General features: G+C 54.6%; 2 protein-coding genes across 4 annotated transcripts in view; both read right to left on the reverse strand.

The window, feature by feature from the left end:
• KCNE1 (potassium voltage-gated channel subfamily E regulatory subunit 1) overlaps nt 1-904 on the reverse strand; it is a 10,948-nt gene extending 10,044 nt beyond the window's left edge. Inside the window, exon 1 of the mRNA XM_045194763.3 lies at nt 816-904. The gene's annotated coding sequence lies outside the window, so the exon portion shown is untranslated. The remainder of the gene's footprint in view (nt 1-815) is intronic.
• A 12,474-nt stretch (nt 905-13,378) lies between these two features.
• On the reverse strand, nt 13,379-89,629 carry RCAN1 (regulator of calcineurin 1). 3 transcript variants are annotated; one of them, XM_045195527.3, is made up of 4 exons: nt 89,350-89,629; nt 18,510-18,683; nt 16,908-17,067; nt 13,379-15,093 (listed from the first exon to the last, which is right to left on the reverse strand). In XM_045195527.3, exons 2-4 carry the CDS (start codon nt 18,528-18,530, stop codon nt 14,921-14,923), a joined length of 354 nt encoding a protein of 117 aa, XP_045051462.1. In that variant the 5' UTR covers nt 18,531-18,683; nt 89,350-89,629; the 3' UTR covers nt 13,379-14,920. The 3 variants fall into 3 exon arrangements, with proteins under 3 accessions (XP_045051462.1, XP_024417208.1, XP_024417209.1); XM_024561440.4 differs by lacking the exon at nt 89,350-89,629 and adding an exon at nt 81,372-81,780; XM_024561441.4 differs by lacking the exon at nt 89,350-89,629 and adding an exon at nt 21,187-21,805.
• Between the last annotated feature and the right edge of the window lie 13,033 nt (nt 89,630-102,662).

The following is a 102,662-nucleotide window of genomic DNA, read 5'->3' on the forward strand; positions in this document are numbered from 1 at the left end:
ATGCAGGGACCAGAGCTGTCACACGGAGTCAGGGCAGCGGTGTAGCCACACAGAGCTCCACCACCGTGCCCTGGGTGACAGCATGGTGACCGGCAAGGCCCTCCATGGATGGAGCTGGGAGGTCCCTCCTAACCTAAATTCGGGCTCCAGGAAGCGCACGGAAGCAGCCGGGAACCCGGGTGGGGGCAGGGTGGAGGTGGTGCCGAGGGGCCAACTCGCACCTGCACCAGCCCTTGCTCAGCCAGCTTTCTTCTGGGGGTTCCACGGTTTCCCTGATTACTGTAATCAAGACTGGATACCCACAGCCCTCTCCACCTCCCATGCCTTTTCCCCGGGGGCATGCCAAGGCCCCAGAACCCTCCTGGTCAAACATAAATAAATAAATGAATAGACAGACAGATAGACAGGCAGACAGATAAATGTTCCCTTTGAGGCCAGTGTGTATTGCCTGAGCTCGAAGCCGCTGAAACCAGGTGGGGCCTGGAATTGTGGGCCTTTTTAGTTTTCTCTGGATGCTGGTAGGTATTTTCCAGGTATTCTACAAGAATGCCTGTGATTTAACAACGATGGGAAAACGCTGTCCTCACTGGGCGGTGAGCTGCGTTTCCGTGCTGACGTTCTCTAAGTGGAGAGGACAGAGCAAAGAAGTCCTAAGGCTGCACTCTCCTGCGACAGGGTCCCCGCGCCCGCCTCCTGCCTTGGGGGCGCCCGGTGCGCGCCCGGGGCTCAGACCAGGTCCCTGAAGTGCCCTAGAGGCGCCGACTGGGGCACCCGCACTTGGCCGAGGAGCCTGGAGGCAGGAACCCCCGACTTACCGGGTCTGGGGCGCCGAGAGAGCCGGGTGCACAGCGGCGTCCGTGCGGGCGGAGCGCAAGGCACCGACAGACGCGCCCCAGGCTGCGCCCTCCGCGGCCAAGTGTGCACCGCGAGGTGGGCGGGGCCTTCCAAGCCAACGGAGGCCCCGCCCCGTCCCTCGCGGGTCCCGGGCGACCCCGGGCAGGCCACGCGCCCCTGTCCCCCGCATCCTGCGTCCCTGCCAAGTGCTTTGGATCAGGGCGGGTGGGCAAGTGCTTTGGATCAAGGCGGGTGGGCTAAGAGCCGGCAGAAAGTCCGTATTACAACTGCCACACAGACCCACCCTCTTACAGGTGTTTGGGGTTAGGAGGCAAGAAGCTGCTGTTGCTAATGGAAAGGCCGACCGGGAGCCCCTGCCCCCGGCCAAGCGCCTGACTAAAACCCCCGGGAACTGCCCCACACCGTCGCCGCATGTCCGCTCCAAGCCCCAGCGGACTTGTCCTCGCTACACCCACACCGCGGTTGTGGCCCTGGGCATTAACTGAGCGCCTTCTGAGAGGGTGTGCGCCCGCAGCTGTAGACCAGACTGGCGGTCCCCGCGTGCAGGGGTCCGTCGCTGGAGCCGCCCCGGCCTGGGCACTTGAACTCCAAAGTGCTTGGGGCGGCGGGAACTGCGACGAGGTGCAAACTGCCCAGATGTCCTAGGTGGCCTAGGGCAGATATCACAGCAGGTGCCCCCCAGCCTAGGAAGCAAGAGCGAGATGGGGCAATTCCCGAATGACAGTCCCGTGAAAGCACAGGGAATAAGGTCCGGGCTCACCGTCCGCAGGCAGGTGGCAGAGGCGGGTCTGGACCAGGTCAAGGAGACGCTTTCTGGGGCCCCATGGTCTTCCCTGGCCAGTCACTTCTCTGGGGGCCTGGGCCCGGAGGGGTCCGTCTGGCGGGCTTTCCCGCTCGCTCTCTCAGCCTGGTTGGCTCTGCCCTGCGTCCTGGGTGCTGCGAGTGCCCCCCCCCACAGCCACCCGAGAAGTGTGGAAATGTCCCCAGCCTGGCGGAGGAACCGTCCCGTGTGAGATGCACTCTGTGCAGACGACCCGAACTGCGGGAGGTTCTTCAGAGCTTTGCTCACATAAGTAGAACCTCAAGTCTCAGAACAGAAAAACGGTTAAACGATGGTCTCCCGCCAGGACGCTGTTCTGCATGGTGGAGCGTCGCACGCAGCCGCTGAGATGACGTGTGCTCAGCCACCTGCAACGACACGGGGTCCGTGCATTGTAATGTCAGTGGGAGTGCAAGGCGTCGTCCACACGGGATGCTACACGTCGGCTCACACGCAGGGAACACACTGCAATGCTGGCACCGTCTGTCAGCGACGGGCTTCCGAAAGACGTGTGTCCTTACTCACGCTCCTCTGCTTTCCCTGTTTTTTCAGTGACACCACATGCTTTAACGTTTGGGAAAAGGTACGTCAAGGTCATCTGAAAACTCCCTGGACTGTGACTTCTCCAGGCCATGCTCGTGCATGTGGTGCCTGTTGCCCATCTTTCCAAAGGACTCTGCCAGGAGGGGGAAGGAATTCAAGCAGCAAAGTGTTCAAAGGTTTGTCTTGTCAAAATATGCACAGCCCTTCCGGTAGCTCCCAGGCTGGGCGAACGGGCCTGAGGCCCCGGACCAGCTGCGGAGATGCCCGTCCATCGGGCGGGATGGCACCTGCCCACCTGTCACCTGGGCATTGTGAGTGGACATGTGATCTCCTCTTCCTGGCTCTCTCCAGCCCACACATGACGAATTGTTTTATGATGATCATGCTGCTGTGCCCGCTTCCTATTTGTAACAATGAGACATGCGTGCAGCTGAGAGTGTGCTTTGTAGCCCTCGGGGAACTGGGAACACTTTCTTCTTCCTCTTGCTTCTGCATCCCCGCTCTCATTCTCCCCTCTTCCCCTTCTGCAAGAGTGATCCATCTTAAAAAGGTATAACACCAACGAGCCATGGCACTCAGCCTGGGGCTCATCTCTCTGACTCCGCTACCTGCACACTAGCGGGGTCCTCCCCAAGGGATGCTGACACTCCCCTAACTGCGTGCACCCCCCAGGAGTGCTCCTGTTCCCCAAGGACCCCCTGCAGCCTGCTTGGGGCTCTGCAGGACATTTGAGCTCCAGACTCCTCAGTCTTGGACTCCCAGGCAGCAGATGGGGTTCTCCGTTTTCTGTGCTCCGCTCACCTCCCACCTCCAGAACCTTCTCCAAGGGGTCTGCCCTCTGGTCCCAGTTTTACAAACCACAGGTGGACGATCATCTTCGGACTTGGACCCAGGACTCTTCCAAAGCCTACAGCAGACGCCCGGGGGCGGGGCCCGGGCTGGCTCCGAGCCCCCACACTCCCTGTCTGCCTGTTTGCCTTAACTTTGAATTGGATGTTAAGATGAGAAAGCCAAGTGCTCTCACACTGAACATCTAGCTTCCTGGCTTCCTTCACAGAACTCAAGGTTGGGGCAATTGGATTCACCTTTGGCACAGCAACGAATGGCAGGACCCGGGGGCGTTGGCGTCTTTCCACAAAAACGCAGCCTACTGCACTCTCCCCGCGGGGCCATGAGCTGCCCGCTCCCTGAATGTCCAGCCTCAGTCTGTTCCAGAGGGATGAAGCCAGTCACTTCTGCTCTGGGCCCTTCCAGGCCCCACTTTCCGCAGAGCCCTCACCTGCCGGTTCCTCCCGTCTGCCCACCCGGTTATTTGTCACGTGGCACATGCTGCTTGGTTGTGTCGAATGTGTCTGTTCTGTTTACCCTTGTAGACAGATGGCTCTTAGTTTCTCAGGGTTCTCCTTTGGAACCCGAGCTGCAGGGCTCCCCTCTTCCAGCCCCCAGTGCACACATTCCATCCGCAACTCAGGACACTCGTGGACACCTGACGTGCTGGGCGACTTGTGGCTGCCGTGTCACAAACGGTTGACTCGAGGCAAGGACTCTCTTCCATGAAACACAGTCAGCCGCAGAGGGCTAGCGCTGCCTGACCGGTGGGCAGCGAGGCTGCCCACGAAAACAGCCATTTCAGCTGCCTTTGCCCGAGTCTCGGGGATGTCTGCACCCATTCTTGGCACCCTCGAGTCACCCAAGGACCTCAAGGCAGCCGGCTAGCGACCTTCCTATGCGGGCATCATAGCTGCCCTTGGACTTGACAAATAACCACAGCCTTCACCTTGTTCTGAAATGAGCACAAATCCAATTAAGAAAGCTTCCCCAAAGGCAATAACAGCATTGATTCCCCCACCCCCTGCCTCTCTCCACCCCTTTTTGTTCTGACTAGGGCTGTGCTGATGGGAACAAGGATAAATTAATCACGGCCTGGAATGTTGTTCATGGCCAGGAAGCAGCACTAAATCTGCAGGTACGATGTTGGACATCTGAATACAGACATGGTCTTTCTGGGTTTTTAAAAAACCCACCCGGACCAGTTCACCCAGACCTGTGTATAATCCTTTCAAATGCTGTGGATTTCAAATCACAAAGGTAACAACAGTCTGCCGGGAGTTTCGCTGGCCACAGCGCAGGGAGGGGCCGGAGGGAGATTAGCATCTCCTCAAGGTCTCGCAGGCACCAGGGATGTGATTTTGGTGGACCTCCAAGTCCTGATAACACGGGAGCGCTGCTGCTGTGGCCAGAGGCCCGGGGTGGAAGGACGTTGGCAAGCCTGCCTTCAAAACCAGCGCAGGCGGCCTTTCTGGGAGTGTGTGTGCACGAAGGTCACTTTGTAGATTCACGGCGGTTCGTAGCCGTGTCCCGGCTCCTGGAGCTCAGGCGGGACCCTCGGCCAGGGTGACTGGGGGTCTTCCCGGAGGCGTGAAGCAGTGAGTGAAGAGATCGGAGGTGGTTCTGGCGTAGCTGGAAGGAGGGCGACAGGAAACATAGTCAAAGGAAAGTTTTCGAAAAGCAGATTCCAAAATACTGTCAAGTGTAAAATTTGTGAACAGCGAAAAAATCTTGATGACAGCCTTGACTCTCAGACTGAATCTTTATTCTACTTGCTGTCCTACACCGAACTTAGAACTCTGTCCTTAAAATTTCTCTCAATACCTGAATTTCCTCTCCAATGACTAGTCGGTCCTATTCAATATTTACTGTGTTCCTGGGGCGCAGGGTGAAGAGCACCCCCTCAAGTGTCTGTCCAGACTGGCTCACCTCACAGAGTGGAGCTAAGCTGCCCACCCCTTCTGTCTCCAACAGGCCCCCTCCCCCCATCCCCCCCCCCCCCCCCCCCCCCCCCCCCCCCCGCTGCCAACAACACACAGCTGAGACTTCCTGGGAGAAGTGATCTTGTCTCCCTGGTGGGGCAGCTGTGCAGGTTCCGACAGCACCAGGGTGTCACCTTTGGCCACACCCCCTGCCCCCAGTGTACCCAGGACCACTCTCCTCTGTTCATTTCAGGAGTCCCCACCAAAGGCCAGCACACGCCAGCGTTTTCCAGGGAGTGAACGAGAGTTTCCGGGCTGATCTCCTGGGCTACTCTAGTCCCTTCGTCTGTCCTGGAGTGGTCTCCTTCGCCCTGCCTCACCTTCTGTCTCACGCGTTGGTGATCGATGACCACGTTGGCTCTGCTCACGGACCGGACTGGCTCTACATGCTGATTCATCTCCTTGGTCTCCGTGGTGACCAGCAAGGAGCCCTGTAGTAGAAAGGGACTCAGAGATTCTTTCTTGGTTGCAGAGCTGGTCACTCATCTGTCGTGATTTGGGGGTCACCCCTTTCTGGACCAGTTGTAGGCCAGAGCTGGTGGCACCTGACATGACAGATCCTCAGGGAACATTTGCTGAGTCGAGTGGAATTCAACGGGATGTTGGAGCATGGGCATCGGACTAGAAAGGTAAGGAGAGGCGTGAGTGTGAATGGCAGTGTGCAAATGGAAGCCCACTGTTGTGAGCGCAGATCTGACCTTGGCCCCTCTGACTGCTCTGTTGGGAATTACAAACGCCCACGGCACCACAGACGCTGAACGTCTGGGCCACGGGGCTGTCTGAGGAACACCGTGACTGTTCGGTGCTCTGCTTCTCTTGTCTGCAGAAGTGGCCGAAAAACTGAAACAGGGTGGACCCAGGAGTGCTGTGCGGGGCCGGCTCTGCAGGTGGCCAGCGCTCGCTGAACCTCAGCGGGGCACTCGGACTCTTTGTCCTCGGAGTGGGAAGGACGTCTGCTCCGTGCAGCCCACTGTGTCAGTATAAGGCAGTAAAATCGCTTCTTTAGTGCCCTTGCAAAAAGGCAGCGAATTGAATGTGTAAATTTTCAGTTGAAAAGAGCGCTCTGGACAAGACAGCTCGGCGAGTTCACGCTCTGATCCAGCCTCCAGCTCCGAATGTGAAGCCGCGACAGGTCAGTGTGACAACAGAGAGGTGTCTCAACGGACACTGAACGAATCCTGGCAGAGGCTGGCCCACTGGGCTCTCTGTCCACAGTCAGCAGTAGTGTGGCTGCCGCGGGACAAACTCGAGATGCAAGCGCCCAAGGCGGCAGACAGGAACCAAGCACTTTGCTTGAAGTCAGGGACCTGGGGATGTGAGCCCCCCCCCCAAAATATCGTGGCATTTCATTGCCCGAGACCAAGATCTTAGAAGAACGAGGGTCTAGGAATGTGGAGCCAGAGGCCCAATTGCTAGTCAGAAACAGCCTCGTTGCGTACCCGCCTAGATGGCCTGCATATCCCCAGGTTCGCTATGGGACAGAAACCCCAACACCACTGTAACGTCTGGTCCAGGACAGAACCCAAGGCCAGGTGGAAGCTACCACAAAATGCTGGTCAGGGAGGGGCTGGCTGCGTGGGCTGGAGGTAGGTGGGCAGAAGAGTGACAAGGGAAAACAAAAACCCACTCAAAATGAGCCTCACATTAAAAATTCTAAAACATGTGTAGGAAAAAATCTAACACCGAGGGTGGTCAAAACCCCTCGACTCATTTCATGGAGCTGGAACACTCTAATACCAACCACGCGAGGCTAGGAGAAACAAGGAGAACCGCGAGTCACACGAATTCGGAAAAGATGCAAAGATGCCAGGTAAAAGAGCCGCAAATCGGATTCGGCAATTTTAAAATAAACTCTGTGTGGTAGCAAAGGTAGGTGTGCTCCAAAAATGCCGGGTCGGTCCCCTGTGGTGTCATCCCAAAAAGTCGGTGGATACACTGAACACGTCAGTGGTATTGATGTTAACATTATGATGTTACGGGTAGTTTTATGTGTTGACTGGGCCACACAGTGCCCAGATATTTGTTCCAGCGTTATTCTGGGTGTTTCTGTGAGGCTTTTTGGGGCAAGATTAGCATTTTGGTCTATAGACTGAGTAAAGCAGATTGTCCTACCCAGTGGGGGTGGGTCTGGCACCCTCAGTTGAAAACCTGAACAGAATCAAGGCTGACTTTCCCGAGTGAGAGGTTTCTCCTGCCTGTCCGTCTTTGAATGGGGACGCAGGCTCTTCCCGGGTCCACAGCAGCTGGTCGTCAGACTCCAGATGGGGCACGGACTCTGGGGAGTTCGAACTCGCCGGCCTCCCTCAGCATGGGATCCAACTCCTGGACGTGACAGCTGAGTGTAAGGAGGGACGCTGGAGCAGAAAAGCAGGGCATTAAATAAAGCCTAAGAAAATCAAAACAAAGGATGGACTTTGTTACTAAGGTATCAAGGTTACCTAAGGTTACTAAGGTATCAGTGTTGGCTCATGAGTGGTAACAATGTGCCTCGTTGACAGCAGGGAAAGCCGGCCGGGAGGTCGGTGGTTTGACTGCGGGTGGTGTGTGCACCGCACAGCACACAATCTAGTATCACAGAAATGTACCCTTGAACCCATGTGACCCTGTTAACCAATGTCACCCCAATACATTTAATTTAAAAATTTTTTTAGAAAGAAACCAGATGTGAGGTATATGGGGACTCTCTGTACTATCATCTCATTTTTTTCTGAAAATCCAAGACTTTTCTAAAAAATAAAGTCGATTAAAAGAAGAGTTTAGGGAGAAAAGGCATACAACTGTAATTGAATAACAATAAAAATTTTAAAAAGAAGAGTTTAAAATGCACACACTACTGCTACACAACAACACAGCTAGATCTCTCCAGTGTGAAGCTGAACAAAATGAACCAGACACGAGTCCACAACTCTGTGATTCCTTCCCCTTTAAACTGGCAGCTACGGCGAGAGGTTAGCAACATGTTTCCTTCGGGGAAGCAGAGCGGGAGGTTCTGGGATGATGTTACAGGCGGGGCTTCGGGGGGCAAGTGCCTCTTGACTTCCTGATGCAGGCGGTGGCGACGTGGATCCTTCACTTTCTCTAGTTAAATGAACTGACACCATTTATGTTCCTTTCTGTGCAATTCAATGAACCTCAGTGCTGGGGCGAAAAAAAACAGGAATGCACAAAGAATGTATCAGAATATGTATCCACAAGGATAAATATAAAAATAACATTGCATTTAATAAGGTCATTTGCCAAATAATACCCCAAATATACTAATTCTTAAAACTTCCCATTGGTGAAACAAACCATATCTCACACATAGACTTATACAATGTAGCCTAAATATACAGGCACACGTGAGATTACAAATAATGATTTCAGGCAACAGTTCCCTCTGTGGAGAGAGGAAGGGAAAGAGAATCAAGGGGGGCGGATCGAGGGCCTCCCTTTCTACCTATAATGTTTACGTGGATATAAAATATCCATATTGCAAAATGCAAAGCTGTGATAGAGTTGGGTTCCTGATATTATTCTGTTTTTTTCTAGCTTTGAAAAGTAGGTGTGTACTTGTGTGTACACACACACATGCCTGTAGGAACATGGACCATCCCAGGAGAATTACCGAGTATCTCGAGATCAGTACTCGGCCCCGTGTACGGGAGGATGGGCGGACCCGCAGATCCTGTGCCGTACAGGAGCCGTTGGTTTCTCTTTTGCCAGGAGGAGCTCCAAGACCAGTGACCTCTGTTTCACCAGCCGCCTGTCAACATCAGATCTTTCATGACATGTAATCACCAGGGCTCCGGGAAGGTAAATTGCACCTGCTGACAAGACTCTTCAGACCCCTGGGGACGGTCAGGCGGTGGAGGTCAAGGAGAAACCAGCCCGGCTGCACATCCGTTTGCGCCGCAGAGTGAGCCGAGCTCTCATGTGGCCCACACGAGGTGAGGTGGGGCTGGAACAGGGCTGGGTGCCCAGGAGGGAGAGCAACAAACAGATCAGAAGTTGCCGGATGGCTGTGGGCAATGTGGCAGAGCCCCGGGGGTGAAGCGAGAAGTCCCGGTCAGCCCGGGTTGCCCTGAGCGAATGTGGGGAGTATGTCCCATGAGCCCAGATGAGGAGGCTGGAGGGTGTTGGGCGGGGCGGGGATCTGATCTAGAACTGTGTCTTTTGATCAAGGGATGTTTGGGGTGCCTTCGAAGTCCACATCCAGAAGCCGGCAGTTGTGGGTGGAATCTGGATGTTCCTGCCCCTTCATGAGGGTGTCGGCCTCACTTCCGGTGTGAACACTAACACCTGCTCTTCTGGAAACCAACCTACAGACGACAGAGACCTAACAGCAGGGAGAAGTGAAAAGGGACGACCTTGAGCGACGGTGACAAGGTCGAACCCCTCTCTAATCCTTCTCAGACTCTTTCCCTTCCTCCAGGGCCTGTGGCCCCCACCCTTGCTCGCCTGGATGGCCTCACAACCTCTTACCTGTTCTCCCGGCCATGCTCCTCTCCCGCCTGCCCTCTGCATGGCTGCCAGAGGGTCTTCCAACATCCCAAGTCTCACTGTTCCCCTGCAAAGTTTCAAAGGTCTCCCTCTGCTCAAAGGCTCCGGTCTGGACTTCCTAGGAATTCACCAAAGACCACCCCCCTTAACCCCACCACTTTCTGCCTTCTGCCGACAGTTTTCAGTGGGGCCACATCCTGGGGGAGATGTAACAATGCCCAGTGGCTCTGGCTGAACCAGTGTGGGGAGCGTCCCAGGTATGGGATGTTTAGTTCAGTTTCCCAAGGCTTGGGGACACCTTCCTGAACTATTTGCAGGTCTCAGAAGAGGGAGGTGTCCCTTTGGGGGACTTTGCTCCAGAGTGGGCCACCCTTGGCCCAAAGCTACAGGACTGGTTCTGGCTGCCACTGCGGTCTCCCTCTTCAGCAAGGGCGGGCCTGAGCATGCGTGAGTGCCCGCAGCTGCCCGGCTGTGGGAGCTGGACCTGCCGTACACACCAAAGAGCTAACGGTGGGAGGGCCGTCCCAGGTCCTGTGGAAGGGGGGTCACCACCGAGAGTAGGACCCTCTAGTCAAGGTTATTCACACTAATTAGCTACTGCTCGGAGCAAACAGATAGAAAAAGACACCCCCCCACCCCACCCCCGCCAGCAGCCTGCTGCAGGCAGGAGATGAGAGGGACTCCGTGTTGCTCTCAGGGCCTGTACTGGTTTTCCATTTCTGTACAACCAATTGTCACCAACGCGGAAGTTTAAAGCAGCATGTGCCTCCCTCACGGTTTTCGTGGGGCGGAAGGCCAGGTGTGGGCCGGTGGGTCCTCCCCTCAGCATCTCTCACGGGGGGAGGCCACCCGGCATCACGGTGTCAGCCGGAGCTGCGGGCTCACAGGGGCCTGTCAGGGTCCTCATCCCAGCTCCTGAGGCTGACAGTGGCATGGATGTCCTCGGGACTTAAGTCCCCTTCTCCTAGCAGGCTGTTGGCTGGGGACTTCCCCCTTGCTCCCAGAAGCTGCCCACAGGTCCCTCCTCTCCCAGCCTGGCAGCTCACCTCTTCCCGGCCCACTAGGGAGCCCTGCTGCGGCCCCTGGTCTCCATTGGGAGCTCACCTGATGAGGTCAGGCCCAGCCGGGACAGGCCTCTTGGTGAACTCAAAGTCAGCTGGGTTCTATTTGCAAAATCGCTTTTCCAGAGCAACACAGGCATGGGAGTGAGGTCCCATGGAAGTCACAGGTCCCACACTCAAGGGCGGGTGCATGTGGCCCCCTGGAGCTAGTGTGGGGATCTCGGGGCCCCCCCACCCAGACTCACAGTCCCGTCCTCACCCTCTAACCCCGCAGGACTGCCGCAAGCCCAGGGGACTCGCCAGCGACAAAGGAACCATCTCTCGAGACTGGAAATGCCCACCTGCTGAGCTCCCTTACCTACTCCCACATGGCTCTTCGTGACCTGCCTGGATCCCCTCCCTGCCTTCCCTGCCTCCCCTTCCAACACCTCCAGCCCTGTCCTTCTGTCTTTGCTGTCCTCTTGGGTGGGTAAAGAGCAATACAGGCAGCAGGGGGCGCTGCTGGCCTTGGCTGGGGGCAGCCACACCTGGGCCCTGCTCACCTTCCTAAGATTCCTAACTGTCTCCAGGGGTCAGGACCCTGCTCTAGGAGGAGGTGGGCTGAGCTGGAGCCTGCGGTCCCTTGGGTCCCAGTCCGCGTTGTTGCAGGTGGGTGGCAGAGTGCAGGGGCAGGGGCTCCCAGGGCCAGGGCCCTGGAGCAGATCAGATGTTCATGCCCCCCCCCCCGCCCCCCCGTGAGGAGTCAGTCAGAGGCGGAGCGGTGCCTCGCCAGGGGCCTGGGCCGCCCCTTCTCTGAAGGCCCCTCAAGCTGCAGCGTTCACATCCTCCCTGCTTCTTCCCTCAGGGGGTCTCAGGAATGTGACAGGGCCTTCCTCCTGTCCTCTTTCTGAGTGCAGTCCCCCTGGGGGGGCTCCAGGCCCTCCCACGCTGCATCCCCAGCGACAGGCGGGGGCTCGTCTGTCCAGTGGCCGACCAGGGGCCTCTGACCGGGCTGTCAGCTCACCTGGCCCGAAGGTGTGGCCTGGACATCCTGCGGGGCAGCTGTGGGCACTTTCCCCCATCACAGAGATCACCACGGCGGCACTGCCCGTGGCTACGGTGACGGCTGTGGGGCATGCCTACACCGTGTGCGGTTCATCTGCGTGATGCCCCCCCGCCCCACTCCTGATTCTTCCACATGAAGAGATTTTCAGGAAGTTCCTGCACACCTGCGTACTAGTACCTCTGCAAAGCAAATTCTTCGCAATTTCACAAACCACCGGCCAGAGAGACCCCCCACTGGAACTGCCGCTGTTTCTGCCTTATGAAAATCACAAATTCCAATGAACTCAAGGAAAAGCAGTCACTTGGCAGTTGAGGCAATAATAAAACCGCGTGAAGAATGTTAGACTTTGGAAGCATCACCGTGCCTGTGTTGCTTTGAGAGGCACGGTGATGCTTCCAGTGCCATTGTAAGCCACTACTTACAATGGTTGTCGGTGGTCCTAGAGAGCTTTAAAATGTATTTCTATAAGAAAAAGAATGGTGTGGTGTTTTTTGTGTGGGAATTTGCAGGAAACATGTTTTAGAAGCTTCAGAGATGAAGTTGACCTTGTGGAAAGTGGGGGTTTTTCTCGTTTCTTTCCCCACTAGTTCACTCATTTGAAATGCCTCGCTGCACATGTTTCTCTGGCCCGAAACGCCACTCTTGTGCGAGGTCACGTGGCAGCGTGGGCCGACACTCGCGTCATGAGGCTGAAATCAGTTTCACTCACCACCGACTGACCATGTGGGCTCTGAACATGTAAAAATTAGTCACACGTTAAACTTTAAAGAAATGTGAGCCGAGTCGATTTTTAGTATCGCCACACTGTCAGGGACACACCCAGGTTCTTGCAGAAGAGCACCATCAGAATGCTGCTCACGGCCACTCGGGCTGCCGCTGGCCCGACTGGGCAGCGACACGGTTTTGTGGACACCGTTCAGGCGTCAGACACTTGAAAAGTTGTTTTCACTAGGGCGTGATCCTGACTTTGTCCATTTTCTGAGATCTGAAGATTGTATCGAGTTTGAAACACGGAGTCAGCTTTACGAAGGCACACTCTCCGTGGGACGGCGTGCGGCTCGGTGGGCTGGGGGCGACCAAGCCTGTTGCTTGCTGCTGGTACCACGCTGCCCAACCCAGATGCGGATCTGCGCCCTCGCCCTCCCCGCCGCTCCGTGACTCCGTCCCGGGGGTCTCACCCATGCCCTACCCCAGCTCCCTCGCTCTTCCCTCTCACTGCTCTGGCTGCCGGGCAATGTGTTGGGTTAAAACACTGAGGTGCCTACGGCCCTCCTCACTAGAGAGGGGCATATGCCTCACGGGTTGTTCCTTCTCAGTGACCTCTCACCGCAGCAAGGAAGTCCGGGTGAGGCAGGCCTTGGCGACACAGAAAGCTCCCCTCCCATTTGTCGGGAGAGTCTCTTGGCAAAAGGCTGCCTGAAATTCCGACGGAGACTTCCAGGCAGACTTTTGCAATGTAACTGGCCTTTGCCGCTTAGTGTCTTCCACGGGCACCTTCTAGCAGACAAGAGGACTTTTCCAGCGGGCAATCCCAGGGCTGTCCTCTCATGTCACCTGCCCAGACAAAAGAAACCCTTCGGTTTGTTCCATCCTTTGTGCCCTTTACTACGTGACGTGCTGTCGGCGAGGCCGACCCTCCGTGAGCCCGAGCAAAGACGTGGAGCTTCTACGCTCAAAGGGATGGAGGGACGTGTCCTGAGACTGCGGAATTCAAAAAGGGTTCACGGACTGACCAGTAGAAATAAAGGGACAACCAGGCAACTTTTCCATAAAGAACATATTGTGTGGATTTATTATAGAATGCAGTTAAAAAAAATATTCTGAGGTCAGCCTCTCCAGTTTGAAAGCACTTACCTAGGAACACACCTACGGCTACGCAGCGGTCACCCCGCCCCGCCCCCGCCCCACCCCCACCAAGTACTGTAAACAGGGTTTTCAGAACCTTCAGTCAATTTCTTGATGTGAACAATTGAATTTACTCATTTCTTAAAGAGAACCGTCTTCCCATTTCCCAAAGCATGCACTGTTAACTTGGCATTAGGTATTTCAAAACAACAAACTTTGTTATGGTATTTTTTTAAGGCCAAAATATAATACCTATTTACCAGACATACACATTACAACTAGAAAAAAGTCACAGACACTAACGAGGGTGACAACTCCATCAGGAATGAATGGGGAAGGCACTGCGTCCCTCTCATGTCACCGTGCGCCCACTGCCCACGCCACATGCTTGGAATTCAAGTCCCACCCAGTGTTTTACGGTGTTTTCTACCACGCACGACCACGGGCCGGTTACCACCTTGCATGCTATTCTTCCACTGCCGTATCTGTGCACCCGAGTGCACCACAGGTTGGGGTCTACGCTATCAGCTTTATTTACAAGTTCATCTTGATGGTTTGGTGGGTTAAAAAAAAATCAACTATTTTAACCAACCATCCCCAGGAAAGGTTTTTGGCTAGTCCTCATCTGTCGTGAACCCCCGTGTGTGAGGAACAGATGAGGTCGACTCCACCCCAGGACCCCGAAGCTGAGTCTCTCCCCCACTAAAAGCCGGCAGTGAAACTCTGAACTGTGTGAGTGGAACCCAGCCTGGGAGTTTGAGAAGGACCCCCTCAGGGAGAGCATGGGTGACAGGAAGCTAGGTGACATATTCCGGGCAGAATTCCACATGTGCTGTCATCAGGGGTCGTGAGTCTGGAAAGGGGCTCGCTTCCAAACGCCTTCCTATTTTCCCAAAACATGCCACAGAACGAGGGCGTAACTCTACGCAGGGACGAGGGTTAGTTTTGCAAATCAGTAACGCACATGCACGAACATCGGGACGCAAGGGAGAAAAACCAAACACCACGGCGTCCACGCTGCCTGTGGCTCTCCCAGCCTTCCTGCCTCAGATGCCGCAGGGTCACGGGCGCCTCTCGCAGCAGGGGAGGGGCTACCTGGAGGGCTGCGTGGGAACACACCCCGGGCCCACCGACCAGCCTGCCCTCGGCAAAAGCAGAACCCAGCAGGAAAGAACGAGTACAGAACACTATGGTTATCGGGTTTTCTGGAGACGTTCCCTAACGCCCTCGGGCGGTCACCCCGCACGAGGTGATCGGCCCAGGACACCCCCGGGCCGTGGACGTCGATGGGCAGTACCAGAACCAGGAGACAAAGCCTTGATCCTCTTCTGGGCAACGAGAACTGGAATTCCCGCCACTGCGATCGTGGCTGCCACCTCCAAAGTGGTGCCCGGCCACTGCCACAGCCAAAGATTCCTCCCCGAGAGTATGACTTGGGACTCTTCCTCCAGGAGCCCGTTCAGCTCAAGTGCAGGGGCGTGTACTCCGGCCGCCGGGTCTGGATAATTTTGGGTTTGGGTCTCTTCGTCCTTTCCACCTCGTCGTCCTCCTCGTCCTCCTGGTCGCTCTCGCACACGTGGACCACCACGCTCGGCGTGGTGTCGGTCGCGGCGTGCAGCTCATACTTTTCCCCTAGGGAAAGAAATGCACTGCTCGGTGACTTGGGCGGGAGCAGAGAGCCACCCGGCGGGGGTGCGCGGGGAAGGCCGGGGTCTGCTGGCCTTGCTGCTGCGTGGACCGTGGGGACGGAGGGACACGGCCGGACACGCTCTGGGTTTCTGTGTCTTTGGTGGAAGGAGCAGGAAGCAGGGTCTCCTCCTGCCCCTGCCCTGGGTGCCCTCTCCACAGGGAAGGCACTTTTATCATAAAAAGGGGGATGCTTTTCTGAAAGGCACTGGTGAGACGGGGTGTCATTGTAACTGTGTTTGAAAAGGGCCCCAGCTCTCTCGGGAGAGAACGGAGGTGGGTGGCTGGCTGGACCATGGGGAACCTTGGCCGGGAAGCTCTTTACAAACCCTACCAGCCTCCCATCAGTCACAATCCAGGAAGCGTGGGCGCAGAACCCCGCCTGCAAGATCCCTGCCATCTTGGAGACTGCAAAGCGTGGCTGAAATAGGAACTATATTATTCGTGCTCGCTGTTAGGTAAGCTAAGGGCAGACTGATTTTATGATATCTTTGTTCTAAAAAAGCTTCTCAAATGAGCCTTGTGCAAGCAGCGGCAGATCCCAGGGCGTGCGGGGATCTTCTCTGGCAGCGCTCCCTGCCTCTGGAGCGGCCCGCCCTGTCTCCCCACTCGGAGCCCTGGACGCCCATCCTCGGCTCTGCTGCTGCTCACCTTGGCCGGGGCGGCCAGGAGGAGCACGTGCTTCCTTAGACTGGCCGTGTCCACCTTGACCTTCACGCCACCCGCGATCGGCAGGAGGAACGTGAGCCTTGCTTTCTGCCACAGAGGAAGTTCCCATCCGGGCAGTGTTTTCAGAAATGTGATCTTTTCAGTAGGAAACTGCTGACGGCCCGAGAAACTAACACCCTCCACCCAGAGGAACATCAGGTGGCTGGTCAAGCGGAAACAGGGAGCAGCTGTCTCAGCTTCGAGCCGGTCTGCTGCATGGATCGGGCGAGACGAGGGCTCACACCTTTTCACCCCGAGACCACCCCACACCTGCTTCCTCACCCAAGCCCTGTATCACACAGGACAGGAGCCACGGCCAGTTCAGTTTCTCACAGGCAGAGATGGAGCGCGGCCTGCAGGCCAGGCCCTGCTGGGCTGCTTTGTGGGACGGGCTCAGGGTTGCTCACTCACACTGCGCCCGGGGAATAAGGCCTGTTTCATGGGGGAGGACCCTGTGGCCAGAGTGCCTGGAACCTCTCCTTTCTCTGGTTCGCTCAGCAGGGGAGCAGCCCAGGGGACCCCGAGGGGGCAGGGCTGGGTTCCTTCCGCACTCTGACCCATGGTTTTGCCCTCCTCCAACCGGAGGCGGGCAGGTGAAAAATCACATCTAGGACAGAACAACCCTCACCAAAAATTCCTGAAGGTGGGGTTCTGTTTTCCTTTCCCACAGTCCAGCTGCTCATCCCCACTTGGGGCTCATCCCCACTCAGGGAGACAGGACCTGGGGCCTCAGGCCACCCACACAGGCTGTGCCCAGCGGGTGAGGGGGTGGAGTCTCGTGGTGCCTGGTCCCCACAAACCAACCACAGTCCCTGCTGCACACCTCCCTTAGGACTGAGGCCAGAGGCTGGCGCTCACGCCCCGGCACGAGTTACACAGAACAGAAGATGCAGACAGAGAACATCCACACTTGCAGCAATCACACGGGGCTGAAGGGACCATGGGGGCACCATGGGGCCCCAGTGCAGGCGAGCATCTGCATCTGGGGTCTTCAGGAACCATCTCTCCCCGTCTGCCTGCCCCCGCTCCCCGCACCTGGGAGCCCCGCTTACCTGGCCCTAGCTTGGAGATAGCATATAAGAGGTCATAATTTATGACAGGGGTGGCGTCTTCCACTTGTTTCCAACCAACGGGCGGCGAGGCGGGCGGAGAGATCAGAAACTGCTTGTCGGGGTTCGGGGGGGCCAGGTGGGAGCTCCCAATGTGCAGAGTCTGGGGAGAGAGAGGAAGAGGGGCGATGCAGACACAGTGTGACAACACGGCCCAGGCAGGGCAGCAGGCCGGGGGCATGGTGAAATGGCCTAGAGGGCGTCCAGTGCAGGCTGGTGCAGCCGTGACGGGAGCCCCTCCCAGGGTTGGGACTCACAGGCGACCCTGCTGGGCCCAGATGGTGGAAAATGGTCAGATGTGGCTTTTGCATAAATGGGAAAACAAAGCCACCGGGTCCAGGTTGGAACGAATCTAGAAATCCCTTCCTTCCAGCCCTCACATCAGAGGCCCAATGGAAGCTTTAGCAGCCAGGTGACAGGGGACAAAGCAGGGATGGGGGCCTATGACAGCCTCAAAATTCCTTTTCTCCAGGGCTCTGAATCATATGCCCGAAGAGAAAGAAAAAGCACCCCTCTTCCATGAGACAGAAAAATAACAAGGAAAAAAAATTTAGGATCCCAGTTTGAGCTTAAAAGCTCTACCAGTGATTAGAAGGCTGTCCAGAAAGATCTTACATCAAAATCTCACCGGGGGGGGGGGGTGAGGGATGGGGAGAAAGGAAACAGGACTCGCATGGACAACGGTGAGGTACTTGTGGGGGGCGGGGCACAAGGGGGATAAATGGTGATGGAAAAAATAAAATAAAAAATATCTTCCCTGTTTGGGTACACCCCCCCCAATTTCTACAGTGCATTTACTTAAATAATCAGAAACACTCGTGGAGGGATTAAACAGTTACTTACAGAAACCACCAAATGTGGAAAGGAGCATATTCAGAGCTAAGCATCCTGAGTCAAAGCCGGTGCCCAGCACACACCACTAGGGGGCGGGGCAGGGCATCCCAGCTCTGAAGTCCTGCAAATTGGCCTTTTCTGCAGTCCCGAAGCTTCCCTAGAGGGGCTGCTCCTGTAGGTGCCTGGGGAACACCAGGGCCCCAAGGGGCTCACTGTAACCAGGGAACAGCCCCCAGAAGCTCCTTCCCCTCCCCCTTCAGCCTGTCTGACCAGCACTGTTACACCATCACGTGGGGCTCTGTGGGGGAGAGCCGTGCAGGGGTGGCAAGCAGGGGGGAAAAAGCCAATCCAACTCGCAGCGTCGGGGGCTGGGCTGAGATGCATGCCCACTGCAGACCAGTCGTTCCCCACAGGAGGGGCGCAACATCTGCGCCCTCGGGCAAATTCACGGAACCAACTGCCCCGATCTTGGGGACCGATTGCCCCCTCCTTCCCTGCATGCTACACCTTCCCCATTAATAGCAATACTCCACCCAAGAAGGCCAAGAAGTTACTTTCATACACACTCTGCTGTTTCCTGAAAATGAGCGAGTCAGAAAAATCTGGAGCATGAATTTTGCCTTTCTCGGGATGAATTCTCATAGTGCGAAATCAACGCAGCTACCGATTTTCAAAGAGGGAGAAGCGTGCGTAGCAATAGACTCAACTCACCTGAGCAAAATATAATTTCATCTCCTTCCCGAGAAATTCAGTCTTATGCAGCTGCAGCCTGGCATCTGCTGCGGATAAGGGGTTGCTGAAGTTTATTCGGACACGTTTGAAGCTCTTAAAATACTGAAAGGTGATGTCCTTGTCGTATGTCCTGAAGAGGGATTCAAATTTGGCCTGGAAAACAAAGATAAAAGGCCTTAGAATGTACCTTCCTACACCTGACTAGACCCCTTCGGGACGTTTCTGATGAGGCAGCGGGCCACGGGTCCTTTCCGGAACTCCCGACTCCTGGGAGCAGACGGAGCGAGCACCTCCCCGCTCACAGATGCTGCGTCCCGCCCCTTTAACACCATCACAGAGGACTTTTATAAGAAAGGAAGAATGTAGGACCGACTAAACTCACTCAGCAGAGCCACTCCCAACACTCAAACGCTCCCCATGGTCACAGACACGTTCTTCCTAAAGGACAATGAGCTTCTGCAAGGGGCCCTCTGGCCACCTGTCACCCCTCTGGCCTGATGGAAGGGAGCTCGGTTCCCACCACTGCACCTCCGGACCGAGTTCCGTGTCCAGCAGGTGTGTCTCTGGGGATTAAAATCAGTGGAGCTGACTTGAGAACACCATGGTTACTGACTTGGAAAACAACACGGTTATGAATAAGGAGCCTTGCACTTTCTAATGTGAAGGACAGAGATTTAAAAAAAAATCCCACTATTGTTTTCTCACTTAACCTGTTATTTTTTAACTCTCTAATACAACACTGGTCTCAAAACCACTGCATGCTGGCTTCGAGACACGAGCACATCGGCAGTGTGACCGGCCTGGTGGCGATCACAAGCTCAGCACAAGCTCTCAGCACGGGGTGCCGAGTTCAACGTTCCACGTTTAGATTCAGGAGCGAGCTCATCGGCCTCCTGGGCAGGCTCCGAGGAGAGCTCCCCGGGCTGGAGGTGTCTGTGGGGGGTTGTTTAAGGGGCTCTGGATACCCACCGCAGTCCCTCCAGGTTCTAGCCGGAGAGGGTGTTTAAGGACAGACAGTCGGAACTTGGAGGACAACACATAGACTTTTGGGGGCCATATTTTCTGGCTGAAGAGGGTGGTGGGGCAGCGTGCCTTGCACACAGGTGAGTGATGGATGCAGAAAGGAGCTGGGCCCACAAAAGGCCCTGGAGACCTATGGGAAGCTGTGTTCCTGCAGAGGGGAGGGAGGCTTCCAAACAAGAGAGGAGAGCATCTTCTGGAATATTGGGAGCTGGGAAGCAGGGAGGGAACGGGCCTCCGGGGATGTGTCCACTCCCCCTGGCAGGGCTGTGAGCAGGTCCCGAGTGCCAGCCACTAGGCAGGTTGCGAAGGGGCAGGGGGACCACACAAACTTTCACTGTTCGAATTCCCTGGCTTTCCTCTAGTTCATGGCCATGTCTACAACTTTCCCACGAAGCCTTGGCAGAGGCAAAGACCGAGAAAGACGGCAGAGCAGATGCTAAGGCTGGACTGCACCGGGCAGTCTGCGGCTCTTTCCCCACCTCTCCTGAGCTTGGGCAAGGTCCTGGCATAGGTGGCCGCATAAATCTGGCATCTCGCATGACCTCATCGGTAGGCACTGTGACCAACTGTGTAGTTTTGAAGTTATGATTCATAATTTAGGAGGGATGACTTTGACAAATATTTTTAGACTTGAGGTCAGGGCTCGGACCAGAACACAAGTGAATGCACGTGAGCTTTTAAATCCGTGTTACTGCTGTGCAATTCTCTTCAGAAATGCTCTTACTTGTTCTGACAACTGGTATCTCACTATCGTAGGGCTCAGTGGCATCTCTACTTTGCTAAATTGGCAATTTTACTCACATCAGGCTAATATTAAATACGTGTTGCACTTTTAAACATAGAATGTTCTCTAATATCTAGTTCAAACCCTACAGCCTGGGCTGGCAAGCTTAGTATTTATAATTATGGGGTTAAATTTGATTAAAGAAAAAAAAAAGAAACCTTCACACGTCCAATATGGCTTTGAGTAGATAGCACGTTACACGAACGCCACCCCCCAGACGGGACACACAGAATTCACTCACATCCAGTATTGGTAAAGATCATGGAGCTGGCTGGGGCGGTGCTGATGAAAATCTTACACCCTCATCAAACGAAGAAGAAAATTATAGTAATGGAAGTGACTAATTGTATTAATTGCCAACATTGAGAGCTGCTTCCCAGGAGGTACACTTACCCCACACTTATTTATTCAGTTTTATTATTTGCTATGGCTGCATTTTCTCAAGCTAGAGAAATCTGTAATTACTGCAAACACACAAATACCTTTACAGTATTCATTTCCAAAGATAAAATCAATTTATTCTGAACTCTAGAGGCCACAGCGAAACGTCCTATTCACTAAGAACTTCTGAAACGTTCACCCAGAATGAACAAGACCCAGTGCCCCACGTCTGCCTCTCCGTCAGGGGACCTGGTTGTTCTCAAATCCTGAGAACTTCAAACATCCCTCACAGTTAACTCCTTAGGAGACAGCTGTTGATTTTTAAGGCTCCAAGTATTTTGGATTACTTCAGAAACCCCAAACCCACAAGAGATCCACATACCTCCCCCCTAAATATTTCAGTTAATAGTCCCAGTTAACGTAATGCTTTGAAAACTCTCAAAAATCACATCATATAAAAAGCCTTACCCTTGTTTCACTTTCGCTGAAGACATCGTTGTTTGCCACACAGGCAATCAGGGAGCTAAAACTGTAGTTAAAATTTCTAAAATGCATCTTCCTTCCTTACAGGCAGCGCGCTAGAGACGCACGCGGGCCAAGCGCGAGAGCGAGGCTGCTTCACCAGCCAGCGAGAGAACGAGCGGCTGGGGGTTCTCCGCGGAGCCGCTGTTTATAAAGCGCTGCGGCGGCCCAGCCCCCTCGGGGAAAAGCGCCCAAGCGCATCCTGTTTGGACAGCGAATTCCTGAGTCAAGTCTTGGAAGCTCCAGCAGACAGGGACAGAGTGTGAGTTTCTGCTGGAAAGAGGTGACGTCAACACCTTAGTCATTTTCCCTATGCTAATTAACGCTGCCCGGGCAGGATGGAAAAATCTGCGAGGTTCTCTGCAGCTGCCTCGCCGGCTCCTGCAACATAGTTTCCACTGGTAGTAATTCCACTCGAAGCTCAGACCCTGTGCTCCAGCGCACTCAGGGGGACGACCCTCCCTAAGACGGAAAATGTTACAACAGAAAAGGAGGAAGGTCCGTGGTAAACAGTAATTAGCCTCCAGGGGGTTTTCAAGGCTTTGAGAAACCTGGACACCAGCCCTGGCCAGCTGTTTGATCCCTGTTATTTCCTGAAGAACAATAAAAGTTTCATACTGGGGCAGTGGAGAAAACATCTGAAATATCTTTGTCAATGACCTACGTTTTCAAAGAAAACAGTGGAACTCATTGTGAAATATGGCCTTTCCCCCAGCTGAACTTTATTGGGCAAATGCCTTAGTGCCCACTTGTCCTGCGCAGTGGCACTGCCGCGGGGAAACTTGTGCAATCACAGAATTTTCACTGGAAAGCTGTTTCGTTGTGATTTGAGAGCTAGGAATATGCAACACTTTGATCGTTTTGTAGCAGCTACTGAATTCAGAGAAAGCTACAAAAACACTTCAAAGAATCTAGTGTATGAAGTTGAGAATAACATTCCCAGGTCCGGAGCTGAGAGACTCATAGTAAAAAAAGGTTTTTTTTTTTTACTAGGAAAGGAAGGCAAAGTGGAAGGAATGCGCGGTGCCACTGAAAAGTTAGACCAGCTGGCCTTTTCCAGGTTTGTTTCTGGGAAGTGTGTGCTGTGGCTGGACCTTCCAGGCACTTGACTAGTTTAGATCCCCTGGTTAGTCTGGGTCCCGGGTCCCTCCCACTCTCCCAGGTTCATTACCACCTAGAAGCATCCTCCAGTCTAGAGACACAGGGGCACCTTTTGGGCTTCTGAAAGTTCAGTGGAGCCCTACCATTCACTGGTAAAGAGTCAGCCCAAAGTACAAAGAATATATGTAACGGGAAAAAAACAAACCAGAACATTAATTCTTCCAAAAAAAGGAAAAGCGAAGTCTTGGATGAATGAGTGTTACTTAGTTTCTGTGCATGGGTCTTACTGCCTACTGGAGAGTTAGTTACGTAAGAAACTGGGTATGGTGTTTGCTTTGCCAAATTACCTGTAACTCCCAACCTGCACATATTCTAGAAAACGTTGGAACACCGCGAACAGAATGGTGTGCATCAGGCGCTCAGGGGGAATGGCCACAGTGGGTGGTGCTTGGGAGGGGAGTGGGTACTGGGACTGAGGTGCCCAGTGCTGGACACAGCGTGTCCTGGGGGCATGGAGAGACTTTGGTGGTGCTGCTGGTGGTGTGGGTCCGGGGGTGTTGGGGCGGCTAAGGGGAGGGGCAGGGAGGGTGGCCACACGGGGCTGCACTGCCCCCTCCAGAGGGGCTGGGCCTCCCCTGGCTGTCCCCCCCTCCCACTCCGACCCTGTCCCCTCCTCCACTGTGTCCACTGTGGCAGACAGCTTGAAAGGCGATAGGCGGAGGGGGAGGAGGCAAAGTTCGCTGTCTTCTCTTGTAAAACACACTGACATGGAGCTCCAGTTCAGGCGTGGGGCGAATGTGGAATATTTCTGTTCACCTGAGACAATAGTGCTGAGCTCCCCAAAATTTGCAACCATTATAAGGATGAAAAGAAAAAACAAAGAGTCAGATATTTGAAGACTGACCAACTGTCCTCGCGCATAGAAATGAATGATGAACGGCTGATTTTTCACTGGGCTGCCCAGCGAAAAGTTTCACAGAACGTGTAATCCTGTACCTGCCTTTGAACTGATTTTAAGTGCCACCTGAATCAAAATCGGTGAACCCAAGTGCTTCCATTTTTATATCAGGGGAGGGGCTCAGAACAGTGGTCAACTGCAGGGAGGGTGACAGGGTGCTGCGTGGCAAAAATCATCAGCCCCAAATGGTACCAGGGCCCCACGTGGGGAGAGAGGGCCCCCAGGCCCACCAGCACAGGCTCCTCTGCCTTGGAGGGGCAGGTGCGGAGTGGACTTGGGTTTTCGGCGTGCCAGGCTGAGCGGCGTGGCTCCTTCATGGTGCTCCAAAGCCCTGGCTGGCTACGGGCACAGACACCACACCGGTCCCCATACCCAGAGGCAGCACTGCTTTCCCTCTCCTCGATGCCCTTCTACCTACTGCTGACCTGACGGTGTATGCAGGACTGCCCGCCCCGGACTGCATGTCTATCACACGTGAACTTGGACCTCATGGAGCTCTAAACCTCCTACGCAAAATGATTTACTTTGTAAATAGTGATTTTCCCCACCAAGAATGAAAATTGATCCAAAAGCAAATATTTAAAGAAACTGATTTTCAAAATAAACAAATGGGACTACTTCAAACTAAAAAGCTTCCATGCAGCAAAGGAAATCGCCATCAGAATGAAAAGGCAACCGACTGGATGGGAGATGATATTTGCAAACGGCCCGTGGGATTAGGCGTTGAGTCCAAAACATATAAAGAATTTGTCCAACTCGACAACAGAAAAACAAACCACCTGATTAAAAAACGAGCAGAGGATCTGAGCATTTTTCCAAAGACATACAGATGGCCAGCAGGTACACGAACAGATGCTCAACATTAACTACTACGGAGATGCAAATCAAAGCCACAGGGAGGTGTCACCTCACACCTGTTCGAATGACTACTATCAAACAGACAAGAAATAACAGGTGTTGGAACCCTTTTTGGTGGGAATGTAAATTGGCTCAGTCACCATGAAAAAACCCGTATGCCGTTTCCTTAAAAAATCAACAGAACTGCCTTGTGCTCCAGCAACTCCACGGCTTGTGGGCATTCGCCTGAAGAAAACGCAAACGCGAACTTGAAATGCTGTAAGCGCTCCTGTGTCCGTGGCAGCGCTGCTTGCAACAGCCCAGATATGCATGCACCCGAAGTGTCCGCTGGTGGCTGAATGGAGAAAGACACGGCACATACATGCAGTGCAACACCACTCGATCATAGAATAGAACGAGATCTTGCCGTTTGTGAAAATACGGATGGACCTTGCGCGTATAGTGCTCAGTGAGGCAAAACAGAGGGGAAGGCGAGTGCGCACGAGTGCACGCATGTGCGGAATCTGAAGCAAAGGGAAGCAAACCAAATTCACAGGCAGTGAGAACCGACTGGCGGTTACCAGAGGGGAAGGGGGTTGGGGGAGGGGGAGCAGGGGTGAAGGGGTCACCTGTATGGTGGTGGGTGGTAATTGGACCTGTGGGGGTGACAACTTGGTAGTGAATACAGTTGTTGAATTACAATGTTGTGCACCCACAACTTATATAATAATAATAATAATAATAATAATAATAATAATAATAATAATAAACAGGAAAGTCCAAACTAACCTGTAGCGACAGAAACCAAATAAGTAGCTGCCGGGAGCTGAGGGGGCGGGGGGGGGGGGGGCGGGGGGGGATGGGCTGTGGACCGACAGGAAGCCTCTCCTGGGTGTGGAGACCCTCACCTGCATTACAGTGGATGTCACAGAGTGTTCACCTGTCAAAACTGACTGGTATGCTTTACGCTTGTGAAATTTATGTCACGTAGGTCACGCCCCACTGAAGTTGCCGAGAAGAAATTAAAACAAAACACTGCCTTTCTACTTGTGCACCCCTCGTGGTTGGGGGCGCAGGGGCATTCTCGCCGCTCTGCTACAGGGACGTGAGTGAAGGGAAGAGCAGTGCTGATGGCAATGTCCCTTTAGAACTCTCGAGAAGCAGACTGAAAACGGCACTCGAAAAGGTAAAACTGAAGCTAAAGGAGAAATGAAATGCTTCAGCCAACTGAAAGCTGTAGATGCCGTGCGTTTCTCCCGTTCTCACCATTAACAGTCCCAAATGCATCTCTTGAACCTGTGCTTGCTTTCCCAGACTCCAGGCAGTTACAGCCTCTTTCCATCACGCTGCTCTGAGGGAGACTCGAGGCTGACCTTGAATTCTCCCCTGGCCATCCCAGCATTCCTGGGGCACAGTGAGGATGACCCCGGCATGCCCAGGGACCCCAAGGCGGGGACGCCTTTGCCCAGTGACACTATGCCTGATGACCACAGAAGACAAGAGAGTTTGACTTTGTTGTGCGAGCCAAAGCACAGGGGATGAGGAAGTTTGCAGGGGGTCCTGGGGCAGGAAAAGGGGCCCCGGTGGAGGTAAGAGGGGCCGGGCATTCACCTAGGATGCCGGATGGACCTGCGTTTCGGCGAAGGGCTTTCCTGTCCTGCAGTATTTGCAGCTGTTCCCTCTGTCACGGTGCTCCCTCATCTCCAGCGGTCACAGGGCTCTTTCCCTTACTCCGCATGGCCAGTTCCCCGTCCAAGAGGTCTTGTTCACTGAGGAGAGTGTCCCTGTCCTCACCTTGGAAACTGGGTTAACATCAAGTTCAGGGTTGGGGGAGAAGGACACAATCGGACACAGGCAACGTGCCTAGTGAGTGGTGCCTGAAACACAATCCGTGGTTGATGCGCGTTAGCTGCATCTTATTTCCGCTTCACTGGTACAGACACTGAGGTCCCAAGGGGCATGCCGTGCTCGGCAAAGTGAAGAATCCATCCCTGGGCTTGCGATGGCAAATCCCACGCTTGTACCATAAACCATGCTCACCTGGCATCAGTGCCCTTTGCTACTGGAGCTCATTTCCCCACCTCCACTCTCTCGGGCCCTCTGGCTGGACTATCCAGGGCACCTTAGACGTTCTGTGCCCCGCAGGTCAGTGGAGAGAGGTGTAGGTGGTCCGTGCCACCTCCACTCTGCTCACCTTCTGCAACCACGCCACCTGACTCGCTGTGGCCCAGCTCGGGCTGCTCCAGTAGAGAGTGTGAGTCCCACAGCATTGCACGTCCTGAAGCTGAGCTTCATCACAGTCCTTTTGTACTATTAACAACGCTTCAGTGACTCCCACTGCTCTTCAAGTTGAAGATGACTTTCACCTATTCATCTGCTCATTTATCCATGTATCTGTCTATTCATGCATCCATCATGCATCCACCCACCCATCCATCCATCCATCATCCACCCACCCATCCATCATCCATCCATCTACTCATCCATTCATCCACTCACCCACCATCCATCCATCACCCACCATCCACCCATCCATCACCCACCCATCATCCATCCATCCATCCATCCATCCATCCATCATCCATCATCCATCCATCCATCCACCCATCCACCCATCCTCCATCCATCCATCCACCCATCATCCCCTCATCCATCTATCCATACACCCATCCATACACCCATCCATCCATCCATCCATCCATCCATCCATCCACTCACAGTTCCTGGTGTTGGGGGTTCAAAATGAATAAAACAGACAAAACTCCTGCCCTTGTGGAGCTTACATTCTCAATGGGGAGAAAAGAGAAAGGAAACAAGACAAGTGAGTGAAATAGGGAGCATGTTTAGAGAATCAGTACTGGGAAGGAGGTGGAGAGGAGGGATGGGAAATGCTGGGAAAAGGAGATGAGGAAGGGCCAGTCAGGTGAGGCATCCCTGAGAAGACGACATGGGGATGCATCAGCCCTGAAGGGAGGGGTTGGACCAGGGGTGCTGGGGAACCGAGGGCACAAAGGTCCCCAGCCAGGAGAACGCTGGCACACTAACAGTCCAGCAGGAGGCTCAGGGGGCCCGCAGAGGAGGGACATGGCTGTGGGAGACCTGCAGCCCGTGGAGGGACTCTGGCTCCTGCACTGGGAGAGGGGGGCCAGCAGAGGCGGAAGGCTTCGAGCGGAGGCAGAGCACGGCCGACTTTCCTGAGACAGAACCGCTCCCATGTCTGGGCCCAGAGCTGAGCGGGGGGGCAGAGTGAACGCAGGAGTCCAGTGGGGCAGGAGCCCTCTCCAGCCAGGGGTCCCGGGGCTCCCAGGCAGCCCCTCAGTGGGCCCCTGTCTGGTCCCTTCTCTGCCTATCAAACTCCTACTCATCCTCGAAAGCCCATCCACAGTTGCCGCTTCTGCAGCAGCCCTCCTGAATCAGGGTCCTCTCCCTCCTTTAACCCCGGGACCCTGGGCTCTCACCACAGTCACCTGGCCCCCTCCTTACCTGGCGACCTCCCCACGACAGTGACAGCATGTGGGGAGTGCACAGACTGCACCAGGGAGGGCGCACCTGAGGCAGGTGAGCGGCCAGCATTCGCCAGCACGAGGGGCCGTGGCCATTTGTGTTCCTGACCAGAGGGCGTCTGCGTCTGTGGCTTTTGTCACACGCCCGGCTGTGCTTTCTCCGTCCTTGCTGTAGGGTTCACACCCCACCCCACAGGGCACGACGTGGACCCGCAGTTTTTCTCGTGGGTCTACGGCAGCGGGCCCACAGTCCTGGGGTATGTGGGCGGAACACAGCCAACTTCATAAGTGCCCCCGTGTCCTTCAAACGCCTAGTGTTAGAGTGCATCCTCTAAGGGGCCTGGTGTCAAGTAGCAATTGTCTAGAATTTACCAATAAACTGCTTTAACTTGTACTCGAAACTCTTCTACGAGTGAAGTTTGCAATCAAAAATGTTTGGAGACCTGTCGGCTAATCAGCAGTGTGTTTAAATGCGCAGCCGTCTCTGGCTTCCTCAGAAGGATGGCATGTGAAAAAGAGGACAGGAACACGATTCTTTCTGATCTGTGACGGAATTTCCACTTCTGTTCACGTCTAGGGGCCCCTGGGGAACAGGCTCAGGAGGCCACATCTGAGCTCGGGCGCTCACTTCGCCCTGAGCAGCGCTGCGTTACTGGTGGAATCTGAGGGGCCGCAGGGAGGGCCCCCTTCAGGGAAGATGCAGAACAAAGCACAGTCTTCCCTTCTGAGGAGCCCGGAAGGGTGCTGAGCGGAGGCCCCTGGAGAGACGGGCAAGCGGGGGCTCTCCCACGCAGAGGGTGATGTCCAAGAACTCTCAGTCCGAAACGGAAAGAGCAGCCTGCAGGAGACGGGCGTCCATCTTCAGAACTCGTAGGGTAACACGGAAGGAATGCTACTCATCAGCCTGGCTCAGTTCTCACACTTCGGAAAAAGGAAAGATGCCCGAAATATCATTTGAGAGTTGGCACGGATCCGCAAAAGCCAGGCTGCAGATGCGCCGCCTGTCAGGGATGACGCAGAACTTCCGATGACTTACATAAAAAGATATGGATGCGTTATTGATGCCGGTGCTGAAAGGAATGGACGGAATGGTGGGAATGCTAAACACCCTTTCAGGCAGAATGGCAACTGTGTCGTGTTAAAGCTGACAGTGGACATAAAGGAAAACTGCAATCATTAAAGAGATGAAGGGAAGGAAGGAAGAAGACATGAAATAAAATAACACAAAGTAACCAAAGGGTTGGGGGAAATTAGGGAAGAAGAGTGGGTTCCGATTTACACCCAGAGAGGGCAGAGTTCGTACAAGATTTCCTCTTGTTTGCTGAGTTCCGGGTGCGCTCGGAATCCCAGTAACTCCTCCTTCTGGTGACTTTGGTCTTTCCGCAGTCCCTAAGATTAACCGCCCTCCGGAACTTCTTGGAAACTACAGCTTGTGTCTATTAAAGTGGAGAAGCTGCCATAAGCAAACCAAGCTGCCCTTGGGGACGAGACCCGCAGCTGCTGCAGACCCAGGGTGGCGACGTCAGCCTAGAGGAGCCTGGGGCCTGGGCACCCGCACGCACCCCTCCTTGCTGGCTCTCTTCCATCTGCCCCTCCCTGGACCACCTGGCTTTAGTGTGTGACTTTAACTGTGCCACCTTCGGGCAGGGCGCAGTCCCGCAGGTACAGAAACCTGGGCAGGCACAGTCCTGCAGGGGCGGGCGGGGGGCGGCCCGCTGCATGGCCCTCACCCACCAGCTTACCTGTCACTTTCGCACCAGGCAGCCGGCCCCGCCCTGGACTGACTCAATCCCACCAAGTACAACCCTCTGCGGTCCACATGTGAGTTCTGCTGGCCAGCGTTCACACTGATGGAAAAGCCTGGTCCTTCGCCCTGGCCAGGGTGACGGCTGCTGCAAGGCAGGGGCTGTGTCATCCTGGCAGCTTCTGCCAGGGAACTGGGACGACACAGGGGCCTTATGGAGACCAGTGAGTGACTGGCTGAACCACTGGCACATGATTAAAAGGTGAGAAGGTCACAGAGGAAGGAGAAAGAAAGGGCCAAGGGCAACCTGTAAATCCTTCGTCCCAGGGAGGAACGCCTCACTCAGTAGCCACAGTGTGCAGTCTGATACCCCCTCGGTTTAACAGATCAGAGTCAGCCCTGGGCCAGGCCCCCAGTTGGGGGTGTGTGAGAAGCAAGTGATAGATGTATCTCTCACACACTGATGTTTCTCTCCCTGTCTTTATCCCTCCCTTCCCCTCTCCCTAAAAATAAATAAGTAAAATCTTAAAAAATAAAGTAAAACAAAAGCTCAGAGTTGGTTTGGCCAGGGGCAGGGCAGGGCAGAACAGGGAGCTTCGCCCTCTCGCCCCCGCCGTGTCCCGGTCTGTGGTGAGACGTCACCAACGGGCCCCGCCACGCTGTTCCCATACTCCTGCTACCGTCTTCACTGGTGACTAAAAAGTCTCGTGAGGGCGTCACACTAACTCAAAGTGAACCTCAGAAAACTGCGGACTGCAACCACGGGCCAGACAGGACCCCGCCACCCCGAGGACAGGGACATCTGCCACCGGAACAGAAAGCACTGGGGCCGACTGCTCCTTAGGGAGCTGTGGGCATTCGTGTCACCTGACTGACCTTTGGGGACACATCCTTCTGAGCCAGAGAGTCTGAGGTGCGAGAGCTGCCCTCCCCCCAGTGGGTCCAGAACCCCAGGTGAGCTTACGGTTGCAAGCTGGCAGCCCCCAACATTTAAAGGACTCAGTGGTCAGTGTTGAAACACTGGGAGGTTTCACCCCGAAACAGGATTTCTGGCTTCTTTGGGGAAAAGAAAGGAGGCTGGCTCTGGAGGCCCACGTGGCCGTGGCTGGACCGGTGGCTAAACCCATGCCATCGGGACCCTGGTGGCCCCGTGGCTCCGGACCCCACAGGCGTCTGAGGTTTGGGCCCTGATCGAGCAAGTCCTCGAAAACAGAGGTGTCCCCAACCGAGAGTCAGGCTCCGTGAGAGCCGCTCACCCACCCCCACCCCCCAGCGGGGCCCCAAATGATCTTACATCAAGTGACCTGCTGCGGGCGACATACTCCGAGAGCATGCGTCTCCCTCCCCACACAGAGTTCCTCCCTTTTGCCGGCCCCTTCACTGGCCCCCGTTTCCCCGGGGGGTTTCCTGCGCACTTGCAAGGTGCTGTCCCCGCACTGAAATCAAACTGCCACGCGAGGGGACCGCGGACACGTGACTCCGGGACAACCTGGGTTCTGCTCTGACGTCTGCAGGCTGCAGCCCCCTCCTCAGCACCACTCAGTGAGACGTGAGTGGGCTGCACCAGGCGGGCGGGCGGTGTGGCTGAGAACCCCAGCCCCGACGCATTCAGAGGTTTCACCAGAACCGGCGTGGCGGGAAAGGTGGCCGGAAGGTAGGCTGAGATCCAGGTATTGTTAGGGTGAGGTTTTCACAGTGGTTTTTAAAAAGACCACTCTGAGAACGTAGTGGCTTCGACTGCTCTTGTAGAAACCTAGGCCACGGTCTGACCCATGCCCTCACGGCGACGACGTCACTGTTGGAAGGTTGTGCCTCACTCCTTCTCGGAAACGCTCCTCGTGAGTCTGAGCTGCCCGGGCCCTTCCCTCCCGAGGCAGCTCACAGCGGCGCCATTGCCTTCTGTACAGGGACCACCTGCGGGGGCTGCTGAGCCCACCCCTGACCCTGCCAACCCCTCCAACCAACAAACCCAACAGGCACGGGCTGCTTCCAGACTCTGGGTCAGAGGTCCTCGTGCACGGGGCTTATTAGGGGTCAGACCCCGGGAAGGAGGGGCAGAAGAGAGGAGGGGAGGGGGTATAAAGTGGGACCGAGCAGAGGGAGCGTGTGGAAGGACAGTGTGGCCCCACTGGAAGCCTCCCTGACCCTGTGGGGGGTCCTCGAGAGGGGACTGCCCTAGTCGGAGCACATCATTGGGCCTGGATACACCCACACTGGTCCGCTGGGGGACCAGGGCCACCTTGAGAAGGGGAGGTCTTGGGAAGGTGGCTCTCCTGAGCAGAAGTCATCCCCGAAGGGGGTGACGGCCAGGGGCTGCTGGGAGACAAATCTTTTATTCCTGAAGGGGCCTGGGGTGTGTCACAGTATCCACCAACCAAGCAACCAATCAGCCAACTAACCAACCAACCAATCAGACCCAAGTTCAAAGTTTTATGCCCTAAGTTAATCATTTAAAATTTCTCACAAATATGACAGACTTCAAAGTGGGCACCACAAAGCTGCTGCTAATTCTACTCCAAATCATTAGCTCACCTATCCGTGCAAGGAATTCAGAGGAATATGGCAAAATAAGTAGTAAACTCAACAGCTGGTACTTTAGCACAGACCAGGCCAACTCTGAATACTGGCCCACGAGTTTCATTCCCAGGAGTTTATTCTAAGGAAATCCTCCCGGCTGCCGGCAAAGATTTAAATGCAGACACATTCTCTGCAGTGCTGTTTATGCAAATAACACACTAGAAACAACCTACACATCCAATGGAAGAGCCACTCACAGAAACAGGCGAAGACTATTTAATGACATGGAAAGATGTTCACGAAATGCTGCTAAGAGATAAAAGCAGGTTACAAAGTAATCTTTATTGTCTTGACTCCATTTGGGTGAAAAGAAAAAATACACATGGTAGCAATAAAGAGCGCAGTATCTTCCTTTCTGTTTCTTTGGACTTGCTGGGATGTCCACGACGCACGTTTTTCCCTCTGTGCCGACAGTCGGGAAGCCAGGGTCACCAGCCACACCGTGTAAGATGAAATGCTGGTCGGAGGACATCTGGCCTTGTCACTTCTTTGCCCTGTATTTCTCCTTCACACCTCCCAAACCTGGTGTTTTTAACCCATTCATATTTCGGAATGCCGACTGCTGAAAGCATTCCATTTCTTGCCTTTAAAAATGGGGATTTCACTGGAAAACACGTGTTTTGCTTTTCTGTGACGATCTCTACTGCCAACGGTCTTTATCTGGTGAAACTCCTGGCGACCGGTCTTGCGGACTGAGCCACTGGGTGCAGCCGGGCTGCCCCTGCCAGGCGTCCCACTCCGGGACAGGTAGCTGGCCAAGCCCTGTCTGTGTGGGCGCCCATCTCCCACAGCACCTCCCGAGGGCTCCGGGGCGGGCCCTGAAGAGGACTCTGATGACCTTTGGAAAACCTCCCATCCAGGCCTTGCAAACGACCCCAGTGCGAGGCCATCTCTGAGCAACACTGCCTCCTTCGTTCATCGTTGCCACTCCGCGCCCCGACTCTGCTCCTCCCTCACCTGCCTGCTTTCCCCATCCTTCTTGCCGACCCAGAATGACAGCCAATCTGATCTGTCCCTTTCTCACTGGGGCAGTCCTGCCCTCTGCTTCTCCCTTCTAACAAGACTGAGTGTTACCTAAGGAACTTCCTCCACTGCACCACTAATGCTGACATGCTAATGTGTAAGGCCTCCTAGCGAGTTTGTCTTTAATCAGCAGGTTCTGGAGATCAAATCTCAGCCCCAGTGGCTTGTATCACTCAGGGGAAAATTCCAGGCAGCTGTCAGTCACAGGGGACATGCCCTGGATAGATGGGCTCCTCTGGAGCTGGGGGCTGCCTACCTGGAGGTGAGATGCACGATTTCTGAGTTCCTGTGTGGAGCACATTCTGGTGCGGCCATTTGGGGCCAAGAACAGAGTCCCAAGGAAAAGCACTCATTTGTTCATTCACCTGCCATCTATGAAGGGTCTGCATGACGAGCCGACTGATAACTACTCCACATTGTCATCACACGGGGAGCCTCTCGTTCTGGGCATGTATCAGTCTGGTTCCCCACTGAACTATGGGCAGGCCAGGCCAGCCACGGACCCCGGAACACGCAAGGCCTTCCATAAACACGTCTGTTGGACAGATATGTGCAGCCGAGGACCCGCCTCCTCCCAGGAGATACAGAAACTGAGGCGTGGCGTTCCTTCCAAAAGCGTGTTGTCAAATAGGGAAACACTAAGCCATTGGCAGGTGCTCAGTAAGAAAAGCTGCAGTGCCTGAGACACAGTGAGCTTACTCTTGAAGCTTGGGGGGCGAGACCCGCCACGGCCCCTCCAGTGACAAGAAGGCACAGACACTGTCCACCGTGTGCTGGGGTGGGGGGATCAGAGAAGGCTAATCCCGGGTGCAACAACCCCATCTCGACATCCAATTAGTCCAGCTAAAGAAGGTCCCGTGATTCAGGGCCGGCTACGACTGCTTTATACCTGGGCCTCTACGAGCGGCACCCGCAGAGCAGGAAAAGGCCTGGGTTTGAACCCCGGTGCAGCCACTCTTAGCGGCGGGCCCGTGGGGAAGGTCTTAGCTCCCGAGTGCTCCAGCTTCTTCACCTGAGAAACAAGGATGAATAGAACACACCGCATGGTGGCCGAGGCACACGCTGACCTCAAGTCTAGAAAGGACGTGAGCACCAGAAAGTTCTGGGAAGGTGTCTGCTGTTCGTCCCCGTAAATGTGGGGCTTAGGTGGTGAGGCTGAAGAACGACCCCTCGAAGATGCCCACATCCTCAACCCTGTACCCTGTGGATATGTCACCTGTCGTGGCAGAGGGACACTGTAGCTGTGATTGAGTTGAAGGCCTCGTGCTGAGAGATGGCCTGGGACTGGCGCGGGCGGGGGCTCGGGTGGCTGTGAGAGGGGCGGGAAGGCAGAGGGGGAGTGGGAATGAGGCGGCAGCAGGGACTGGAGGGGCGGGGGCTGCAGCCTCCAGAACCTGGGAGGAGGTTTCAGGTGGTTTCAGCCCACTGAGTCGGACAGAGGACTTCTGGCCTCCAGGACTGTATGTGAAGAAGCCTGTGCCGTTTCCAGCCACTGAATTTGTGGTTGCCTGGTACAGTTGCAATAGGAAGCAGACCTGGGATGTCACCCCGAGGGAGGTGGTTCTGTAGAACCATGCCAACTAGACTTTGCCTCCTGTTCTTGTGGGAGGGCACGGCATTGCACAACGGGCAGTTTGGGCTGGTCAGCATGTGGGGCCCGCACTTCCGGCACTGGCCGGGGCTTTGGAAATGACCTGCACCCGGCTGGACGTCTTCAAACCGAAGACTGTGTGGCTGCAGCCCACAGCCCCGGCCCCCACGGAAAACTGACCTGAGCCGTGACTCAGAAAGTCCCCACAGAAATGAGGAAGCAGATGTGGGCTCCTCGTGGTTTCGGACGAAAAGGGCTGCAGCGTGGGGCCAGGGCGGATGGAAAACCCAGCAACCACCCGTGTGGACCCCCAGCCCACGCTTCTGCAAGAGGAGCTGGCTGGGCCAAGTGGACAGACCCTCTATGGTCCTGGCACCCGGGGAGCCTGGGGCTCCCTCCGTGTTTCTCAGCTGTAACACTCATCACATTTCAGATGAAACTGGTTTTCCCTGGTGCAGCCCCGTCCTCGGTGTTCTAGACTGTTCAGCAGCCTGCAGTCTAGAGAAACAACACCAAAGGCAAAAGCAAAGAAACCACTTCCCTCCCCAAATGCCTTCAGGCCCCCCACCCCCCACCTGTCCTGCTCAACCCCAGTGACTCCCACAGCTTTTCTGTAATAGTTTCAGTGTCATCGAGGAGGGTGGCGACTCTGGGGTCTGAAATTAAGCAGGTTTGTTCTGACACCCCAAGAACAGCCTCAGCACGCCAGACACACTCACTCAATTTCTCATTCATCAGGAATGAGTGGCCTTTCCCGGCGGGTCTGAGGGGACACTGTGCAGACCTCAACTGCTCCGCTAAAACACGCGGAGACACGCAGAGGAACACGGAGAGACGTCGGTCGGCCTTGGACAAAATGCAATCCCTCACAGGTACCACACGCTCTCTGATCAGCCAGCGGGGGGCAAGAGAAGGTGGTTTACAGACAGAAATGGGTGGCATAAACATTTCGGTGACTGAGAACACGGCCAGGGGTCGCATCGGGCAAATATTCAGCCCTTTCCATTAAAAAGCCAACCTGCCTACTAACAGCTACCCCAAACACCTGCCAGCACTCGGAGGACTTGCTAAATTTTGGCTCTAAGAAGAAACGACATAAAAATATTGACTCTGTACTTCTTCACTATTTCTTCCTAATCATTAGGTTTCACATATTTTTTTTAAAAAAGGTAGGTGCCATTTTCTCGGTTTCAAAATAAACAGGCTTTTACTTAAGATCATGTACTGGTAAAACTGAGCATTAAATGATTTGAAAAATCCCAACAATGCTGCTAATATATTGTCAGCAGGCGTGTAACTGTTTATTTTGAAGCGATGTGGAGAAGTCACCACCAGCGGGAGCGTGAGAGAGCAGTCCTCGGAGCCGAAGAGCCCGCTGCCTTTGCGGGCTGGAGAGGGACACAGCGCTCTCAAACACGGACACACAGGGAAGCCGGCCTGGCTCTCCAGTTCAGAGGCAGCAGTGAGGGCACAGAGACCCCCACGGCACAGGGAACCGAAGTAGGTCCAGAATAGCGCTGGGTTTTTCCCTGAGATGCAGGCTTTACAAGAAATGTTCGATCCCATTTTAGATGTGGAAAGATAGTGTGTTTTTCCCATGAAAAGGGAAACAGGAAAGGTGTAAGTGGCTTGCTTCATTCCTATCTGGAAAATCAAGAAGGTGGAAAAATGGGTGAGTCACACGCGCGTGACTTCTTAAAAACGACTTTCTGGACAGACAGAGGCCTCCCGGCCGAGTGAACACTCCCCCAGACCTGTGTCTGCAGCCTGTGCTGTTGGAAGGTCTATGCTGCGGGCAAGACAGTGGACTTGGGGGTGGGCTTGGGTCATGGGGGGGCTCATGCCCGGCTGCAGCCACGCCCCTGCCCCCAGCACCTGGTATCAGCGGCCTGAGCCCTGGCCTGGGGACTGCCCTAGCATCTCCAGCGAGAGGGGCACGCTCAGTGGAGCCGAGAGAAGGCCTGGGTGTGGGCAGCCAAGTGGTCACTTGGCCCAGGGCTCTGTGTGTGACCTGCATCGTCTCCTCCCTGCCTGCCACACAGAAATACCCTCAGGAGACAGAGAATTTGGTAAAACATAGTCTCAGCATAAAGAGGGAAAACCTGCCGGAAGAGGCCAGGCAAGGGAGCTAAGCTGTGGAGGACCTTGCCTGCTGCTACGGATTGAATCCTGTCTCCCCCAGACGCAGGTGCTGAAGCCCCAACTCACCCTGTGGTGGTGTCAGAAAGCAGGGACTTGGGATGTGATCAGGTTTGGAGGAGGCCCTGAGGGTGGGGCCCTCGGGACTGGAGCAGGGTCTTCACAAGAAGGGGAGACCCCAGAGCTCGCACGCACCCCGGCCACGTGAGGGCACTGTGTGGTGTGCCCCGCCGGCCCCTGGAACTCGGGCAGCCAGCCTCGGTCTGAGGAAGACACGTCTGTGCCCAGACGACGGGACTTTGTCAGAGTGGCCGGCACTGTCACCCGGCTCAGGGGCCAAGCCCGCGCACGTGCTGAGCTCTGCGCAGTGCAGACGGGGAGGCAGCCACTGCGCGTCCTCTCCGGTGCGCTTCCAGCTCTCAGGGCGGCACGCGGGATTTGTTCTGCACAGTCAGACCCGGGCTGCTCGGAACTGTGCAGCCTACACGCCGGGAGTGAAATCAGCTCTCACCCCAGTGACATTTCTCTGACTTCGTAAAAGCTCTTGAACAACCCCTTGCACAGGCGCGCGGTGATCTCAGAGGTAAACTGGGAAAGCGCGGTTTGTTAAAGGGGAAAAATCCTCAGAAAGGCTGAGTCAGTACATGCTCAGGACTTAAATCCTCTTCCATATTGAAAGTTTTGAAATATGAACATGGTACTTTTTAAACAGCTTCACAGAGATATGATTTAAATATCATCATGGTACTTTACAAATCTTTGTCTTTAACTATATTGCAATAAAAACAGAAATTTTTGCTTAAATCATGAGAAATATTGTTTTAACTGGAAAACATTATTCATGAGAATTTAAAAAGCTGCTAAGAAATTCTACATCTCTCAGAAAACTTACTTCTGCTTAGTGCAAACTGGGCTGGCAAAAGAACATTAAATTCTGTCTTAGCGCCTCCTAAAACTTCCTTTTGCCAAAGTTCATGCTGTAAACTCAAGCACAGGCCTGTGACAGAATGGAAAGCAGTCGCAAAGACAGGCGTGCCTCCTCTCTGTGCTTATTCTGTGAGCTCGCTTCTGACTCTGTAGATCCAGCGATTTTGCTAAATCTTGCCACTAACAAACGGGCTCCTGGCCAAACACCCAGGAGAGAGGCGCCGAGACTCCATTGGCCGGACCCCAGGATGTGACCCCCAGGATGTGTCGGGTCACGTCTGAAGTCTCTCACTGCACATGGGCTCATTACCATCCACGCCCTGTTTGAAGAAAGAAAGCCATGTGTCGTGGCGGTGGCCCCATGGCCGCGCCCACGTGTGGTCTGTGTGTGTGCTGGGGTGCCCCGCCTCGCCCTGCCTCTGGCCACGCAGGTGCTGGGCAGCCGCGGTCACAAAGGTGACACCCACCATGAAGCCACTTTCTCAGGCAGCCTGTGACTTTCCAGAGGTGTTATTTTTATTCCCCCCAGCAATGCTCACTTTCTGACCTGGCGGTGGTTCGCGCGATGTTCTAATCTGCCTCTGAGTTCAAGCCGCGCATCTACCAGAAGGCTCGCTGTGGCTGCTCAAAATCAGGGTTATTGCCCCAGACCACACAAGGACATAGGATGGAGGGAAACTTGGAAAAGTAATCCTCTCCCACAGCCAGGGTGGTGCTGGTGCCCCGCCCCGCCCCGGGCCGGGTAAAACAGACGGCACAACCTTGCCTTACTCCCCACACATGTAAAGCAGAGTGAGATCTGACCCCACTGCTGGTTTCTACAGCAGCGGTCCCTGAAGGGCCACACAGCGGGGAGGAAAATGACCAAGGCTCGGAGGGGGTCGTAGCCACAATGGCTGACATTCTTCTGAAATACTTCTGAGTGGAGGTGGGTGTGAATGGTTTGACATTTTTATCAATTCAACCATCCATCATCCATCCATCCACTATCTATCCATCCATCATCCATCCTTCCACTATCCATCCGTCCATCATCCATCCTTCCACTATCCATCCATCCATCATCCATCCTTCCACTATCCGTCCATCCATCATCCATCCATCCACTATCCATCTATCCATTCATCCATCCAACATCCATCATCCATCCAACCATCTATCTATCTGTCATCCATCATCCATCCATCCACTATCCATCCATCCATCATCCATCATCCACCCATCCACTATCCATCCATCCATCATCTATCCATTGAGTATCTACCAGGGGCCAGGCACTGACTGTGCCAGGTGCTGAGCCCAGAAACAAATCCATCAAGGTTCCTCGAGGAGCCGAGAGTCCCCTGGGTGTGACACGTGGCCACTCTGGTGGTGGCACCTGCAGGCAGCACACGCAGGCATGGTGAGGAGGAGCAAGTGGGAATGGGGGATGCACAGCCAGGGCTCTTACATGGCAAAGGTCCACTCTGTTCTCTGCAGAACATCCCAGATACATCTCTAAAGATGTCTTCTCACAGTGTAAAAACCCACCAGTGGCACAGAATATCATTGAGAGAATTAGGTTACGTTGTGACAATTTCTCTACAATAAAGTGCCAGGCATGCCATCTGCCACTAAGAGGAAAACAGAACTATTCTTGAAAAGAAATAACTTTGCTTCATAACCTGAGCCTAAGAAATAGTGTTGCAGCTTCAGAGTCATGACCTTTGTCATGGGTTACATTGAGTCTCCCCCCCCCAGCCCCTGAATTCATACGCTGAAGTCCTAAGCCCTAGAACCCAAGCATGAGACTGTCCTTGGGGACAGGGCCTTTGAAAAGTCATTAAGGGCAGACGGCTCTGTCAGGGTGGCTGCAAGCCTGCAGGTCCATGTCCTGGTGAGAGGGGGCGCCACCGGCACACAAAGGGACACCAGGGACGTGCGCAGAGGGAGACTGTGTAGACACAGTGAGAAAGCCGGCGTCTGCAAGCCCGGGAGAGAGGCTTTAGAGAGAGGCTGGCACCTCGGTCTTGGACCCCTGCCTTGTGAGCTGGGGGAGCGAATTCTACCCCCCGGGCTGTGGCGCCCTGTCACGGCAGCCCTGGGGCGCTATAACACGGCCTCCCACTGAAGCCCACGGGACATGCCCGCCTCGAGCTACTGCTCTTACCGAACACCCTCACGTGGGGTCTCCACAGAAGCCCCGGTTCCCGCCTGCACTTGCCTTCACGTTTGCGAAGAAAAGCCTCTGGAGGGAGAGGTTAGACAGGAATGGAGGGGCAGACAGGCCCAGCCCCCACGCTAAACACGGCCGGTGTTGCCTTCAGCACGTCCCCTGCATGGTGCACACCGCACTTTCCCAAGTGTCGGGGATTCACGCCCTGCCTTCATCCAACGCCACACCGGGAGTCAGTCATTCGTTTGTGCAAAAGCACACGACCCCCGGCAGTTGACAAAGTAAGACAAGTGACTCTATGACAGTAATTACACTGGCTTTTTCAAATGCCACATTCTTGGTGATCATTTGGATGGGGTACTTTTTTCCTAAACAAAGACCCAAGGAAAACAGAGCCCTCTCGAAGGCGCCCATTCCGAGGAGGGAAAGCACGGAGGGCGCGTACGTGCTGGCGGTCACTACTGTCACACCCACGTTCCGAATGCTGCGTGGAGGGTCGGCTGGCTGGCTGCTCGCTGGAAAAGTCACAGACGTTCACCCTTGCAGAAAATATCTGTAACAGTTTCTTCCTTGGAAAGTATAATGACAAGCCCTGAATCATATTTCCTAGGATCTTAAAATAATGATGTTGATTTGCTGCTTTATTTGAAAATTCCATGGTGATAAAATATCCACCAAAGGAGCTAACTAACCTATCTCCACTGGGACAATCAAAGGAGGAAGAGGCTGTCCCTCGGCTGGACAGCCCCCGGCTAGTTCGGGAGCCGCGCTCTGGCACTCGGCGGGTCTGAAACACAGCAATTCTGAAGCTTCCAGGCTGGGACGGCCTCCTGGTGGACTCTCCTTCTCGATTCTTTCTTTACATCAGCCTGAAGGAACTCACAAACCTCTCAGGCCTTCCCTCACAGCTCCCTCGGTCCCTGAAGCCGAAATCCCCTCTTGCCCTTTTGTACTTCCTGAGTCCTTTCCCCGTTCGGCGGAGGGTGAGGTCACAGGTAAAGAACCAGTGAAGACCTAAGAGCCCACTGGCTTGGGGGTCCCACAAGAAGACTTAGGTGACCAGGAGTTCGAGACTGACCTCATACCAAGAGCGAGCCCAGCTAACGGAGGAAGGGAAGGAACTGCTAGCCCTTTGTGGGGCTTTGGCAGAGCGTGGGCACACAGCCACATGCTCAGAGGGGGCAGTGTGGCTCCAGAAGCAAGGTGGGAGGCTTCCCGCACCCTGGGCGGTTCCCTAGCCCCCCCCAGGTGGTGTTATCAGATGTCAAGAGCCTTGGGGTTGTGGACACAGAAGGGCTTTAAGTGTTAGTGTCAGGCAGCGGCCTGCTTTAGGGTTTGGCTCCTTGCTAGCTCTGCCCACACAGTTCATTCTGTGGTTCCGGCCTTGGTACACACGGGTGGCCTTGAGCCTGCAGGCCGGGAGGGATGCAGACCCCCCTCCGTGGAGTGCGTTTTAACCAGGTCCCCAGGTGACTCCCATCACACTGTCTTAATGTGCTCGGGCTCCTGCAACAGGGACAGGGGACTGGCGGCACTTAACAACAGTTCTGGAGGCTGGAAGCCCAAGGTCAAGGCCCTGGCAGATTCAGAGCCTGGTGAGAACCTGTTTTCCGGCTCACAGGCAGCTGTCTCCTCACCGTGCCCTCACAGGGCGGACAGACAGGACCAGAGGGCGCTCTGGGGTCTCCCTGACAACACAGGGATCCCATTCACGAGGCTCCCCGCTCATGACCGAATCCCCCCCAAGGCCCCACCTCCTGACACCCTCACACTGGGGTTAGGTTTCAGCACAGGAGTGGGGGAGTCACAAGCACTCGGTCTAGGCACGCTGCAGATTGAGAAGCCTGGGCTAGGGCAGGGGAGGAGGAGGCATGTGCGAAGAGGGGGTGTCAAACTGCCCTGGGGTAACTGGCACCCCAGTCATTCTCTGCAGCTGTGCCCTGGTTGTCAGAAACGGCAAACCAGGAGAACCTGCTTTACAGGATTCTTCCCAAGAAAACGTTTCTCCAGGTTGCAGGGGCACCAGAGTGCGGGGATTTGATGTCTGTTCAATGGGAGTGTGAGCACATGAATGATTCCCTCAGACATGCGATGAAAATGTGTACTCACACACACACTAGCACACGGACATGTGTGTTCCAGGCGGTAACTACTGAGCACCGGCTGTGCCCGTCAGGCCTACCAGACCGGGCGGAGGTAACTTACCGCTTGATTACTCTAACCGCTTGCACGGACAACGAAACCACACACTGACTCCCCTCCCTCTGCAGGGCTGGTGGTGGCCTGTGTGCTTCCAGCCTTTCCCCCAGGCGCAGTGCTGTGGATGTGGCAGGATGCTGGGAGACTGGCGCGCCCCCTCACAGTCCCTCCGAGTCTCAGGGACCCTTCCCGGAGCCCGGCCAATGCAGGGAGCAGCGGCTCCGACCCATAGACCCATGGGCCTCTGGGCTGGAGCACTCCCCCTCCCGGGTGCGGTGGTGGTGGGCGCAGATCCCCTCCAGCTGAGGACCGGGGAGTGCCGACAACGTAAAGGCTGAGGTGCTTTTGCTTTGCGGTGCTTCTCAATTCCATCTCAGACTTCTGGGTGGAAAAGAGAGAGAGAGGCTCCAGGAGCCCAGAGCCCTGTGCCCCCTCTGACACCCCCTCCTGAGGGCCGGTGGCCCCTGTTGGCCTTGGAACCTCCTTCTGACTACCTCCCACCATGTCCCCCTGTCCCAGGGCTGGCTCACCACCGCTCCCGCTGTTCTCATTTCCTGAAACAATTCAGAGGCAGGCTGGCCCACGGAAGAGGGGGAAGGGCAAACGCCAGACACCTGGGCAGGAGTTTCAGGCCTTCACTCCAGGCTCCAAACAATCTTCTGTCCTTGTGTTCCCCAGACGGGCCACGAGTCCTGGGTTCTCCAGGACCTGAGCCGGGAGCATGGTGCTGGGCGTAAGTCCAGAGTCAGAGCTCCTCGTGACGGAACGGATGTGCTGTAAAGCACAATCTTTTCAGACCGAAGGGCTCTGGACTCAGGGAGAAGCATGGTTGGAATGCAAAGGGGTGCACGGCAGCGGCAGGGCACCCTGGCTGCTTTAGTGAAAGGGGCTTTGCAATCTTCAGCCAGTGGGGGGTTTTTTACGTTATTAGCAAAAGGAGCATGGAGTGCTTGAAAATGCTTCACTGTGCTCCTGCTTGAAGGAAGATAAATGCTTTAAAACGATCGTGTTCTCTTGGAAACAACACCCATTTCAGCTCTGCAGCTGGAGCTATGGAAAGACAGTAAACACGCCAGTCCCTCACGAGTTGTTTTTCATATTCCCATCTTTTCTTTGAGACTTAGGGTTATTTTACTTTCTCAGCCAGCCTCCCGCAAAGCACGCTTCTATTTTAAAACGTGAAACCATTTTGAATCACACAGGCACTTTCACCTAAAAATCATTCTTTTATTAGACTCACGCAGTTTCTAGTGCCCACTAAGAAATAGTTTTGGGAAATCTTTTGATCTGAGTTATGAGTTGGGTGCTGAAAGTGAGGCTTCAGGTGCTGAAACCCCAGGGAGACGGTGACCCGAGAGGCCGGGTCAGCCACAGCTGCTGAAACCTCGAGGTTTTAGAAAGCTGGTGGGGGATCGTGTAAGCTGAGCCAGACTGGCCACGCCGGCACCCAGGACCGAGCCCATCCGACACGCAGAAGGAGACACCGCCACTGGTACACAGCTGCCGAGGTTCCACAGCGGTCAGCAGAGGACCGACCCCTCAGGCACCGGAAAGCAGGACAAGACACTCTGATTCCGACCCGCCTCCCAGACCCGGAAAGTCACCATGCGCAGAGGGAGGGACGGGTGCAGTCATGGGCACTGGTGGTCATGGGCTCCTGCTTCCAGACTGGGCGACAGTCTACCAGACCAACAGCCCCACGTCTTCAGACCCAGACGACCATGCTGGGGAACCCAGATGGGGACAGATAGAAGAGTCCTGTCAACCGGTGCCATGGGCGTGTCTCATCCGGTTCCTATTCAAACGCACGAGTCACAGAAACAGACTCACGGAGCAACTGGGGAAATATGAGCACAGGATGCTTGTTTGACACCCAGAAAGTACTTGTATATATCTACTTTTTAGAAAGGAGTCTTTATCTCTTAGAGAGGCACACGATTGGAATGATACGATACCTGGGGGCACGTTCAAAATCCCCTGCCCCGCCCGTAGGGTGGGGTGGGAGCTGGCACCTGGAGGCTGGGTGGGGACGGGAGGGTGCGGGGTTCAGCGGACTCTCCTCTCTGCTCTGCACCGTGTATGAAAACCTCCACAGTAAAAAGTTGTAAGAAAAAAACGCAGTGAAAAATCGATAGAGTATTTCAAATAAGGTCAGCACTACCTGTACTAAGTCTAAAGAGATGTGGTACAAAAGGGTTTTTAAAATAAAGACTGTAGCTCACACTAGTTGAAAATCCATAATCTGATTTTTAGCCATCTTTCAGGACAGCGAGGTCTGATGAAACCTTCACGCTCCACCTGACAAGCAAACCACGGGCTCTCTGGGACGTGGGCTGGTTTTGTAGTCGCTGCAATGCAGTCCGACGGGAACACATTTGGAACAGTTCGCACAAGGCTGGAGAACAGGAGCAGAGAGAGGTGCCCCCGCCGCCCTCCGGGTGGAATGGGCATCCCCAGAGCTTTTCCTTCCCACTGGGTGACAGCCTGTGTCAGGTGGGTCACGTGGCCTTCCTGCACCGCTGCTGAATGTGGGGATACTTCCTGTATTTCCCGGCTGTGAGGACCACACTGGAGCCATCGGTAAAGGTGACGTCCATCCTTTCGGCCAGATATGCCCCTCAGCCCCCTCCTCTCAGCCCCCAGCTTCAGAAGCACGACCTCTCACTCCACAGCAGCCGCAGGGGTGCGGAGGGCGGGGAGGTGGCGATCTGTATGTTTTCAGTTCATCTGTGAAAAGACTGGCACAGATCACGTGACTGCTCCAGTCAGTGGTGACTCAGGGGGATGGCCAGAAATGAACCCAGCCTGGCACCTCGAAACCCTGGCCTGCATCTAATAACTGGCCGGCACCACGCACTTTTCTCCAAGCCTGGGCACAAAGGCGCACTGAAATGACACAATGGGGTGCGTGTGAGCAAGGGTCACACAGTGGGGTCACTTTTAAAGATAATGAACACTAACACCGCTTCCACGTTTAGTGCACGTGGAAGAGGAGAAGAGGTGGAATCCACTTTTCAGAGACTTAGCAGCGAACAGTGACGATGATGAAGATGGGGAAGAACAGGTGGCGTTACCTGAAGGCTTGCTTTCTCCCAGGTACCAAGGCAGGTCCCCGCACACCCCTCTCGGCCCCTCGACCTGCTCCGAGATGGGCACGGGTCCTGCTCTATGGACAACGGACTAAGGATCCCCCCCCCGCCCCCCCCACCTATGCCTGACTCCCCTGGACGTCTGACTCACAATCAGAACCTGGAGCAAAGTGCCGGTGAAATTGTTCCTGGTCTAACACAAATTCTTAAATCAGTGAAGAATGATCCCTCTTAGCCGGTGACAAACTGTGCTGACAAGTTCAGGCTGCCAAGGAGGTGCCCGTGGGCCCTGCGCTACTGGTGGAAAGCTTGCCGCTCTTCAAGTGCGGCAGACACTCAGCCAGACCCCGGCCACTCTTTGGAAGCCGTCACCCGCGCAGGAGCCCTGCTCGGACACCCGGGCAAAGTGAGTTCTGGTGAAAGGCAACGGTCAAAGGCTTTGCGAAGACAGCAGGCCTCGGGCTCGGCCCTGCCGTAACCTTGTACTCCACACGGCCTCCACCGCAGGCAGCGCATGGCGGCCGAGGCTCAGGGCGACTGTCAGACTGATCGCAGCTGTGAGCTGCAGTCAAGCTCCCCCCACGGTGCGTTCACGAGGTCCCCTCACAGGTGGGGGCTCCTGCGCACACCCTGATGCCGTCTGAGGGGGTGCAGGACGGCTCTCGAGTCCCTCCCTCCCTTTGCGGAAACGGTGAGCTCAGATCACTTGCCCAAGGTCATGCCCCCCTAAGTGGCAAGTCAGCGCACACATGCACGCCCTCTGAGTGCTCCCCAGGGTGGCCGCACCCAAACACGCCTCGCTGTGAACCCTCAGGATGGGGAGAAAAGGCTCGGCCTGGCAGGTGCCCGGGCACGCCCCGCCAGGTTTCTGCAATGAGTCAGCAAACGTGATACTGGGGAGCCATCTGGGTCTCGGGCTCCGAGCCGAGAAAGGGTTGAGGTCATTAAACAACTGTCCCCCCAATTCATCCTGTACTCCAAGAAGTCGGGTCCAAGGCATTTTCAAGCACCCTCATGCAAACCCCAAGTCTGCCTAAATGCGTCACAGAGATTGCTCAGTTTGTAACTCCGAGGGGACCATCTGGTCTGGAGGTGCAGCTGATGAAGGGCCCAGGTGGCAGGTGGAGAGGCGAGGTGGCCCTGGACAGTGTGGTGAGGGTGCACACCTCCCCCCACCCCCCGCCCCCTGCCGGCCCCCAGACGGGCTGGAAGATTCTTGAGGAGGCCAGTTCTGAACCTCTGGTGAGACCAAGAATAAACAGGTGGGAGTGAGTAAGAATAAAAATTGAGGGGAAAGAACAGAAGCAAATCCACATCGATACTCACCTCAAGGTCGTTGACTTTTGTGGGACCTCCGCTTACTGGAAAGCTTCCCTGTAAAAGGAGAACTGTGGCACAGTTTTGAGAACAGGGTTTTACGATGGAAACTATTTTGCAAGTGTCTACCAGTTCCAGTAGTTCATGGAACAACTAGAAATGTGCCGGAAGACGGCAGACGAACAAGCTGTGTTTGGGAAGCACAGTGAGCGCCGGCAGGAAGCCAAACTCTCTCCCAAGGGATTTAAGAAATGAAGAAACAGAAAAGGGTGCGTCCAGCCCGGCTGCTGGGATCGCAGGGGGAAGCCAATGCCGCGCTGAAATCACGATCGGTGCAGACACAGGAAGGAAGCTCCCAATCTACGCCCGGAAACTGTTTTTGACAACAGGTTACTTTAAAACTTTTATTTTTGGTACAAAGAAGAATGATTCCCCAGGTCCAGTCCTAAGCCACGGCTGGACAGCTCTGATGCAGAAACGGTGGCCGCCTGCCCCACCGCCCGCTTACAGGAAACGCGGTTCTGTGCGCTGCATGCACACTGGTGCATTTGGAGAGTCCTCCTTCTTCACCAGTTAAAAATACCGCTGCTGGTTTTACTTGGCTGGTTTGAGTACTTGAAAGCAGAATGGCAAGAACTTTCCAGAAAATACTAGCTTCTTTCTAGTTGACTTCACAAAAAGGTTAGTTACCTGAGATATCTGTGGATGAAAGGGAAAGAAGCCGCACGGTGCCAATGCGTTAGCCGAGGCTGTTAACTCAGAAGTATTCTGTCACCACTGGCCGTGGCAGGGGTCACACCGTCCCCCTGCCCCCGCCCGCTCGGAGGAGCCCCGCCCCATGGCCAGCTCTGTGGACCCAGGATCCCCTCAAGTCCCAGCTTTTCCATCTCTGGGCTCGATGCAGGAAGTCCCAGGTCGCTGCTTGCACTCCAGGGCCCCGGGGCCCACTCAAGCCCACGTTCTCCCCTACAGCTGCCAGAATGGATGTGCAACCCTCATGTGCTCAGTGAGTATAGGCAGGGCGGGCAGGCTCGTCCAAAGAAGCTACCCGCCTCCGTGCGCCCGTCATGGAGACTGAAGCTATCAACTTGCTCCAGGTACTCTGCCTCCCGGCCCCTCCTGCAAAGGACGCCGCTGGGAGAAAGGGGGACTGGGCACGGAACCTCGGGACCCCGGGGCCGTGCAGTGTTGGGCTGGCACCCCGATCCCAGCGGGGTCACTGTGGCCCCGCATGGCATCCTGGTTTTAAGAAGCCAGTCTGCTGCATTTGGGGTGAGGCGGTGCCAGGTGGGCAACCACCTTCACACGGCTCAGGAGGAGGAACAGCTGGTGCTTGTACCGAATCTGCAGCTTTTCCAGATCAATGACGACTTCCCCCCCAATTCCACATCATCAGGCAAATGCAGAGTGAAAGGTGGTGTTGTTGGAGGCGGTGGGGGGCGCTCTGGGCCCCCCAGATTGAGTCACAGCTTCCCTCTGTGTTCTATGCACTCAAGCAGTTGCAAACTTTACAAAAAACCTACAAAAAAGTAATCTTGGCCGTGAAGAGTTCCCAGAGGGAAGCTGCTGTACGAATGAATGGAACACGTTTAAATATGGCAGGACACGGTTGGTATTCTGATAAAATTATGCTGACATAAAAAAATAAGTCACCACTTAAAACTGATTAAATGTAGTCTATGAAAATTAAACTTACATCTACCTCTTTAAAATAAGTATCATGTCAAAACATGAACGTACTTTCAATTAAAAAAATCAAATCCCCCTAATAATGCCAATCGATTCACTTTAAATTAAAACTATGCAGAGAATACAGATAAAAACGTTAAATGACTTCACAAGGAATCATTATGGTGATGTATTTAACTTGGTAAATGACAGCAAGCTGCTTTTACTTGCCTGTCTGTCAAAGACCTAATGTAGTTATCAATAACACACTCAGTGACGGGGACCAGGCAGAGGACCGTCATCCTCATCCTGCCCAGGAAGAGCCCTCTTTATCACCAGGGAGACGCATGCTCAGCGGATCCTGGGGCGGGAGGCTGGACGGCCAGTGAGCTCCCCGGTGAATGTGATCCCTAAGAGCCAAAGGTAGGAAAGCCTGGGGTTGAACTCGCTGGAGGCGGCACTGCCTCCTCCCCTGTCCCCCCCCCCAGTGGCTGGAATGTCAAAGGTTGAATGCACACATGTGACTTTCCGTGGGGGACCTGCTGCTTCCCAGTGGGCGGCCTGGGGCAGAGTGAACAGACGCAGTGGGATGGGGTGCAGTTCCGACCCTGCCGGCCCCCCCTTGGCTGGGTTTCATCGATCATACACAAGAAAAACCCTCGGCACTGGAGGCGGTGGTTCAGGGGTGAAGAAGGTGAGCTCAGGGCCGGCTGCAGGGCCGGCCCTTCCGCGCAGCGAGCTGCACCACTTTGTTCTGTCCGCGTGTCGGGTTCGGTGGAGAAGTTCGTTTAAAAATACTTCATTAAAAACAACAAAAGCAAAAAAAAAAAAAAAAAATTAGACCATTTCAAATCCACTGAGCTTGATGGCTAAGGTTTCTTCCAGCTTCATCATTCTAAGTTCCACGCAGGTGGGGGAGGCTGGCTCCTCGATCCCAGCCCACGTCAGCCGGAAATTCTGCATGCGAGACGCAATTCCTCTTGTGGGGTTTCAGCAGAGACCCTCCAATTTGGGGGTCAAACCTTTCCAACCTCTTTTTTGTCTCAGTTCTTCCTGGGACTCGCTCTGGCACGGGGTGGTGACTAAGGGAGGGAGGTGGGACACGCAGAGAACACGGAGTCACGCACTTGGATTAGTTAGCTAATCTCTGGGTATCGCCCATCTCGATGAAAGGACTTAGCTTCGGTTGGCTGGCTCCCTCGTGCACAGCCTGTTACCAAGCTTATTTTGCCAAATTTCCACCCCACGACTGCTCACGGGCTCCAATTATTGGGTGTTACAACGCCGGGCCTGCCGGTCCCACCACAGACCCACCCTACGTGCTCTCGGACCGCTTCCATTCCCGCTTGTTGCTTCAGCAGATGTTTCACCTTTTCAACCCCAGGAGTCTTCGGTGAAGTCACGGGCCTCAACTTCTACGCTATAAGACCATCAGGGTGCAGGAACTTGGATGAACCTCTCCCCTCGGTACCACCTGGACTCCTCGGCTCCTTCCCCACCAGGCCAGTAGGAAGCATCCTTCCTCCCCCCGAAGACAAGGCCTTCGTTCACTCCCTCAGTCCGTCCCCTCCCGCCTCCTCCACGTCCCTCTTCATTTCCCAATTCCTCCTCCTTGTAATTCCTGTTACTGTTGTCCCTGTGTACATTGCTTCTCTGGTTAGTAGAAAGTTGCCAAAGGTATCTATCCATGTCGAGAACACTTAACGATAGAAAATGTAAGAGATGTAGAATACCGATTAGAAATCCCAACCCACATTCGCTCACTAGGGTCCCAGAAAGAAGAGAAACGAATGAAGGAAGGCTCAGGTTGGAAGGCGCCGTGCCTTCAGGTGGACAGAGCTCACCACGGGCAGAGGACTGTGCGTAAAGACCCGGCCGGTGTTTCAGAGAATCGAGCAGGAAGAAACCAAACGCTGGGCCGCCGACAAAGGTTGTGAGGCTGACAGACAACCTTCCCGCCGGCCCAGCGGGACCCGGAGACAAGGAGCTACCCCGAGGCTCTGAGAGGGAGCAGAGTTCGCTGCCGAGGCCGCACTCAGAGGAGCCAGTCACCGAGTGTGAAGGTGAGATGCGTATGCTTTAGGCTATTTTCCGGAAGACAGTTGACTTTTCATCGTCTCCTTGGGGAGGGGAGAAGTTCCTGTGGCTGCCGTCTAGTAAAATGAAATCCTAAGCCACAAAGGAGCCAGATGCAGGCTCCTGGACACCCTGGGTGCCCCCGCCCCTCCCCCTCCCCACTGGGGGCTTGAGGGGAAGCCCCCAGGGCAAGTGAACGTCAGCCTTGGAAAAGTCCCTGCCCCACGGGGAACGCAAAGGACAGAAGGTTTGCCATCAGTGGGAAGATGCGAGGACTCAGGTCCGTGACAAAGCATGAACACGGGCACAGTAAGAACTCTAAGAAACTTCAGATAAGCAAGGTCCAGATACAAAGGAAGGCCGCACACGCCATGATTTAAGCTGAGCGTTTTCTGAGTGGATAGAGAGGGTCCATTTGACTTCCAGGCCTAACACACTCCCTCCGCGTGCCTCCTGGGATGAGGAGCAGGACCTACTCAGGAGGGAACGCAACGCTGACGGGCCTGGCTCAGCACCGCCAGGATGTCGCTGGCCACCCGCCGCACCACAAGTGTCGGGACCCGCTGGGGAGCAGTGGCCGTGGACAGCGGTTCTAGCACAGGAAGTGCGCGGTGACAGCCAGAGGAAGCGCGAGGCTGCAAGCAGGTGGAGCGGGACAGGCAGAGCTGGGCGAGAGGAAATGAGGGGACAGGGAAGGTGGAATCGCTGACTTCGGGATTTGGGGGACCTGCTGAAGCTGGTCCATTTACAGCAAATGAGTTTTCAACCAGTGTCACGGTCACTCTTTCCCAAAACTGGTCCTGGGGCTTCTCGGAGACAGGTGGGAGTGAGCCTCTGTGCACAGCGCTGCCTGGCTACCCCTGCCACCCACGCCCATGTGCCCCGAGTGGCTGGGCCCGCCCTCCGCAGGGATGGCAGCACTGCACAGGGAAACCCCCAGTTCATTCTTCACCTTGTCCCCACCTGCCACCACCATGCTCAACTTGCAATGACATCATTTCCTCTCTCTCCCCTCCCTCCCCTCAGAACAACCAAGCACCAGGCTGAGCCAGCCCCACTCTCACGGGGAGCCCACCCTGAACACGTGCTCACCTGGGGCCCGGGAGGCTGTGCCTGGAGGTGGCAGCACAGACAGGTGGGCGGGAGTGTTTGTGGGAAAGCACTCAGCTCAGAAAGAGCAGAGGTCAGGGCTCCTGAGCACCGGCCCAGCACCGGGAAAGACACGCACACAGTCCCCGACTGAAACACGGAAGGGCCAGTGAGACAGCAGTTGGCTGAGGGACCCCTCGGTGACATCCCTGCACTTGCCGCTCAAGGACACTCTCTGGGGGAGGTGTCGTTTTGCCGACGAGGAAACAGACTCAGAAGAGCCGGAACAGGCCCCACCAGGCCTGAGGAGCCCAGAGTCAGGGTCCTTCCTTCCGTCCCTGTGGGGACCCTAAACCCTCAGTCCCTCTGAATGAGTGAGCCATGAGCCAGGCTGCTACAGAAGTGCTGTGCCCCAGATGGGGTGGCTGGACGGAGGAGACAGTCAACCTGCAGAGAGGCAGCTCAGGAAGGTGCTGGTTCGAGTTCCAGAGCTCCACAAGGCAGCTCGCTGCAGACAGTCCCAGGCCCCAGGGATGAAGCTCCCTGATTCTGGAGCTGGCCCTCGTTCTCCCTTCTAATATCCGCACACGGGTGCCATCACCAAGTCTGGGGACTCTGTGGGCTCATACCCGCTCCACCCCAACCTGGAGGTCATGCCCGTTGCCTGGCCTGCTCTTTCCAGCTGTAAGCCGGGGCCTCTCTGCAGGCAGGTGTTGACCCGCTCCCAAAGGAGCCTGGGACAAGGAGCAAAGTGCCCTGGGACACCGTCCAACGAGGACACGGGCCCACTGTGGGCAGGCGGCACTAGGAGTTCTGGGCTCTGGGGTTCCTTTTGCCTTTGGCAGGCCTGTACCTGTCCTGTGTGCTTCTCAACTCGGCCTCTCTTTTTTAGGGAGGAACGATGAATTTTGTGAAAGACACAACTGAAACCTGAAGAGATCACAGCGGGCTGGGAATAGGGCTCCAGCACTGGGGAAGTCTGCACATTTTGTAAACAGATGCCAACATTTTCAAGTCTAAACTGGGCAGGTCTCCAGGGGGTCTGGTTGCTGCTCAGCAGGAAATCTGCAGGCAAACGATTTCAAGATGCAAATGAGCAGGTGGGAGAGACTTAACCAATGAGGCTTCCTCCTTTGGTTCAGCGACAGACGTGACGTGGTTTTCACATGACTTGCCAACTTACTCGTTCATCACACACTTAGTACTAACAGGTAACATGGCCGGTGACCCGGCCTGGAGCTGGCAACCAACCCTAAGGCCGTCTCTTCCTTCGAGAAGGTCAGAGTTCAGACCCGAGCGACGGTGGCCTGGGATGAGCGGGACCGGAGGGTTTCAGGGCAGTGAAAGCACTCCGCGCCGCACTGCAGTGGCCGATACACGCCCTTACACGTGTGTGCAGGCCCACAGAATGCAGAGCCCCGAGAGGACCCCCTGGGAACTGCGGAAGGCGCGATGATGTAGGGCTCCTCAGTTGTAACAAACGCTCCACGCAGGTGGGCGGGGTTGGTAACACGGAAGGCGGGTCGGGGGGCGGGGCGCAGCGTCTGTGGCAGGTCTCTGGGCTGCGCTGCCCGCGCGACTTTGCTGCCAACACAGAACAGCTCTCAGACACAGTGTATTTGAGAAACTGTGAGCACCAGGGCTCAGCTCAACGTGGAAGCGGGGGAGGCACCATGGGGGGAGCCAGCAGCGACTGCCACCTCATATGCCACATTCTGGGGACCCCAGGTGGTTCTGCACCCACACATTCATGAGCTGTGTCGGGGGGGGGGGGGGAGAGCGGCGAGACAGAGACGGACGCAGGAGCCAAGGGGAAGGCCTTAGTTGCAACGTAAGGATCTTGACCTTCATCTTAGAGACACGGATGACCGTGGGGGAGCTGTCAAAAGCAGGGGGCGAGGTGACTAAACAGGACTTCAGAAAGGTCTCTCAGGCGTGGCTGGAGCGGGGGTGCAGAGCAGGAAGCCAGGCAGGAGGCGTGCGGTCAGTGGGCAAGGGGGCATTCTGAGGGACTGAACAGGCAGTTCCGGGGGGACAGGAGAGAGGAGACAGATGGGAGGCTCCCTCTGATGTGACCCCTATGAACCTTTTGGCTGAATGAATGAAGACGAGACAACAACCTCTCCCCCGTTTCTGGCACAGACAGACTGAGTGGATGGGAGAGGACCACAGAGGGACAGCCAGCCCAGGTGTGGAGGCAATGGCGGGGTTGGGACGCAGAGAGCTTGGTGTGCCTGCGGACAGCCCGCGGCCTGCAGAGGGGTCTGGGTGTGTCAGTTAGCACACAGATGGAAGGGGTCGGACAGGACCAGTGGGCTGAGCCAGCCAAGGCCAGAGCCCAGGGGACAACCAACGTGGAGGTGATAATTCGGACGTGGGAAAGGGGAAGATGTTTGCTACAGAAATAGACTCTATATTGTCCCGGACCCTTACGCTAGCTTTGCTTTACAGGAAACAGAATGAAATGAATTAGTCAGGAGTCCTAAAATAGACCTGCCTCTCATTTCCCTGGAACACATTTTCTGAAACGGCAACAATGCCGGGAGGTCCCCCAGCTTCGAGGGGCCAGGTCAGGTAGTGAGCTGGCAGGTCCAGGCCATGAGCTCGCATTGCATCGGGGCTGCTGATTCCCAGTGTTTGACCCTGAGCAGAAGAATTTCTGTTGCTTCCTTTTAAAATGCCTTCTCCTCTCTAAAGCAAAACTCACAGCTCCCATCTGCCTCCCACCGCTGGCAGGAGAACTTGGGTGGAATCTGCTCTCAGTCTGTCTTTGCGGCTGATGCCAGGTACGAGGAGCGAGGGAGGAACGGCACAGTGGGCGTCATGCGCTGACCCCAGGCGTCTGCATGGCGACTGCCTCCCTGCTCGCCTCTGGAGTGCCTGGACGAGGGTTCTGGGGAGAAGAGAGAGGCCCTGTTCATTCGCTGTCCCAGGTGAGGCCAGGCCAGCGTTAGCACATCAAGAGCCATCTTATCTGTCCCCTGGAGTGCTGGGACCAGGGGCCCGTCTGCACAGCCTGGCCAGTACGTGCAGCTTCCTTCGGCTGACTGTGCTGCCACCCGGGCCTGACAGGGAGCAGGGTCGGCCCGGATGGAAAGAATGACAGTGTGTCCTTCCCTCTTCCCGGGGCTCCGGCTGACATGGAAACTGGCCGGTCTGGGCGGCCGTGGAAAGTATGAATCCACGGCTGCCCGGGGCCAAATGACTGCGGAATAATCGGAACAGGCGCATGTTCAGACATCACTGCAGCTCGCTCGGCAAGGCCGTCACCCAGTCCTGTCCTGTGCGAGGGCTGCAGCAATCCTCTGGGGAGTCACCCAATGTGGCCGAAGACAGAGCCTGCAAAGGCAGGCTCCCTCTAGGCTTTGAGAATGGGAGGTGGCATGGGTGTGGGGCTGGCCTGTGCTCATCACCTATCCAGCGCCTGACAGGGCCGCCCACCTGGGTGAGACCCCCTCGTGACTCTGAGGAGTGTGGAGACTGTGAGGAGACTCTGAGGAGTCTCCCTCTGTGGACGCGGGTCTCTGAGACCCTGAGGGGGCCCAGAACAGGGATGCAAACCCCGGTCCCCATGCGTCTAAAACCTGAGCCCTGCCTGCATCCCTGTCACATATGAGGAAAAGCAGGTCAAGTCAGGGAAAGGCACAGGAAGACAAGAGGCTGGGGGGGGGGGAGGGTTTGTGAACAGGACAGCGAGGAGGCGGGAGAGGACAGTTTTAAGCTAAAACTGCGAACGTGTCATTTGGAAAAGCAGTAGGTGAAGATCCCGAGAAACTAAGGCGCTGAGCAGTGAGTCCAGGGTTCCAGGCCCTTCTAGAGAGGGGCCTGGCCACCCCAGAGATGTCTCAGTCTCCGTGGGAAAGGCCTGCAAGCTGGAAAGTTGAAATAGCTTCCTCAGATTGTTTTCCAAGTGACTTAGAAGCAAAAGCTACCTGCCCCAGCCCCTCCGCTTGCTTGAGGTGCTGCGTTTCAGCCGGTCCTGGGTGCCCAGCTCAGGCAGAGCCAGACGGGGCAGAGGCAGGAGGGCAAGGAGGAAGGGCGCAGTCAAAAACAGCAAGACTAAATGAGTGTCGCTGAGTCAAATAGCGAACGACTTGCTCCTTGGAGACCTTTCACTCTGAACAAGTGTCATTCGTACCCCCTTTCTTGCCTGAGAAGTTTCCCGAAGCGGAAGGAGAGGAATCAGAGAGGGGGGCAGGAGGAAGACACTTCCAGCCCTCCGGCCCCGGGGCTCCCTCTCCCTTCACTGGACCCAGACCGTGGACAGCAAGACGCCCAAAAGAAAAGGGTCACTTCCAGGCGTCAGCACCACTCCAAACATATGGGTCACACGAACAAAAAGCCTCTGTTGCTTCCAGGCCTAAAATGTATCACACATGAGCAGGAGGCTTTGCGTGACAGTTTCCATAGTGTATCAAAGAAAAAACTCTTTAAAAAAGTTAGGAGATCAGGAAGGTGCCTATGTGTCCCCATGGAGAGGGGTGGCAAGGAAGGCGTCCCCCACAGGCTCTGCCACCCAGTGGCCTCCAGCTCAGAAGGTGCTGTTAGAAGGCCAGCCAGTGGGGCAGCTCCCTTTCATTCACTCACCACCTGGGCTGGACGCGGGGCGGAGAAGGGGCCCAGGGGCTGCCAGACGGGGGTGGGCGCCATTTAAAGAGTGTAATGTTGTGACTCACAATAAGAAATGCACATTCCGTCTTCGCCCTGTGGTTGGCACAGAGCTCCAAAACCCCTTGGAACTTCCTAAGTGATGAGTGCATAAAGGTGTCTCTGGTCATGTTAATGCGGTGACTTCTGGACACCAGGGGACTTCTGGTCCCACCCCTTGGATCCCTAGGGAAAGGGGGGGCAGGGCAGAGGTTGGGTCAATAGCCAATGGCCAACGACTTAATCAGCCGTGCCTTCCCATCCATTACACATGAAGCCTCCACAACACCCCAACAGGACAGGGCTCGGGGGCTTCTGGGGCAGTGAGCACGTAGGGATTTGGGGACAGGGGTGCATTCGGAGTGTGGAGCACCTCGTCTTCCCCCACACTGGGCCCCATGCGTCTCTTCCATCGGGCTGTTCCTGAGTTGCGTCCTTTATGAAGACTTGCAGACTCGGCAAGCAGAATGTCACTCTGAGCTCTGTGAGCTGCTCCAGCAAACTCATCAAACCCAAGGAGGGGTCACTGGACCTGCCAGATTGTCAGATGCCCAGATGCCTACCCGGACTTGCACCTGGCATGGGGAGGGTGTGGGAGGCAGTCCTGTGGGTCTGAGCCCTTCACCCGTGGGATCTGATGCTGCCTACCTCCAGGCAGGCAGAGTCAGAATGCGCTGAATTGGAGGACAGCCACTGGTGCCCGAGAATTGATGGTGTGGGGAACACCCGCCCCCCCACACTCACGCTGGGATTGGGTCCAGAGTCATCGATTAGTATCCAGGCGGGGACAACCTGAGGCTGGTGTTAGGGACAGCCGTGCTAACAAATTCCTGCACACACTCTCCCCCCAGTTTTGTTGAGGTGTGATCGACAAATAGAAAACTCATATATTTAAGGCGTACAGCGTGACGAATTACACGCACATGCACTGTGAGCTGATTACTGCGACCAGTTAACGGACCCGTCACCCCACACAGCCCGTCGTGTGTGTGCCAGCACACTTGGGTCTAGTCTCTCGGTGAACTCCAAGTACAACGCACGGTGTTATCAACCACGGCAGCGAGCTGTGCGCTGTATCGGCCCCCAGAGCTGACTCACCTCCTAACCAGAAGTCCACGCCCTCTGGCCAGCATTTCCCCATTTTGCTGCCCACCCCCCCAGCCCCAGGTGACCACCATTCCGCTCTGTTTCCGCCACAGCTAAAATGGCCCCGACAGTGTTATGGGCTGAACTGGGCCCCTTAATATGCATGCTGGTGTCCTAACCCCAGAACCTCAGAGTGCGACCACATTTGGAGTGGGGGTCTTTGAAGAGGTCACTACCTAGAAAGAGGCCCTTAAGGTGGGCCTCCTCCAATCTGACTGGTGTTGTCCTAAGAAAACATGAGGGCACAGAACCGGACCTCAGACTCGTTCACAAAGGACCGTTGCGTGAGGATGCAGCATGGAGGTGGCCGTCTGCAAGCCAAGGACAGAGGCTGCAGGAGAAACCAAACCTACTGGCACCTTGACCTTGGGCGGCAGCCTTCAGAGCGGTGAGAAAACAGATGTGTGCTGTTTAAGCCGGCCCGTCGGAGGTGCTCAGATAGCACCGCCCCAGCGGGCTCACACGCCGAGCCTCCACTGTGCTTTGATCTCTATTGGCTGATCACCTTCACCCGAATTTACAGAGGCTCCAGGCCCAGAGCAGCCACGGCAGAGGTCTGAAATAAACTACAGCCCCCACCCTCAGCAAAGCACATTCGGGCGGCGAAATCTGACCGAGAGCACCCTCTCCACCCCAGTGGCCCCAGGACGACTTTGCTCCAAAGCTGCAGCTGACCAGCGTGGCTGTTCTTGTTCAAGGCCGAGGGCAGGGGCAGCCAGAGACAGCTGGCGAGAGCCACCTGGGTGTCGCAGCTGCTGACAGTCATCACACGACAGGCTGTTGACTTTATTTACCCTTTTGCCCATATTCTATAGGCAGAAAAATCTCCAACCTTACTTCAAGTAATCTCTATTAATATCCCTCAGGAGACAGTCAGAATCCAAACTGAAATCAGAAGCTCGGTTAGCTAGAGATAGCCAAAATGTCTCATTCAGAATGAATTTATCAGAGCAAAATTACAAGGGCAAAATAGGCCTTCCAACACCAGAGCATTTCTCTTTCTGAATGTTTCTACCAAATCTAAGAAAGCAGACACCACCATGGTTAAAAAAAGTTGTACTCTGCGAAAATAAATCTTCATAGTTACAGTTGGTTCTGTGAGTCAGTCCTCCTCTTACTGAGAGCAGTGGAGAAATCACATCCCCTACGAAATGAAATGTAATCCTGTTAATAGTAACACCTATTAAGGTTTTCATCAAATTGCAAGGTGAGATGCTGTCACTAGGGACGGGAGGCGAATTTACAAAGGATGCGCGGACATCAGTCCATGGGAGGTTGAAGCTGAGGAGCGAACCCGAGTCCCAGCGGCCTCACGCAATGTGTGCGGCACCAGGAATGAAAGCACCGATTATCCGGTACCTCGGGGTAGGCTCCGCGTACACGGCATCAACACCATTTCTGTCTGCGGGAAGGACCGGCTGTTAAGTTTTTATATGAACTGCGGACTTGGATTCTGACGAAAACAATTTATAAGTTATTCTTGTTTAAAATGAATTTTTTCCTTTTTCTACGAAAATTAGTAACAGAATTTCTAAAAAAGTTGAAGAATTTCTAAAGATTATATACGATTTGAACTTCACCCTTTTCACTCATTTTGGGGATTCTCACATTAACAGCCCTAGGTCTTTAGGGATAGCTAGCTAGCTAGACAGATAGAAAGAAACTTACAGGCACTTCCAGAATAACGCATGAACCATGGAGGCAGCTTGTGTTAAGACATTACTTCTCCTTTACAGTTTCTATTGCCACTTAGTACGTCCAGGACACACGGCGCAATCTCCAGAATAACCACTCACGGAACAGTAAAGGAACATAGAGCAAACAAGTTAGTACAGTGAACCAGTGAGATAATAAAAAGATAATAACTGCTTCAAAAGAAGTCAAGAAAGAAACCTATAAAATAAGTGGAACAAACAGGAAACAAATAGTAAGGTGACAGAAAGCAGAAGAATGGAAAATTTATACCATGTAAATACTAATCAGAAGAAAGCTGCTGTTGGGAACTGCCCTGCCTGGTTTCAGAAGCTGTAAACCCCCATGGCTAAGGCTGAGTAAAAAGACCTTGGGACTCTAAGCCATTAAGGAGACAAAGGTTATCTTCCTTGTAGGGGCACCGCCTCTGCCCCCTTTTACTTCACCCTGCTTGGTGCTGAGTGGATGACTGGTTAGCCAATGACGGGTAAGATTCCTCAAGGGAGGAACGACCTAAGACAGGCACGGTCACGAAGGTGCCCCTCAGGGAAGGACTTGAGATGCTATAGAAAAAGGGGGTGATGGACCCTCATATCTCGGCTTTGACATAGCCTGAATCCTCATTCTGTCTACAAGAAGTCTCCTAATGTCTTGGCTGCCTTACTTCCCCTGCCTGACTTAAGCCTGAAACAATGCTGGAGGTGGGTGCCGCCCTGTGCTGGAAAGGGCGGGTTCCCCAGGGCAATCAGGCCTGAGAAAGAATGCATAAAATCCTGTGAAACCTGCTTTGCTAATACCCTCAATTTAAATGATAAGGGTCCAAGCATGAAATGAGTTTGTTCCCCAAAGTTTTATGGCCCTTTAGCTAAGTGACCCTGACTCAGAATAAACCCTCAGAGTTCTTTGAATGCTATCTATTGTTCGATCCTTACTGCCTGACAACGACTATGAGCTTTATGAATATGCCCTGTATTCCTATGCAAATAACCCTCCGTTTAACCATCACCACCTCAGGGAGACCTTCTGGGCCCCTTTAGGGGCCCCCTGCTCTTGTTTGTCACAGACCCCATTTGCTTTACTCATGACACTTATCATAACCTGTCACCAATAAACATAAGAATTGTTGCCTGTCTCTGCCACGAGAACGTCCGCTCCACGAGGGAAAGACGCGGCCTCGTCTCCCCCGGTCACGGCACGCTGCCAGAGCCCTCGGTGAGCACGGGTTGGACGAACGGCCGAATGAACAAATGAATGTCTAATGACCGTGCCTCCTGGGATAATAACTTCGGCAGGCTGACCTAAAAGGGAGTAAGAGCCAGAACCTACGGGAAAGCTCACTCTGGATTCCCTTCCTAGAATCACATTTCTCGGCTGAGCATTGTCTCCTTGTTATTCTGACACATGCTTTTCCACGTTCCGACCCCCTCCTGTCCCAGCACCAGCGCAGCACCTGGCACCCTGCGGGGCTCCAACACTTCAGGGCGCGTGGTCTCAGCCGAGGTTCCTTCCTGCGGTGGAGCCAGGGCCAAGGGCTGGCCAGCCACGCCCGTGACCATCCCGGCCATCAAGGCTGCAGGAGGAAGGTTGTGAAAGGACTCGAAGCCACATTTCCTACACGTGAGAAGCCAAGGACGTCACCGATAAGCGGAGCCACGTCCTTGTTGAAGCACCGTCTGTCACAGCTGTGCCATGAAGTGACCAGAATGACTGGATGGGCTAGAAGTTTCTGGGCACAGTGACACTCCACCTCGATCTGGGGCAGATGATGAGGGTTTGCTCAGCTAGTAAAAGCCCGCCAAGCGGCTCCCTTATTACAGCCTGCGTTCAGGTTCGGAAGCAGAACCTTCCGTGACACGCAGAGGCCTGGGGGGCGCGGGGGCAGGAGGGGACCCGGGCCCGGCCCTCAGCTCAGGGTGCTGGCACGCCGGCCGCGCACGCCGGGGGACCCTGGTCTGGAGAATGGGCTTCTCATCTGATATGTATTTATTTAGGCGCCTGTTGTGCACCAGGCACAGCTGTGGCCGCTGGGGACACAGAGGTGAGCAAAGTGAACAACCCCGGTCGCATGCAGTTCATTCTCTGGAAGGAGGAGATGGATGTATTTAGCGAGTAGCACACACGGTGGACCGTGTGGTAAGACGCGGCACCGAGGAAAACAAAGAAGGGAGGGACAGAAAGTGCAGGGCACGGGGGTGCGAATGACCCAGGATGGCTAGGGACACTCTCCCCAAGACAGGTGACATTTGAGCTGAGACTCAAAGGCGGCGAGGGAGCTGGCCACAGCTTTCTGGGTGACACCATTCCAGGAGGGGTCAGAGGGGGCACAGAGGCCAGGGGCGGGGACTGGCACCCCCAGGCAGCAGAGGGGCGGCCAGCCACCGCAGGGATGCCCCGAGCTCCGGAGACAGGGAAACCCTGGGCATAAATGACGTGGAATGAAAGCTGAGCTTCAAACAAGGCTACTTTAAGACCAAACAGAACTGAAGTTACTAAATTTCTGCTACCGAATTCCGAGTCGGTTAAGGATCCATCTAAAGGGTTCGAGACCCTCACGAGTTGAACCTTAAAGACCGTTGGGCCGATGCCAAAACTACCATTAACTGACGAGAGTCCGAAGGACAAACCATCACCTAACTGGATGTGTCCCCATCCCCCATACACATGCGGGGTGGGGGGACTCGAGCTGTAAAAGTGCCATCACAGGTGACAAGCTCGCAGCCCTCACGCTGCCAGAACCTCAGACCCCACCGTCTTTACCAAAGTTCCTGATTTGGGTTAGGGATATGGGAAAAAAACGTCGGGGATCCAGAAAACCTGAGAAAAGTATCCAAATTCACTCAAGCTTCCCTTCTGCCAGGAAGTTCTGCTGGGGGGATGGGGTGCATCAGGAGACCTGCGGGCCACCGTATACCAGGAGGGTCCCTGTGCATGAGGCCCCCCAGCTGTGCCCACCAGCAGCACCAGCACTGGCCGAAGCATTTCGGGAAGACAGTGCCCAAGGTCACGCCCACACCCTGTCGGCATGCCCTCTGACTGACAAAACCCGGGGGTCAGGACACGGGCTGCCGTTCTCGGGGACAGGACCCTGGTCGGGACTTGACTCAAGTGCGGGGCGGTGCTGTTTTCCCAGCATGCGGACTAGACAGCAAGTCAACACAGGAGAAGTCTGCCCCTCACACCCCACCAGCCCTGGGCCTTCCCCACCCGAGCCAGCCACCTTTCCGAGGCCACCGGAGTGCCTGTCGCCCTCCCCACCAGGACTCCAAGTCGTTCAGAGCAGAACGAGTGACCAGCACCCACGATGATTTCTTAGAGTTGAAACGAGAATAGAACCCAATCACCCGTTCCTCGCGTTTCTAGTTCCAAGAAGAAACATTTCTTGGCTGAGGCTCTCACCCCTGCCCAGATATTCCTAGTACTGGGCTGGCCAAAAAGTCGGTTTAGTTTTTTTTTCCGTAAAATAAGACACATTTTTTCATTTCACCAATAGCTTTATTGATTTGGATATTTTGTGTACATTGCCTGTCTCCCGCCACCGGCTCCCAGTGGGGAGAGCCCAGGGCGCTGCTACACATCTCCCAATGCATGAGACAGCCCCGCAGCAAAGAATTATTTGGCCAAAAAGTCAGTAGTACCAAGAAACATCGCAAACCAGCTTTGACACATTCGATCAGTCACAGCACCTTCTCCATACACTGCACACACCTTTTTCTGCCTTTCACGTGGGTTTTCACCTTTCTTGAAATAATGAAGCACAATATACTGAAAATGTCGTGTATCTTCTTCCATCTTCAACATTAAACTAGCTGCACACAAATTCAATAATTTTGATAAGTTCTTCTTTAAAGGTATGCTGATATGACAGCTGTCACAATACAATCTAACAAAATTATTTCAAACGAAGTTTAGGACAGCTAAGTGCTACTAGAATCATCGTACGGAGAAAACCCAACACACTGGTTGGCCATCCCGAACCTCCGTGCGGCCTCGGGCCGAACACAGAGCTGTCGGTCTGCAACAGCAGGAAAACCTCTGCGGCCCCACTTCACCAGAGCGCCAGGCGTGTGTGGGAGCACTGTGCGGTGCCACGGGGGCCTGAGGAAGGAGGGCCTCGGGCTGAGCATCCCTGAGGGCTCCAGGTCCCCGGCAGCAGTGATGGCGGCGCAGGTGGACGCTGGGAGGCCCCCACTCTGGGATGAGCTCATCTCCCCTCCCAGAGTCACAGCATGGCCAGACCCTCGTTTACATGGACCAGCACTTCACAGAACAGTCTCGATCTTGCTGTAGTTATGGAGACGCTCGTTCTGAGCTGGTCTCCTAGGAAAAACCTCATCACGGACGGGGACATAATGATGAGAGCCAGCATTTTCAGGGCAGAAACACTCGGGTATTGGCAAGCTAACGTGTTTGGACACAGTACTAACCAGCCCTCACCCAACGGTCACGTGCCAAAGGGATGCCCAGGACGGCAGACAGGGCCCGAGCCATTCTGCCCACAGGCAAAGCTCGGTGGCATCAACTCCCCGAGGGCTGTGACCTGGCTGGGTGGCTACGTGTGAGGCTGGGCTTCAGACCCCTTTCCAGGGGGTCACGCAGGGGTGGGAACAGAGGGGCACGTCTGGTCTTCTCACCTGCACAGAAAGTGACGAGCCCTGTCCTGTGTGAGCCCTGAGCCCGGCCTGTTCCTCAGGCAGGGAGAGGACGGGGGCAGCCTGGGCTGGAATGACCACGCCTGCCCCACAGGTGGTGATGAGGGCCCCAATAGAGGGAGGCCCCGGGCCTCAGTGAGTTACACGGGGCATGGGGGGGCAGGGGGGTGCTGAGGAGGCCCTTGGCGGCTCAGCCAGCTCACACATGGAGAACGGATGTGACAGGTTTCAGGACAGGAAACAGATCTAGTGAACAGGCAAATGAGAAAAGTCTGGGAAAATGAGGAAAACTGCCCAGGATTCTCTCCTTGGCGGTTCTGGGACAGTTTCTGGCTTCTTGGCCCTTCACACCAAATACACGTGAGTGGCCCACTGCCCCCTGTCCTTCCCTCGACAGACACTCCCGGGGGGTCCGTGCACCGGGCACCGGAGGCCGGGGGACAGGGTGTGCAGACCAGAGGCACGGCATCTGAGCCCTGTGAGCCTGGAGGGAAAGGCTGCTGGCCTGCGCTCGCGTCTGCGCTGCGGCTGCCGGGCTGTGGGAAGGACAGACCCGCACCCTTACCCTCTCCTTCAGCGCCGGGGCAAGCTGTCTTCTCAGAGATGTTGCAAAACGGAAAAGGGACAAAATGTCCCGTACCTGTTGACACTAGAGGAATTTCTGGCCTGACCTTTCAATCGGAAGGTGGACCTGCCGAAAATGAATGGAACGGGCAAAGGTGTGAACGCAGGTGTGAGGACAGGCAGCTGGCGAGCCCGTGGGGAGACGGAGATGGAATGACTGCAGTTAGAGAGGCAGCGGAGAAAACCGAGCGTCCCCAAAGGGGAGCAGAGAGGCGCCCAGCACAGGTCTGTTAGGTGTGTGTGGCAGCACAGGCGTGACGCAAGGGGCATGGGCTGCATGCGGCAGAGTCCAGGGCTGGGACAGCGACGCTGGCAGGCAGCCCAGCGCATCAGAGCAGTGTTTGGAGTCAGCCTGGGGTGTAGTGTCCGAGTTCCAGGCAGGCCGGTGGCGGCACAGGAAGACCCCGGGCTGCAGTGCCCTCCTAAACTGTGAGTATGCCCCTCCAGGGACGCTGGCATCAAACTGAATGGGGGGCCAGCAGGGCGGTGGTGGGGAGGTGGCTGGAGAACAGGGATTCGGGGACCAGAAAGCTGGGTTCAAACCCTGCTCCCCCCTGAACCCGGCCACACCACACCAAATGCCTCAGTGACTGCACCCACAACACGGGGCGGCGAGAGCATCTTCCCACAGGGTTTGCGTGAGGGTCAAATTTGACCACACTTGTGAGTGTGCACAGCGGTGCCTGGCACAGAACAAACACCGTGGAAGCCTTTCCTCCCACAGACACGGACACGTGAGCCACTGGTGGGACCAGTACATGGTAGGGCAGGTCCCTGGAGCCACCTTGCTCCTCTGGGCTTGCTGGGGGCAGGGAAAGAGCAGACGGGGAGGAAAACTTCCGAGTTTCTGAGCTCTAGGAAAGTACTCCTAGGCTCTCCCCTGGCCAACACCTGCAGAAGCGGCCCTGCAGGGGGCGCCCTCACACCCCTGCACAGCCTGGGCTGGAGAAAGGGCTCTGGGATGCAGGCCCACGCCCCAGGTGAGGAGTTGACCTCTTACCTGGCCGATAGGCTCGGACGTGCGACAGCCTTTATGGGCCTTTATGGGTGCCTCCCAGCACCAACATGCTGCCCGGATGGCCTGTGGACTGGTGTTCCGACAGCTCCGATAGAGCCCTAGGGCTGGACGAGCTGCCCCCGGGGCCTGCGACCCTGCTGCCACATAGGCCAGCCACCCTCTGTCAAGCTGGGATGGACATGTGATCATCCAGCAAGGGGAATCTCGGGGCCGCTGGTGCCCACCGGCACACGCCCAGGCCTCTCGCTGCGGGGTGGGGGCAGGCCGGCCTGGAGGGGGCCACCCCTCAGTTTGGAGGGCTGTTAGCACTTGCCATCTACGGCCTCATCCTCCCTGGAGCCCGATGGGGGCCGTCAGCAGGAGCCCAGCTCCCAGGTGAGCCCGCTGAGGCACAGGGAGGGCAAGCGGAGATGGGTGACCCCTGGGTGGCCTGGCACCCTGAACCACTGAGCTCTGACCAGCGACTGAGTGTCGGGCTTCCTCTCCCACAAAAAGCGAGAAGTTCTTTAGAGGCAGATCACTCCTGCTTCCTTGGAATGACCGGCTGGAAGGGAGAGCAAAGGAGACCCCGCGGGGCCCTGAAGGATGGGCCCAGGACCCCAGAGGAGGGCTGGCTGAGGCAGGAGGAATTCAGAGACCTGTGAGTAGCACCATGCTCTCCTCACATGATGGAACCCCGTGTCTTGCTGGAGCCCCCGGCCCAGGCCTTCTGCCTCCTGTCTTCATCCCCTGTGTGCCTCCCCGCTCACCAGCCTGAGTTCTCCTGAGGCTCCGGTGAGGCACAGGGCGTGGGAGCAGCACCCCAGTGTTCGCAACCTCAGGAAAGGGACGAGCGAATAGCTTGGCCCAGAAGGGCCCAGGTTTCCTACAACCAACGTGTCCTGAGGACGCTAGGGCGTGAGCCCAGGGCCCGGCGGAGGCCAGAGCAGACCCTGGGCAGGCAGCCTGGGCGCCAGGCCTCCCAGGCCACGCACTGCCCGTTGCCAGCCAGCCCTGCACCACAGAGGGGATGTCACAGCCGGGGACAGGGCGAAGGCACAGCCCTGGGGCCACCCCCCGCAGTGGGGAGGTCTGTGCGGAGAGACTGGCTGTCACTCAGAGAGGGAAAGCAGGGAGTGAGGGGTGAAGTGGGGACAGGCATTGAGGGGAAAGCTCCGGAAGAGGAGGACAGGGGCCGGGCTCCTCTGCTCACCTTCCTCATGGCCTCCTATGAGATCGCTGCCGGTCTCAGCTGTGCAGGGCACGCTGAGCGGCCACGAGGGCCTCCCGAGCGCACGCACCCCCAGCCCCCTGCTTCACGGTGTGAAGACGGGGCCTGTGCTACGGGCCACGCGTGCCTGTTTCAGTGAAAACAAACTCAAAACTAAAACTTCGGTTCCTCAGTAACACGAGGAACCTTTATGTGCCCGATAGCTGGTGACGATCTAAACAGATGAAAATGAAATAGAATTGAGGATTCGGTTCCTCCATCACTTCAACCACATTTCACATGCTCAGTGGACCCCAGCACTGGGCAGGGCAAACACGGGTCCCTGCCACCAACACAGGAAGTGCCACTGGGGGGCGCCGAGACCACACCTGTGGAGACGTGTGGTTCAGGAACACGCGTGAAGCCGCTTTTTTAAAAGGAGGCTTGAATACGAGGTCAGCGACCACACAAAAGCCACATGGAGAGCTGGGCGCGTTTGCAGTGTGTGACCGGGTGTGGAGCAGGAAAGGATCCGTCAGAGAAGCCCGAGGGTGAGTCGCACTTCCACACAGTGCACCACAGCTGCGGTCAGCGGGGAGGCACCACCGCACTTCCCTTACAGGTGCCGCACGAGACCAGGAGGCCGTCTGTGGCCGCTGTCCTGGGGCGTGGAAGTGCCATGTGGGTGGGAGGATGACACAGTGTTGTGTGTAACTACAAACTAAAGACACCGTCCGCATTTACACGGAGCGAGTGCCAAACCTGTACCGAGGGCGTCAAGGATGGCCTAACCCAGCGACACGGCACAGGAGCACGGTGTTGGAAGACGGCAGTTCTCCCTCAACCTCGCCCCAAATTCTAACAGGTTTGCTTGTGGCAGGTTTGTTTTCCTCCTTTTAGGGGGCGGAAGATAGTTTGCACGGGACAGAATGCGTTTAAAGTTCACACATAAGAAAACGCAAATGAAACTGCCCATGAAAACAAACTCTGAAAGAGGCAAAGAAAGGGAGAGGGTCAGTCCTACTAATTGTTAAGCAGGCTACACTGTATGGCACGGTCATTAAAATAGTAGGGACCGGTGTGGAAAGGGACAAAAGACCATCGGAAGAGCCCGGAATCAGCTTGTTCGATGGTGCAGGGGGCGTTTCCCACCTGCAGGGGAAGGAATGCGCCTCGGTGGTCCCGAAGCCCACGCGTAACATGCAAAGGCAGAAAACCAGAAACGAAACATATCCCTTACACCAAAATCTCCAAAGAATAAAGGCAAACATCAGAGATAAACAAGGACAAGCACTAGAAGAAAACACACTTCTTTACATCTTGGGCCAGAAAGGGTTCTCTAGGGGTGAGACAAGCCCGAGAGACAGGCAGGCAAAATTCCTCCTTCTGAGCTACAAATAGAACAAAAAATTTCCAGGGTAAAAAAAAAAACACACCATAAAATCAAATGGCAAACTGGAGGACTTATCTGCAATATATGTGATAAAGTTTCGATCTCCTTAGTATATAAAACACTCTTACAAGTTCATATAAGTACAGAGCAAAACCATACCAGAAAAGTAGCAAAAAGATATAAACGATTTACAGGAAAAAAAAAATGACCAATAAGCATAACCTTGTTCTTAATTAAGGAAAGGCCAGTGAAAGCGAAGGGATACTATGCTTCACCTATCAGAGATCTTGGCAACAATCCCAAACAATCCCCTGTACTAGCAACAAGGTGGGGAAGTGGAACTCTCAGGCGATGCAGGTAACACAAATTAGAATAAACATTTTAGAGAGCAGACTGGCAGTATCTGTCAAAGTGTAAAATTAACCATACCTTCTGACTCAGGAATTTCACTCCCAGAAATGTGTCTCATAAACATTTACACAAATACCGCAGACAGGACGCTGCTTGCAACACTGTTTACATAGGGAATCACACACACATGTGATTATATACGATGTGATTTACACATAACCACATACATGTACTACCTCACACAGTGCATGCGGTACCCATGTCACACACATGAGAGCGCGTGTAAAATGTAACGGAGGCTTTCTCTACGAAACAGCTTGAGAGCAGGGGACGGGGACATTTTAGTGAACACGCGTCTTTATTTTTGCCACCAAGCATCACTGTCACAGAGGGTCACTCTTCAATCACGCAGCAGCCCAGGTGAAGGCAGTAACTCCCAGTGGGCGCTCAGCGAATGGTGCCCAGCGCCAGCCGTGCCCCACAGGAAGCCCCCTAGGCCACTGCCCACCTCAGTCCCAGCCCAGTGTGGGCCTCCCACAGCCGCGGGGGAGCTTTTTGCTGGTCATCCTGTAACGCGGATGTGCCCCAGGGCCAGAAGGCCCGACGAGGGGTTATCCTGGACCGAGAGCGCGGGGAGCTGGTCCCCCGAACCAGGAGCCCGGATGACACAATGCTAAAGCCCTCACTCCAATCCGCATCCCCCACGGGGCAGCCCTGTGCCGTGAGCACCTCGGACTGCAGTCGCTGGGGCCAGGCTGCTGCGTGATGCTGCTGCATGCACGGGGTCGAGTTTGTAAAGACCGGGCATGTCATCGGAGGCTCAGCTGGCTGTGGGGTGTTAGGCAGAGCACGCGTCCCACGGAGGAAGATGGTCCGCCATCCTGGCACAGTCGCTGGAAACCAGCTGGCAGGCAGAGGTAAGATCACAGCAGACCGAGCCCCTCAGGATGAGCTTTGGCCAGGTGACCAGCCACCTTCGACCAAGGTGCTAGAGGCTGGTCGCCAGTGCAGCAGGGGGAGATTTAGCTGACGACAGGGACTTCTGAAAAGAGCCGTGTGGGCCCCAAAAGGCACCCTAAGAACAATGAGAGAGAGGAGCGGGGAAGAGAGAGAGGAAAGAGGGAAAGAGGGAGGGAGGGCAGAAGGGAAAAGCTCGCCGGCAAACCTGGCATTTATTTTTCAATTCCAACGTACTTGGATTGTGCTGGGTAGCGGAGGACTTCTCATGCGCAAAAGAGATTTTATGGGGTTCTTACATTATCTTATTTGAGATTTATTTTTTAAAAACTGTTTTATTTCTTAAGTTGTTTTCAACTTTGTAGCAATGCTTACTTCACGCTAAAACATCCTTTTAAGTCCCAGCCTACTGTGTGGGAATGACAGCTTGCTCCAAGTGTTTATAAGTGGTAACAAGCCACACTAGTGTACGCCGTCTGGGATGACACATCTCACCCCACAACTGTGAGTGTCAGGAAGAGCCGAGCCGGCTAACTTCACGTCTGCACCTGTATACACACCACACACTCGTCACTGCAGGAGTTTTAAAGCCAAAGACTCTACTGGCCTAAAACAATTTATGTAACTTCTAGAAGGGCCTCGATTACTTCTGGGAAAGTAAGGCTTAACATTTAAGGGACAGAAGAGAGCAATGCTGCCACTTTTACGCTGGCGCTATGCTCCCGTTGCTGCACAGATATTCCTTAAGCACCTACTATGTGCAGCAGGCAGCAGGCGCTGCCCCAGGTGCAGGAAGAATGACAGTGAGCAATGTGGACACTCTGTCACCTTACTTTAATAAACTTGCTAATACACTTGATTCTGACTGTGAGCCTGGTGCTATTCTTAGCCATTTATTTATACAGTATTCTTTCATCCTCACCAGCCCGTTCACAAGTGAAGGCACCAAAGCACAGAGCGGTTAAGTTACTTGCCCATGGTCACACAGCCCAGCTGCTGGCAGAGTTGGGATTTGAATCGGGCCGGCGTGGCTCTGGGGCCCACCCTCCTAACCCCTGCCTGTATCCTACCACCTTTTAGGGTGCAGAATTCCAAACCACGGTGGGCATCTGTCCATCAAGGGCGGGCGTTCGTGGGTAATATATGTGCACCCCCTCAAATGTCTCCACCCGGACTGAGCCATCCAAATAAGATGGACAAGCGGCAGGCGATCTTGCCACTGAGGTCCCTGTGCCGTCTGTACAGAAACCAAAGAAGGAAAAGGAAACGAAACAAAAATTACACGACAACCCTACATGAAACCTCACCGACATTGGAACGGAGCCCTTGGTAAAGACTAAACGAATGTTTCTGAAGTGTCGCTGGCCTCAGCCGTGGGCACAACCCGTGGTACTGGCCGCTGTTCTGTCACAGACCGAAGAGGCTCAGCCACCACCCTCGGGGTGGTCAGCTGGCACTGGTGCATTCCACGCCACCCACCTGCACATAACGCTCCATCCATGTCCCCTCGCTCAGGCCTCTGCGGGATTCCTCTATTTCATCAAACGCTGGAGGTCACCCCCGCAACACACAACCTCTCTACCTGTGTCCACCCAGCTCACCTTATGCCACACTCTGGGGCCAGCTCACCATGCTGAGGACGGGTGGGTATCCCAAGCTTGCTCTAAGTGACTAAAACCTCTAAATTTAGAGGTTACATAGTATCTTATGGTCCATTAACAGTATTTCCCAATACACATCAAGGACTAAATGAGTACTCCACTAAGCAGAGCACGCTGCGGTTCAGCTGTTAGCCCCTTGACATTTATGAATCTCCTCAAAGAAACACACAGACTCAGAACTGGTTTCAAAAACGAAATCCACCCTGCAAACGCTGCATCGGGTGAAGCCGCTGGTGGAGTTAGAGAGAGAGCTCTTGGACTCGGCTCCTCTGGAAAGAGGGATACGGGGACGACCGACCCTGGATCTCTTCCCAAACGTCTGCCGGAGTCGCCAGGCCAGTTCCTGGGCTGTAACCCAGCACACACTTCTGACGGGTGGTCTGCTTTTAGGGGACTCAGGGGAGTTGTACAGACTGCAGGCCCAGGCGGACGGGGGGCGGGGCAGGGGATCTCCACCACCGCCTGAGAGCTGCCGCTGGGGTGGGTTGTGGGAAAGGAGTGGAGATCCATGGGAATTTGCTGGAACCCCGGCTCCAGCCCACAATACTGTCGCTGCATGGCCCCGAGCAGCAGGTAATTCTGGAATCACCCGAGAACTGGGGGTCCCCGCAGAGCACACTGCCCACCGCACAGGGGCTGCGCCCTCCCCAGCCGCCCACAAAACGAGTCGCCCGCGTGGTGAACCCAGTATCTGAGGCCAGCTCAGGAAAAGCCCCTTACCTCTGAAATGAAGTGTCTGCTTCATGTGAGTTCTCTTCGCGCTTCTTTGTGCCGATAATCTGAACCCCAGTCCACGTAAACTGCGACAAATCCAGCAGCCTCGGCGGGAACGGCGCGCACGGGCACCGGGCCCAGCAGAGTGGAAGGGTCCTTCCTGAGGCCCACGCGGCGCCCCGAGTTTCCAGCTTAACCAAAGGGGCCTCATGGCCCGGGGGCAGGGACGGGTCCATTCAGGGAGGTGGCCTGTGTGTGGGGTGGGGTGGGGGGGTCTCTCTGCTTTAACGTTTCTACCACAAACTCATCTTTCTAACAGCTCCCTGCGGCACTCGGTGTGACTCTCGCTTCTGAAAAGGCACTTTCTGCCTTTGATACCTGAAATCCACAACCACCGGGCTCCCCTGTAGAACAGACGTGACGCCACCGCCCCCTGGTGGCGGGCAAGCACCGGTGCTCAGAACAGCGTCAGACCTGCTGGCCAGGACAGAGGGCAGGAAAGTCCCCGCAGTCCAGGAGCCAGTGGGCAGCGGCCCCGAACAGCGCGGCGCCGGGGACAGTTTAGTCTGATCTCGCTGGCCTGACTCTGGATGTCCTCGCTATCTGCAGGCCCTGGCTCATCTGGACGGCGGGGCCGCAGGGAGGACACCATTGCACAGAGAGGTAAACAAGCGGCATCGACAGGGGTGGGCAGGGAGGGACTGCGAGCCAGGCGCAGGTCTGGAGTCCCTGGTGAGCCCCCGGGCCCCTCTGGCTTGAGGCCGCCTTGGACACGAGCGAGGCTCCGGGCAGAGCACTGCCTGTGAGGTCCAGGGAGAGCCTGGTATGAGATGCCCTGTTGCCGGGATTCCACGTGCTGACTAGTCTTGTGAACGGAGAAAAGCAAATATAGTCAAAAGGTCGTAAGAAGGATCAAATAAAACGATGCACGTGGCATATTAGGCACAAATGGTAAGTGCCCCCGAGACAGGGTGCTGATAACTAATTGCACAATAATTCCTCGTACAGCTTATCGGCCACCCCGGGAAGGACACACCGCCACCCTGCCAGTGGGGAACAGCCACGAGGAGAGCTGGGCTCTACCCCCGGCCGGCAGACCGCGCGGTCACTGCGCAGACTTGCCGAGGGGGCAGGAGGGCCTCTGCCGCACCAGCTACACACCCTCCCACGGCCGATCTCGGAACCAGCGTCAGAGCCAGGTTCGCCTCCTCTGCAGCTGTCACCTGCACGCAGGCCGCCCGCCCTCCCACCGACCAACGCAGGGCAAGGCAGGAGTGGGGCGCGAAGGACACCCGAGGGTGTCACTCCAGAATGCCCCTCGGACGTGGGGGTCATTCTGAGCTGAGGGCGGTGAAGCAGCGACTCAGGCAGGGAGGTTCTCTGTCCTGCCACCCCCCTGCCCCTCTGCCCCTGTCCAGCCCATCAGCCCCCCTCCGGCTGGGGCGACTCTGGACTCTCTGCCCAGGACCCTGCAGACAGCTGGACTGCGCTTGTCCATCCATGGGGAGGCCTGCTGTCCCCATCCTGCCCTGCCCTTCCTCCACACGTTTTCTCTCCTTTGGCTTTTCATTTTTCAGTTACATAAGAAAGATCAAGTGTATAAACAATAAAATGGCGATAAATATGTACCAATGATTGAATCTGGAAAATGAAAGAAATGAACCAGCAGAGCAGAAACAGACTCACGGACACGGGGACCAGACTGGAGGCTGCTGGAGGGGAGGGGAGGGGGCTGGTGAAAGAGGCGGGGGACTGAGGAGCACAGACTGGCAGCTACAGGACAGCCACGGGGCCTCTAGCACAGCCAGGGAAGGGAGTCAGTGACGCTGCGATGCCCGAGCGAGGGGCTGGGGTCCTGCTCCTCACTGGGCTCGTTTCGCTGAGGTTTCTCCTGGGTGGTGCGTGTGCCCTCGTAACGGTTTCTCTCTCGTGTATCGTCTTTCTGTTAAAGAGCCGCAGCTGCACACCAAGGAGGGTCTGGTCCGGCCCCCCCTCCCCTGCAGGGGGAAGGAGGGGAAGGCCACAGGGAGGAGGGCTGAGGTCGTCCCAGGAAATCCTCCCCTGGAGCAAATTCCTACTCTGCGGAAAGTCTGATTCACGGTGTCACTGGTGGGGTTGTGGGGCAATGGGGCGGGCCCCACGGGTACTGACCAGCACACAGCCGCAAGGATCGCGCAGAGCCTACCTAGTCCCGCGCTCATTTACAGAGGAAGCACTTGGGGTCAGGGAAGGTTCCCGACTTGCCCGAGGACACGTGGTTATTGTGTCTCTATGAAGCTCTGCGTTTATATTCACATAACACAGTGAAAGAAATTAACTCTGTCTGTCATCCCCGGGTCTACCGGGGCTGCCCCTTCACCCCGACCTTGCCACGGCCGTGGGGTAGGAGTGACTGCCCTTCCTCCGAGACGAGGCCAGGCTTCAGGGTGGTGACCCACTTGCCCGGGGTCCCCACTGGTCTGGCCACCAGCCCCAGTAAACAGTGTTGAATGAACTAACGGATGAGGTGAACAGATGAGGAAGGTGGCAAAGCCGGGGCTCACGCCGGGTCTGTCCGGCCCGGTGCCCAGGCATGGCCTTCGTGCGGACACAGGACCGTCACTGGGGCTGCCACTGCGCCTTGAGCCCCGTGAGCACTCCAACATGTCCTCGCGCTAGCAGTAAACGGCTGGCAGACGATGGGGGTGTGAAGCTCTCGCGGGGCTGTGCTGGGGTGTACGGAAGATGTGAGCGATGGGACGCTCCACGTGCATCCCTGCAGAGGACAGGCTCTTCCCGGCTCTGTGACAGGGACGGGTCGCTTGGCCTCAGTTTCCACACCTGTAGACCGGGGGTGATAACGGCGCCTTTTTCACAGAGTTCTTGTAAAAAGATGAAATGATATATGTTACACATCAAGCACAAAAATAAACAGGAACTGCTTTATTATTTTTAAAATAAAGCATAAAGTTGGACAGAAAACCTAAAGATGATAAAGTAAAACAAGGAATTATGTTGAGCAAAAAAATAATAATAAATCCATAATTAGCTACCTGAATTAGGTAACACTTTTGTCTTCTAATTTGGAAATCAGGCCGACCTCAAATACCTTTCTATGGTGTTAAGATTACGCATGGGAAATTCGGGCGGCGCCTGCCGAAGTCAGTAGCAGAAGGAAAAGAACTGGCCCTCCCCGCAGTGAAAACGGTTTAGTTCCACCCCCACCCCGCCCGCTCTTCTTCAAAACGGAGCAGCTAACACCTTTTGATACGCTGAAAATTTAATAGCCTCCCTATAATCTTATCGATGAAGTATTTTCTGTTTGGAGGCCCACACTGTATTCTTTTACAGAGTCAGAGCCAGAAAAAAATCAGAGTACAAAATGCCTTAATAAATATTCTGAACGTTAACTGCTCCACGGAAGTCAAAAAAGTTTGCGAGGACGCAAAGGTGCTACGAGGCAGCCTCTGTGGCTGGCGGTCCGGTCCCCAGGGGTCTGCAGCTCTAGGCACTCCCCCACCACCCTTCAAGCCCCGCTCCCCCAGAATGAGCCGACTCACTGCCTCGCTGCTAGAGGCCAGAACACAGCGGGGTGGCGGCCACTCTCGCTCCGAGACTAGGTCACACGATAGGGGACCCCATTCTGCCCGGCTTGCCTTCTCTCACCTGCTCTGACGGCAGCTAGCTGCCAGGCCATGAGCTGCCGTAGGGAGAGGCCCACGAGGCGGGGAACTGAGGGGGGCCTCTGCCACCAGTCCCCAGAGAATGGGGGTCCCAGTCCAACACTCCTGCGGAAACGAAGTCCTGCCCAAACGAAGCCCTGCCCGCCACCGTGCAGTGGGCCGGGACGAGATACTCCTGTGGCCCAGCCTTCGGGTGAGACCACGGCCGATGCTCGCTTGCTTGCAGACTCGGGGGCAGGGGCGCCGACTCAGCCATCCCTGGGTCCCTGGCCCACAGAGACTGAACTGGCAAAGGCTTCGGCCTTGGCCCTCCAGGTTCTCAGTGAGTCTGTTACACAGCAGAGGAGCACGAATACACGGAGGGATGTCAGGTGCTCACTCCTTCCTAGCCACTGCGACGGGCACGCTACTCACACCCTCAGATGTAAGTCCTCCTGGCACCCCACTTCACAGGTGGGGAGACCGAGGCACGGGTAGGGCAGCAGATCCACGCCCTTGGCTGTTTCGCTGCACTGCCTCCGCGTGCACACTTCAGGGGGAGCGTGAGCACGCCGCGCCCCATACGCCTTTCCAGGCTACAACACCCCTGCACACCCACTGGATGGAGCGCAGTGACAGGTCCCCGCAGTGACGGAACTCTCCACAACAGGAAGGCAACCCTTCCCCGCCACCCCGCTCGGAGTTGAGCGAACCAACGTTTTCTGATGCCGTGCTGGGGGAACGTGTCTGCTGTGCCCACACCCCGCTGCCGGTCAGGGCGGGCTCGGAGACCGAGGGCCAGCGCGCCAGCAGGACACTCTCTCCCACGGCTGAACTGCGCTCCAAGGCCCGGCACTCCCAGCCCGGGCAGTGAGGCCTCCCAACGAGAGTGTGCCCTGAGCAGTGTGACCCCGCCCCCGGTCCCCTCGGCACAGGCACTGATGGGCGCACCTGCTGTGAGTGCGACCGGGTGACGCAGCCCCAGAACAGGGCAACGGCCCCTCAGGGACACGCACAGCAAAGAGCGGACGGCGCCGTCAGAGCCACGTTTGGGAGACACCAGCACAAACGCTCACACGGCCCGCTCGTCGCCCCCTGGTGGGGCAAGCTGGCATTGTGGGTGACTGCGGTCACAGGTCCGGCTGCTGGAGGACAGGCGCTGGGAGCAGCGAAGGGGACAGCAGGTGGGGCTGGAGAGGGGACCAAACCTTGCCCAGGAGTGAGGGGGAGGAGGACCAGAAGGGCCTCGAGGATGAAAAAACAGCAAAACCACCCACAAAACTAAAAAACCCCAAACTTGATTTATTTAAGGATCGGAAATTCTAAAATTAGGGAAACAGCGGATCACTTACTTCTAAAGTGAACTTCGCAGTATATGCCACTGCGGTTTTTAAGACATATGACCTCCTGAGTGTCCCAAACAAGTTCAACATACCGTGCTGGCCCCAGACCTTCCCGCTGGAGGAGGTTTAGGGGGATTTCTGCGCACCACTGAGCCTGAGAAACCGCGCACCTCGGACACCTGGCTGAACGGGAAACCGGACGGGAACCGCCTGCTCCCGTCCTGCTGGGAGGCTGCCGAAATGGGGTGGGGGACACGGCCCGGCCGAGCACACCCACCCCGTGAGCAGACCCTGCACACCAGCTGTGCCCCTGGACCTGCGAACCTTCCCCATCGTCCAGTTGCTGTCAGTGAGGCTGGGACGGGTGGATCCGACCCTGGGGTAGGGGGGCTGCAGCGCGAGAGGAAGGGTCATCACCAAGGCTCAGGGCGGCCCCACATTAAGGAGAAGGCTCTTCTCTGGTGTGCTGCCCGCCCACAGGCTCGGGCTCTCAGGCCGAGTCATCCTGCCACAGGCACCAGGTCAAATGCTGCTCAGGAGTGGGGGGTGGGGGGTCGGGAGCCTGACCCTCACCGTACACAGGGGAAACCCAGGCACAGACCTGGCCAAAAGTGGAGCTCAGCGACCGACTGTTCCATAATCTTTTCACGGCACGACGGGTCTGGTCTGGCAAAATCCCTGATGGCTGGGACGACGGTCCTCAACGTGACTCCCACTTAGAACCGCCTGGGGAGCCCTCCTGGGGTCCCCAGTCCCTGAGACTGGGCATGGTCTGTGGCGGCTGGGGCACAGGGGTTTTCAGCCTGCCTGGGGGGGTCTCCGCTGATGGGAAGAGTGTAAGGACATCACTCAGACTCCTTCTGTGCCTCTCGGAGATTCCCTGTCATTTGAAGACGTTGGGGGGTATCACAGGTCTGAAGTGGGCATCTGTTTCAAGAAAAGAGACTTTATTCTCTGGAAGAGTGAATTTTTCTATGGTCCACATTTTCCGACTCAGCCTTCAGGCAGAGCTGTGTGAGTCAAAGGCACATCCGTGTCGCAGACAACAGAAAACGGGCATTCGCTCCGTCAATGTGCGGGGCTATACTCACTGCCCGAGACCAGCAGGACCTGGTCGACAACCTGGACTTCAGGTGAGTTTGGCAATGACTGGACACACTCTTATTCTGGGGAACCAAGGAGCCCCGGCCCACGACCCGAAGCACGTGGAATTTCTGGTTCAAGGCCGTGCTTTGCTTTCTCAGCACAAAGAAAAAACGTTCCCAGCGTAGGACAGTGATGCGTATGCTAAGTGAACATTTGCACAAGAGAAAGTCATCCTGTTTTAATAAAAGTTTTCATTCATTAGTAATTGTGTGACTCTCTCTACTTGGAATTAACGATGATACAGTTTCAGTTATTTTTTAGGTAAGCACTTAATGAACACACTCATTAAAAATTATTTACCATTAACAATCGCCCAGCTAACGGAACAAATGTTACAGATCAGACACCAACCGTACAGTTAGAAAACCGCCTCTGAGGCCACCTCCCAGGTGACCTGTGCTTCGGGGCGTGTGCTCCGTTCCCTTCAGACTGAGGTGGCGGAACGCTGTGAACCGGTGGCGGGAAGTTTGACACGGTGTTTTCCTTCACCCCACTGGCCATAATTTGGACATCTGGCTGCCCCCCCAATTCACAGGTAAACACCCTAATCCCCAAGGACGATGGTATTAGCTGGGGGCTTTGGGCAGGACTACTTGGGGCAGAGGGCTGGAGCCCTCATGATGGGGTTAGTGCCCCGATGAAAGAGACCCCCCATAGAGCCCCTCGTCCCTGCCACCGGCGAGGACACAGCAAGAAGTGAGGCGTCTGCACGGGGAGGGGACGCAGGCCCGCGTGCGACCATGCTGGCCTCAGGGCTGGGAGAAACGTCTTCTGCTGCGGCATTTTGTCGCAGGCCTGACGGGCTCGGACACGGCTGCTCACCCAGTCCCTCGCCCGCCCACGGCCCACGGGAGGGGACGGCCTGACCACCAGCAGCGCCTCCCGTCACCCTGCAGGTCAGTGAGTCTCAGACACCGTTCCCGGGAGGTAGAATCGCATTTTCACCACACGCCCAAGGGCGGCACAGGAGGCTGTCAGACTGAAGCCCCAGAAGCCACGTGGGCCCACCCAGCGGATCGGCTAGCTCTCTCTTCCCTGGACGGCTCGCAGTGATTTCCACAGAGCTGTCTGCCCTCGGGGACTGACCCCTCAGTCCAGACGGGTTTGGTGTCTTCACCCATCATTTGACACGTCACAGGACAGTGCGGACGAGCCACCGACGCTCAGAAGGCCCCTCTGCATCCTGCAGCTCCGGACCCTCCGCACAAGAGGACAGGCTGCGATGGGCCTTCTGTCCTTCGCTGCACCTCCCGCGTGCGGAGTCCAAACTGCATCAGAGCTTCCCTGGCCACAGCCACAGCCAGAGCCTCCTAACCAGTCTCCTGGCTTCCTCCCTGCCACCCACCCCTCCACAGAAGACATTCTCCAGCCTGTTTGTCCGGGAGAATGCCGTCAGAATCCCTCCATGGCCGCTAAGGCCCTTGGGGCCCTGGCTGCGCCCAGCCTCAGGGGCCACTGCCAGCCCTGCCTTGCACTCACAGCTCCGCTCTGCCACGAGGGCCCCTTCCTGTCCCCAAATGCCTGCAGTTCGCCCTGCCCTGGAGGTACCTGCTACTCACTCTGCCTGGACGCCGGCCACAGAGGCCACAGGGGGAGCCTCCTCCAACGGCCAAGTCCCTGCTGTGCGGAGGCCTCCGAGGCCACTTGGTCTCAAGGGGCCGATGGCGACCCTCTGCAAGTCCTCTCCCCCTGCACTGTCTGCAGAGGCCTTCTTCACCAGCTGCACCCCCCTGGTCCCTGCACCTTGGGACTCCTGGCCGCCAGCTAGTTCGGAGAGCTGGGGGCACGTCGGGGTGCCCCTCCCGGCTCAGCGTCTCAGTGCCATCCAGGGACAAGTGGGGGTGTCTCTCCCAGCTCAGCGTCTCAGTGCCACCCAGGGATAAGTGGGAGTGCCCCTCCCAGCTCAGCTTCTCAGTGCCATCCAGGGACAAGTGGGGGTGTCTCTCTTGGCTCAGCGTCTCAGGGGCTATACCTTCATGTCTCAGCTCCTGCCAGGCAGCTCCTCTCCTGGGGTTCCAGCGACACCCCCTATTGATTCCCTGAGTCCCGACCCCGAGAACCAGCTCCTAATCTAAACCTCCTGAACCACTACAGGGTCCCTGTTCCGGCCTGACTGGCACCACCCCACCCGGCCCACTCCTCGGTCACATTGTCCTGCTCTGTTTTCCCCACCGCACTCACCACTCTGAGGGAACCAGGTTCACTTACTTCTTTCTAGTGTCTCTGTTCTCACCCCCAGAACATACGCAGGAAGCTCAGCGTGCTCACCGCTCTACGCACTGGGCCTAAAACAGAGCCTGGAGCATAGGAGCACTCAATAAATACGCGGGAATAAAGGACCCAATGTGCGCAGGAATACCAGCCCACTGCCTGCTCCATGCCCCACCCACCACCTCACCAGCAAGGCCCCCCCCCCATCTCACACAAAACAGCAGTCTCCCCTCCCAGACCTCCCCGCTCCACCCCCACCTCGGGGTCTTGATTTTTTCTCTGGCAGCATCACCTCCCACACATTTGATAATGCATTCATTTACATGTTTCCCCCCCAACAAAAACATCAGCTCTGAAGGTGGGAACACTATCGAATCACCACTGTGCCCTGGGAGCCTAGAACAGTGCCTGGCCCAGGGCTCCGCCTCCACTCACATTTGCTAAAATGAAGAGCCAGCAAAGTGGGCAAAACTTCACACGCAGCTGTTCCGGGTTGTGCACAACCCTTCCTGGAAAGAATGTAACCGGTGCCTTGCTCGACACCCAAGCACTCAGTGCCATCCTACGAGGCCTGACCTTGCTCCCCTAGCGGCACCACGAGGACCCCCAGGAAGACTGCAAACGCAGGTAGACGATAGCCCAGGTTTAAGAGTGAGTAAGACCCTGTGTTTGTGACAACTGTTGCTTGGGAATATGTAGCCGGAAGCTTACCTAAGGTCACAGCCATTGGGGATCCTTCCTGAAAGTACACGGCATATAAATGATACATTTATATTAAGCTCGCTCTCGGGTCCACTACGGCTCCTGGTGGCACCCACAGCGCGGGGACCGAGCCGGGCCAGGGAGGCTTGCTCTCTGACAGCCGCTCTCCTTGCGGGCACAGCTCTCCAAGAGAGGCTTCATTCCGCAAACTTTGGGCCCATGGGGTCCAAAGTTTATTCTGCACACTGATTGCAGATTTGAAATAAATGCCTCCTCCCCGCCACTGATTACTCATACCTGCCCCCTTGCCTTCCAGGGCATCTCAATTGTGTATGTTGGGGGGGGGGGCGGGGAGTGGCGGTTGGGGGAGGAGGGAGTCCCCATGGACAGAGTGTCCCTGAGGGTGGCATGTCACTTCTTCAGGGAGCAAGTTTCCTGAGTAAATGTCCTACAGGCCTAAAAAGTGAGTCCCTTCCCTCCCAACACCACCCGACCAAAACTGGCCAACCACAGGGTAATGAGCAACCCCGCCCGCCCACCCAAACACTGGCTCTTCTTCCACTAGTGCAGACTGGGAACGCGCCAGTCACGTTGCCACAGCGAGTCCCTAGGAATGAGGTGACCCCTCATCTAACAAATAAGTGCAGAGGCCGAGACGAGCCTCCAGGTGACAGCACAGCACAAGCTCCCCAGCTCCCCTGTCACTTCAGGGGCTGATAGCTCCCTCATCCCCGCCTGAGCAGACACCAGGGCAGAGGCGTCTCTGGAGGTGGTGACCAGCCCAGGTCCCGGCCCAGGCGCTGAACACCCGCTGGGCAGGCTGGGCGTGCAGCCGCGCAGGTGTATGAGGACCCGGGACTCTCGGGGGAGTGCGACCCCACCCCAGGAGGGGCAGGAGGGGACCTCGGCTGCCAGGCCGGCCCAGGCTGTCGCCGCGTTCCCGGGGTCTCCCCCTGGTCCCCTGTCGACCCGGACCTCGGCACTGTGACCCTCACAGCCTCCTCCAGCAACAGGTGTCGGCCCTGTGCCCAACGGCCCAAGCGCCCGCCCTCACCCGGCAGAGGCCGTCCACGAACACGCGCGGGTCCAGATGGCAGGCGATGGTGGCGCTGGGCAGGTCCTGCATGTCCACTTCCTCCATCTCGCAGTCGATGAAGCTCCAGTCGCCGCCGCCCTCGTCCACCTCAGCCGCCCTGGAGAACGGCGCGAAGGGCCGCAGCGTCACCTCGGGCCGCGCTGGAGCCTCGGCCGCCTCGGCCGCCTCCCCGAGCCGGGGTGCCGCCACGCCGTCCTCCATCCCTGCGCCAGAGCGCCCTCGTCGGCAGCGCCCCGCTCGTGCTCTCCTGTCTGCCGACTCGCGGTTAACCCCCTCGCTGTCGCGTCGCAGCCAGTGGTCACTGCGTTCCGGCAGACGGCAGACGCAGCCTCTGCGCGCCAGCCAGGTCTGCCACCGTTTCCCTTGGCGTCCTGGCTGCCCGCCTCTCGAGGGCGGAGCTCCGGCGGATTCAGGAGCGGGGGGTCTTTAAGGCTGGACTCTCTGTGCTCTGTGTCCCGCCCTCCAAGGATAGAAGACCAATGAAGGAATGAGTTCTCCTCACATGATCCTCTTTGCACCGCCCTCAGCCTGAAGCCTGCGACAGCCATGTTGATTAGGGGCAAAGGCCTGTCTTTGGCTAGTTCCTCTTGCCTGGTAGCAGCGGGTGCCAGCAGCCTGGCGCCAGGCAGCGCCCTGGACACCGGATGGTAGCTGAGTTGACAGCTGGGTTTCCATGCGGTGACGTTTGGAAGCACATAGGCCAATTGTCGGAGATTTAAGTGCGATCTAGTCCGGGCTGTGGCTCCGGGGCCATGGGCAAGGGGTTGGATGCCTACGGTGTGTTATTATTACAGGGTGCCGCAAAGACGGCGTGAACTAGACCCGGACAACAGTACGTTACCCTCACATTTCAGCGTGTTCGTCTTCATGTCAAAGTTTACATCATTGGAAGTGACCTTTTTCTTAACACTACACACCAGGTACGATAGGAGATAAGAAAAGAACGCAAACATTCGTCCTTACCTTTGGGGAGCTTCTTGTGGAGGGGAAGCAGAGGGTCTCAGATCAGCCTCTCTGTCTCTCCCCCTTCCCTGCCTGCACCACGGACAGACGCCCTTCATCTCGGAGCACAACGGCAGAGTGAAAACCCAGTCGGAATTCCAGCTTGGCCGTTAGCGACTCGGCCAGTGTCCCCATCTGAAAAGGGAGGTCATACGTGGCGCGGGCCCCAGCACATGTTTATGTGCTAGGTTTTCAGGGAGACGTGAAATTAGACCTGCGTTTCCTCCCAAAGGAGGCTTACCCTCAGGTTAGGAACTGTAACCGATTGTGGTAAAACGTATATCCGAGGAAGAGCTAGGTTTCTTCAGAATGTGCCACGTGCTTTGCTCGCTGTTAGGACAGTCTTAGGCCTGCGTGTGTCCTTCAGAAGCCCAGGCCCAGCGCGAGTAGTAGCATGTGGGCAGAGCCAGCTCGTAAAATAGAATGCGATGTGTGTTGTGGGAGGCTCGGGCCTTCTTGCCCACGCGGTGAAGAACTACAGGTCGGCAAGCCTATTAGAACACAAGCAGAGCTTATTAGTAACACCTTCTCATGGAGGAGAATGGGCCTAGCGGAGGCGAGTGGGAAAGGCTGAAGGGCTCCGTCTCCTAGTCCTGAGGATGAGTGCGATTTCTGGGGCGGGGTGAGGGAATTATTGGTGGGAGAAGGTGGTGCATACCCTTCCAAGGGAGGGCATAAGTCTGGGTGGAGGACTGTTAACTCAGGTTTTTATCTTGTTCCAGACACCTCTTGTTATCCTGTTCAAAACAGATACATGGCCAGAGGCAGTTAATCAAAGTTATTTATGAGCTTTTTCTGCAAGTACTATGGACCCCCTCCCACTCCTCCTCCATCTCCTAAACTTCTACCTAAGGGGAGGGTCCAGAGAAATCGGGGCCATCCCACACTGCTGGTGGGAATGTAAAACGGTGCAGCCCCCTTGGAAAAACAGTTTGGCAGTTCCGCAAACAGTTCAACAGAAAGCTACTGCACGCCCCAGCAGTTGCTGTCCTAGGTGTAGACCCAAGAGAACTGGAAACACGTGCCCACACAAGAACCTGTGCACGAAGGTTCCTAGCATCATCAGTTGTGATAGCTGAAGGGTGGAAATAACCCGAGTGCTCATCAGCTGCTGAGGGGTAAACCAGATGCTTATCTGTACAAGGGAATGCTATCCAACCATAAAAAGCAGTAAGTACCAACCCATGCTACAACACGGACGGATCGTGAAACATTACGCTAAGTTCAAGAAGCCAGTCAGAAAAGGCTCTATGTCATTCCATGTATATGAGACGTCCAGGAAAGGCAAATCCATAAAGACAGAAAGGAGATTAGCGGTTGCCAGGGGCTGGGGGAGGAGGGGAGGGAATGGCTTGTAAAGGGCACAGGGTTTCTGTTGGGGGCAAAGAAGATGTTTTACCATTGGATTGCAGCGAGGGTTGTGCAACTCCATGAATATAGTGAGAATCACTCACTGTACTTCAAAGGGTGACTTTTATGCTATGGGGAGTATGTCTCAGTACAGCTGGTATTTTGAATACGAGAGAGTGAGGGGGGCCGGATGGGGTAGATGAAGTGGGCGAAGTGCGTGACATTGTGGGGCTGGCAGCTCTGAAGAGGGGAACAAAGGGTAATGGGCACCAGCTTTGGAAACACAGCTCCCAGCCAACCTGTTGCCGGGTGGGTCCCTGCTGTGTCATCAGCCTTAGGACAGGAGGCTCTTTCCGTTCTGCCTTACCCTAAGCCTCTTACAGCGCACAGACAAAGGGCGGGGAGGAAGGAACGCCCCAGGAAAACAGAAACCCGACAGGCACCCAGAGCTAGCCATCACAGCTGGTTGCCCCTGAGCTAAGAGAGGCAAGGGCAAGGTCAGCCTCAGGCAAGTGGTGAGGACAAAGTTACCTGTAACTGACTTGACAATGCAGTCAGTCATGTCTAAGACACAGAGACACGCGGTCTCTCAGTGACTTTGGATCCCCTACTCTGTCTCCTCCTTCTCCCCAGGCAGCAAAGAAAGGACAGTGCTATTTCTTCTTAGTTGTCTGTATGAATCCAGTAATAATACTGATTTCATCGGGGTAGCTCCTAAATAGTTAAGGGGCGTACACGTAAACTAGCTCCCGTAATCCTCAGGAACAGGCATTATTATGCCAGTCTTAGAACAGAGGTATAAAGAAAGTGAACGATTTTCCCACCAGCAAACAGCCAGTGGCCGAACAGAACACCAGCCATGCCAGTCAGAGCCGGGCATTGGGTGATAACCTGCAGGAAGAGCTGGCCCTCCCCAAGAGCAGCGGCCAGCAGGGCACTCGCAGACCCCGGGGCCACTGCTCCCAAAGTATCAGAGCAAAACTCAGAGGACCTCAGTAGACAGGATTAGCGTTGTGCCTTCTGTATCTAGGTGTCCAGGGATCTTGCCCTTTTGGAGGTGACAATACTCAGTAATAAAATGTCAGATGCTCCCACTTAGAAAACAAGATTTTATAGTAACTGCCATCTTTGTCGTGCCGGGTAAGCTTAAGAAGGGCAGGCACTGGGTCTTGTTGCCTTCACTAACGCCAACAATTAGCACCAAGCCCCAGGGGCCCCTCCCAAGGAGGGGGAGACAGAAAGTGGCTGTCCACACCCCAGGGAGATGCTCGGCAAGCGTGCTGCTGAGGTGTGACTGTGGATGATCTGAGGGGGCAGTGGGCGGAACCAGGGAGTGATCTGCCCAGTGCTGCTGTAAGGAAACAGGGACAAGGCTCCTGAAGGCCCTTCGGGAATGGGTGCCTGTCTCTCCTGGTCCGCCTGTGGCAATGGCCTGGAAGACCCCCCTGCTGCCTGATTTGGCATCTGTCTAACTAGAGAGCCTCCCCTTCTCACGGGCTCCCAGGGGTGGGTTTGAGCCAGAGTGTCAGAAACCCAGAGGGAACCGGGCCAACAAGGGCCAAGCGCTGCTGTCCACACACCCCTCTGCTCACCGCAGCGGCGCCGAGAGCAGGCAAACTCTGGAAGCAACTAGGGGTCCGTGAGCAGGTCGGCGGGTGAAAAGGATGTGGCACATGTGTGCAGTGGAATATGACTCAGCAACAAGAAAGAATGAGCTCTTGCATTTGCGACAACATAGATGGACCCAGAAGGGATTGTGTTCAGTAACATTAGCCAGGCAGGGAAAGACAAACACTGTATGATTTTACTTCTATGTGGAATCTATGAAATGAAACAAATGAATAAACAAAGCAAAGTAGAAACAGACCCGTAGATACAGAGAACAAGCTGATGGTTGACAAAGCTAAGAGGTGGGAGGATGGGGGAAATACAAAAATGATAAAATAAAATCATAAAGGACAACACAAACTGTCACTGTGAGCAAATTATAATAATTTTTAAAAAGAAAAATAAGAAGCTGCTCTCAGTGATTCCTTTTATGAAATGGCAGAAGGGACACGCAATTTAGTTAACATAACGCGCCACCTCCCATTCATTTTCTCCCCCTTACGCTTTCGTGGGGCCAGCCACAGCGATTACCGAACATAACAGGGGCACAGGGCTCGGGGAGCCGCGTTTGGTTTCGGTCCTTAGCACCTGCCCCTCCCACGGACTGCAGCCCAGTTCCGCAAACACGCCTGTGAGCCGACACACCAGCCTCGTCATTTGCCAGGTGGGAAGTTTCACTGTATGACTTCCGATCGCTTCCTGTTTGGCTCTGCAAATGGAAGGGGGCTGTGTGCAGCAGGCCCTCGCTGAATGCTTATTAAACGAACCAAAGGCATTTCCGCACATTCCGGCAAATTATAGACATTTTAAAATGTTATTTTAGACAGAAGGCAAATAGCTGCATTTCCGAGTGTATGGTTTTTTTTTGTTTTTTTTTTTTTTTACAAAGAATGAACTGTTCCAAAGACTGCTCAGTCGAATCACCCCTGAAATAACTCAATCCACAGTTTCTATTTTGTCACCTCCTGTAAAATGAATACAAATATACACTATTTTTGTTGTTGTTATTGTAGAGTACAGAACGTTTTTCCTTACTCAGGTTTATTCTTAAAATTTACTCTTCACAATCCCTGTCATTTTTTGTTAGGGTCTGTGATGTATTTAAAATCAGAAAGCTAGTGTTACAAATCGGGCTTGGGGGCCAATGCTGGAATTCGGTCACTTGGCCTTTCCAAGTTTGGAAAGAAAGCTCACTGACTTTTGTGTCTCTCCGAGCTCTTTCAAGGTTGCTGACACCCCCTGGGTGTTTTTACGTGAGGATCTCCCACTGCAAGTAACCACGGCCCCTGGCGCCAGTCCAAACAAGAGAGACTCTAAGTGAAGGATGTAGGGTGTCTCTGGATCACCAAAGGCAGAAATGCCACCAGCCCTGGGGAAGGTCCCAGCAACTGGACCTCAATGGCTGTCCTGAAGCCAAGCTGTCACTGTGGGCACCTTGAGGCCATCAGAGGAAGGGGGTGAGTGCCGAAGGAAATGGGGGGCGCACTTCTGGGGGTGCGCAGCCCGTGCATTTTCCGTGGTCTCGCATTGTTCAGATGTCTCCCTTGGTCTCGAGCTCAAACCGCCCCTCCTGTACTGGCGGTGCACAGTCTCCTGGGCCACTGCAGGAGGCAGGCAGGTCTGGTCCAAATTCCCGTTCTGTCCTTTACCATCTCTGTGGCCGTGGGGGATCCTGCTGTAGGGAAAGGTGAAATAAAGAAGTGGCGAGGGCGCTGGAAACTGTGTCCAAGCTCTGCCTGGCAGAGGAGGACTCAGCGTGGATGGGTCACCACTCACTCTCCTCTCAGCCCTGGGTCTCCCTCCGCTTCTGCGTTAAAATCTTCTACCATCGCGGGGACCGGTACACAGACGCTCCTGTCTGGCCGGCTTCCAGGGAAGGAACATCAGGGCCGGGGGACCAGCGAGCTACTGTGCTTGTCATTGTTCTTCTGCAGATGGAGGGACGGAAGAGGCGTTAGTGACCACCTTCCCACAGTCTGTCCTCGGAAGCCACCGGTGTGCGCTGGGCCAGCCCGTGCTCAGACCTGCCGGTGTCACGATGCGACCGGGGGACTCCACTGTGCCTCTCCCCGTGTCCTTCCTCAGAGATGGCTTTTCCCTGTGGCGCTGGGCTCCTTCTTTGTTTCAACCCTGTGGGTGGGAGCCAGCCACAGCCTGTAACACTTAACGCCTGCCACCCCAAAATATGTCTCTTGGGGCTATTGATTACTTTAAACTGGTAACTTTTTAAAATCCTCACCCGAGGACATTTTTTTTCCATTGCTTTTTAGAGAGAGAAGGGGGACAGAGAAATACCAGTTGGTTGTCTCCCCTATGCCCCTGGATCCAGGAATCGAACCCTCCACCTTTCGGTTGCCGGATGATGCTCCAACCAACTGAGCCACACCAGTCAGGGCTAAACCGGTAATTTGGAAGAAACAGAAGACTCAGGAGAAATCTTGGGCTTTTGCCAACGGGCTACGAGAATTCAGCTAGGGCACCTGTGGCTGGAGCCACTCCCAGCAGTCTGCATGGTGAAGGGAGAGCAAGCTGGGGAAACACTGCCACCCAGTGGCAGGAGGCAGAGTTTCAAAGCCGCGGCTCCGTGCTTTGCACCTGGGAAGGTCCCTCGTCCCTTTACACAAGGGGAAGGAGAGGAGAGGTGGGCGCCTGCGTGGTCAGGTTCCTACCATTTTCCATCAGACAGGCAGATGTAGGCAGAAGGGTCAGAACATGTTGCAGGGTCTTCTTGCTTAACAACATCCCAGAAGGAAGGGCTTTGAATGAAGCCTGCGGTGCACGTGCCTCCCTCCCTCTGGGCCAAACAGAGGCCCCGGGTCTCAGTCAGGGACCTGGTGACACCTGTCCTGGGTTTCAGGCCATGTTGATGCAAACTCACTGTAGGGTTTCTGGGATCCCCAGTAGCCGGTGGTGAGGTTGGGGGTGGGGGGACTGTGGCGGAATCAGGGGCTGACAGCTGTCCTTCTGAGACCCCTGGGGTGGGGGCTGGGGAGCACTGACCCCTCCCTGGGTCTTGGAAGAACTTGTGGCACCGCACCTGCAGGTGCAAACACACGGAGGATGGATTCTGAAGCAGAACGTCTAACCCCCCCGGGGGTGGTGCATTCGCCTCAGCGGTGCTGCCACCCCGAGTGTGGGAGGTGGAAGGCCCCGGTGACGGCGCAGTGGTGGCTGAGGAACACACGGTCTGGGCTGCTGTGAGTGATGTGGAGGTGCACGGCAGTGCACAGATGTTTGGGTCCCGGCTTCAGTTGTTTTGGATATGTACGCCAAGACGTGGAATTGCTGGGTCACGTGGTAATTCTCTGCTTACCGTTTTTGAGGAATCACCAAACTGTTTTCCACACATGTTCTTTTTCCTCTTTTTTTACGTTGTTTGTCTGATGTAACAGAAAAGTTTGGCGACGGCATGGATGGGCCCAGAGAACATTATGCTGAGTGAAATAAGCCAGTCAGAGAAAGACAAATACCATATGATGTCACTCACGTGTGGAATCGAATGAACACACTGAACTACCAAGGAAATGGGGACGGACTCATAGCTGGAGAGCAGGATGGCAGCTGGTGGGGGAACTGAGCGAAAAGGTAAAGGACTCAGGGAGATGGACAACAGTGTGGTGATTGCTGGGGGGAGGGGGCAGGGGGACTAAATGGTAATGAAAAAATACAGTAAAGATGTAAAAATAAAAGTCAAGAAGAGACAACTAAAAAGAGGTTTGGGATGGAGCCCACATGGGGTCCGTGTGGTACCCCTGTGCTTGGTCTCCCGCCATCTCTCATCCCTGCCCACCTCCACCTGCCCATCTTTTTCCAACCCCACAGACCGGCGAGAGGGTTTCACGGGCCCCGCAAGTCCTGCAGAAGAGGAAAACTCCCTCCCGGCACTGGATGCTGACTCTCCCTCCGTCTCAAGTGCCCTCCTGGCTCATTCCCACGGGTCTGGCCAGGGCTCCAGATCCCTTTTGCCTGGACTCACCTCCAAGGAACTCCAGCAGGGGGCCAGCCCTGGATATCCAGAAGATTCTGATTCCACTTATCTGCGCAGAGTGGAGGCACGGCAGCCAGACTGAGACAGAGAGATCTGTCGGAAATTCCACGGGCTGTCCCCCCAGATCGGGGCCTTAGGGCCCCATGATCTAGGGCTTTTGTTAGTGAGTCAAAGCTTTAAATTCCTGGAGATTGATCACCTGCCAACAACCCCTTTACAGGTGAACATGCCCGAAGAAAGGGCTTATACTCCTTGGATATGTGATCCGCTCTCCTAATGAGCCAGCGGCATTTAAAAAGGTTTGTGAAGGGACAGCGGCAGTGGTCAAGAAAACAGGAGCCCGTGGGCCCCGGGGAGGGATCAGGTGATAGACTCATTCTAAAGCTTCCTGTAGAATGAGTGCACTTCGCAGGCAAGCCCTGGAAGAAAGCACGGCCGGCCGAAACTGGACCGCTGCCGGCTGGGGCAGGATTAAAGGGCAGGGTGAGCCCTGTTAAAGAGCCTGCGGGTGGCTGTGGAAATTTCACAGGTGGGGGAGGGTGGCTGGTACAGGGGTTTGGGAAAGGTGCCACTGATTTGTCGAGGACAAAGGTCACCGGAAAAATCCAGGGTGGACGAAGCAAGTTCTGGAGGGTTAGCAATTTGGAAATCTGAATTGCTAAACCTCTTTTATAAAAAATTAGTTAAATATTATCTTTGACAGAGATAATTGTATAATTTATTGAATAAATAATTCACTATTTAATATTAAATTTTTTAATACAGTAAATGGAAGGCACCAGACTCAGCCATCCTAACTGTTTGAAAGGTGCTTACAGAGATGAAGCTCCCACCCAGCCCCGCACCTAGTAGTAACTATACATGGTGATTTTTCCTGCCTTCAGCCACCAGCCAGCACTGCCCGCTCCACCTCACCCCCACCCCGCCCCCCTGCAGGGCCTGCTGCCTTTCTTAGAATGTGGGAAAGGAAAGGAGACAGGCCGATGAAAACAACACTCCTTTCCAGCTGGGCCAGGAGGCGGCCCCTTTAATCCAGGCTCCCATCCACCCCAGGGGGCAGAGCCTCAGGCAAAGGGGGGTGAGGCCCCAGGACTGTGCGGGAGGAGGACCCAGGTGACTGTCACACTATTGCTTTACTTCTGCATTTGCCAGAAGCTGAAAACGTTAGGAAGGAGTTGAATTTTGGGAGGGTGGACACCTTTGGTCTAAATTTTTTTAAAGCATTGAAATAAATAGAGCAACCCCCACCACAATCCAGTCCTCCCCAAATCAAGGGAACGGGTTAGCCAGCAGTCTGTCATTGATGCCAACACCCATTAGCAAAAAACACATGTTTTTTAGACGAATGCTTCCAATATCCCATCACAGTAACTGTATTAACAAATGTTAACCACGAATTTACATCTGTACATAGTTTATTCATAAATTTTATGTATTAGTAAGAGAATGTCACACTCTTAAAAATTATGCAAGAAATATGAGTGTTGATACCAAAAAATGCCTCAAGACTCGTGTGTATTTACTTCCTCCACCCGAGGTGGGGAGGGATGATCCCAGCGGGGAGCCCCAGACCACCAGGGACGGAGGGTTATCACACCTCTAAAATGGTGGAGCACGCTGTCACCTCCTCTTGTCCTGGGTGCAGGGAGCACTGTCCCTCATCAGACAGGCGCCCCGCATGCTGAGCCCAGCACAGCTGTCGGCGCCCCTAGACTTCCAGGTTCGAGCCCCCACCTCTCAGGGAGCAGAGGGTGGACCACTGCCACATCCTCCTAACTCGTCCCCTGCAACTGCCCTCTCTAGATGCCCTCAGCCCATACCCGCCCCAGTGGATGCCCCGCAGGCTGCCCCACGATCCCAGGTACGTCCCAGACCCGCTGAGCATCTCTAGGGCTCTCAGCGCCTCGTTGCCCCGGCCCCGCATCGCCGATCCACGCTTTGCTCCGTCCTCACTCAGACAGTGCGCACTCTTTCGCCCACATTTTTGAGGAAAGAAGAAAGATGCGCATTATACGTGGGTAGTACTAATTCTGTATCTATATAAATGTTTTTAATTCTTTTTTCTATGCTTATGCGTTAAAAGTGTAACTCCAGAAAACAGTAACAATATCTGTATGCAAAATAATACCCTGGAATCTGATGATTGGTTTTATTTCTCAATATAAATAAATAATTGAATTACAAATTAAAACAAAAGGTTTTTTCCTGACAGTTTGGGCCCGAATTGCGGGTGTGCATTATACACGGCGAAACACGCCACCTCCCCTGGCGTACTTCTTGCCCTGGGCCCCCCATGCTCTTCCCTCCGCCCGCCCGCAGTGTTATCGCTGACCTTTTTTTTTTTTTTTTTTTTTAACACCAATTAAACTTCATCCTTCAGCTGTACCTTAAACCTGGCCACACCTTCCTCTGCACCTACCCAGCCCCAGGTCAGGGTCAGGCTCGCCTCCCACCTGCTCTTAGCAGGGCATGGACCGCTGTCCTGTCTGAGGCCTCCCAGGAGCGTGGCTCCATTTGTCCATGGGCTGCATGACCTGTCCCCCCACTGTGTCCCCAGCTCTGGTACGGTGGCTGGTACACCAGCCGGTCTCAGGGTATATCTGTTCAGTACATGCCCCCACTGTAGGAGAGGTTAAGTTCACCGACGCTGGGGCCAGCCTGTCTAGCAGCCCCTCTGGGCTCTGCTGCTCTCCCACTGAGTGTCCTTGGGCAAATCACTCACCCTCTCTGTTCCAGTCTCCTCATCTTTAGTGCTGGGCGGTGGTAGCAGTATTTGCCTGCAAGGGTATTACGAGAATCCCAGGAGTCAATATATGTTTCCTGCTTGTAGGAGGGCCTGGCATTCGGTCTGCACTAGGAGTTTACTGCTAGAATATTCAGTATACTCACCCACATGGGGAGGGTAGGAGATTTGGTGTGAGGGGGGCAGCAGGTGACTGGGATGGAAGGAGAAGGGCGACAGGGCGGGTGGGGAGTCCTCCCGAGAAAACCAGGGATTCTCAAGGATGAGATTCTCAGCCAGGAGTGCAGTGGAGGGTGGGAAGTTTCCAGAAACTCACTAGTTTTTCAAGAATCTGTGGTAGCTTTATTTTGGCTCCTTCTTCCCCTGCTTGGCGCCCTGTCCCCAGGACCCACCTGAGGAAGCTGCCCTGGACGCCTAATTTCTATTGTGGACATTGTTGCCTTGACAAAATATGCATTTCAATTCCGACCTCATGGCTCGGCCACACGTGCGTTAGAAAAGAAGGCACCGCCAGTTATGTGAAAGCACAGTGGCTTCTCTTGCAATCAAGCCTCTGGGTGAAGTAGACACTGTGGACCTGCCTCAGAGGTGCCCCTAGCTCTCTGTACGCATGTCACCGGGCAGTAAACCCAAACCTGGAGTCTCCTTCCACATTCCCAGTGTGCCACCAGAGAGGAACCACCTAGTGGGGGTCAGGTCTGGGTTTCATGTCCAGGGGGAAATGACTTCAAGTTTCTGGGCAAGGTTATCACAGCTCAAGGTATAGCCAAGAACAGGAACTTTTTCCGGGTGCTGGAGGCTGCGTTCCTAAGCTCACATTGACCTTGGCTGATTACTTGAGCAATGGAAACACCCAGGTTAGATGTCAGCTGTGGAGTGTACTTGGTTGCTCAAACAATTAAATCAGGCGGGCAGGTAGGCAGGCAGACAGCAAACATTCACCGGGCACCGGTGCTAGGTGCCCCGAGACAGGGCAAGGACAAGGGTGGCCAGAGGTGGCACTTCCGCCGAGGCCCAGAGCCGTCGGAGAGTCCTGGCTTGGACCCCGGTTCTGCCGCTTTCCAGGGCAATTGGACCCCTCTGACTTCCAGTCTGCTCACCTTGGAAGTGGGGAGAGGGTCACTAGGTACCTCCTAGGGGCCTGAAAGGACAGAATGTGACAACCACGTGCACCTGTCACTGTGCTAGCCATCGACATCACTGCCGCCGTTTGGATTCACGAGCAGCTGAGACAATCCTGTCCAGGGAAAGCTGATCGCCATGGCCTTTAGTTGGGCCTTTTTAGTTTGGGGGCAGGAGCTGCCAGCTTGGGTGAGGATGAAGCAGAGAGCGCGCTGAATTGCTTCATGTAACAAATTCACAGGGATTTGGGGCTTGAGTGGGAACAAGCAGCGTGCAGAATTCAGGATGAGGTGGGATGGGAGAATGGGCCCTTGTTATAAGGGAAAGTCCTGGGCCGGGAGTGACCCGAAGCCCTTAAAAATCTATATGCGTAATATTTGAATTTTTCGCATTTTCCCCCACCGTGGCTCTGATGTAACCAGCCCCCAACCTGCTGCCTATTGTCAGCCCTGAATCCTCACCCACGCCACAAAGCCACGGGTCCAAGTTCCCCGAGACGGTCCCTTGGCTTACACCCACTTCCCCAGCACAGTCGCACTTACTTTCAAACCTGTCTGAGTTTGGGCTGTACATTACGTCCTAACTAGGCCAGCAGTCTTCTTCGAGCTGGTGTGTTTGCGACCCCAAGGGACAGAGGCTCACCTGGACTGCTGTGAAGGACAGAGGAGAGAGGAGCAGGTGGAAATGGGGTGGGGGGTGGGGAGGTGGGCAGACACAGCTCTCTTGGCCGGAGGGGACGGGGAGACACAGGGCTGCCCTCTGTGCCCGGCGGGGCTCCTGCCCGCTTCCATCTTTAGGGAGAACTAGGAGATGAGGAATATTCAGCAACTAGCATATGGGTTATATTTATAGCATTTTAGGTAAGTTTACATACATTGGAATTCAAAAATTCCATCCACCCCAGAAATTCCCTGTGTTCCTTTGCCAGCAACTTCCCCACGGCCCGCCCCCAGCGGGCCACTGATCTGTTATCTCTCTGTATGCTTCTGGCTTGGAAAGAGCGTCATAGAAATGAAGACATAAAGCATGTAGCCTTTTGGGCCTGACTCCTTCCATTTTTCACAATGAATTGGAGATCCCTCCAGACCATTGCACGAATCATTATCTGGGCCCTTTTTATTATTGCACACTGCTCCATCGGGGGGCCATACCATTTATCCTTAACGTACTTTGTTTATCCAGGCCCGGGTTCGGGGACTTTTGGGTGGTCTTCAACAGCGGTTAAACCTCCACAAATCACCACACCTGTGTAACTTGCACCTCTCTTAGGATACACATACAGGTTTCATTTAAATACCGCTGAGAAAGACATTCGACCTCAAGGGTTCTTAACCTTTGCTGAGCCACGGATCCCTTTGCTAGCCTGGTGTACTTGGCTCTGGATAATGCTTCCAATGAGTAAAATAAAATGCATAGGATCTCAAAGAAAGCCAATTATATTGACATACAACTAACGTCAAATATTAAGAAGGAGTGTGTGATTAAAAAGAACTGTAAGAAGAGATGAAGTAGTATATGTATTTCTTTATGCACACATTCAATGAAATTCAGAGGCAGGTCTGGTAACCACTGAAATTCTGAAGAACGGATGAGTAAAACTGAGATAACTTATGTCTGGAGTGAGATAGGAAAACATTTGATTTTTTTTGGAGGTAGTATCCCAGATACGATTACTATTGTCTTTCCCCCCTCACCCATCCTTGGAGGAAATGCTAAATTCCAATCTGAGGTTCCTGACTACAAAACTATGATCTTCCCACAGGAACCTGGGGAACCTCTCTGTATGTTCTGGGGACTCCGATTAGGGTGCCTTGCTAATAGGAGCATCCGCCTAGTTTTTTTGCTACATCCTTAAAAGGGACAGGGGGACAAAAAGCTTCTGCTGACTTCCGTTGCCTTGGGGAGAAGGACCCAGCTCTTTTCTCTGCTGACTCACATCTGTTGATTGTGCATAAACCACCTATTCCGGGCAGGGACTGATCCCTGGTCGTTTCTGTGACTCCAGAAACCGCTCAGCTCACAGCAGTCTAACCTCGACGCCTTCCAGTCCCGTCGGGAAGAACGTGAACAGAGCCCCTGCGTCCTGGGGCAGGTGAAATGTCTGCCTTTATCTTGACCTAGGAGACTCACCCCCTGAATTTATTGCAGGGGCCCACACATTTCAAGCTAAAGGAAAAAACAAACAAACAAGAACTGTTAAGTCAGAGGTGGAAAAACACAACCCATATTTTGTGAGCTCTGCGTTTCTGTTGAAACACGAGCCAGTTGGGTTCTGGGAAAATTCACCTTCCGGGTTTGAAGACGGGCTCATTCAGGTTCGTGGATATCAAATGCTCTTCACTCACCCAGCAGGATTTTCTCAGACGGAGCGCGTGTAAGTGTACCAGAGACACACACAGCAAAGCCTTGCAAACCGCTCAGATTGATAAGGAAGAACACATCTGTCCAAAGATTTAAAGTCTTCTCCAAAGAGGGGTGCTTCGAGATCTCCGTCCTGTCTCTTTTAGAAAGTAAGAAAAAGAAGTAAGATCTTTTTCTTACTTCTCCCCCCAAGTCTAGGACTTTCCCCTTCCTACCATGTGCCTAGCCAGCCTTTCGGTCTACAGGTTCCTTTTCACTCCTTCACTATCAACATCCCCATGGTTAAAATACACTTTAATTCTATTTTCACCAAAAGTCTCAGGTGGATTAACTTCAGGGAACTGTCAAAGGTTTTCTACCTGAAAAACAGGTTTCTCATTTGATCTGGGTGCCATAAAATTTTCATGGGAACCAAGTTTTTATTTCTCAAATAGATAGAGAACATGAAGTGCAAAACTCTTTGGAGTGGTAGCTCACGGGGCCAAGTTCACACAAACGTGCCGATGGGGGATGCTGAGAGCGGTCTCCCCAGACCTGGAAGAGCAGGCGTCGTTCCTGCGGAACCTGGGGAACAGACCCCAGGGCCTCGGTCCGACCGGCTGCAGACCTCGTTTCAGGAGCCTGGACGGAGGGGTCTTTCCGTCCGACACACCTCCCTGCCCTCCGTGCGCGGCTGGGCTTGGACGCCACCGCCTTCGATCACAGCGCGTCTGGCGGGGGAGGCCTTGCCTTGTTAGGGCCTTGGGTTTTTCCCACACAGACTTCTTGTTTGGTCCCAAGTAACTTTGCAAAGGCAGGGCAGGGGTCACTCTCCAAGGCTGGGAAAAAGGACTGGAGGTGTTAAAGGACTTGTCCAGACACCAAGTGTAAGGAAGGGCTGGGTCTGCCCTTGGCCTATTTTGGAATTTGATTGACAGGCAATGCTGTGTGTTGGTAAATGCTGGGAGAGGCATCTGTGAAATCCAGGGACCCTATGGAACTTAAAAAAAACAAAGCTCTTTCCTTTTCAGACATGGTCAGCACCCTTCCAGAGCGGTGCCACACCGACGTCAGGGGTGTTCTGCCATCTGAGCCTCGGCAGAGGGAAGTCCAGTCAGTGATCTTGGACTTGCTGAAGACAGGGGAAGCCAGGTCACCCTGAGCACCTGGGGAAGGGTGGAGCAGGAGTGGACTCTGAAGACATCAACCTCATAGACCAGGGGCTGGGAACTGGGGGAGATGGGAGACGGGGAGATGCCGGCCAAAGGGGAACAACTTCCATTTATAAACTTTGGTGACTGCATGTGCCACAGGGTGACTACAGGTGACAATTCTGCGTTGTGTGCTTGAAAGTTGCTAAGAGAGCAGATCTCAAACGTTCTCAGCTCATTCACTGAAAATGGTGATTCTGGGAGGGGATGGCGGCGCTCACTGACCCAGCGCTCACTGACCTGGCTGCGGTCATTTCACAACAGACACATGTGTCAAATCACCATGCTGTCCACCTGGCACTTACACATGCTCTGTCGATTCTGTCTCAACAGAGCTGGAGAAAATGGTGCACAGAACCTTACTTCATGACGGTCACGGGTTGTCACTATGATTGTTATTTTGTACAAGGCCTGAACGTGACCAGCTGCCCTCACGGTGCCGGAGATGGAGCCGGGGTCCAGGCTCTTGGTGGTCGAGAACCAAGAATTGAATGGACCACGCAAACACGGATGAGCGAAGCAAGCAAGAGAAAGTTTCTGGCATCCTAACTGATAAGTCCCCTGAGAAACAGGAGGAAGCCTAAAGCCAGGAACACCTCCAGAGCCAACACGGACCACCAGAGCACCCAGGGAAATACGGGGGGCCTGACAATCAGGATCCAGTGACTCCTGGTCGAGAGACTGAGTCCCGAAATGGCCGTACCTCCCTGCAGCTGAAGGGCTCAGGCACAAGGAGAAATAACGCAACCCAATTGGAGAGGAGAGAGCACACCCTTACAGCATGTCAGGGGTCATCTCAAATGTTCCAAGTCAACTATTTCTTTGCTCCTCGCAGCTAATCCCTTCCCTACTCCCAGCCCTCGGCCTAATCATGAGGAGATAAGAGAAAAAAGAGAAACAGGGATAGGGACTCTAATTATCACACAGAAAGTGTCAGGGATTGCATTTTACCAATTAAGAATTATGTCACAACGAAAGTTACACTAAAATTTTTAATTCCAAAGTAAACACATACAGGGTCCGGCAGAAGGAAGGCCTGCTTGAGTGTGGTTGGTAGGGTAATAATGTGGGTGTAATAATTTGTAGTTTTAATTTGAACATTTCACCTAAAATGTTGTGTGGTGTGCTTGGGTGTGATATTGTTATGTTATGGAATTGCAGGCTTACGATTTTGTATAAAAGATTTTGTAATAAAAGGGGGTGTTATTTGTGCTGAACCCTGTATCTTAAAGATTCCAAAGTAAACACATATCTTACAAATTCCAAGGTCAAAATCACCCCAACTCACAAAATCCTTATTTCTTCCAGGAACCAAAGGAATAGTAGGTTCAGCCTTGGTTCTCTCGGCTTCGTCATCCCAAGGTACAGGAGCAGGCCGTCTCTGGCCAGGGAAGGGCTCTCTTCTGCTGAACGGTTACAGGCTTTATAGGGTTCTTCCTTCAGCTTCTTCACATGCGATTTCCCACAAACCTCCTGGACTGCCCACTCGGGGAGGAAACCGCAGTGCTAATTCTTATCAGGTGTCACAAGACGATTCTCGGAAATCAGGGTGCTGACTGTCGGCAGCTGCAGTGTCTCGGGGTTTCCTATTCTAGCTCCTGCCTCAGTGGGAAGGGTTTCAGAAAAAACTGCATGAAAGAGCCCGTTTTCACACCTCACTGTCATTTAATGCAGCTCAGTGCCCTGTCATTTCACCCTGCGGCATCCCCGTTTCTAACTCCGGGACGGCCACCGCCTCCCAGGGTTTCTGAGGGTATTTTAACATAAGGTCTTACACATCAAACGATAGGTTTTTGCCCAGCAAAGGAAACCATGGACAACATGAAAAGACAACCCACAGAACAGGAGAACATATTCGCCGATATATCTGATAAGAGGTTAATATCCAAAATTTATAAAGAACTTATAAAACTCAACACCCAAAACACATACAATCCAATTAAAAATGGGCAAAAGACCTGGATACTTCTCCCAAGGGGACATAAAGATGACCAGTAGACATATGAAAAGATGCTCAATGTTACCAATCGCTAGAGAAACGCAGATTAAAACCACAATGAGATATCACCTCACACCTGTCAGAATGGCCGTCATCAATAAATCAACAAACAGCAAGTGCTGGCGAGGATGTGGAGAAAGGGGACCCTCGTGCACTGTTGGTGGGAATGCAGACTGGGCAGCCGCTGTGGAAAGCAGTATGGAGTTTCCTCAAAGAATTGAAAATGGAACTGCCTTATGACCCAGCAATTCCAATTCTGGGAATTTACCCCCCAAAATGTGAAGCACTAATTTGAAAGAACATAAGCACCCCTGTGTTCATTGCAGCACTATTTACAATCATCAGAATATGGAAGTGGCCCAAGTATCCGTCAGTAGATGAGTGGATAAAACGACTATGGGACATTTGCACAATGAGATACTACTCGGCCGTAAATTTTACCCTTTGCAACAGCATGGATGGACCTGGAGAACGTTATGCTGAGTGAAATAAGCCAATCAGAGAAAGACAAATACCGTGTGATGTCACTCATATGTGGAATCTAATGAACAAACGGAACTGACAAGCAAAACAGAGACAGACTCATGGATGGAGAGCAGGCTGGCAGCTCTGGATGTGGGGGGGGGGGTTAGGGTTTGGAAGGGCCGAGAAACAAGGAAAAAGGACTCATGGACATGGGCAGCAGTGTGGTGATTGCAGGGGGAGGGAGGTGGAGGGTGATAAATGGCAATGAAAAAAATACAATACAAATAAAATAAAATAAGATCTTATGAGTAAAGAAATCTCTTTATAGTGGTGAGTGCAAACTTTCTGTTGACTAAGGAGAGCCAGACAGAACACCTTCATGGTCACGTCACTGTTCATATTGGGAGAGGCTCTGAGATTTGTCTTGAGGACTTGCGGTAAGTGCGGCGCCTGCTTGCCTGGCAGAACGCACCTGCTGGAAAGTGGCAGGTGAAAGTTCAGGTCCTAATCCTGGGGAACAGAGATCTGTTCCCCTCCAGGTCCCTTCCGTTTCAGCGCTGGGAGCTCTTTGTTGCCTTTTGTTCTGTTGGACTGCATCGAAGAGGCTCCTGCTCCCCTCCATTCCCCCAGCAACCAGCTCTAAATGGACAAGAACTTGAATCCTGTTTGTGGCATCCATTCCTGCAAGAGGCTGATGGGAGAGTTTCAGAGTAATTTAGACTGTAGTACAGGAAGGATAAAGAGAAGGAATTATCGTGCCACATAAATTCCTAATCAATGCTATAGTGCTTATTTGCAAGATGGATAATTATAACATTTAATAGTTATATATATTTTATTGAAACTAAATTATTCTACCTGAAATAGTTATGTGTGGGGTTTTGCCCCAATCATACCATGCTCATTCATAAGTAAATGCAATAAAATGGAGCCAAATATCAGCATTGCTTTTTTCTCAACATGTACACCCATTGGTCTCCTTTGGAAATTTCTGTTCATTGCTAAGTACTATTAGGTACGCTTATGGGACTCTTCCTTTTTTTCTTCCTCCCTTTCTTGCTCCCTCTTCTTTCGTTTAATCCATGTGTCATTTTTCTTGGTTCATTTGAAATGAGGAAGTAAACCTTACTGATTTATGAAACTTAATGATTTTAAGTCCCCTTTGCTTTTAATGTAAGCATTTTGTTTTCACGAAGACAAGTGCCCCAGCCCTTCGGCTATGCCGTTTCTGATGTGTGCTAGACCGAGTCACCAGAAAACGGACGAGCTTACATTTAGAATGAAGTCATCGGCTCTAAATGAGGGTTCAGTTGCTCCTCCTTGGCGGAAACGCTCACACTGTAAGAGGGAAACTCGGTTGTACTGCTTTGGGCTCTGGGAGACCTTTTTTTGGTCACTTTCTGAGTCTGCGCTTTATTCTGCTCTGATTAGTGATTTCCAGATATGTGAGATGTTAGACCCCAAATTACAGAATCGCTGTGCTGATGGAACCCCAAGATCATCTGATCCAAGGTCCTCATCCTAGGGGATGCCCCATCAGGTGAAAATGACTTCCTAGGCCACTGAACTCGAAACTCACTGGATCAAACTCACACACCTCCTGCCAGCAGGGCTGAGCTCGCCCCAGGCAGACCCTCCTCCTCCGCCTCGTCTCTTTCTGGTCCAATCAGATGTCAACCAAATTAAAATGGAAAACCCAAATGTGAGCAAGATGTTTGGGTGTAAAATCATGAGCTAAATCATTTCGTTCTAAGTGTGCTAAATAAATAAATAAATGTTAAACCTTGGACTCCAAGTTTTTAAGAGATGTCTTCCAAAATATGAGTAGCAAAATTACTTCTTACGAAGCATGGCCTTGGCGCAGTTGGGTTTACAGAGTGTAATTAAGGGTCTGCACGGCACACGGCTGAGTCATGAAAGTGGTCCACGGCACACGGATGGGGCTCCGGCATGAGCCAGCGTGAGTATCAGGGACTCTCCAGCGTGGCGAGCTCCCTCCACTCTGTAGAATTACTCAGCAGGGCAGAAACCTTACTTGGTTTATGTTTACTTCTCCCAGCTCACTCGCTAAGCCTGTGTCAGGGGAAAGGTCCTCAGAAAAAACGTGTGGTTTGGTGGGTGAATGAATGATGGATAGATGGTGGGTGGATGGGAGGATGAAGGGATGAATGGATGGGAGGAAGATGGGTGGATGAACTGGAAGATGAGCAGATGAGTGGGTAGGTCTTAACTTTGTGAGTAGGTTAGAAATGGTTTTTGTAGATGACAATGTCATGACTGTATCATATAGAGATAACTTAATTTTGACATGTGGTGCACACTTTTTCATGGACCTGTAGTTTCAGATAGAATGATAAAAACAAAGAACTGGAAAGTCTCGCAATGGCTGGCTTCCCCTGGCCACTCAGAGCTCCCCTAGCTCCTGGTGGGTGACAGGCATCTCCTGGGTGTGTAGGAACAAGACATGCTCCAGTGCCAACCTTTCTCTTAGGTTCAATTACCATTTTCATTCTGACGGATAATTTTTCCAGTGTTTCCTGTTTAAAAAAAAAAAAAAAGAATGTTTAAAAGCTGGCTTTTTGGCATGTCAAGGAATTAACATTTTAAAGATTTTATTTATTCTCAGAGAGAGGGGAAGAAAGGGAGAAAGAGCTGGAGAGAAACATCAATGTGTGGTTGCCTCTCAAGAGCCCCTTACAGGGGACCTGGCCCGCAACCCAGGCATGTGCCTTGACTGGGAATCAAACCGGTGACCCTTTGGTTCGCAGGCCAGAGGTCAAACCACTGAGCCACACGAGCCAGGCTGGGATTAACATTTAGATAAATGTCCTGTGTACAGAAGAGTGAGCTCAATACTTGGTGCTGAAAAACAATAGGACCAACCGTTACCCGAAGGTAAGTCAATACGATAACTTGGCAATTGCATAGAAGTTTCCTAGTTATGAAACACAGCATGTGACCTCCTTCAGCGCTCAGAGGAACCCGGTACGGTAGGTTGATCACCGAGAAGTGGCTTGTACAATGTAGCACAGCCGTAAGTAGCAGGATTCGGATTTGAGCCTAGATTTCCAGACGCAAAGGTCACAATCTTTCTGTTTTAGTAATCTCATTACTCGTTAGTAATCTGCAGGAGATGTGCTAAGGGGTGTTAGCCCCCCAACACAACATATCCCCCCTCGTGTGCTGCTCCAAGCCCCTGGCAGAGTGAACATATTAGATTAAGGCCCTTTCTATGGGGAACCCTGTAATTACAGGGCTGGAGGTAGCCTGCCCTTCCTCTAACACAACAATTAATATCACACATTGGTTAATTCTTTGTCATACCGGTGGTGGTGGGGGCCTGTCCTATGCATTGGAGAAGGTTTGGTGGCGTCCCTAAATGCCAGTAGCAGCCTCTGACCATGACAAACAAAAGCCGCAG

This window comes from Desmodus rotundus, chromosome 2, assembly GCF_022682495.2.
Source record: "Desmodus rotundus isolate HL8 chromosome 2, HLdesRot8A.1, whole genome shotgun sequence".
Lineage (NCBI taxonomy): Eukaryota > Metazoa > Chordata > Mammalia > Chiroptera > Phyllostomidae > Desmodus > Desmodus rotundus.

Coding starts and splice junctions, on each gene's coding strand:
- RCAN1 (XM_024561440.4), bottom strand. CDS start 81,614: ATGGAGGACGGCGTGGCGGCACCCCGGCTCGGGGAGGCGGCCGAGGCG. Junction 18,684..81,371: donor TCGTGGACGGCCTCTGCCGG/GTGAGGGCGGGC, acceptor TTTGTTTTCCAG/GCCAAATTTGAATCCCTCTT. Junction 15,094..16,907: donor TATCTCCAAGCTAGGGCCAG/GTAAGCGGGGCT, acceptor TTCTTTCCCTAG/GGGAAAAGTATGAGCTGCAC.